Below are 144,179 nucleotides of genomic sequence, written 5' to 3'. Positions count from 1 at the left end.
TACATCGGATGGATCTCCATGAAGATCATGAATAACTTTGTATTGAAGATCTAAGAGAGAGAAGAAGCCATCTAGCTACTAGATATGGACCCTAAGGTCAGTGGTGAACTACTCACGCATCATCGGAGAGGCAATGGTGTTGATGAAGAAGCCCTCCGTGTCCGAATCCCCCTCCGTCAGGGCACCAGAACGGTCCCCAGATGGGATCTTGCGGAGACAGAAGCTTGCGGCGGCGGAAAAGTATTTTCGTGGCTCTCTCTGGTGGTTTTAGATTTTTAGAGAATTTATAGGCGAAATAGGTAGGGCAAAGGAGCCACGTGGGGCCCACAAGCCTGCCAGGCGCGCCTCCAGGCCGCGGCTAGGGGGCTTGTGATCTCCCCCGAGGTCTTCAGCCTTGGTTCTCAAGTCCCCTGTGTATCTTCTGTTATGGAAAAAATCATCCTGCAGGTTTTATTTCGTTTGGACTGTGTTTAATATTCTTCTCTGGAAAAGGTCAAAAACACGGGAAAAACAGAAACTGGCACTTGGCATTGAGTTAATAGGTTAGTCCCAAAAAAGATATAAAATAGCATATTCATGCATACAAAACATCCAAAGTTGACAAGATAATAGCATGGAACCATCAAAAATTATAGATACGTTGGAGACGTATCACACCACCATGCCGCCCCTGCATCGGCTGGGCCGCCACACCGTCGAATCGGCCATTGCCGCATCACCCATTCCCTCAATCGAAGATGTTGTGTCACAACGCCGAGCGAAGCAGTATCACGGGTCTCCGAAGGGTTTGGCTTCACCCGACTGCTAAGACATGGAGATCTCGTGTGATGGGATGCGACACTGGCTCGGGACATTCAAGGCATAGAAGCTCGCCGCACATGCCTATGAGTTATGACGTTACGGCTTGGAGGTATCGGCGGCCAAAATCTGAGATAAGCTTTCCGGACATCATGGTTCGGCAGGTGGCGGAGTTCCTCGCTCCCAAGACGCGAGTTGTGTCTCACAATGAGGAGAAGGAAGACAGCCTCGTCATGAAGTAGCGCTCCACCCATGAGAATAGTAAATAGCATAAAACTACTAGTTTACATGTTGTGATTTCTACAACCAGATTTTAATTTTTCTTAAAAAACTATCAAACGGAGTTCGCTGTTTCAAAAAACCCAAAATCTTTGTTGTTAAAAAATTAAATAGGTTTATGACAGGTTGGGCCTGCACCTAAACGATTCGTCTAGTTGACCGTTTGTTTGACCGTTAACTTACAAGTAAGTCCCACGTGTCAGTGTGTGCAAACTTTTAAAAAATTCCATCATGTCCCCGCAAATTTTCAAAAGCAAAATCGGGTCTGTGCAAACTTTTCAAAAAAGCAATCGGGTGCCTCCCATGGCCGTGCACCAGCAATTGCCATGACGGTCGTCGGCCAGCAGCCATGGCGCCGCCGTGGAGATCCCTTCCATCATGGGCGACGCGTGGAGCTCCCATCTGTCATGACCAGCAGCCATGGCGTTGTTGTGGAGCTCTCTTCCGTCGGGGTGACGCATGGAGCTCCCTTTCGTCGCAACCAACAACCATGTCGCCGTCATGGAGGTCCCTTCCATTGCGGGCGGCACGTGGAAATCCCTTCCCTCACGACCAACAACCATGGCACCACCATGGAGCTCCCTTTCATCACGGGCGCCGTCGTGGAGCTCCCTTCCATCGAGACCGTCCATGTCGGCGGGGTAGCACGTCTGGCCGGTTGCGCCATGGCTCCATCACTACTAGGGAAAAGCCTAGCAGTAGCACGGTTTTTAGGGCTATGAGTAGCGCAGTGTACCGCGCTACTGATACGGCACTACAACTAACACTTTTCAGTAGCACTTTCTGGCCCGCGCTACTGCTAAGTAGCTATAGCAGTAGCGCTGTCCATACCAGCGCTACTGCTAAGTGGCTTAGGAGTAGCGTTTTTTATTTTCAGCGCTAAAGAGCGCTACTACTATATTTTCACATACCTTTTTTTTGCTACAAATTTGCGATATTTTTATAAAGTATTCTATGATGAGCATATTGCCAGTTTATGATATGATTATCATACACATAATAGTCTCATCATACCATCAAACATAAATCATGTCGTCACATCATAATCACGATATAGCTATACAAGTTACATGGCATGCCTCATCATACATAATGTAGTATTTCTCGAGGCACCGATTCGTATACACACGGTTACACATATTAATATACAACATCAATAATTGTTGTGCGAGCAACTACATTTAGATAAAAGTGGATGGATGTAAGTGATTGATACGTCTCCAACGTATCTATAATTTTTTATGGTTTCATCCTATTTTCTTCTCAAACTTTGGATGTTTTGCATGCCTTTTATATATATTTTGGGACTAACTTATCAACTCAGTGCCAAGTGCGAGTTCCTGTTTTTTCCATGTTTTTGACCCCTTTCAGAGGAGATTTTGAAACAGAGTCCAAACGGAATAAAATCCCCGAAAAGATTTTTTCCGTAACGGAAGAAGATCAGGAGACTTGAGAGCCCAGGCAGGGGAGCCCCAGGGGCCCCACAAGCCGCCACACCGCGGCGAGGGGGTTGGCCGCACCCCCACATGCTTGTGGCCTCCCTGGTCGTCCTTTGCTATAGGGTTTGCGCCTATATATTCCCTAAAAATCCCAAAAAAATCAGGAGATCATCAAAAGTACTTTTCCGCCGCCGCAAGCTTCTGTCTCCGCAAGATCCCATCTGGGGCACGTTCTGGTGCCCTGCCGGAGGGGGGATTCAGATACGGAGGGCTTCTTCATCAACACCATGACCTCTCCGATGATGCGTGAGTAGTTCACCATAGACCTACGGGTCCATAGCTAGTAACTAGATGTCTTCTTCTCTCTCTTGGATCTTCAATACAAAGTTCTCCATGATCTTCATGGAGATCTATCCGATGTAATCTTCTTTTGCGGTGTGCTTGTCGAGATCCAATGAATTGTGGACTTATGATCAGATTATCTATGAATCTTATTTGAGTTTCTTCTTATCTCTCTTATGCATGATTTCATATCCTTGTAATTCTCTTCGAGTTGTGGGTTTTGTTTGGCCAACTAGATCTATGAGTCTTGCAATGGGAGAAGTTCTTGGTTTTGGTTTCATACCGTGCGGTGACCTCACCCAGTGACAGAAGGGGTAGCGAGGCATGCATCGTGTTGTTGCCATCAAGGGTAAAAAGATGGGGTTTTCATCATTGGTTTGAGATTATCCCTCTACATCATGTCATCTTGCTTAAGGCGTTACTCTGTTCGTCATGAACTCAATACACTAGATGCATGTTGGATAGCGGTCGATGTGTGGAGTAATAGTAGTAGATGCAGAAAGTATCGGTCAACTTGTCTCAGACGTGATGCCTATATGTATGATCATTGCCTTAGATATCATCATGACTTTGCGCGGTTCTATCAATTGCTCGACAGTAATTTGTTTACCCACCATGATATTTTCTATTTTGAGACAAGCCTCTAGTGAACACTATGGCCCCGAGGGTCTACTCCACACCATATTTGCAGCCTCACACTTTTTACTTCATTGCACTTTCCGCCTTCAGATCTCACTTTGCAAACAATCTTGAAGGGATTGACAACCCCTTTGAAGCGTTGGGTGCAAGCTTGTTTGTGTTTGCGCAGGTACGCTGGACTTGACGAGACCCTCCTACTGGATCGATACCTTGGTTCTCAAACTGAGGGAAATACTTACTTCTCCTGTGCTGCATCACCCTTTCCTCTTCAAGGAAAAAATCAACACAAAACAAGAGAAGTAGCAAGAAGAATTCCTGGCGTTGCTAGGGAAGGACTTTTGTTGCCGTAGCAGAAGAATTTCTGGCACCGTTGCCAGGGAGGAAAATCAAGTCAAGAACTCATCCAAGTAGGTGTCGCAAACTCATCTCTTGTATTTACTTTGTTTGCTAGATGCCTCTCGTTTTCCTCTCCCCCACTTCACCAATTTGCCTTTTTCGTTTGCCTTTTCGTTCGCCCTTTTTATCGCTTGCTCTTTGTTCTCTTGTGTGCTTGCTTGCTTGCCGAAGTCACCATGAATGAAAACACCAAACTTTGTGACTTCTCGAATACTAATAATAATTATTTTATTAGTACTCCGATTGCTCCCGCCACTAGTGTGGAGTCATACGAAATCAATTCCGCTTTGCTGAATCTTGTTATGAAAGAGCAATTCTCCGGCCTTCCTAGTGAAGATGTCGCATCCCATCTCAATACCTTCATTGAGCTTTGCGATATGCAAAAGAAGAAAGATGTGCATAATGACGTGACTAAATTTAAGCTTTTTCCTTTCTCGTTGCGAGATCGCGCAAAAACTTGGTTTTCTTCTTTGCCCAAAAATAGTATCGATTCTTGGGATAAGTGCAAAGATGCTTATATATCCAAGTATTTTCCGCCGGCTAAGATCATCTCTCTCCGTAATGATATCATGAATTTCAAGCAACTTGATCATGAACATGTTGCACAATCTTGGGAGAGAATGAAATTAATGATTAGAAATTGTCCCGCTCATGGCTTGAGTCATTGGATGATTATTCAAATCTTTTACACTGGCTTGAATTTCGCTTCTAGAAATATCTTGGACTCCGCCTCAGGTGGAACGTTCATGGAAATCATGTTAGGGGAAGCCACAAAGCTCCTAGACAACATCATGACGAACTACTCTCGGTGGCACACTGAAAGGTCACCTACTAGTAAGAAGGTACACGCTTTAGAAGAAATTAACTCGTTGAGTGCTAAGATGGACGAGTTAATGAATTTGGTTGCTAGTAGAAGTTCTCCTTTAGATCCTAATGATATGCCCTTGTATTCTTTGATTGAGAGTAGCAACGCTATCTTGGACGTTAAGTTTGTTTGTAGGAATAACTTTGGCAACAACAATGCTTTTAGAGGAAACTATGTTCCTAGGCCTTTTCCTAGTAACTCCTCTAATAATTTTGGCAACTCCTACAACAATACTCATGGAAATTACAATAGATTAACCTCTGATGTAGAGAGTAATATCAAAGAGTTCATCAACTGTCAAAATATTTTCAATGCGTCCATAGAGGAAAAGCTACTCAAAATTGACGATTTGGCTAAGAGCGTTGATAGAATGTCTAGTGATGTTGATGCTTTGAAAGTTAGATGTGCTCCTCCCAAAATCAACATGGATGAAACTTTGAAAGCTATGCGTGTTTCCATGATTTAGAGCCAAGAAAGAACCTCCCAAATTCGTGCTAGACATGAATGGCTTAAAAAGGCATGTTCTCGTGATGAGAATCACGAAGATCTTAAAGTGCTTGGTGTGGCTCCCATTGAATCTTTGTTTTCTTGTGTCAAACCTAATGATTACGGGGCTGGATATGAATACACTTTGGTTCAAAAGTGCCCCAATGATTCGAGTCCATCTATCTTGATGCTAAAAGCATTGAAAGTGGAGTAGAAGATGTTAAAACTTTGAGTAGTAATGAAATTACTACCGTGGATTTCAAGGAATTCAATTATGATAGTTGCTCCTTGATTGAATGCATTTCTTTGATGCAATCCATGTTAAACTCTCCACACGCTTATAGCCAAAACAAGGCCTTTACCGATTATATCGTCGAAGCTATGATAAAATCTCTTGAAGAGAAACTTGAATTGGAAGTCTCTATCCCTAGAAAGCTTCATGATGAGTGGGAACCTACCATCAAAATCAAAATCAAAAACTATGAGTGCAATGCTTTGTGTGATTTGGGTGCTACTGTTTCTACGATTCCAAAGTCTTTATGTGATATTCTGGGTTTTAATGAGATTGAAGATAGTTCTCTTAATTTGCATCTTGCTGATTCTACTATCAAGAAACCGATGGTAAGAATCAATGGTGTTCTTATTATTGCAAATAGGAACTATGTACCCATGGATTTCATTGCGCTTGACATTGATTGCAATCCTACATGCCCTATTATTCTTGGTAGACCTTTCCTAAGGTCTATCGGTGCTATCATCGATATGAAGGAAGGGAATATTAGATTTCAATTTCCTTTAAGCAAGGGCATGGAACACGTTTCTAGAAAGAAAGTAAGATTTCCTTATGAATCCATGATGAGGGCCACTTATGGTTTGAGCACCAAAGACGACGATACGTGATTCTATCGCTTTTATAACTAGCTAAGGGCGTTAAACAATAGCGCTTGTTGGGAGGCAACCCAATGAATTTATCTTTTCCTCTCTGTTTTGTTGCGTCCACACCATCACAATTCTGTTGTGATTGTGTCTTTTGTGTTTCTTTTTGTGTTTGAGCCAAGCAAAACCTTTATGACTAGTCTTGGTAATGGTTGTTTGATCCTGCTGGAAAAAGACAGAAACTTTTTGCTCACGAAATGATTTTTCATTTTTATTCAGAAAGAGATTTTGAGTCGATTCTTTTTTCTACTGGTTTATATGCCTTTTTCCCAGGCCGTCGTAAGTTTTCAGATTTTTGAGGTGCCAGAAGTATACGAAGTATACAGATTGCTACAGACTAGTCTGTTTTTAACAGATTCTGTTTTTGTTGAGTTGGTTGCTTGTTTTGATGAAACTATGGTTAGTATCGGGAGGTACTAGCCATGGAAAAGTGATAACACAATATCCCAACTCCAATATAGATAGAATTCAAGTTTGCTAGAGTACCAAAAGTAGTGGCAGTTTGTTTTCTTGTGCTAATGTTATCACGAGTTTCTGTTTAAGTTTTGTGTTGTGAAGTTTTCAAGTTTTGGATGATGTTCTCATGGACGATGAGATAAGAGTGGAAAGAGCTCAAGCTTGGGGATGCCCAAGGCATACCAAGCCAAATTCAAGGAAACCAAAAAGCCTAAGCTTGGGGATGCCCCGGGAAGGCATCCCCTCTTTCGTCTTCAATCCATCGGTAACATTACTTGGAGCTATATTTTTATTCACCACGTGATATGTGTTTTGCTTGGAGAATCTTGTATCATAGGAGTCTTTTCTTTTTGTTGTGTCACAATCATCCTTTCTGCATACCTTTTTTAAAGAGAGAGACATGCTCGTGATTTTGCTAGAATGCTCATAGTGCTTCACTTATATCTTTTGAGCTAGATACTTTTGCTCTATGTGCTTCACTTATATCTTTTAGAGCACGGCAGTGCGTGACTTGGTAGTTGGCTTATGCTATGAAAGTAGTCCCAAGTGTGATAGGTACCCAAAGAGGATGCAAAAATCTCCATCTTCATGTGCATTGAGTAGAAAGAGAAGTTTTGATTCCTCTCAATTAGTTTTGAGACGTGGATTTGGTGATATTATGAGCTATGTTAGTAGGGTGTTGTGAATCTAGAAATACTTGTGTTGAAGTTAGTGATTCCCGTAGCATGCATGTATGGTGAACTGCTATGTTAGGAAGTCGGAGCATAATTGATCTATTGATTGTCATCCTTTGTGTTGAGGTCGGGATCGCGCGATGGTTAACACCTACCAACCCTTCCCCTAGGAGTATGCGTTTAGCACTTTGTTTTGATTACTAATAAAACTCTCGCAACAAGTATGTGAGTTCTTCATGACTATTGTGAGTCTATGGTATAGATGCACTTTCATCTTCCACCATTGCTAGCCTCTCTAGTGCCGCGCAATTCTCGTCGGTACACAAACCCACCATATGCTTGCCTCAAAACAGCCACCATACCTACCCACTATGGCATTTTCATAGCCATTCCAAGATATATTGCCATGGAAATCCCACCATTCCGTCTCATGACTTGTGTCGTCACTCTCATATTGCCATTGCATGATTATAAGATAGCTAGTGAGATGTTTCAACGTCATACGCCATGCTAGATCGTTGCACATCCCGGTACACTGCCAGAGGCATTTCCTATAGAGTCATCATCATTTTGAGCAGTGAGTAAATAAAAGTGTGACGATCATCATTATTAGAGCACTGTCCCATGTGAGGAAAAAAGAAAAAAGAGGCCAAAGAGCCCAAAAAAGGGGGGAAAAGAAAAAGAAAAATAAAAGAGAGAAAAAGAGAGAAGGGACAATGCTACTATATTTTTCCACACTTGTGCTTCATAATAGCACCATGTCCTTCATGATTGAGATCTTCTTGGTTTGTCACTACCATATGCTAGTGGGAATCTTCATTATATAACTTGGCTTGTATATTCCAAAAATGGGCTTCCTCAAAATTGCCCTAGGTCTTCGTGAGCAAGCAAGTTGGATGCACACCCACTACTTTTCCTTTTGAGCTTTCACATACTTATAGCTCTAGTGCATCTCTTGTATGGCAATCCCTACTCATTCACATCGATATCTATTAATGGGCATCTCCATAGCCTTTTGATACGCCGAGTCAATGTGACCATCTCCTCCTTTTTGTCTCATAACCACCACCACACTCTATTCCATTTATAGTGCTATATCCATGGCTCACGCTCATGTATTGCGTGATAGTTATAAAAAGTTTGAGAAAGTAATAGTGCGAAAACAATTACTTGGCGAATACCGGGGTTGTGCATGATTTACATTAGTTGTGTGAGGATGATGGAGCATAGCCACACTATATGATTTTGTATGGATAACTTTCCTTGGCCTTGTTATTTTGAAAGTTCATGATTACCTTGCTAGTTTGCTTGAAGTATTATTGTTTTCGTGTCAATAGCAAACTATTGTTTCGAATCTTACGGATCTGAACATTCATGTCACGTGAAATAAGTTGCAAAGGACAACTATGCTAGGTAGCATTCCACATCAAAAATTCATTCTTTATCACCTCCCTACTCGAGGACGAGCAGGAGTTAAGCTTCGGGATGCTTGATACGTATCCAACGTATCAATAATTTTTGATGGTTTCATGCTATTATCTTGTCAAACTTTGGATGTTTTGCATGCCTTTTCTATATTTTTTGGGACTAACTTATTAACTCAGTGCCGAGTGCCAGTTCCTGTTTTTTCCATGTTTTTGACCCCTTTCAGAGGAGATTTTGAAACAGAGTCCAAACGGAATAAAATCACTGAAAAGATTTTTTTCCGTAACGGAAGAAGATCAGGAGACTTGAGAGCCAATGCAGGGGAGTCCCAGGGGCCCCACAAGCCCCCACCCCGCGGCCAAGGGGGAGGCCGCGGCCCACAGGCTTGTGGGCCCCCTAGGCGTCTTTGCCCTAGGGGTTGCGCCTATTTATTCCCTAAAAATCAAAAAAAAATCAGGAGATCATCGAAAGTACTTTTCCGCCGCCGCAAGCTTCTGTCTCCGCAAGATCCCATCTATGACACATTCTGGTGCCCTGCCGGAGGGGGGATTCGGATACGGAGGGCTTCTTCATCAACACCATGACCTCTCCGATGATGCGTGAGTAGTTCACCATAGACCTACGGGTCCATAGCTAGTAACTAGATGGCTTCTTCTCTCTCTTCGATCTTCAATACAAAGTTCTCCATGATCTTCTGAAGGGATTGACAACCCCTTTGAAGCGTTGGGTGCAAGCTTGTTTGTGTTTGAGCAGGTACTCGATCTTCAATACAAAGTTCTCCATGATCTTATGAAGGGATTGACAACCCCTTTGAAGCGTTGGGTGCAAGCTTGTTTGTGTTTGAGCAGGTACTCTGGACTTGACGGGACCCTCCTACTGGATCGATACCTTGGTTCTCAAACTGAGGGAAATACTTACTGCTCCTGTGCTGCATCACCCTTTCCTCTTCAAGGGAAAAACCGACGCAAAACAAGAGACGTAGCAAGAAGAATTCCTGGCGTTGCTAGGGAAGGATTTTTCCTCTAATTTAACTTGGTAACTTGCATCCATCCACTTTAATAAAATATGTGTCATATAACTCATCTTCATCTTACGTACTCATCTAACAACTCATCATCATCTTAATCGTATACCAAGTTAAAATCTCATAAAACAGAAAAACATCATAATAGTCATTATATGCATGCATCCAAATCGATCATACCAAGTTAATATAAACCAGAAAAACTTGTATCTCATAAGACCTAGTCCTCGTTCCTAGGTATAATATCATAAAACAGAATAACACCTGTGTCTCATTGATGAAGCACAAATATCCAATGGTCTCCAACTTATGGCTTGTGATCCTTCTTTATTTCTCTCCATGCTTCAATTCATAGCCTTTTTGATTTGCGGTCAGTCAAGTATGGAGCATCGATCTCAGCCCTCAGCGAGTTTTAATTTTCATATGACCTTCTGGGTGCATCGACAGAGGCACTACATCATTTGGCAGTTGTTGTTGAAGAATATAATAATAACCTAGTTAGCGCAATGTAATCAACACCATTTAGGCAAATAGTAGAGCATACTTAATTAGCAAGCTCTTACCAAGATATTTTCGCGAATCTCATCCGTCCTCAACCTATGTACTAGTGGCATGTAAAATGTATAATTTGGGCCAGTTCCCAAATTATACGGGAAGTTCACCCTACCAACGAGGACACCAACAAGAAAGTAGAGAACAACATCATTCTCCTCCCTAGTTAGATGTGATCCATACGTGTAGTGTGTAGTGTCAATTAATTTCCGTAATTCACTCAAAAAACGAAATAAGGTGTAAATTATAATTTAACAAATTTAGTGTACGGATGAACACCAACTATTTTTATATATAGAATGCAAATTACTTGACAAATATAGTTGAGCAACTCACATGGATGTAAAAAAGGAAGCATATCGACAACCACACAAATGCCGATGTTACCTCGCATATTATCTTCAGGATGAAGATCAAAGGTTATTTTTATACCCTCCTGAAATCCATATGCCTTGCAAAGATCTTCCCAATTTGGGCACCCTATTTCTGTGTTAAAAACTGAATTCATTACTTTGATCACAAATGTGTGACCATGGATAGTCCTCACGTTAGCTCTCCTCGTCTCCATACTCTCCTGGTCCTCGAAACCGAGCCTCTCCAACACATACCTTCTTGCATGGCAAGGGAGGAACTAGTCGAATTGTATAAAACAAAAATTACACGTTGAAGCAAAGAAACAGAAGTCATGCATGCTTAATTATGAAAAAATAGTTGTCATCGTTGCGTACCATAGAAACTTTGAAGTTCTCGTCAAGCTTCATGCCGAAGAACCTGTCGTCTCGCAGGTGAGGCCTGTCGCACATACCCCGATAGTCGCCGCAATATTCACACTCCCAATATTCATCGTCAGACATTTCCTGTGTTCATGATTCAAAAATTCGGAAAGATCATTATTAAAATAAGACAAATTGAGCGCATGAAACTTGCCGAAACAGAAATGAATCAAAATTCCGACAAAACATACGCACTAGGAGGTGTTCCGTGCAATAAGATACACACATCAAATATATGACATATAACTCATCATCATCTTACTCATTTAACAACTCATCAACATGAAAGTCGGGATTCCTCGAGAAAGAACACACATGAAAGTCATACAAGGAGCAATGACAAACCGAAAGATAACCGATATTATCACTAATACATCACGAATATTATCATATAATATCACTAATACAAATCCAGTTGGAGTCTCACGGCGCATCGTGGCAACCCAAAATACAAGATAACTGATATTATCACTAATACATCTCAAATATTATCATATAATATCACTAATACAAATCCAGTTGACGTCTCACGTCGTAGGCGGTGGCAACCCAAATATAAGGAACCATCACCGGATCATAGCTCGGGTGATGTCCATGAAGCACCTGCCAGGTATTGGAGAACCTCGCATCTAACGCAGCCATGTAGCAACGGACGTGCTCGTCCTTCTCCATGACACGACGACGTACCACCTATGTGGGGGCCGGCTCCCTCGGCACCGATAGTGGCCCATGCGACCGCCACCAAAGAAGCTCCGGGTCGACGATGAGACCCGGATTCCTCACCAAGGTGCGCGCCCCGGAAGGTTGCACCTCCCGGTGCCAGCCCAGCGGAGCCCAGTCCCGGACATGCCGCCTATCAAGCAAGCTCTCGCCGACCACTCGACGACGAGGATGCGGGTGATACGTCCCAAACGTATCTATAATTTCTGCTTGTTCCCTGATCTTTTGGGTGACATTGTTATATGTTTTGCTACACTTTTATATCATTTTACACATATTTGGACAAACCTACTAACTAAGTGCACCCCGCGCCAGTTTGTGTCTTCTCATGTCTATTTTGCAGGGGCTTTCACCCAATTTTCCGAAGCCCAAAAAAATCCAAAATATATATATATATATAAAATCAGCGAAATAGAAGGTTCGAGATCACCAGAGGAGGGGACGGGCCTCCTAGGCGGCCTGCTGGCGTAGCCAGGCCATAGGAGGCACCAAGAGGTCACCTGGGTGAGTCCCACCTCCTCCGGTGCCCTCCTTTGGCCTATATTTAGAGCCCCGAGAGGAAACCCTCGCAGACTTTCTGAAATCGCGAATTTCTCCATCGTTCCGCTGCCTCAGCGGTTTCGAGATCGGGAGCGTCTGGAGACCTCTTCCCGGCACCCTGCCGGAGGGAGGATTGACCTCCGGGAGCTTCTCCACCACCATGGATGCTTCCCGGATGTGCCATGAGTAGTTCTCCTTGGACCATGACTCCACGACCAGTAGCTATGTGATGTCTTCTCTCCAATCTTGTGCTTCAATGGTTAGTCCTTATGAGCTACCCTACATGATCAAGGCATCTATGTAATTTTCTTGCTATTTCTATGCTCACTTTGTTGGGATCCGATGGATTATGAGATTATGTTCAGATTGTTATGAGTTATATATTTTATTCTCCTTTTATATTATGTTCCTTAGTGATTCATGCATGTTCTCTGTTGCTTTTTATTGCTTTGGCAAAGTAGTAGATCGTAACTACAAGAGGGATCGTCATGCACGATTATGGGCTCAGGCCCCTCGATGTCTAGCTTGAGTGACAGAAACATGAGACTAGGGGATGTGCTTGTTTCCACCAGGGAGAAAACAATGGTGCTTATGACCACGGTTGCAAGGATTGTTTACCTTATGCATAGTTCATTAATGCAGTTGTCCATTTCTTTGAGTTTCCACTTTGGGTGGGGCTCGCAAGTTAATACAGGAGAGATGTTCTGGATAGATATCTCAAGGTGGATGATTAGTAAGTAGATGCTGATGAATAAATGGTCTACTTGTCTTGTCGCACTGCCCATTACTATTGAACCTCTAGCATAGTTTTTTATCGTCTTTTGGGAGAGAGACGTCACTTGCTCAACTGTGATTTGTTTTCCCTAGCATAGTTTTTTATCATCTTTTGGGAGAGAGACGTCACTAGTGAACGTCATGTGACTCCGGTCCATATCACTGCTAGCAGTCCCCGGCAACGACACTAGAGAGATGTTGTTGATGTGTTCCTGACTTGATGCCTCCACGACAACGGAGCCAGAACTACTCCTAGTTTCTCAACAATTAGCAATTGTCTTGCAATGGCCCACCAGCGCGTGGGTTCATGACAGTTTTCGAGGGTAGAGTATTCAACCCAAATTTGTTGGTTCGCCCGACAAGAAGTGAGAGGATACTCTCAAGTATTAGCAGTTGAATGTGTCAGATTCAACAACACCTGAAAGATTAGTATCTGCAAGCAAAGTATCAGCAGCAAAGTAGTATGCTAGCAATGGTGCCAGGAAGGATCTGTTGACGGGAGACTATTCCTAACAGTTGTATCAATGGCGCCAGAACTTGACCGTGGACGGAAAATATTCTTTCCCGTCAACGCGCGAGAAAAAGTATTGTAGCAGGTAGCAGCAGTGTAACGAGTAACAGCAGTGGCAAGGAACAACAGTGGTCACAGCAGTAGCAAGTAACAGCAGCAGCAATAGTAGTAACAGCAGCAGAGCAAAACAAGTAACAGCAGCAGTGGGACAAACTCGTAGGCAATGGGTCGGTGATTTGTTTGGATGATATTCATCATGCAATAGTTATAACACGGAGAGATATGTGTCTAGCTCCCGTTCGTCAATGTGATGTAGGCATGCATTCCGTGTGTCGTCATACGTGCTTAGGGAAAAGAACTTGCATGACATCTATTGTCCATCCCTCCCGTGGCAGCGGGGTCCAAAAGGAAACTACGGGATATTAAGGTTCTCCTTTTAATAAAGAACCGGACCAACGCATTAGCACTTGGTGAACATATGAACTCCTCAAACTATGGTCATCACCGGGAGTGGTTTCGTTTATTGTCACTCCGGGGTTGCCGGATCATAACACATAGTAGGTAACTACAACTTGCGAGATCGGATCTAAAACCCACATATATTGGTGACAACATAATAATTTCAGATCTGAAATCATGGCACTCGGGCCCTAGTGACAAGCATTAAGCATGGCAAAGTAGTAGCAACATCAATCTCAGAACATAGTGGATACTAGGGATCAATCCCCGTCAAAACTAACTCGATTACATAATAGATCTCATCCTACTCATCACCGCCCAGCGAGCCTACGAATAGATTACTCACCAACGATGAAGAGCTTCATGGAATTGGAGAGGGAAGAAGGTTGATGATGACGATGGCGATGATTTCCCCTCTCCGGAGCGGAAAACGGACTCCAGATCTGCTCTCGAGATGAAGAACAGGATGTGGCGGCGCCTCCATATCGCAAGCGCGATGAAATATTCTCTCTTGATTTTTTCTGGGACGAAAGTGAATTTATAGAGCTGAGTTTGGGGCGGGCAGAGCCACGTGGGCCCCACAAGCTTGGTAGCCTCCACCAGGGGGGCGGCTATAGGGCTTGTGTCCCACTGGGCCATCCCCTCAGGTGGATCTTTGCGCAGATATTTTTCATATTTTCCAGAAATATTCTCCGTAAATTTCCAAGACGTTCCGAGAACTTTCATTTCTGCACAAAAACAACACCAAGGCAATTCTGCTGAAAACAGCGTCAGTCCACGTTAGTTCCAGTCAAATCATGCAAATTAGAGTCCAAAACAAGGGCAAAAGAGTTTGGAAAAGTAGATACGATGGAGACGTATCAACTCCCCCAAGCTTAAAACCTTGCTTGTCCTCAAGCAACTCATCAGTTGACAAATTGAAGGAGAAAGAAAAACTTTGACAAACTCGGTTTGATCTTGTTGTTGCAACTATGTCTAACCCATAACCAGAATTTCAGCAAGATCACAAGTTAACCACATAAGCAAGTGACACAAAGGTCTCACGGTAAACTAATATCAATGGCATAATCAGCTAGCGAGCAAATAATAATGAGTTTCAGATACCAACAGTTTAATCAAAACAAGCATGAAGCAATTTGAATAGGTGGTATCTCGCTAGCTCTTTCTGAGACCGCAAAACATAAATGCAGAGCACTTTCAAAGATCAAGGGCTGACTAAAGATTGTAATTCATAACAACGAAGATGCATTCATAGTCATACTCAATATCAATCAAAAGCAAAGCATAAAAATGACGGAGGTGCTCTCTAATTGGTGCTTATACAAGAGTAGGATGACTCAACAGGAAAATAAATAGACAGGCCTTTCACAGAGGGAAGCATTGATTTGTAGAGGTGCCAGAGCTCAAGCTTTGAAAACAGAGATAATAATTTTGGGTGGCATGCTTTCTTTGTCAACGCAATGACCAGGAGTTCTCAATATCTTCCACGCTACTCATGCTATAGGCGGTTCCCGAACAGAAAAGTAAAGTTTTAACTCCCCCACCACCAATCAATCACACTCCACGGCGAGCCGAATCCTCGGGTACCGTCCATACTAACATCAATCCGGGGGGAGTCTTGTTTTACAGTTATGTTTTCGATTTAAGCATGGAACTGGGCATTCCAATTATCGGCCCCTTTCTCGTGAATGACAGTGAATAAACACATGTCGAGGATAACACGCCTAACATGGAAGATATCAATAGCCCCCTGTCACCACATGAGCGGTTCGGGCATGCAAAACAGATTATTTCTTGAAGGTTTAGAGAATGGCACATGCAAATTTACTTGGAACGGCAGGTAGATACTGCATATAGGTAGGTATGGTGGACTCTCATGGAAAAACTTTTGGGTTTATGGGAGTGGATGCACAAGCAGTATTCCGCTTAGTACAACTGAAGGCTAGCAAAAGACTGGGAAGCAACCAACTAGAGAGCGACAATAGTCATCAAGATGCAATGAGTTTGACTAACATTGAGTGCAAGCATGAACATGATATAAATCACCATGAACACGAACATCATAGAGGCTATGTTGATTTTGTTTCAACTACATGCATGAACATGCGCCAAGTCAAGCCACTAGAATCATTCAAAGGAGAATACCATCCTATCATACTACATTATAGTCATCTCAAAATCTATGTTGGCTTTCAAGACAAACCATTATAAGCTGTCAGCTAATTAAGCATGGCATCAGAAACTATGATCTCTAAGTTGTCATTGCAAACATGGTTTTCTCACAACAAAGTTGAATCTAGGACGACACGCTAGTCATATTTACAAAAAGAAAATAGATAGAGTTCATACCAGCTTTTCCAGTCTCAGTCACTTCATCATATATCATCATTATTGCCTTTCACTTGCACGATCGAACGATGTGAACAATAATAAGAGTGCTCGTGCATTGGACTAAGCTAAATCTGCAGGCAAACACAAAGGAGAAGACAAAGTAATATGGCTCTTTGAAAGCTAAACAGGTATGCATGCAAGAGCCACTAAACATTGTAACCAATATCTTCTACCTTGACGCAAAGAAAAAGAAAACTATTTACATGGGAAAACTCCCAACAAGCAAAAGAAGAAAGGAAAATCTTTTTGGGTTTTCTCAAAAGGACACAAAACAAGAAAACAAAAATAAACTAGCATGGATAATACAGTGGCAAAGTGTAAACACCGGCTAACAAATTGAAAGCATAAGCATGAATGTAAGGTCGGTGAGAACACGTACTCCCCCAAGCTTAGGCTTTTGGCCTAGCCTGGTCTACTCCCATGGATGGTCCTGGCGAAACCCAAAATCATAATGGGTGTTATACGGGAGTGTTGCCGCCACTGCCTGAATAGCTGCCTCACGAAGACTAGCAGTCGTCGCCTCCCTCTCGTACTCCTCTGCCTCTCCTATGGTTATGTAGTATCTCCGTTTTACCTGAAAGTCAAAGAAAGCAGGAGCAGGAAGGGTAATATGGAAAACACGCTGCCGGTTAAATATCAAACGGTATAGGAGGGATTCATCATCCCTCTCAAGGAACTGGTAGCGTGTTAGTGCGACATGAGCAAGGTAGGCTATACGGAGAGGGGGGTCTCATGAACGGATGGGTACTCCAAGAAAATTTGCTAAGCGTGTAGCATAAATTCCACCAAAGAAATCCCCATCAATGGCATTATTATTCAGCCTCCTTGCTATTATAGCTCCCATGTTGAAGCTCATGTCACATGTTACTGCGCTCTTAAGGATACTAAGGTCGGATGCGCATACGTGACAATGTGCACCCTTGCCGTTAATGCATCTACCTATGAAGAGGGCAAAGTAGTGCAAGGCAGGGAAATGAACGCTTCCTATGGTAGCTTGCGTGATGTCTCTAGTTTCTCCAACAGTTATACTAGAGACAAAATCTATAGCCGAAGACTTAGCAGGATCATTAGGACTACCCCCATCGGGTATCTTGCAAATCCTATTGAAATCCTCCAAATCTATGGTTGAGGATTTATCATACAGATCAAACAGTATGGATGAGTCACGGCCAACTGAAAATTTAAATCGACGCACGAAAGAGGCAGTGAGCATAGCATACTGTTCACTTTTATCTGAGAGGAATTCTTCTAACCCGGCATTGCGGACAAGTGTATCAAACTCATCCTTGAAGCGTGCTTCGATCATGAACTCATCGGAAGGCCATTCACATGGTTGTACCGGTGCGTCCCTTAGTTGATAAGGTTCGGGCTCCCAAAAAGAAAGACAGGGACCCTTCTTACTTGAGGAACCACCATGAAACTTCCTCGTGAACATAATTTCCTTTTGCTGAAATTTTTGAAGTTCAAGAGAAAAGTGAATGAATACCAACCACACCTTGAAGAAATTTCTCCTACTAGTGCCTAGAGACCGTATCACGTGCTAAAACTACTGGGGACCAGCTAAAATCAACATTTCAAGCTCAAGAACAGGGTCACCAAGGTAGCAAGAATACGCGAAGGATAAAGCACTAGAGCAAAAACTTATTGGACCAATGGAGGAGTCACTTACCAAGGAGTAATTTCCCCAAAACGGTTTGGAGAATGGTGCTTTGAGCAAGGAGATCGAAAATCTCAGCCAAATGAGCAAGAACACGGGTTTGAGCTACGAAACGATTTTTTCTGGAGGTAGAAGAAGAGGATGGGAGCTGGAATGAGTGGAGGGGGTCCCTGTGGGCCCTACAAGCTTGGTAGCCACCACCAGGGGGACGGCTACAGGGCTTGTGGCCCACTGGTGTGGCCCCCAGGCCAGCTCTCAGTCCCAGTATTTTTCAAATATTCCAGAAAAAATCATACTAGATTTTCAGGACCATCGGAGAACTTTTTATTTTCGGGTTATTTTTCTCCGGGACGCTAAAACAGAAAACAGGAAAAACTAAACTAAATCTAACATTTTTCTTCTAAGAAACAGAAAGTGAAAGCTTAAAACAGAGGTATGTGACTCTTTGATTCATCCATTTCATGGTCATCGAAAGAAATCCGCCAATGGGGTTGATCAAATCCTCATGACATAAATTTTTTCAAATTGCAAAAGGAAACGAATAATTGTCGAATAGCCACTAAGTCATCTCAATGGGGATGTGTATCTCCCCAACAAGCAAATCATACTTCATCTTGACACGAGGAATAGGGCATTCAAAGCTCCCAATAAGAATCGATGAAGTTTTTTGATAGCATTGGTGCAATGTACTTGATATCGTTTCTTCGGAAAGTGCACTGTATGCTCATTACCGTTGACATGGAAAGTGACATTGCCTTTGTTGCAATCTATAACAGCCCCTGCAGTGTTTAAAAAGGGTCTTCCAAGGATGACAACCATGGCATCGTCCTCGGGAATATCCAAGATAACGAAGTCTGTTAAGATAGTGGTGTTAGCAACCACAATAGGCACATCCTCGCAAATGCCGATAGGGAAAGCAGTTGATTTGTCGGCCATTTGTAGAGAAATTTCAGTGGGTGTCAACTTATCCAGTTCAAGTCTACGATAAAGAGAGAGCGGCATAACACTAACACCGGCTCCAAGGTCACATAAGGCAGTTCTTAGGTAGTTTCCTTTAATGGAGCAAGGTATAGTGGGCACTCCGGGATCACCAAGTTTTTTAGGAGTTCCACCTTTGAAAGTGTAATTGGCAAGCATGGTGGAGATCTCAAGATCTGGTATCTTCCGTTTATTAGTCACGATATCTTTCATGTAATTGGCATATGGAGACATTTTGAGCATATCAATTAACCGCATCTGCAGAAAGACGGGTCTTATCATCTCAACGGAACGCTCAAAATCCTCATCATCCTTTTTCTTGGATGGGTTAGGAGGAAAGGGCATGGGTCTCTGAACCCATGGCTCCCTTTCTTTACCATGCTTCCAAGCAGCAAAGTCGTTCTTATCGTATCTCTTAGGTTGTGGGTTATCAGGATTAACCATAGGTTCAATCTCCACATCCTTAACATTGCTAGGTTGAGCATCATTATGAACATCGCTGTCCATATTGTCACCAGGTTCATGTTCATCACCAAATTGTGTTTCTGCATCAGACGCAGAAATATCATTTGGTTCTTCAGGTGTGACAGTATTTGGTGAACTGACATGTAGGTTTCGATCATCCTTCTCCTTCTTCTTAGGATGACTGGGTGTATCAGCATTAATTCCTTGAGAATCTTGATCAATTCTCTTAGGATGGCCTTCAGGATACAAAGGTTCCCGAGTCATTTTGCCTCCTCTAGTAATGACTTTGACAGAGTGGTCATTTAATTCATTGAGCAAGTAATTCTGAGCTTCAAGTACTTGTTCTACCTGAGTAGTAATCATAGAGGCATGTTTACTCAGAAGCTTCAGATCATTGACATTTCTATCTACACAAGAACTTAAATGACTAAGCATACCAGTACTTTGTTCCAAATGTCTGCTAACATAATCATTGAAACTCTATTGTTTGGCAACAAAGTTGTCAAATTCATCAAAGCATAGGCTAGCAGGTTTCTCAAAAGGAATATCACTCTCATCAAACCTAGGCAGATAATTTACTTCTACTACCTGTATCGGGTTATCGAGACCATGGATCTCTTTGATAGGTGGTAGATTTTTGACATCTTCAGGCCTAATGCCTTTCTCTTGCATAGATTTCTTGGCTTCTTGCATATCTTCGGGACTGAGGAATAGAATACCTCTTTTCTTAGGAGTTGGCTTAGGAGGTTGTTCGGGAATAGTCCAAGCATTATCGTTGATCAAGATGTTATTCAGTAGAATCTCAGCTTGGTCTATAGTTCGTTCCCTAAAAACACAACCGGCACAACTATCTAGGTGGTCTCTAGAAGCATCGGTAAGTCCGTTATAGAAGATATAAAGTATCTCGTTCTTCTTAAGAGGGTGATCAGGCAAAGCATTCTGTAGCTGGATGAGCCTCCCCCAAGCTTGTAGGCGACTCTCTTCTTTGAGTTGAGCAAAGTTGTATATTTCCTGTAAGGCAGCTTGCTTCTTATGGGCAGGGAAATATTTCTCACAGAAGTAATAGACCATATCCTGGGGACTACTCACACATCCAGGAGAAAAAGAAGTGAACCAGACTTTAGTGTCATCCTTTAGAGAGAAAGGAAACAACTTAAGGATATAGTAGTAGCGGATCTTCTCCTCACTAGTGAAAAGGGTAGCTATATCGTGTAGTTTGGTAAGATGGGCTACAACCGTCTCAGACTCATAACCGTGGAAAGGATCAGATTTGACTAGAGAGATTATCTGAGGGTCGACAGAGAATTCATAATCCTTATCGATGATAAAGATAGGTGAAGTAGCAAACTTCGGGTCGTATTTCATCCTAGCTTTCAGAGATTTTTCCTTCCACTTGAGAAGTAATTTCTCAGCGTCATAGGCATCCTTACACGCAAGAAAATCCTCAGCTATCTCTCCCTCCATAACAAAATCCTCAGGTATATCAGGCAATTCATATCTAGGAGAGCTAGATCTAGCAGGAGCAAAAGCAGGTTCTATCTCAATAGTATCGGCAGTTTCAGAAGCATCACGAGCATTGGCAGTAACTCTAGCAATATGAGCTTCAAGGAATACCCCTAGTGGCACATCAGGCAAAGGAGTATCTCAGAAGTATCAAGCATAGCAGTATCAGGCATAGCATCTCTAGCAGTATCAGGCACAACATCTCTAGCAGTATCAGGCATAACGTCTCTAGCAGTATGAGGCATAGCATCATCAAGCATAGTAGCATCATAAGCATCATCAAGCATAGGCGACATATCAAGATTTCTAGTAGGAGATGGTGTCGCAAACTTACTCATAACTGAAGGCGAATCAAGTGCAGAGGTAGATGGAAGTTCCTTACCTCCCCTCGTAGTTAAGGGCAAGACTTTGGTTTTTGGATCTTTCAGATTCTTCATAGTGATCAGCAGATATAAATCCCAAGTGACCCAGAGAATATAGCAATCCCCTTCTTCCCCGGCAACGGCGCCAGAAAAAATGCTGCTAGCAGTCCCCGACAACGACACTAGAGAAATGTTGCTGACGTGTTCCTGACTTGATGCCTCCACGGCAACAGAGCCAGAACTGCTCCCAGTTGCTCAACAATTAGCAATTGTCTTGCAATGGCCCACCAGCACATGGGTTCGCGGTAGTTTTCGAGGGTAGAGTATTCAACCCAAATTGTTGGTTCGCCCGACAGGAAGTGAGAGGATACTCTCAAGTATTTGCATCTGAATGTGTCAGATTCAACCACACCTAAAAGATTACTATCTGCAAGCAATGTATCAGCATCGAACTAGTATGATAGCGACGGTGCCAGAAACGATCTGTTGACGGCAAACTATTCCTAACGGTTGTATCAATGGCGCCAGAAGTTGACCGTGGATGGAAAATATTCTTTCCCATCAACGGCACGAGAAAAAGTATTGTAGCAGGTAGCAGCAGTGTAACGAGTAACAACAGTGGCAAGGAACAACAGTGGTGAAAGCAGTAGCAAGTAGCAACAGTAGCAAGTAATAGCAGCAGCAATAGCAGCAAGTGACAGCAGCAGCAACAGTAGTAACAGCAACAGAGCAAAACAAGTAACAACAGGAGTGGGACAAACTCGTAGGCAATGGGTCGGTGATTTGTTTGGATGATATTCATCATGAAACAGTTATAACACAGAGGGATATGTGGCTAGCTCCTGTTCGTCAATGTGATGTAGGCATGCCTTCCATGTGTCGTCATACGTGCTTAGGGAAAAGAACTTGCATGACATCTATTGTCCATCCCTCCCGTGGCAGCGGGGTCCAAAAGAAAACTACGGGATATTAAGGTTCTCCTTTTAATAAAGAACCGGACCAATCACTACTGAAATTCAGAAATTTGCCGTCTGCCAAGGCGGACGGCAAAGGGGGCAACCACGGACGTCAAAGGCTTTGCCGTCTGCCCCCTCATGGCAAAGTAGACGGTAAAAAAATCCGGTGAAGAGGCTCTTTGCCGTCTGCTTTCACAAAGCGGACGGCAAAGAATCTTTGCCATGAGGGGGCAGACGGCAAAATAAGTGGGACGACATATATTGCAACGTCCCCGTTAAGTGTTAACGGCAGGCCTCCTCTCTTTGCCGTCTGCCTCCCCCCCTTTGCCATGTGGGGGCAACGACAAAGAGGGGAGAAAGAGGGGGCAGATTCTCTCTTTGCCGTCTGCCTCCCCCCTTTGCCATGTGGGGGCAGACGGCAAAGAGGGGAGAGAGAGGGGGCAGATTCTCTCTTTGCCGTCTGCCTCCCCCCCTTTGCCATGTGGGGGCAGACGGCAAAGAGGGGAGAGAGAGGGGGCAGATTCTCTCTTTGCCGTCTACCTCCCCCCCTTTGCCATGTGGGGGCAGACGGAAAGAGGGGAGAGAGAGGGGGCAGATTCTCTCTTTGCCGTCTGCCTCCCCCCCTTTGCCATGTGGGGGCAGACGGCAAAGAGGGGAGAGCGAGGGGGCATATTCTCTCTTTGCCGTTTGCCTCCCCCCTTTGCCATGTGGGGGCAGATGGCAAAGAGGGGAACCAGCCCCTTTTTTATTTATTTTTTGTTATATCCAGCATTTTTAACAATAATCAGGCAGACGGCAAAGAGGGGAGAGAGAGGGGGCAGATTCCCCCTTTGCCGTCTGCCTCCACCCCTTTGCCATGTGTTGGCAGACGGCAAAGAGGGGAACCAGCCCCTTTTTTATTTATTTTTTGTTATATCCAGCATTTTTAACAATAATCAGGATATATATATATATTTGACATAAATAAATTTCTTTCCGTACTCATAACCATATTAAAATAACTCTCATCCATAGTGCATACATATTATGGAAGTTACATCCGTACCAAACCATATATTACACCAGTTTCATCCACGTGCATACAAAGTTTCATATATTCATATACTACAATAGTTTCAATACAACCCATGGTACAAGAAATCATCTTCACATTCCATCAACCAAGCTTCCCGTGAAGTGAAGGTAATCTGCAAAATGACAAATAAGAAAGTTAGAAAAATAATACTAGATGAAGTAGTGTATATATAGGTTATTTCGGAGAGAAATTAGCTAAGTATAGACCATTTAGGATCTAACTAAGCTAATTATGTCATTTAGGTGGAACCCTAGCTAACTATAGGAGAAGAGAAAGAGAAGAAGAAGTAAAAGAAGGAGGAGGAGGAGGAGAAGGAGAAGGAAGAGGAGAAGAAGAAGAAAAAGGAGGAGGAGGAGGAGGAGCAGAAGGAGAAGGAAGAGGAGAAGAATAAGAAGGAGAAGAAGGAGAAGAAGAAGGAGAAGAAGAAGGAGAAGAAGAAGGAGAAGGAGCGGGAGCTCCTTCTCCTTCTTCTTCTCCTTCTTCTCCTTCTTCTTCTCCTTCTTCTCCTTCTTCTTCTCCTTCTTCTTCTTATCCTTTTGTCCCCTTCTTCTTCTCCTCCTCCCTCTCCTCCTTCTTCTTCTCCTTTTTCCTCTTCCTTCCTTTCATTTTCCTCTTTTTCTCTTCTTGTACCCTTCTTCGGGCTAAATTGGCTAAGAATGCCTTTTTGGAGCTAATTATGTCATTTCGAGGATAATTAGCTAAGTATAGGTCATTTTTTATTAAATAGGCCATTTTGGAGCTAACTAAGCTAATTATGTCATTTTGTAGGATAATTAGCCAATTTAGCCTTTCTTGGATAAGTCTAAGCTACGTAGAAGAAGTGATAGAGAAGAAGAAGTAAAATAAGGAGGAGGAGGAGGAGGAGGAGGAGAAGAAGAAGGAAGAGGAGAAGAAGAAGAAAAGAAGAAGGAGAAGGAGAAGAAGAAGGAGAAGGAGAAGGAGGAAGAAGGAGGAAGAAGAAGGGGAAGGAGGAGCTCCTTCTCCTTCTCCTCCTTCTTCTCCTTCTTCTTCTCCTCCTCCCTCTCCTCCTTCTTCTTCTCCTTTTTCCTCTTCCTTCCTTTCATTTTCCTCTTTTTCTCTTCTTGTCCCCTTCTTCGGGCTAAATTGGCTAAGAATGCCTTTTTGGAGCTAATTATGTCATTTCGAGGATAATTAGCTAAGTATAGGTCATTTTTTATTAAATAGGCCATTTTGGAGCTAACTAAGCTAATTGTGTCATTTCGTAGGATAATTAGCCAATTTAGCCTTTCTTGGATAAGTCTAAGCTACGTAGAAGAAGAGATAGAGAAGAAGAAGTAAAATAAGGAGGAGGAGGAGGAGGAGGAGGAGAAGAAGAAGGAAGAGGAGAAGAAGAAGAAAAGAAGAAGGAGAAGGAGAAGAAGAAGGAGAAGGAGAAGGAGGAAGAAGGAGGAAGAAGAAGGGGAAGGAGGAGCTCCTTCTCCTTCTGCTCCTTCTTCTCCTTCTTCTTCTCCTCCTCCCTCTCCTCCTTCTTCTTCTCCTTTTTCCTCTTCCTTCCTTTCATTTTCCTCTTTTTCTCTTCTTGTCCCCTTCTTCGGGCTAAATTGGCTAAGAATGCCTTTCTGGAGCTAATTATGTCATTTCGAGGATAATTAGCTAAGTATAGGTCATTTTTTATTAAATAGGCCATTTTGGAGCTAACTAAGCTAATTATGTCATTTCGTAGGATAATTAGCCAATTTAGCCTTTCTTGGATAAGTCTAAGCTACGTAGAAGAAGAGATAGAGAAGAAGAAGTAAAATAAGGAGGAGGAGGAGGAGGAGAAGAAGAAGGAAGAGGAGAAGAAGAAGAAAAGAAGAAGGAGAAGGAGAAGAAGAAGGAGAAGGAGAAGGAGGAAGAAGAAGGAGTAGGAGGAGCTCCTTCTCCTTCTCCTCCTTCTTCTCCTTCTTCTCCTTCTTCTTCTCCTCCTCCCTCTCCTCCTTCTTCTCCTTATTTTTCCTCTTCCCTCCTTTCATTTTTCCTATTTTTCTCTTCTTGTCCCCTTCTTCGGGCTAAATTGGCTAAGAATGCCTTTTTGGAGCTAATTATGTCATTTCGAGGATAATTAGCTAAGTATAGGTCATTTTTTATTAAATAGGCCATTTTGGAGCTAACTAAGCTAATTATGTCATTTCGTAGGATAATTAGCCAATTTAGCCTTTCTTGGATGAGTCTAAGCTATGTAGAAGAAGATATAGAGAAGAAGAAGTAAATTAAGGAGGAGGAGGAGGAGGAGGAGAAGAAGAAGGAAGAGGAGAAGAAGAAGAAAAGAAGAAGGAGAAGAATGAGAAGAACGAGAAGGAGAAGGAGGAAGAAGGAGGACGAAGAAGGGGAAGGAGGAGCTCCTTCTCCTTCTTCTCCTTCTTCTCCTTCTTCTTCTCCTCCTCCCTCTCCTCCTTCTTCTTCTCCTCATTTTCCTCTTCCTTCCTTTCATTTTCCTCTTTTTCTCTTCTTGTCCCCTTCTTCGGGCTAAATTGGCTAAGAATGCCTTTTTGGAGCTAATTATGTCATTTCGAGGATAATTAGCTAACTATAGGTCATTTTTTATTAAATAGGCCATTTTGGAGCTAACTAAGCTAATTATGTCATTTCGTAGGATAATTAGCCAATTTAGCCTTTCTTGGATGAGTCTAAGCTACGTAGAAGAAGAGATAGAGAAGAAGAAGTAAAATAAGGAGGAGGAGGAGGAGGAGGAGAAGAAGAAGGAAGAGGAGAAGAAGAAGAAAAGAAGAAGGAGAAGGAGAAGGAGAAGGAGAAGGAGGAAGAAGGAGGAAGAAGAAGGGGAAGGAGGAGCTCCTTCTCCTTCTCCTCCTTCTTCTCCTTCTTCTTCTCCTCCTCCCTCTCCTCCTTCTTCTCCTCATTTTTCCTCTTCCTTCCTTTCATTTTTCCTCCTTTTCTCTTCTTGTCCCCTTCTTCGGGCTAAATTGGCTAAGAATTCCTTTTTGGAGCTAATTATGTCATTTCGAGGATAATTAGCTAAGTATAGGTCATTTTTTATTAAATAGGACATTTTGGAGCTAACTAAGCAAATTATGTCATTTCGTAGGACAATTGGCTAATTTAGCCTTTCTTGGATGAGTCTAAGCAACGTAGAAGAAGAGATAGAGAAGAAGTAAAATAAGGAGGAGGAGGAGGAGAAGAAGAAGGAAGAGGAGAAGAAGAAGAAAAGAAGAAGGAGAAGGAGAAGGAGAAGGAGAAGGAGAAGGAGTAGGAGGAGCTCCTTCTCCTTCTCCTCCTTCTTCTCCTTCTTCTCCTTCTTCTTCTCCTCCTCCCTCTCCTCCTTCTTCTCCTCATTTTTCCTCTTCCCTCCTTTCATTTTTCCTCTTTTTCTCTTCTTGTCCCCTTCTTCGGGCTAAATTGGCTAAGAATGCCTTTTTGGAGCTAATTATGTCATTTCGAGGATAATTAGCTAAGTATAGGTCATTTTTTATTAAATAGGCCATTTTGAAGCTAACTAAGCTAATTATGTCATTAGATGGAAGTCTAGCTATTTTGGAGCTAACTAAGCTAAATATGTCATTAGATGGAAGTCTAGCTATTTTTTATTAAAACACTAGAAATAACATACCTAAGTTAGGGTGAAGCACGGTGGCTCTGGCTTGTTTCACCTGGAGAAGGATGCCCTGGAGAAGGCTCGACTGTAGAAGGGTCGTGCGATGCGTTTCGGGACATATTCTGCACCAAACATCGTTTGCAATGTGTAGTTAGCATGAGGACACTCTTAAGATCACTCCACTGAAATGAAACTCACCGTCCCCGCCACGTTAATGACTGGCATCGGCGGAGGGACCTGGCCGTTCTTCTCGCACATAGACTATACATTTGGTTTCGACAAGTCAAACTTTTTATTTATTAATGAAACGGACATTCAAATGCAAGATTTGAAATAACATGAAGAAGAAACTTACCACGAAGAGCTCGTATATGGCCCTGGTAGACGCTTCATTCCGTGCCCTCTCCGCCTCCACCAATGCAGTCGTCCTCTCCTCCAGCTCCCTAATTTCCTTATCCTTCTCCGCCATAGCCGCCTGCATTGCCGCTCTCTCTTTCTGAATAGCAGCCTGCAACACAACTCATTGTTAGCAATGTAATCATATTGGTTCCAACGCACAACATAATGCGGAAAGATAGTTGAGTCCATTAAACTAACCTCGATGGCGAGCTCGACTGGCCGTGGACGACGTGTTATCTCCGGACAAGAGCTCGTTTGGCGTGCCTTTATCTGCCGGAGAGTGCTAGGACAACGTATAAGGCCGTCTCCAATGGCGATCGAGCCATGGGGCCTCCCGTTGCCAGCTATCATCACCAGCTCTGGATCAATAGGCCCCTCGCTCGGGTTAAAGTCCTCCCCTTTCCTCGCCTTCCCGTGATCTCTGTACTTCACGAGCTTGTCGTGGGAGGAGATGTTGGTGAAGTTTTCTGGATGCTCGAGGTCAGACTCACAGAATGCCTTGACCTTCTTGTACGAGGCAGTATGGGCCATCGCATACAGGTTGTACATCTGTGGCGCCTCCGTCTTATTGTGACGCGCCTAAAAGAGAGAGAGCAGAAAATTGTATTGGTAAAGGGCTCAAGATAGCATTAAGAATGAATTGCATGAGGCATGAAGCAAACCACATACCCAGTTCTCGCCAAATTGGATTAAGTTGACGCTCCCTTGATGGTGTGGCACGCCAACCATTTTGCCACGCCTCTCCTTGGCGTTGTTGTGGCTGGTCTCCCACGTTTCGGAGCACCACTGGTCCACCAAGGCCTCCCAACAATCCATCTTATCCACACACCATCTAGGGGGCACCTAAGTTAATAAAGAGAAATTTGAGTGCGTAAGAACCAAATCAAGGAAACTAACTACAAAGCCTTAATAATATGTAATTACCTTCATGTAATGCTCCTTCTCCATCTTAGCATCACGGCACTTCGCCTTATCAATCCTAATACGCCGCGTGGCATAGTAGTCTCGAACAGCCTGCACCCGAGCCTCGTGCCGAAAGTTTTGAAGTAGGCGGCGACATTCGGTTTCGATAACCTTTGCCGCGTCGTCCTCGTATCCCTCCTCACACCTGTAGAAGGTCTGCAAACGAGACAACACCGATTAGTACAATAAATAGCTATGGTTAATTTATAATTGTGTGAAAGAGAAATTACCCAGAACTTTCGGATCACCATGTCCGCCCTCGTGTCACACAAAACACCGTCGATCTCCACCTCCGGCGGGGCCGGGGCACCCAAGTAGTGCTCCCAGGTCATCCCTACCTCTCGCTCCCGACCGGGCAACGTAACAAACCCTGGGAAGTTTTGACGGCAAAGAACACCGAGGACGCTGTTGGGCTTGCGGACACCCTTGGCAACAATCCAACCCCTACAGTATGACAAATTAAAGCCAAAACATTAGATATTTGAGAAAACGCGAAGGCAAAAGGTTAAATAAGAGTAAATTAACTTACTTGTCCCCATTTGGCCTAATCGAGCACCTCTGCTCGGGGGTCGCTGGCACGAGCGGGAGCCCCGAACTACCACGTTGGTAGACGGTATCCCCCTCACCCAGCTCCTCGTCGCTACCAGCATGGCCAGTTGGCTCTGGCCAGGGATCCCACTGGGTCTCTTGGGACGTACCCTCATCCCTGCTGTGCTCCGCAGTCGTGTGGAAGGAAGCCTCTGGGACACGAGTCTCGTGGGTCAAAGGCTCGTCGACCTGAGGCTCGTCGACCCAAGGCTCGTGAACCGGAGACCGTGTAGCCTCCACCTCAGACGAATCCACCCTAGAAGTCCTCCCGTGCTCAGGTGAATCAGCTTGGGGTGGTGGCGGAGACCGTGTAGCCCTACCTCTCCCGCGGCCATGTGTACCTTTAGTACAACATAAATACCAACATGAGTAATAAAATGTATATAAATACCAATATGCATACAACATGAGTACAACATAAATACCAACATGAATACAACGTGTACCTTTAGTGCCTCTCGGCTTCGCGGGTGGTCGACCTCCTCTCACGGGGGCCGCTCCTTGCATAGTAGAGAGCAACACTCTCCGAAGAGGCGAGGCAGGAATGGAAGTACCCATCCCATCACCCGCCGACGAAGAAGCAGCCGCGGCATGCTTTCGACCCTTTCCCACCATCTTTCAACACCTGTCATGACAAAGAGTAAATGAAATTAGTACAACATAAATACCAACATGACTAATAAAAATTGAATACCTAACATGAACTCAAAATTTATATATAGTATAATAGTTGAATACCTGACATGAACTAATAACAATCGTCCTCGTCTATATATGCTTCGGGGTCAATAAATGCATCATGATCATCACTATCATCAATAAATGCATCATCATCATCACTATCTAGAAGAACATGTGGAATGCCACCATTATGTAATCGGTCAAGAAGTGACAGGTCATCCGCAGCAGTAACCTCTTCTTCTTCTAGCTCTTCCTCTTCGGGCTCAAGGGTTAAGACGGATTCACTGTCGCTGTCTACTTCAATGTTCTGGGGTGAAGTAGAGCGGTTCTTGAAATGTTTCTTGGACATACGTGTTTCTTGGAAGAATTCTCCTTCATATGTGTCTGGGTTAATGTGAGGTTCGTAATCCTCTTCATTGAGGGTAGGTGGTCTAAAATGTGGTGGCACTTCATAAACGACATCCCAACCTTTGAGATTTGGATTAGTTTGGCAGGCCCACGGTAGATAGAAAACTTGTGTCGCCTGTTGAGCCGTAATATAGACATCGGGAACATCTAAGTGGGTGTTTTGGTTGATTTCAACTAGTCCTATATGTTCATGAGTCCTTCTAGTCTCCCTCGGCTCAAACCAATAACATTTGAAGACTACGACGGTCGGTGGGTTTTCACCATAGAATAGAAGTTCATAAATTGCTTCAACCCTTCCATAATACTCGGTGTCTCCTTCGCCGATAGCAGAGACAGAACAATTTGTAGTCTTTAGGTCAGGCATAGATAGCTCTTTGCCAAAGGTACGAAAGTGATACCCGTTGATGTTGTATTTGTTAAATGAACGGACCTTATAGTCAAAACCATTAGCGACTTGTCTCAACTCGGCGTCCATAGACTCTGCATCAGCCTACAAGTTTAATACGAAAGAATGGATGCATTAGCCGCAAATTAGACCAATAAGTCAAATGGGCCCTTAATGGTAATTAATTACCCTTTGTTTGAACCAAGAGATGAAACCAGGATAGTCGCCTCCATGCTTTGCGAGAAGCTCATACTCTTCGACGGAATCCTTTTCGATGACCGCTCCATCCGAGAATTCGGCGACGTATCGACTATATCAAATATCCGGGAATAAGAGTGGTTCAAAGCAATTAGAAGTTGCGGAACAATAAATTACCGAGAACTTACTCGATGTACGGCCGCACTTCTGTTAGGTTGGTGAAGATATACAATGAAATGGTCCGCCATTCTTCGAAATCCAACGATTTCCCTTTCGAAGCACCGGATGGTGCGAGCTTACCTTTCAATAGGCTGAGGTTAAAGGTTGTGTTGATCGAACTTTTTCTCGATCGCCATCATTGTACCGAGGCTTCGGGTTATGCAAATGATAATTTTTGGCTTCATAGTGTGCTGTCATGAAGTTTGCCGCCTCCTCAGTAATGAATGCCTCGGCCATCGATGCTTCAATTCTACGTTTATTTTTACACTTAGCTCGAAGCGTCTTCTGCATCCTCTCAGTTGAGTAGCACCATCGATTTTGAACGGGCCCCCCCATTCTTGCCTCGGTCGGGAGATGCAAAATCAAATGTTGCATTGGATTAAAGAAGCCCGGTGGAAAGATCTTTTCTAATTTGCAGACCAACTCCGGCGCCAACTCTTCCATTTCATCTAGCACGCCAGGCGATAGTTCTTTCGCACAAAGAGAACGGAAGAAATAGCTCAGCTCTGCCAGTACTAGCCATTCATCCTCAGGGATAAAGCCACGCAACATCACCGGCATTACCCGCTCAATCCATATGTGCCAATCATGACTCTTGAGCCCAAATATTTTCAATTTCTCAAGACTCACTCCCCTCTTTAGATTCGCAGCATACCCATCGGGGAACATCAACCGCATTTTCACCCACAATAGCATTTCCCTCATAGCTGGCCTTTCAAGATTGGACCATGCCTTTGGCTTCGCTATGCTTTGCTTTCCTTTCCTTGTCGCAAGTTTTGCAACGGTCTATCACATAGAGCCTCCAGGTCGATTCTAGCCTTAGGATTATCTTTTGACTTCCCCTCTATGCCGAACAATGACCAAAAATGGCCTCCGCAATATTCTTTTCAGTGTGCATCATGTCAATGTTGTGTGGGCAAAGGAGGTCTTTGAAGTAAGGGAGATCCCATAAGCATGACTTGTGAGTCCAGGCGTGTTCCGTATTATACCCTTTGAAGTATCCTGGACGCAAAGGATCGGGCTCGAGAGCGTTTAACTGATCAAGGGTCTGTTGGCCTGTCAACGCAGCTGGTGCAGTGTTTTTGACAACTCTACCTTTGATGAAATTCTTCTTGTCTTTTCTGAACTTATGGTCAGGATCCAGGAATTGTCTATGCATGTCGAAGCAAGAATACTTGCGACCAGCCTGCAGCCAACGGAACTGAAGAGCTGCCTTGCATGTGGTGCACGGGAACCTTCCATGCACACACCAGCCAGCGAATAGCGCAAACGCCGGATAATCATGCGTCGAGTACATGTACCACACATGTATTTTGAAATTTGTTTTGGTAGCCGCGTCGTAGGTCTTGATCCCATTATCCCAGGCTTCTTGCAACTCATCCTTAAGCGGCTGCATGTACACATTCATATTCTTCCCCGGATAGTTGGGCCCTGGAATTATCAACGTCAGGAAAATGTTCTTTCTTTTCATAATCTCTCCGGGTGGCAAATTTAGTGGAATGACAAATACAGGCCAACAACTGTATTGTGCTGCCGTCATACCATACACATTGAACCCATCCGTGCTGATGGAAACTCTAGGTTGCCTTGGATCTTCCGATTTATCCTTATGTAATGCATCGAAGAGCCTCCATGCAAAACCATCTGAAGTGTGTACCAGCACCTTGTTCCCATCCGCATCTAGTTCGGTTCTTTTGCCCAATTTGTGCCATGTCATCTGTCTGGCCGTCTCTTCGACCATGAAAAGACGTTGAAGTCTTGGTACGATTGGCAGATATCGAAGAACACTAATGGGGATTTTGGTCTGATTCTTCTCACCCATGCTGTTGTCTACCACAATATACCTGGAAGAATTGCAAATGGGGCAATAGTTCAAGGCCGCATACTCAAGCCTAAATAAGGCACATCCATTCTCACAGGCATGTATCTTCTCATAGGGCATCTTAAGTACACGGAGGATTTTCTCTGACTGGTACAGGTTTGCAGGCAGTACATGGCCTTTGGGTAGAAAGCGTCCAAATATCGTCATCATCGCGGCGTAGCATTCTCTGCCTAGGTTGAATTGAGCCTTCAGAGCCATTACTTGCGCGATGGCATCCAGCTGACAAAGCTCAGTCTGCTCGTGGAGAGGACGTTTTGAAGACTCCAGCATTTCATAGAAGGCCTTTGCAGATTCCTCCATCTCATCGTCCGAATCCCGAGCATCATCAAAGTCTTGCACCATGTCTTCAATCCCGGTACCATGCTCGTCGGTGCGACGACGAATCACCTCAGCTCTGGCACGTTGGTCAGACTCACCATGAAAAGTCCACACCGTATAATTAGGCGTAAAACCCCACTTCTGCAAGTGTTTACCCATTTCAAAAAAAATTCCCTCTCCAGTTGTCGCAATTGGGACAGGGGCACCATGTTTTTTGCTGGCCATTTGCAAATGCAGCTCTCACAAACCCCGTGGTTTTTGTTAACCATTCATGGGTCATGTCTTTCTGACTAGGGTGACCAGTGTACATCCAAGCACGATCACTCATGTTGCCTAGCTACCTATGGCGTCACAAGAAATAAATACATAATTCATCATCTATATTCATACGCTAATCAAGTTTGTCAGTTTTATTACGTCCATGCAACCTACACGCTAATAGGTAAAGATAGGTCCTAATCCCACCCGAGTATGTGTAGACTGGGTTCGTTTTCCCATGCTCTGCTCCAGATGCGACGCAGAATTTCGGCAGCACCTCCCCGCTGTTCTCCTGATACACGTCTCGGCAATAAGCAGAGAGGATGTGTACCCGGAGAACAACAGGGGAGGCACTGACGAAATTCCGCATCGGATCCGGAGCACACCATACGGGAAAACAAACCCAATCTACACATACTCGGGCTGTCCATGGATAATGTTGGACAATTCGAAAGGATGGCGGTTATAAATATGCAAAGAAATGCATATTTATAGATGTCGCCCTTTCGAACGGGAGACGCATACTGGTCACGCATACTCATGATTGAAGAAACCTATAGGTAGCAAGTTTCATCGGCACGAAGACCGGGACAGAGCAAATTAAGGGGGTAGGAGGAGAAGTCATTTGTGCTCACCAACAAACGCAAGGGTGGAGCTCGTCCAACGCACGTGGAGGTCGTCGAACAACTGCACATTGAAATTCACCTGATCAACACAAATACGATGTTTTTATAATTAACATGATCGGAAAATATGTGACCTAACTCATAATTTACAAAACTATGACCCCGTGGGCCTCTGGAAGGCCGAAAAGCACCTTCTCGTTCAAAAGAAGGCAGAAGAGGTGTCGGGGGTCGGGGCTTAGTGGCGTCGGGAGTCAGTGCCGTCGAGGGTCGGTGGCATCGGGGGTCGGGGGGTTAGTGGCGTCGGTTGTGGGGGGTCAGTGGCGTCGGGGGTCCAGGGTCAGTGGCGTCGGGGGTCCAGGGTCAGTGACGTCGGGTGTCAGTGGCGTCGGGGGTCGGGGGTTGGTGGCGTCGAGCGTCGGGGGTCGGGAGTCGTGGGCCGAGGGTCTGGGTCGGGGGCAGTGGCATCGGGGGTCGAGGGTTAGTGCCGTCGGGGGTCAGTGGCGTCGGGGGTCGGGGGTCGGGGGTCAGTGGCGTCGGAGGTCGATGGTCGGGGGTCAGTGGCGTCGGGCGTGAGGGGTCGGGGGTCGAGGGTCAGTTTCGGGGTGCCGGGGTTCCCTTTTCCTCTTCTTTCTTCTTCTCCACTCTCCTCTTTTTCTTCTTCTTCTTCTTCTTCTTCTTCTTCTTCTTCTTCTTTTTTCTCCTGCTACTCCCCCCCCTCTTTTTCTCCTTCTATTCTTTTTTTCTTCTTCTTCTTCTTCTTCTTCTTCTTCTTCTTCTTCTTCTTCTTCTTCTTTCTCCTCCTCTTTCTCCTCCTCCTCCTCTCCTCTTCTTCTTCTTCTTCTTCTTCTTCTTCTTCTTCTTCTTCTTCTTTTTTCTCCTCCTCCTCCTCCTCTTCTTCTTCTTCTTCTTCTTCTTCTTCTCCTGCTTTTTTTCCTTCTGCTTTTTTTCTTCTAACCTAACTAACTAACCTAATTAGCCTAATCATATAACCAAATAAACTAACTAAATTACCCTATATATAATAATAAAAACTAACCTAATAAACTAACTAAAGTAATTAACTTTTTTAAAAAGAAAAACAGGAAAAACTCACCGGCAGGGGGCGGCGGCAGGGGGCGGCGGCGGCAGGGGGCGCGCGGCTGGGGGCTCGCCGCAGGGGGCGTCGGCGGCAGGGGGCGGCGACGGCAGGGGGGCGCAATGCAGGTGGCGCGCAGCTGGGGGCGACGGCGGCAGGGGGCGCAATGCAGGTGGCGCGGGCGCGCGGCAGGGGGCGGCGGCGGCAGGGGGCGGCGGCAGGGGGCGCGCTGCAGGGGAGGTGCTCACCGTGGGGGTGGGTCGCCGCGGGGAGGGGATCCCACGGGGAGGGGGTCGCCGGGGGGGGGGGGGGGGGGTGGGTTCGCCGGGGGGGTGGGCTCGCCGCGGGGAGGGGATCTCGCGGGGAGGGGGTCGCCGCCGTGGAGAGAGAGAGAGTGGTCGGGGTGAGAGAGAGAGAGAGACAGTGAGCGAGGGGGGGTAACGGCCGTTATAGGGCTGCCCCTTTGCCGTCCGCCCCCCGACGGCAAAGGGCCGTATGGCAGACGGCAAAGGCCCCCGGATTTCGGACACGGCAGGCATGGGACCCACGTGTCCCCTTTACCATCTGCCCTGGGGCTCTTTGCCATCTGCTGGCAGACGGCAAAGGACCCACACATGGCAAATAGTATTTTTGCCATGTGTCAGTTCTTTGCCGTCTGTATTGTGTCAACTGATGGCAAAGAGGTTCTTTGCCGTCAGCCAGCAGACCGTAAAGAACTGGCTGACGGCAAATTTCTGGATTCCAGTAGTGAATGCATTAGCACTTGGTGAACACATGAACTCCTCAAACTATGGTTATCACCGGGAGTGGTTCCGATTATTTTCACTCCGGGGTTGCCGGATCATAACACATAGTAGGTAACTACAACTTGCAAGATCGGATCTAAAACCCACATATATTGGTGACAACATAATAATTTCAGATCTGAAATCATGGCACTCGGGCCCTAGTGACAAGCATTAAGCATGGCAAAGTAGTAGCAACATCAATCTCAGAACATAGTGGATACTAGGGATCAATCCCCATCAAAACTAACTCGATTACATGATAGATCTCATCCTACTCATCACCGCCTTGTGAGCCTACAAATAGATTACTCACGAACGATGAAGAGCTTGATGGAATTGGAGAGGGAAGAAGGTTGATGATGATGATGGCAACGGTTTCCCCTCTCCGGAGCCCAAAACAGACTCCAGATCTGCCCTCCAGATGACGAACAGGATGTGGCGGCGCCTCCGTATTGCAAACGCGATGCAATCTTCTCTCTTGATTTTTTCTGGCACGAAAGTGAATTTATAGAGCTGAGTTTGGGGGCGGCAGAGCCACGTGGGCCCCACAAGCTTGGTAGCCGCGACCAGGGGGGCGGCGGCTACAGGGCTTGTGGCCCACTGGCCCATCCCCTCAGGTGGATCTTTCCGCAGGTACTTTTCATATTTTCTAGAAATATTCTCCGTAAATTTTCAGGATGTTCCGAGAACTTTCATTTCTGCACAAAAACAACACAAAGGCAATTCTGCTGAAAACAACGTCAGTCCGGGTTAGTTCCATTCAAATCATGCAAATTATAGTCCAAAACAAGGGCAAAAGAGTTTGGAAAAGTAGATACGATGGAGACGTATCAATCACCATCATTGCTTACACGTCCATCATTTACCGCTTTCATTTACTTTTCCGTTGCAATCACTATTACCTTCCCGCTTGTGTTTTGATCCTTTGCAAACTACAAGGCCGAAGAGATTGACAACCTCTCTGTACTCGTTGGGAGCAAAGTTATTTGTTGTGTGTGCAGGTCCACGTCTTCTGCTAGCGCCAGGGTGGAAGACACCTACTTGTTGAGCTTAGGAGTCCTCCTGGTTCGATAAACCTTACAGTCTCCGTGTAAGGGAAATTTGATGCTCACTACATCTCCACCTTCCACTTGGGGTATCCAACGAGGGGCGAGAAGTATATACATCAACTCGTCATCAAGCGAATTTCTGGCGCCGTTGCCGGGGACTCCAGTCTTCAAGATAGGGGAGTCGCACGCTATCCTTTACCTTTGATTTTTAGTCTTGTTAGTTTGCTTTTTAGTTTTTCCTTTAGAGTCTTATACCAAAAACCACAAAAAAATTAGTTGCTTAGTTCTTGCTTCTTGCTGCTGCTATGGGTTCCACTGAGAACACTAAGTTGTGTGGCATCACTAGTTAGGCTTATGGAAAACTGCGCTCTTAGTTCGCTGCTTGGGGAAGGCCGCTTTGCCACACCCGTGGTAGAAAAGTATCCTCCACCTGCTGAATGTATCCCATTCAAAATACCACTTGGGATAATTGAAATAATTAGGAATGATTGTTATATAACAGTAGATGGCAAATTCTCTGATTCCAGTAGTGTATGAAGGAGATGGAACTTTTAGGTTTGACAAGAGATGGAGTCATGAGCAAATTATTTGCCTTGTCACCGAAAGGAGAAGCATTGGAATGGTATAGGCTACTAGATGATTCTCACCTACGGGATTGGGAAGAGATTCAGTCTTTCTTTTAGTCCAAGTTCTATCCTCTTCATGATGTCCACGTCGATCATGGTAACAATGCTTTATGTGATACTTATATTGTTGAGTTTATTCATGATCCCACTGAAAATTATTATGACTTGTGCTCAACGTTCAAAGGGAGAGGATCATTATGACTTGTGCGTGACTAATGGTCTGGGGATGAGTCAAAATAAGATTCTGAAGCAGACTAAGTGTGAGGTTTCATAGATTGAGTTCTCAATTAAAAATAGTTTATGTTCTCAACCCATCTCCCACTTTTTGCACGCAAACACCATTTGGAGACATTCGAGTCACGGACAGCGAGAGCTCTTGCACCTTTATGTTCTTACTTTGCTAAATTCAATACTAGATATAGACGCTTGCTTGTTATTGTCTTGACTTGAATTGCATATCTCACTTGCTTTACTTTGAAGTTCTTATATGTGTGTTAGAATGTCACCACAGAAATTATTGTGTTATCATTTATCTACTCGAGGACGAGCAGAAATTAAGCTTGAGGATGTTGATACGTCCCAAACGTATCTATAATTTCTGCTTATTCCATGATCTTTTGGGTGACATTGTTATATATTTTGCTACACTTTTATATCATTTTAAACATATTTGGACTAACCTACTAACTCAGTGCACCTAGTGCCAGTTTCCGTCTGCTGATGTCTATTTTGCATGGGCTTTTACCCAATTTTCCGACGCCCGAAAAAATCCAGAAAAAATATAGAAAAAATCTGCGAAACAAAAGCTTCCAGATCACCGAAGGAGGGCCACAGGGGGCCAGGGGCCTCCCAGGCGGCCTGCTGGCGCGGCCAGGCCCTAGGTCGCGCCAGGAGGTCGCCTGGGTGGGTCCCACCTCCTCTAGTGCCCTCCTTTGGCCTATATCTAGATTTTCGAGAGGAAACCCTCGTAGATTTTCTGAAATCGCGAACTTCTCCATCTTTCTGCCGTCGCAGCGGTTCCGAGATCGGGAGCGTCAGGAGACCTCTTCCCGGGACCCTGCCGGAGGGAGGCTTGACCTCCGGAAAATTCTCCACCACCATGGACGCTTCCCGGATGTGTCGTGAGTAGTTCTCCTAGGACCATGAGTCCATGACCAGTAGCTATGTGATGTATTCTCTCCAATCTTGTGCTTCAGTGGTTAGTCCTTGTGAGCTGCCCTACATGATCAAGCCATCAATGTAATTCTCTTGCTATTGCTATGATTGGTTTGTTGGGATCCGATGGATTATGAGATTATGTTCAGATTGCTATGAGTTATATATTTGATTATCCTTTTATATTATGTTCCTTAGTGATTCATGCATGTTCTCCGTTGATTTTTATTGCTTTGACCACGTAGTAGATCGTAACTCCAAGAGGGAGCGTTTTGCATGATAGTGGGTTCTGTCCCCTCGATGTCTAGCTTGAGTGACAGAAACGTGAGACTAGGGAATTGGCTTGTTGCCACCAGGGAGAAAACAACGGTGCTTGTGACCACGGTTGCAAGGATTGTTTACCTTGCACATAGTTCGCTTATGTAGTTGTCCGTTACTTTGAGTTTACACTTTGTGTGGGGCTCACAACTTAATATCGGAGAGATGTTTTGGATAGATATCTCAAGGTGGGTGATTAGTAAGTAGATGCTGATTAATAAACGGTCTACTTGTCTTGGCGTACTGCCCATTACTATTGAACCTCTAACTGTCAAGGAGCATAATTAGCATTGCGGTGCGATCATAATTCTGTCAATTTCCCAACTGTGATTTGTTTACCCAAGGATAGTTGTTTATCTTCTTTTGGGAGAGAGACATCACTAGTGAACGTCATGTGAATCTGGTCCATATCACCATCATTGCTTACACATCCATAATTTACCGCTTTCATTTACTTTTCCGTTGCAATCACTATTACCTTCCCACTTGTGTTTTGATCCTTTGCAAACTACAAGGCCGGAGAGATTGACAACCTTTGTGTACTCGTTTGGAGCAAAGTTATTTGTTGTGTGTGTAGGTCCACGTCTTCGGCTAGCGCCAGGGTGGAAGACACCTACTTGTTGAACCTAGGAGTCCTCCTGGTTCGATAAACCTTACAGTCGCCGTGTAAGGGAAATTTGCTGCTGACTACATCTCCACCTTCCACTTGGGGTATCCAACAAGGGGCGAGAAGTATATACATCAACACGTCATCAGCGGGTCGGGCATCGTTGACGTCGAGACATATTCCTATGAGAAAATTTTCTTATTGTTTAATGTTTTACTTTATAGTTATCATTTGTACAACAATCATCTCATTTTAATTTAGCTAGCGCCCACTACCTATTTTTCTCAACATGCAAGTATGACACCAAATATACAATAATAAAACACAATATATATATTTTGCAAATATTTCAGCAACAACGTTTGGGGCTTGAGCAAATAAAATGAATAATGACATAAAAAGGCCTGTGTTTTGCAGGAACGTGGACGTGCGGCCAATCCCGGGCACTCAATATGTCCTAGTTTGTAGCACAAGTCATGCCAAAATTCACGAAAAAATTCGGCATGACCTTTGCTTAAAAGTGGACAAATCGAGCACCTGAAATTTGCCGGAACGTAAATGATACAACATTCCGGCAAAACATAGGCCACTCGGCTTCATTCCATGGAAACAACAAAAGGCCACTTGGGTATCCATCTCTCTCCCTCTCCCTCCCTCTCCATCCCCACCTCTCTCCCTCTCCCTCCCTCTCCATCTCTCCCCCTCTCCCTCTCCTTACCTATCCATGTCTCTCCCTCTCCCTCCCTCTCCATCTGTCTTCCTCTCCCTCTCTCATTAAGTACATTGCCCCAACATAACCTAACTAACAACATTTTCACGAAGTACATTGCCCTCTCCCTCTCTCACTAAGTATTATATAAATTACTCTAACATAACCTAACTCACAAAAATTTGCTCTAGCATAACCTAACTAACAATATTTTCACTAAGTACATAACCTAACATAACCTAAGTACTATATAAATTGCTCTAACTAGGCTTCAAAACTAAATTCATCACTAGTGTTCATAACTAGGGTTCATCTAAGTTAATTCCTAGGGTTCATAACTAAATTAACCTAGAGAGAAGGAGTGGGGCTTACTGAGAGGCAGGGCGTTGAGGGTCGGTCACGCGAGACGGTGGCACGGAGGGTGGCTCCGGTGGCGACGAAGCGGCTCCGATGATGCCGAGGAGCGGACGAGGGTGGCTCTGGGGGCACACGGCTCCGGTGGCGGTGATGGCGCACGGCTCTGGTGGTGGCGATGGCGCGCAACTCCGGTGGAAGCTCCGATAACGGCGACGGAGGGAGAGGTTGAGGGCGACGAAGGAGTAGGGGCGGCGAGGGAGAAGTTGGAGACACGGGCTAGAAGAATGGGGAATTGGGGGAGGGACGCCCGCCCGCAGGGGCAAGTCAAACTTAGTAGTAGCGCTCTTACCCAGCAAGCGCTATAGCTACTTAGCTATACCGCGTTATCTAAAAATGCATTGTTTCTGGAAAACTTAGTAGTAGCGCGGTTCTCGGAACCTTGCTACTACTATACCAATCTTGGTAGCAACGGTTAGAACAGTCATAGTAGCAGCGCATTTTGCTTGAGCGCGCTACTGCTATTTTTGTAGGAGTAGCGAGCTTTTTTTTACACGCGCTACTGTTATTTACCTGTAGTGCTTTGTTTTAACAAGCGCTACTGCTAAGATTCTATGTATAAGCTTTTTCCTAGTAGTGCATGGAGGACGGCACGTCGGGTGCCATGGCTGCAGGCGGAGGCTGCGGCGCGTTGGGGAAGAATAGGCGCTGGTGGAAGGAGCGGGACCGATGCTCCATCGATCCGGCCGCTGCGGGCGTGGCTCATTCCCGCAGGCTCGGGGCGATGTGGCGGCATCGCCGGTGCCAGCGCCAGCAGCGGCAGAGGCGGACGGTGAGGACCAGGACGGCGAGGACGATCGCGGCCATGGCCGCGGCAACGGGGACCCACCCACGGAGTCCGAGCATGGGGGTGCCAAGGAGGGACCTCATTTCTTGTTGCAAAAATATTTCAAGGACCTGATTGCATTTTCAGAAGTCTTCCGAGGACCTGATTGATTTTCTAGACATGAACATGTAGGCCTACATGTAAGTTAACGGTCAAACACATGGTCAAATAGACGAATCGTTTAGGTGCGGGCCCGACCTGTCATAAAGCTGTTTAATTTTTTAACAACGAAAATTTTGGGTTTTTTGAAACAGCGAACCACGCATTTGGTAGTTTTCTAAGAAAAAATAAAATACGATAGTTTTTTGGAATCATAGCATGTAAACTAGTAGCTTTATGCTATTTACTCCCATGAGAGCGATGACACGGCTACGACGAGGTTCATTCGAAAAATCTACACCATGTTCAAGCGAAGTATGACTTCTTTCCAGTAGGGGCGCACAATGCAAGAAGGAAATTAAGAAGGAGGACCAGGCCGGTCCCTCAACGATGACCAAGGTAGAGCCCGGCGATGAGGCTCAACCCAACTAGGTCCAGCACGACAACAAGGATGACACGATTGACTTGGACAACTTTTGTCATGAGTAGTAGTTGTTATTAGTGTCTGTAGCGTGCCCATATGAGTTGATCGTAGTATGTTTATTAAATTTTCATGTTTGGATGCTTGGATTGAAGTATGCAATGATCAAGTTGGTTTGACTGTTTTTGGTGTCCTATTTTACATCCTTGGTGTCATATTATACATGATCTACAATGACATAAAAAAAATTGGTGCCTAAAACTAACTATTTTGGTGCCCTAAAAATGTTTATGGGTGCCCAACCAGAACACAATCTCAAAGGTTCACAACTCATAGCGAACCTATGTTGATCTGGATGTGGTTCCTCCCTTCTACAACCACCACCCCGGCGATAGCACTAGATCCAACCGACTGCTGAGAGAGCCTATACCTGATCCCCTTCTACTCTAATCCCTCCCAAGAGCCCTGCTTCCCTGCTCCCCCCTCATTCGGTTTCGAAGGGGTATTCTTGACCCCGCCAAATTTATTTTGTCCAGCCCACCCTAGCCCAGATCCAAGCCCCATATAACCCAGATCCAAGCCCCATATAACCTATAGAACCCATACCGTATAGATACAGTACCATCCCCCGAAAAAAATCCCAAGCCCCACGACCACGTACATCCTGCCACTCATCATTAACTGAGCTCCCTCAATCACGCAACTCCATCCTTCACGCGTTACCCTAGTTGACGTCCTTTGAATATCGGTGGCGGCGATCTCGTCGACAGCGCTCTCGGCCGACCGCGCGCGGCACCGTCGTCAACCTCCAGCGCTCCCAGGTACGACATCTCGCTCACGACCCCCCCCCCCCACCACCACACACACATTTCTCTCGCTCGCGGCGGCAACATGGGACGATCTACCATCATTTTCGTGCTAGCGAGTAACCTAGCTACCGGTAGGTGCACGTGATCGATAATCTTGTTCCTTTAGGACTTCTCCTCGTCATACAAAGTGATCACGCCGGCTAAAGTGGGTTCCTTGTGTATAGGGTTAACATAGCATCGGTTGTCATCTGTTGTGTGCACGACGACTATCGTTATTTGCTGCGGCGGCGAACCTAGGTATACGGCAGCACATGCTATCACTTATCTACGTTCGGTAGTGCTCCTCCTCGCGATCCAGAGTAATCAGGACGGGTGTCGTGGGCATCTTCCTAACTAGGGTTCACGTACCTTATGATGATACTTATTATGTGTTGTAGGAAAAATGGCGGGCAGTGAGTTAACTGATGTCATGGTAGATATGGAGTTTGGAGAATTGCTGAAAGACTAGATACAAATTGGTCAGGTGATGAAAATTCAGATCGTGGAGATTGGGAAGAGAATGGGAACATAGGGGAAGATGTTAATGTGAGTGGCATTGTAATGTTGTAAAAAAATTGTGGCATCCAAAAACATTATATTTGTGTATTGGAAATTTATAGATGGACGTGGATGATGATACTGAGGAAAACAACTCTGAGTTCTCGAATGAAGATTACATTAGTCAGGTGGGGAAGTCGAATATTTTGTTGGGGCATGCAAATCGAATATTTTGTGGAATATTATATGATAATTAATTATGTATTTCTGTTCATTATTTCAGCTAATTTTAGGATCTCATAACGCGCACGACTATTATGGTGAATCCGACACGGAGACAGACCTCAAAGATGAATCGGTAGATGCACCTGATTTTGGAGAGTCACAGTTGTCGGTCAACATGAGTAAGGTATGTATGAGCTCAATGTTGTATGGAAGTAATGTTAAACCATGTAAAAAATAATGGCTATGTTTTGATTGTTCACATGATAGAAGATGAGGGGAAAGAGAATGTCCAAGATAGTACGCATGCAGATGATCAGATGGATATGTTCATGAAGATAAGAGAAATGACTTTTGTGTCTCCAGAAAGTGCGTTCGTCTTCTACATGATCTCTTCTAAAGATAATGGTTTCAACATTAGAAAGGATAAGGTCAGGTATATAAAAACAGAGTCACATCATATGCATTTGTGGCGGTATGTTTGTTCCACAGAAGGGAAACATGACAGCAGATTGCAAACCGAGGAAGGACGCACCCGTAGGCTCAGACCCGAGTCACCCTGCAACTATGAAGCATAGGTGAACGTGAAGCTTGACAAAAAGCGTGGGATTTGGTATGTTGGGAGTTTCGAGGACAAGCATAGCCATATGTTAGCAAGGCCAGATGAAGTACCTTTTCTTTGGTCCCATAGAAAAATCAAAGAGTATCAGAAGTTTCAGATAATGTCCATGGGTGCCGCAGGGATAAGAATTCACACTATTATGGATTCCTTCATCAGTAAACATGCCTGGTACAGCGGTGTTGGTTTTATGAGGTGTGATATATACAACCTTTGCTTTAGGGAGAAGAGGAAGTTGCTTCCAAAAGGAGATGCAGCCACAGCCATAGGCTTCATGGCTAGTAGGAAAGAGAGGGATCCTAGCTTCTTTCTTGAGTACATGCTTGATAAAGAAGGACATATGAATAGAATGTTCTGGTGTGACTCCCAGTCTCGTCAGGACTACGAGGACTTCGGTGACGTGGTTGTATTTGACAACACGTACAAGATGAACCACTATGTGTTGGAAATATGCCCTAGAGGCAATAATAAATTAGTTATTATTATATTTCTTTGTTCATGATAATCGTTTATTATCCATGCTATAATTGTATTGATTGGAAACACAGTACTTGTGTGGATACATAGACAAAACACTATCCCTAGTAACCCTCTAGTTGACTAGCTCGTTGATCAAAGATGGCCAAGGTTTCCTGGCCATAGGCAAGTGTTGTTACTTGATAACGGGATCACATCATTAGGAGAATCATGTGATGGACTAGACCCAAACTAATAGACGTAGCATGTTGATCGTGTCATTTTGTTGCTACTGTTTTCTGCGTGTCAAGTATTTGTTCCTATGACCATGAGATCATATAACTCACTAACACCGGAGGAATACTTTGTGTGTATCAAACGTCGCAACATAACTGGGTGACTATAAAGATGCTCTACAGGTATCTCCGAAGGTGTTCGTTGAGTTAGTATGGATCAAGACTGGGATTTGTCACTCCGTGTGACGGAGAGGTATCTCGGGGCCCACTCGGTAATGCAACATCACACACAAGCCTTGCAAGCAATGTGACTTATTGTAAGTTGCGGGATCTTGTATTACGGAACGAGTAAAGAGACTTTCCAGTAAACGAGATTGAAATAGGTATGCGGATACTGACGATCGAATCTCGGGCAAGTAACATACCGAAGGACAAAGGGAATGACGTACGGGATTATATGAATCCTTGGCACTGAGGTTCAAACGATAAGATCTTCGTAGAATATGTAGGATCCAATATGGGCATCCAGGTCCCGCGATTGGATATTGACCGAGGAGTCTCTCGGGTCATGTCTACATAGTTCTCGAACCCGCAGGGTCTGCACACTTAAGGTTCGACGTTGTTTTATGCGTATTTGAGTTATATGGTTGGTTACCGAATGTTGTTCGGAGTCCCGGATGAGATCACGGACGTCATGAGGGTTTCCGGAATGGTCCGGAAACGAAGATTGATATATAGGATGACCTCATTTGATTACCGGAAGGTTTTCGGAGTTACCGGGAATGTACCGGGAATGACGAATGGGTTCCGGGAGTTCACCGGGGGGGCAACCCACCCCGGGGAAGCCCATAGGCCTTGGGGGTGGCGCACCAGCCCTTAGTGGGCTGGTGGGACAGCCCAAGAAGGCCCTATGCGCCATATGAAGAAAATCAAAGAGAAAAGGAAAAAAAAGGAGGAGGTGGGAAAGGGAAGAAGGACTCCACCTTCCAAACCAAGTTGGATTCGGTATGGAAGGGGAGACCTTCCCCCCTTGGCTCGGCCGAAACCCTTTGGGGTCCTTGGACCCCAAGGCAAGGCTCCTCCTCTTCCCCCTATATATACGGAGGTTTTAGGGCTGATTTGAGACGACTTTTCCACGGCAGCCCGACCACATACCTCCACGGTTTTTCCTCTAGATCGCGTTTCTGCGGAGCTCGGGCGGAGCCCTGCTGAGACAAGATCATCACCAACCTCCGGAGCGCCGTCACGCTGCCGGAGAACTCTTCTACCTCTCCGTCTATCTTGCTGGATCAAGAAGGCCAAGATCATCGTCGAGTTGTACGTGTGCTGAACGCGGAGGTGCCGTCCATTCGGCACTAGATCGTGGGACTGATCGCGGGACGGTTCGCGGGGCGGATCGAGGGACATGAGGACGTTCCACTACATCAACCGCGTTCACTAACGCTTCTGCTGTACGGTCTACAAGGGTACGTAGATCACACATCCCCTCTCATAGATGGACATCACCAAGACAGGTCTTCGTGCGCGTAGGGAAATTTTTTTTCCCATGCGACGTTCCCCAACAGTGGCATCATGAGCTAGGTTCATGCGTAGATGTCTTCTCGAGTAGAACACAATAGTTTTTGTGGGCGGTGATGTGCGTTTTGCTTCCCTCCTTACTATTTTCTTGATTCCGCGGTATTGTTGGATCGAAGCGGCTAAAACCGTCATTACTCGTACGCTTACGAGAGACTGGTTTCATCGCTACGAGTAACTCCGTTGCTCAAAGATGACTGGCGGGTGTCAGTTTCTCCAACTTTAGTTGAATCGGAATTGATCGAGGAGGTCCTTGGATGAGGTTAAATAGCAATTCATATATCTCCGTTGTGGTGTTTACGTAAGTAGATGCGATCCTACTAGATACCCATGGTCACCACGTAAAACATGCAACATCAAAATTAGAGGATGTCTAACTTGTTTTTGCAGGGTATGCTTGTGATGTGATATGGCCAACGATGTGATGTGATATATTGGATGTATGAGTGTTGTAATAGTTAATATCGACTTGCACGTCGATGGTACGGCAAACGGCAGGAGCCATAGGGTTGTCTTTAAACTAATGTTTGTGCTTGTAGATGCGTTTACTATATTGCTAGGACATAGCTTTAGTAGTAATAGCATGAGTAGCACGACAACCCCGATGGCGACACGTTGATGGAGATCATGGTGTGACGCCGGTGACAAGAAGATCGTGTCGGTGCTTTGGTGATGGAGATCAAGAAGCGCATGATGATGGCCATATCATGTCACTTATGAATTGCATGTGATGTTAATCCTTTTTGCACCTTATCTTGCTTAGAACGACATTAGCATTATGAGGTGATCTCTCACTAAAATTTCTAGACGAAATTGTGTTCTCCCCGACTGTGCACCGTTGCGACAGTTCTTCGTTTCGAGACACCACGTGATGATCGGGTGTGATAGACTCAACGTTCACATACAACGGGTGCAAAACAGTTGCACACGCAGAACACTCGGGTTAAGCTTGACGAGCCTAGCATGTGCAGACATGGCCTCGGAACACATGAGACCGAAAGGTCGAGTATGAATCGTATAGTTGATATGATTAGCATAGAGATGCTTACCACTGAAACTATTCTCGACTCACGTGATGATCGGACTTGAGATAGTGGATTTGGATCATGTACCACTCAAATGACTAGAGAGATGTACTTTTTGAGTGGGAGTTCTTAAGTAATATGATTAATTGAACTTATTGTCATGAACATAGTCTAATGGTCTTTGCGAATTACGATGTAGCTTGCGCTATAGCTCTACTGTTTTTATATGGTCCTAGAGAAAATTTAGTTGAAAGTTGATAGTAGCAAACTTTGAAGAGGATTGTCCTCGTTGCTGCGCAGAAGGCTTATGTCCTTAATGCGCCACTTGGTGTGCTGCATCTCGAGCGTCGTCTATGGATGCTGTGAACATCCGACATACACGTTTCTGATGACTACACGATAGTTCAGTGCAAAAATACTTAATGGCTTAGAAGCAAGGCACTGAAGATGTTTTGAAACGTCATGGAACATAAGTGATGTTCTAAAGAGATGAAATTGTGATTTCATGCTCGTGCCCTTGTTGAGAGGTACGAGACCTCCGACAAGATTCTTTGTCCACAAAGTAAAGGAGAAAAGCTCAATCATTGAGCGTGTGCTCAGATTGTCTGAGTACGACAATCACTTAAATCAAGTGGGAGTTAATCTTCCAGATGAGACACTGATGGTTCTCCAAAGTCACTGCCACCAAGGTGTGAGAGCTTCGTGATGAACTATAACATATCAAGGATAGATACAATGATCCTTGAGCGATTCGCGATATTTGACACTGCGAAAGTAGAAATGAAGAAGGAGCATCAATAGTTGATGGTTTGTAAAACCACTAAGTTTCAAGAAAGGCAAGGGCTAGAAGGGATACTTTGTGAAACGGCAAAACAGTTGCTGCACTAATGAAGAAACCCAAGATTAAACCCAAACCCGAGACTAAGTGCTTCTGTAATGAGGGGAACAGTCACTGAGGCGGAGCAACTCTAGATACTTGGTAGATAAGCAGGCTGGCAAAAGTCGAAAGAAGTATATTTGATATACATGATGTTGATGTGTACTTTACTAGTACACCTAGTAGCATGAGGGTATTGGATACCGGTTCGGTTGCTAAGTGATTAGTAACACGAAATGAAAGCTACGGCATAAACGGAGACTAGCTAAAGGCGAGGTGACGATACGTGTTGGAAGTGTTTCCAAGGTTGATATGATCAAACGTCGCACGCTCCCTCTACCATCGGGATTGGTGTTAAACCTAAATAATTGTTATTTGGTGCTTGCGTTAAGCATGAACATGATTGGATCGTGTTTATTGCAATACGATTATTCATTTAAAGAGAATAATGGTTACTCTATTTTCTTGAATAATCACCTTCAATGGTTTATTGAATCTCGATCGTAGTGTTACACGTGTTCATGATATTGGTGCCAAAAGATACGAGGTAATGATGATAGTACCACTTACTTGTGGCACTACCGCTTGAGTCATGTTGGTATAAATTGCATGAAGAGGCTCCATGCTGATGGATCTTTATACTCACTTGATTTTGAATCACTAGTGACATGCAAATCATACCACATGAGCAAGGCCTTGTTTTCATTGAGATGAAATAAGATAGTAACTTGTTGGAAGTGATACATTTTGATGTATGTAGTCCAATGGGTGCTGAGGCACGCAGTGGATATCATTATGTTCTTACTTCAATGACGATTTGAGTAGATACTAGAGTATTTGCTTAATGAATCACAAGTCTGAAATATTGAAAAGTTCAATTCTGTTTCGGAGTGAAGTTCGTCGTAACAAGAGGATAAACTGTCTACGATATGATCATAGAAATGAATATCTGAGTTACGAGTTTTGGTACGCAGTTAAGACACTGTGGAAATTGTTTCGCGGTTCATGCAACCTAGAACATCATAGTGTGATGATGTGTCTGAACGTCATAGCCACACACTATTTGGTATGGTGCATGGTATGATGTCTCTTATCGAATTACCACTATCGTTTATGGGTTATGCATTAGAGACAACCGCATTCACTTTAAATAGGGCACCGCGTATTTCCGTTGAGATGACACAGTATAGACTGAGGTTTAGCGAAATCTAAACGGTCGTTTCTTGAAAGTTTGGGGTTTTGACACTTATGTGAAAAAGTTTCAGTCTGATAAGCTCGAACCCAAAGCGGATAAATGCATCTTCATAGGATATCCAAAACAGTTGGGTACATCTCCTATCTCAGATCCGAAAGCAAAGTGTTTGTTTCTAGAAACGGATCCTTTCTAGAGGAAAGGTTTCTCTTGAAAGAATTGAGTGGAGGGTGGTAGAACTTGATGAGGTTATTGAACCATCTCTTCAACCAGTGTGTAGCAGGGCGCAGGAAGTTGTTCGTGTGGCACCTACACCAATTGAAGTGGAAGCTGATGATGGTGATCATTGAGCATCGGATCAAGTTACTACAAGCCTCGTAGGTTGACAAGGTCACGCACTACTGCAGAGTGGTACGGTAACCCTGTCTTGGAATTCATGTTGTTGAGCAACAGTGAACCTACGAGTTACGAAGAAAGCAATGGTGGGCCCGGATTCCGACAAATGGATGGAGGCCATGAAATCCGAGAGAGGATCCATGTATGAAAACAAAGTGTAGACTTTGGAAGAACTACTTGATGGTCATAGGACTATTGAGTAAATATGGATCTTTAAAAGGAAGACAGACGATGATGGTGATAAGTCACTGTTAAGAAAAGCTCGACTTGTCGCAATGATGTTTCTGACAAGATCAAACAGTTGACTATGATGAGACTTTCTCACTCGTAGCAATGCTAAAAGTCTGTTAGAATTATGTTAGTAGTTGATGCATTATTTATGAAATATTGCACATAGGATGTCAAAACATTTTTTCCTCGACGGTTTCCTTGAGCAAACATTGTATGTGATACAACCAGGAGGTTTTGTCGGTCCTAAAGATACTAGCAAGTATGCATGCTCCAGCGATCCTTCAATGGACTGGTGCAAGCATCTCGGAGTTGGAATATACACTTTGATGAGATGATCAAAGATTTTGGGTTTGTACAAGGTTTATGAGAAACTTGAATTTCCAAAGAAGTGAGTGGGAGCACTATAGAATTTCTGATAAGTATATGTGGTTGACATATTGTGCATCAGAAGTAATGTAGAATTTCTGTAAAGCATACAAGGTTTTTTTGAAAGGAGTTTTCAAAGGAATACCTGGATTGCGCTACTTGAACGTTGAGCATCAAAGATCTATGGAGATAGATCGAAAGCGCTTGAGAGAAGTTTCAACAAGATGCATGCCTTGACAAGTTTTGAAGGAGTTCAAAATGGATCAGCAAAGAAGGAGTTCTTGGTTGCGTTGTAAGGTGTGAATTTGAGTAAGACTCAAAACCCAACCACGGCAGAATAAAGAGAATAGACAAAGGTCGTCTTCTATGCCTTAGCCGTAGACTCTAAAGTATGGCATGCTGAGTACCGCACCTGATGTGTGCATTGCAGCAAGTCTGTTAAGAGGTACACAGAGTGATCCAGGATTGAATCACTGATCAGTGGTCAAAGTTATCCTTGGTAACTAAATATACTAAGGAATTTTTCTCGATTATGGAGGTGGTTAAAGAGTTCGTCGTAAAGGCTTACGTCGATGCAAGCTTTGACACTAATCCGAATAACTATGAGTAGTGAAACGGATTCGTATAGTAGAGTAGATATTTGGAGCATTTCCGAATAGCATGTAGTAGCAACATCTATAAGATGACATAAAGATTTGTAAAGATCGCACGGATCTGAAAGTTCCAGAACCGTTGACTAAAACCTCTTTCACGAGCAAGACATGATCAGACTCCATAACTATCTGGGTGTTGGATTCGTTGGAATCACATGGTGATGTGAACTAGATTATTGACTCTAGTGCAAGTGGGAGACTGTTGGAAATATGCCCTAGAGACAATACTAAATTAGTTATTATTATATTTCTTTGTTCATGATAATCGTTTATTATCCATGCTATAATTGTATTGATTGGAAACACAGTACTTGTGTGGATACATAGACAAAACACTGTCCCTAGTAAGCCTCTAGTTGACTAGCTCGTTGATCAAAGATGGCCAAGGTTTCCTGGCCATAGGCCAGTGTTGATACTTGATAACGGGATCACATCATTAGGAGAATCATGTGATGGACTAGACCCAAACTAATAGACGTAGCATGTTGATCGTGTCATTTTGTTGCTACTGTTTTCTGCGTGTCAAGTATTTGTTCCTATGACCATGAGATCATATAACTCACTAACACTGGAGGAATACTTTGTGTGTATCAAACGTCGCAACGTAACTGGGTGACTATAAAGATGCTCTACAGGTATCTCTGAAGGTGTTCGTTGAGTTAGTATGGATCAAGACTGGGATTTGTCACTCTGTGTGACGGAGAGGTATCTCGGGGCCCACTCGGTAATGCAACATCACACACAAGCCTTGCAAGCAATGTGACTTAGTGTAAGTTGCGGGATCTTGTATTACGGAACGAGTAAAGAGACTTGCCGGTAAACGAGATTGAAATAGGTATGCGGATATTGACGATCGAATCTCGGGCAAGTAACATACCGAAGGACAAAGGGAATGACATACGGGATTATATGAATCCATGGCACTGAGGTTCAAACGATAAGATCTTCGTAAAATATGTAGGATCCAATATGGGCATCCAGGTCCCGCTATTGGATATTGACCGAGGAGTCTCTCGGGTCATGTCTACATAGTTCTCGAACCCGCAGGGTCTGCACACTTAAGGTTCGACGTTGTTTTATGCGTATTTGAGTTATATGGTTGGTTACCGAATGTTGTTCGGATTCCCGGATGAGATCACGGACGTCACGAGGGTTTCCGGAATGGTCCGGAAACGAAGATTGATATATAGGATGACCTCATTTGATTACCGGAAGGTTTTCGGAGTTACCGGGAATGTACCGGGAATGACGAATGGGTTCCGGGAGTTCACCGGGGGGGGCAACCCACCCCGGGGAAGCCCATAGGCCTTGGGGGTGGCGCACCAGCCCTTAGTGGGCTGGTGGGACAGCCCAAGAAGGCCCTATGCGCCATAGGAAGAAAATCAAAGAGAAAAGGAAAAAAAAGGAGGAGGTAGGAAAGGGAAGAAGGACTCCACCTTCCAAACCAAGTTGGATTCGGTTTGGAAGGGGAGATGTTCCCCCCTTGGCTCGGCCGAAACCCTTAGGGGTCCTTGGACCCCAAGGCAAGGCTCCTCCTCTTCCCCCTATATATACGGAGGTTTTAGGGCTGATTTGAGACGACTTTTCCACGGCAGCCCGACCACATACCTCGACGGTTTTTCCTCTAGATCGTGTTTCTGCGGAGCTCGGGCGGAGCCCTGCTGAGACAAGATCATCACCAACCTCCGGAGCGCCGTCACGCTGCCGGAGAACTCTTCTACCTCTCCGTCTCTCTTGCTGGATCAAGAAGGCCGAGATCATCGTCGAGCTGTACGTGTGTTGAACGCGGAGGTGCCGTCCGTTCGACACTAGATCGTGGGACTGATCGCGGGACGGTTCACGGGGGCGGATCGAGGGACGTGAGGACGTTCCACTACATCAACCGCATTCACTAATGCTTCTGTTGTACGGTCTACAAGGGTACGTAGATCACACATCCCCTCTCGTAGATGGACATCACCATGATAGGTCTTCGTGCGCGTAGAATTTTTTTTGTTTCCCATGCGACGTTCCCCAACACTATGGTATGCCATTCATACCTTTGTTGGTCTTAACAATAACCGGAAGACTACTGTTTTTGCTTGTGCCATAGTTTCAGACGAGACCGAAGAGACATATGTCTGGCTATTGCAAACTTTTCTGAGGTCCTTGTGTCAGAAGCTACCAAAGAGTGTAATCACGGACACTGATGCTACGATGATCAGGGAAATTTGCGAAGTCTTGCCAGATGTCTGGCACCGTATATGTACATGGCATATAGAAAAAAATTGAAGATTGACCTCAGTCACAAGTCCTTGAACCAGTTCCGTACTCTTCTGTACTACAACACGTCCATGGCCACATTTGAGGAGAGATGGCACGCGTTTGCGAAAAGATGGCACTCATAAAAATAGTAACTTGGTTAAGAAGGATGTATAAGAAACGGACACTGTGGGCCGCATCTTATGTGACATATGGGTTTTGGCTTGGCATGAAAAGCAACCAGAGGAGTGAAAGTTTGAACTCATGCCTTCACCTCCACCTAGACGGTGAAATGACCCTCATGGATATGATTTTGCACTATGAGAACGCCGTTGCACGTATCCGTGAGAACGAGACACGAGATGCGTGGACGACATCACACACTCTACCAGTGCCAGTTACTAGCTCCAAGGAACTTGAGGTAGCTGCTTCTCACATATTCACTCCAACAGACTTCTGTATCTTTCAAGATAGTTTTAGAAAGGTTGGCATCATGGAGATTGTAGAAAGAATGGTTGGAGACGAATCACAGCAGTTCATCGTGTGCTGGAAGAATAACCGACAAAGCCATTTTTTGGTGGAGTATACACTAGTAAAGTTTGCAGAAACTATAAGGTGCAGCTATAAAAGAATGATTCGAAAGGGTCTACCTTGCAAGCACATATTCCATGTAGTTAAGTACCTGAATATATCTGAAATACCAAAGTGTTTAGTTCTTGTTCGGTTCACTAAACAAGCAAGGATGGGACTACCCGCGAGGCGCACAAGCGATTTGTTGGCATTTGTTTGCACTGGGGTAGAGGAAAGAATGAAATATAGCCAGGTCAGTGTGTTAACGTCAGAAGCTATGCATGCATCATGCAAACACCCAGCTCTGTGGGATCAGTTACATGATAGTTTGAAGGCCGTCATAGCTAAGAGCAATGAGTATGATCTTCTACAGGAAAAATTGAGTAATAAAATGTCTGATCTTAGTAAATGTGCAATTGAATATGTAGAGGATGGTGAAGGCAACGTGATTGCAGTTCAAGATCCTATGAAAGTATCAACAAAAGGTGCAACAAAGTTAGATGAGAAGCACCCGGTGTCGAAAAATGGTAGACCACTTTCTTACGCTGAGATAAAAATCCGGTGCGGGTCTTGCAAATTGCTAGGACACAGTAAACGCACCAAGAAATGCAAACTTAATAATAAGTAAGTGTTTAAATGCATTGTCTATTTTTTGTAACCTTACCATTCATTAAGTTAACTTGTTTGCTATCATGTGTAGAATTGTAGGGCAGGAAGAAGAATAGAACACATGCGTGAATTTATTCCTTGCCACCCTATACGTCTAATATGCATCACTATTCTGTATCATAATTTATCTCTATTCATCGATATAGTTCACATTATGATGATGTACTTATAGTGTTTTGGCTTATTTCACACAGTTTACAACTTTCCGGTGCCGAAACAACAGATGCAGGATTCAGTGGTGAAAATAACACGAAGAGTTGCAATATAAGAACATCTCCAACTGCGCTGAAAATTGGAAGGAAGGAGTTTCCAAACAGATCCCGAAGACAGGCCGAAGAAGGGCTGGGGGCACAGGTCACCCAGGCGACCTGCTGGCGCTGGCCAACCCTAGGCCGCGCCCAGAGGCCGCCTGGGTGGTGGATCCCGCCTCCGGTGCTCTCATTTGGCCTATATGATCCTCTTGACCTAAAAGTTATGGGGACAGAAGAATTTTCGCAGTTCCACCGGAGCTACAGAGAAGAAAAGACCTTTCCGGCGGGCAGACTCCGCCGGGGAGAACTCCTCCCGGAAGGGGAGATCGTCATCACCATCATCACAGGCATTATCGAGATCATCATCACCATCAGCAACATCACCAGCACCATCTCCATCTCAATCCCATCTAATTCACCATTGCAATCGGAGTTGTACCTTGCACTATTCATCCCCTCTACTCTACCGGTGTTGATTACTCTCTTGTGGCGAATGCATTTGAGTTTTGTTGGACAATTATTGTTATGACCAGATTGTCAATCATATTATCATCACCTTTGATCATGATCTCTTTTATGTCTTGTGAGTAGTTCCGTTAGTTCTTGAGGACATGGGAAAAGTCTAGATGCTAGTAGTCATATGATGTTGAAGTAATATGTGTTGATTGATATTTAAGTTATGGTGTTATTCTTCTAGTGATCTTATGTGAATGTCGACTACATAACACTTCGCCTTTTTAAGGAGCTAGGATAATGCATCATGTATAAAGAATGCTTATGGTGGGTTGCCAGAGTAACAGAAGCCTGAACCCCAGTTCACATACATTTGCATGAGGGAGTATTGGATCCTAAAGCTTATTGCTATGGTTAGTGATGGGGTTATAGTCCCAGGGTAGGGTCATAGGCCTGCCCTATAGGTCCTACCCAAGGACTACCCTTCATAAAGGACAAGGCCCTTAGTCAGTTCCGGCTGAACTAAGGACTCCCCCATCATGCAGTCGGTGACGAGCATTCGGAGCGTATTTAATGTACCGACTGAATTCCACTCTGTACATCGTAACCTCCCAGGAGGGCAATAGTCATACGTTTTCATACACCATTATTAGCATTTAAGGCATACGTTACCTGTAACGTAGGCATTTATTCGCCACTATTCCACCCGTGTCCACCGGGCCGTTGTGAAGGGCAGCACACTCTATATAAGCCGCCCTTCCCCACTGGTGCAGGGGTTGGCATTTACTGTAATCCTATATTCCACTCGACACTAAGCTCCCAAGAGCACTGAGACGTAGGGCTATTACCTCCACCGCAGAGGGGCCTGAACTCATACAACCTCGCCGTAGCTAAGGCTCTGCCCATCCTTTCGTACCCTACACATCTACTGTCAGACTTATACCCACGACAGTTGGCGCCCACCATGGGGCAGGCGTCTAAGCGACTTTCGGCGGGTTTGCAACTTCATCTTTTCATCATGTCGTTCAGCGAAGATTTGTGCATGGGTCATGAGATCCTCTTCGGCGCACTCTCCTTCATCGTCGATGATTCGGCATGGCTTCGGGATGCGCCTCTCGACGTCGAGGCGCTCCCTCGTTGCGGGGCTACGCACTTCCGTGCCGGTTCCCGCGGCGTCCTTCTTCTCCAGCAATCGGCCCGGGTGTCGATCTTCGCCCCCGTCACGCGCCGCAACAAGCGGTCCCACCGTCCGCGGCTCCAGCGTTGGGTGCGACACGCCCAGGAGCGACATAACGCGTCCTCTCAAGTGGCGGTCCTCGAGTCGGTTGTGGTCGCGCCGCTGTCCCAGTGCTTCGACTCATTTTCGACTGAGTTACCTTTCGAGTACTTGGGTCGCGGGCCTGCAGCCGAAGTTCTCATGGCCGATTCCCATGAAAGTCCCCTCCGAACTGGTCGGAACGAGCATGAGGTCGGCGAATCATCCGGCGCTCGTCCTCAACACCACGGTTCTGCCAGTCGACGCACTCGTCAGAGCAACGTCGAGGTGTTCCGCACACCCGTCCTCAACCTGGTTGTCGCTGCCAAGATAGCCGATTCCCTCCAACCGACTAACTCAGAGGCTGGTAGAGGGATCGAGCAGATCCGCGCCCTGTTGCATACGGCGCAGCAGCAGAATTCGGCGGTCTCCAAGTCGCACAAAAGGATCCATAACAGTTCTGTTCACGCAAACACGCATCGGTCGGTTTTCAGCCCCGACTCTCATCAGCGACGCAGAGGGGGCAGCCGTTCCATGAATCCTGAAGATCGTCGCCGTTCACGCACTCCTCCGCGGGGTGGGCCTTCTAGGCCCGACATCACGAAGATAGGTGTTCAGTCGGTGACGCGTATGATCCAAGGCCCAACGCAAGAGGGTACATCGCCCAGAGGAAGGTCGACAGGAGTCGAGCCCACCGTGATGGTCACGATAGAGACCGTCCGAGTGGAAGCAGGACCATCGTCTCTGGCCCCGAGTGCTTCAGTCGGGCCATCCGTTCAGCTGACATCCCTCCCAACTTCCGATTGGCGACGGGGATCCACTAGTGGAAAACGGGCCTTTGGCCGGGACCATTTAGTCCCGGCCTGCCTCTGGGCCGGGACTAAAGGCCCGGCCACGTCGCCCCAATTCTCAATGCCTCCCCCGAGGCTTTAGTCCCGGCCCGTAAGGAGCCTTTAGTCCCGGTTCGTGTCCCAAACTGGGAATAAAGGGCTACGCGGTGGGCAGTGGTGGTGGCAACCGTTCATATCCCCCTTTAGTCCCGGTTGGTGGCTCAACCCGGGACTAAAGGACTAACACGTGGCCTGCCGTAGTGGTGGCGACCGTTGGTATACCTCTTTAGTCCCGGTTGGTGGCTCAACCCGGGACTAAAGGCCTAACACGTGGCCTGCCGTAGTGGTGGCAACCGTTGGTATACCTCTTTAGTCCCAGTTGGTGGCTCAACCCGGGACTAAAGGCCCAAACGGTTTGCATCCCGCGTCGTTTCGGGCGATGAAAAGCATGAACCGAAGCGTACAGTCACCATTTTCTCTATTTCTTCTTCTCTCTCACGTCGCCCTCTCTGTTATTCTTCTCTCTCGCATCGCCCTCTCTGTTCTTCTCCTCTCTTCTTCCCTTCTCTTCTTCCACCATGCCAACTAGCTTTCATGAGGTGCTCGCCCATGGCATGACCAAGCTCTGTGTCGTGTACACGAGCCTGAGCAGGGAGGTGCCGTTTTTCTTCAACAGTTGAAGGAACGATGGTTTGACCACGCAGTGGATCATGAGAAGTTCTTCGGGCTTGATCTGGAGTACACGGCCGATCAACGCGGTGTTGCCGTCATCCAACTATGCTTCGCACGCCATGTCTTGATCTTCCAATGGGCGAGGTAAGTTTTGAGGCTTTCTTTGATCCAAGATAATGACATTGTAAGTTTATTTGTTTCAATCATAGTTGGTTCCCTTCAAATAGTTGTAGTGAAACAATTTTGATTAGTTGAAGGGGAGCACAATCTAATTGGAATAGTGTTCCATAATCTGAAAAATCGTATTAGAATCAACTAGTGTTTAATATGTTCCATTGGAATCATAGTTGGTTCCCTTCAAATAGTTGTAGTGAAACAATTTTTATTATTTGAAGGGGAGCACAATCTAATTGGAATAGTGTTCCATAATCTGAAAAATCGTATTAGAATCAACTAGTGTTTAATATGTTCTATTGGAATCATAGTTGGTTCCCTTCAAATAGTTGTAGTGAAACAATTTTGATTAGTTGAAGGGGAGCACAATCTAATTGGAATAGTGTTCCATAATCTGAAAAATCGTATTAGAATCAACTAGTGTTTAATATGTTCCATTGCAATCATAGTTGGTTCCCTTCACATAGTTGTAGTGAAACAATTTTGATTAGTTGAAGGGGAACACAATCTGATTGGAATAGTGTTCCATAATCTGAAAAATCGTATTAGAATCAACTAGTGTTTAATATGTTCCATTGGAATCATAGTTGGTTCGCTTCAAATAGTTGTAGCGAAACAATTTTGATTAGTTGAAGGGAACACAATCTGATTGGAATAGTGTTCCACAATCTGAAAAATCTGATTGGTTTAATATGTTCGATTGAAATCATAGTTGTAGTGATACAATTTTATGCGGTGTTCTTTGATACAAGGTTATGAAAATTGAATATAGCTAGTGATCTCTCTAGGTTCCATTGGATAGCAATATGATATGTCATAGTCATGAAAATTGCATATAGCTAGTGATCTCTCTAGGTTCCATTGGATAGCTATAGTGATCTCTCTAGGTTCCATTGCATATGTTCTATTTGAATCCTAAAGATAATTTTCTCTTTAGTTGTAGTGAAACATGTTTCCTTATTGCAGCAGCATGTAACATTTGTTCCACTTTAATTTGTTTCTGTTGCAGGAGTGACAAGCATTGTCCAGAACTCATGGACTTCCTTCGCAGCGGCATCACTTTTGCTTCCGTTGACATAAGGAACGACAAGCTGAAGATGAGGCACAGCTTCGGTATTGAGATACCAGCTGGTTGCCTCGTTGATCTCCAAACGATATTCAGGCTTCGACATGACAGGACTTCGATGGCTCATATGGCAGTTGCCTTGATCGACGATTCATATGCTGATATGAAGACCAGTTTCCCAAAGTCTCAGCACAAACTTTGGGAGAAGGGCCCACTTGATGATATCAACATTGAGTATGCAGCAAAAGATGCATACATTTCATACGAGTTGTACCGCAAGCTTCGAGTCATCCACTATGGCCAGCGTCACCTCGAGGAAGGTGGACATTCTGATTTAGATGATTCAGACGAGTAGTGTTCTGAACGTCGAACACTTGTATATATGTCTATGGTAGCTATTATTATGTACTGTTTGGACTAGTATCATGTACTTCTTGGACCAATTTATATATGTCTAGTTTCTGTAGGTGCCATTATAGTTTCCAAATTTGAATGGTTTAGCCCTTTCTAACTTCATTTGCTACTTTTGAATGGTTTAGCCCTTTCTACCTTCATGGTATCATGCATTTCGACCACATATATATACAAAAAGTCTACAGTTCAAATAAGTTCAAAAAATGAAATCCCTTTTGTAACAGATCTGTTTTTGATTAAAACAGTCATTTAAAAATGAAAGACCATTAGTCCCACGTGACGTGCAGCGGAACCACGTGGCGTGCAGCGGAACCACGTGGCGTGCCGCGGAACCACTTTTGTTGTGGGGGTCGCTTCTCCTTCTTTGAAACCCTGCTACTTCGAGAGAGATTGTCCGTTTTGTACACGAACTACATGCAGTTTTTGCCGTAGCCCTCTCAACTTTTTAAGACATGCTATGTGGGTCAAATGATGATAGCATGCCAACTTTCAACATTTTCAGAGATCATTTGTAGTGCTTTTCAATTTCAGGGTCAACTAGCTCAAAAAAATAAGTAAATGCATGAAATATACCAAATGAAGTCAAAAATTGTTGTAATTTTGTGATGTGCCTTAGAATGGTGCATTTTGAACACACAAAAAGTATGGAGTTCAAATAAGTTCAAAAAAATGAAATCCCTTTGTAAGAGATGAGTTCTCGTTCGAAACGCTGCTACTTCGAGAGAGATTGTCCGTTTTGTACACGAACTGCATGCAGTTTTTGCCGTAGCCCTCTGAACTTTTTTACACATGCTATGATGGTGAAATGATGATAGCATGCCAACTTTCAACATTTTCAGAGTTCATTTGTAGTGCTTTTCAATTTCAGGGTCAACTAGCTCAAAAAAATAAGTAAATGCACGAAATATACCAAATGAAGTCAGAAATTGTTGAAATTTTGTGATGTGCCTTAGAATGGTGCATTTTGAACACACAAAAAGTATGGAGTTCAAATAAGTTCAAAAAATGAAATCCCTTTGTAAGAGATGAGTTCTCGTTCGAAACGCTCCTACTTCGAGAGAGATTGTCCGTTTTGTACACGAACTGCATGCAGTTTTTGTCGTAGCCCTCTGAACTTTTTTACACATGCTATGATGGTGAAATGATGATAGCATGCCAACTTTCAACATTTTCAGAGTTCATTTGTAGTGCTTTTCAATTTCAGGGTCAACTAGCTCAAAAAAAATAAGTAAATGCACGAAATATACCAAATGAAGTCAGAAATTGTTGAAATTTTGTGATGTGCCTTAGAATGGTGCATTTTGAACACACAAAAAGTATGGAGTTCAAATAAGTTCAAAAAATGAAATCCCTTTGTAAGAGATGAGTTCTCGTTCGAAACGCTCCTACTTCGAGAGAGATTGTCCGTTTTGTACACGAACTGCATCCAGTTATTGTCGTAGCCCTCTCAACTTTTTAACACATGCTATGTGGGTGAAATGATGATAGCATGCCAACTTTCAACATTTTCAGAGTTCATTTGTAGTGCTTTTCAATTTCAGGGTCAACTAGCTCAAAAAAAATAAGTAAATGCACGAAATATACCAAATGAAGTGAGAAATTGTTGAAATTTTGTGATGTGCCTTAGAATGGTGCATTTTGAACACACAAAAAGTATGGAGTTCAAATAAGTTCAAAAAAATGAAATCCCTTTGTAAGAGATGAGTTCTCGTTCAAAATGCTGCTACTTCGAGAGAGATTGTTCGTTTTGTAGACGAACTGCATCCAGTTTTTGTCGTAGCCCTCTCAACCTTTTAACACATGCTATGTGGGTGAAATGATGATAGCATGCCAACTTTCAACATTTTCAGAGTTCATTTGTAGTGCTTTTCAATTTCAGGGTCAACTAGCTCAAAAAAAAAGTAAATGCACGAAATATACCAAATGAAGTGAGAAATTGTTGAAATTTTGTGATGTACCTTTGAATGGTGCATTTTGAAAACACAAAAAGTATGGAGTTCAAATAAGTTCAAAAAAATGAAATCCCTTTGTAAGAGATGAGTTCTCGTTCGAAACGCTGCTACTTCGAGAGATAATAGTTTGGATAGTCAAAATTATTAATTATGAAAATAAAAAATAGTTTTGCATTATTTATTCAATTTGAAACACTTTTCATTATCATAGTTTTGTCAAATTCTCAAATATGCAAAAAGAATTTTTAATAAACATAGTTTTTAATTGAAAATAACAAAGTAGATAATAGTTTGGATAGTCAAAATTATTAATTATGAAAATAAAAAATAGTTTTGCATTATTTATTCAATTTGAAACAATTTTCATTATCATAGTTTTGTCAAATTCTCAAATATGAAAAAAGATTTTTTAATAAACATAGTTTTTAATTGAAAATAACAAAGTAGATAATAGTTTGGATAGTCAAAATTATTAATTATGAAAATAAAAAATAGTTTTGCATTATTTATTCAATTTGAAACACTTTTCATTATAATAGTTTTGTCAAATTCTCAGATATGAAAAAAGAATTTTTGATAAACATAGTTTTTAATTGAAAATAACAAAATAGATAATAGTTTGGATAGTCAAAATTATTAATTATGAAAATAAAAAAAAGTTTTGCATTATATATTCAATTTGAAACACTTTTCATTATCATAGTTTTGTCAAATTCTCAGATATGCAAAAAGAATTTTTAATAAACATAATTTTTAATTGAAAATAACAAAATAAGTTAATAGTTTGGATAGTCAAAACTATTAATTATGAAAATAAAAAATAGTTTTGCATTATTTATTCAATTTGAAACACTTTTCATTATCATAGTTTTGTCAAATTCTCAAATATGCAAAAAGAATTTTTAATAAACATAGTTTTTAATTGAAAATAACAAAATAAGTTAATAGTTTGGATAGTCAAAATAATTAATTTTGAAAATAGAAAAAAATTGAAACTATATGAGAAATCATAGACAAAGTTCAACCTGAATTCACTTTGAATTCAGATTGAATTTTATCCATAATTTCGAATATAGTTTCAATTTTTAGTAAGTTTAGGACCGTAAGCCTGCTTTAGAGAGGAGCTCGATGGAGAAGTTGCGACGGGGCTTATAAACAAGTGTTAGCCCCCCTCGCTGGGCGAGGTGGGACTAAACTTATCGTGCAGCCTAGGAGGGGCTTTAGTTCCGGGTGGAGCCACGCCCCGGGACTAAAGACACCCTTTAGTCCCGGCTGGAGCCACACACCGGGACTAAAGACCCCCTGCTTCCCGCCTCTTGGTCTGCCCGAAAAGAGGCCTTTAGTCCCGGGTCGTGGCTTCACCCGGGACTAAAGGGGGTCTTTAGTCCCGGCTCGAGCCACGCACCGGGACTATAGATCCACCTACATAAGCGGGACTTCGAAAATTTCCAACCCAAATCGTCCATTTCTCTTCTTCTTCCTCTCGTTCTCGTGCCCGGCGTGGCACAGCGACGAACTCGACGACGCTGTCAGGATGCCCGCCGTCCTGCTCGCCGCCGCCTGCCGTCAGCCGTCCTCCTCGCCGCCGCGCCGTCCTCCTTGCCGTCCTCCTCGCCGTCGCGCCGTCCTCCTCGCCGTCGCGCCGTCCTCCGCGCCGTCCTACTCGCCGCGCGCCGTCGACACCTCCCGCCGGTAAGCCCCCCGCCCCCTCCTCCCCAACACTCCGTCCAGTAGAAGAAAATAAGAAAAAGGAGAAGATAAGAAGAAAAAGGAGAAGAAAGGAAGAAAAAGGAGAAGAAAAGAAGAAAAATGAGAAGAAAAGAAGAAAAAGAAAAAGATTTTTTTGTCATTTAATTCCTATTGTTATTAGGTTTGTGCTAGATTATTAGGGTTAGTAATATTTAGAATTAGGTTAGGGTTACAAGAAGAAGAAATATGAACAAAATTAAGAAAATGAGATTAGGAAAAATGAAAATAAGAAGAGGAGGAGAAGAAAAGAAGAAAAAGGAGAATAAGAAGAGGAGGAGAGGAGAAGAAGAGGAAAAATAGAAGAAGAGGAGAAGAAGAAAAGAAGAAAAAGGAGAATAAGAAGAGGAGGAGAGGAGAAGAAGAGGAATAATAGAAGAAGAGGAGAAGTAGAAGAAGAGAAAAAATTAGAAGAGGAGGGGAGGAGAAGTAGAAGAAGAGAAGAGGAGAAGTACTACAAGAAGAGGAGAAGTAGAAGAAGAAGAAGAAGTAGAAGAAGAGGAGAAATAGAAGAAGAGGAAAAATTAGTTTAGGGTTACAAGAAGATGAAATATATATTTTTTGTCATTTAATTTTGCTATTGTATAGTGTATATGCTTAAGTGTTAATAGTGTTTCTTAGATTATTGCTTAACTTTGCTATTGTATATGCTTAAGTGTTAATAGTTTAATTTTTCTATTTTATATGCTTAAGTGTTAATAGTTTATTTTTAGCAAGAAAATTAATAGAACTAGTTTATTTTTTTAGTTCATTTTACGATGCCTATCCCGCATCCTCGTCGTCGACCCGATCCTTGTTTGGTGGCGGTCGTGTGGGCCAGTGAGGGTGCCGAGGCTTCCGGACACCGCGGAGGTGGTACGTCACCGTGTCAGCGAGGAGGATGAGCACATCCGTCGCTACATGGTTGCGTTGGAGGGCAGGTTCGAGCATACCTGGCAGGTTCTTCGGGGATCTCACTGGAGCTATGATCCTGTGATGGTTCCTTCTCTTTGGGTGTCCACCGCCCGCGCCGATACCCGTCGGGCGTTACGGTTCTAGATGTATCAGTGATGCTATATGTATGATAGTATTCGAGGAGTATTAGTGATAATATTCGACGATGTACGGACAAAAGTGATGATGTATTACCTTATAATTGAATGCATGCTAATTTGAATACTACTTTATTTTACGATTTGGTTTTGCTTATTGAATGCTCAAATTGGAAAAGTACTCCTACTTTGAATACTATGCAGAAATCTAGGAGTCCCGGGTGGAGTCACGACCCGGGACTTAAGTTGTTTTGGAACGGAGTTCCTCATAGAATAATTCTTTTTTGGTACAAAGGTTAAGAGAATCCGTTTTTTGCAGAACTATGGATCCACATATCAGGAACCTCGAAGAGGAAGAACTTCTCGAAGATATAATCAAAGACGGCTCCGACGTTGAACCAGCTGAATCTCCGTCGTCATATCTAAACCAGGACGTTGGAATGGAGGTCGAGCGACACGAAGATGAAGCCGATGGGGCAGGAGATAGGTCCAATGACGGAGAAGGTGATAGCTCCACTGATGGAGAAGCCGGTGAAGAGGAGAAGTCCGGCGAGGTATACATATGAAGTTCGACAATCACTTGTAATATGTGAAAAATATTGGAGATAGCTCTATATTGTATACATATACATTCATTTGACGAATGTTTCTCCCTCTTAGGCCTCCACATCGAGCAAAACTACGAAACGAGGCCCGACTAGAAAGTTGGATGCACAGACGCATTACACATTTGAGGTGATATTTCCTACGGGTGAACCCAAGCATCCTAGGAATGCTGCTGACACATTCAAGAAGCAATGCGGAGTTCTCGTTAGGGATCACGTCCTGATCAGCGTTCGGGAGTGGAACAAGCGCAAAGGGGCAGCCGATAGTGACTATGTTGCTGAAAGGTACAAAGATAATCTTTGGAATGATCTCATGTCACATTTCAACCTGCCAGAATGTGAGAATGAAGACGCCGCAGACAAACTGAGGGCCAAAGTCAAGCAGTGGACTCTGAAGAAGATGGCCGAACTGTTCCGTAGCTGGAAAAAGAAGCTATGGAAAAACTATCTGAAGACACAGAAAGTGCCAGTATTCGAGGGGTATCTAGCCAAGCAGACGAATCACTGGAAGGCATTTCAAGAGTACAAGGAGTCAGAAGATGCCCAGGCATTATCAGAAAAGAACAAGATAAATGCCGACAAGAAGAAATATCACCACAAGCTAGGGCCAGGGGGCTATGAGACTTCCATCCCAAAGTGGGATAAGAAAGAGCAAGATCTGATAGATAAAGGCATCGTACCTGAACCACTCCGTGATGAGTGGGAATTGAGAGCAAGAAATTGGTTCCTTGCGCATGGTGGGTCGTACGATGAAACAACAGGGGACCTCATCTACAATGACGATCTTAGGATACCCAGGGAGAATTGGAAAAGGATAGTGAAATAAATTAAGGAGGGACAAAGAAAGTTCACTGCAGATAGAGATAAAGATTTGCTCAAAATGGTCGTCGGCAATGACGAACATGGAGGACGAACGCGAGGCTTTGGTCCTTCTTACCCATGGTGGCTTGGGTTTGCGAGAGACCAAGACACTTACAGAAGCCGAGAGAGAGCAAAGAAGCGGCAGCAGGATGAGGAGAATGACAAGTTCAACCAGTTGCTTGCCAGGATTAACAAGCAACAGAAGCAGATTGATGAGCTTAGAGGAGTACCGCGCCAGGAAGATCCTGCACTTGATATTACCAGCGCCCCATCTAAGCGGAAAAGTAGCGTGGCTGAATCTGAGGCCCCGCCCGACGATGAACGAAGAATGATAGAGGGCGGTCCCGGCTACCCCGTGGATGGAATCAAGGAGTCAACATAATGTGAACTCCATCAGAAATTCATGAAGGTGGCCGTCGGACAAGCTTTACCTTCTGGCCCTGATGCACGCTGGCATGGCCGTGAGATTCGAGCTGGCTTTGCTAAAGTCGGGGTGGATGAAATCATGACGGGGTTTAATGATATGGAGCTTGACATAGCTGGACCCGAAGATGAGAGGACACTTGGAGAAGTACTGGGTGGAGTCATCCTATGGGACAAGAACTACATCAAGCTTCCAGGCTCGGCCCCAAGGACAACACCGCCTCTGAGTCGTCGCAGGTCACCTACACCTCCATTACCTCCAAGCCCTCCACATGACGTCGGCCAGCACAACACGAGTCCATCTCGATCACCGCCGCCGGACTTGGGTCGTCCGTCTCCGCCGCCGCCCGCACATGATACTAAGCGGAAGCGTGCCAGCAAGAACGCTCCGTCGATGATTTCTAAGCGACCGAGCTCCCGAAAGCGCAAACTATCGCCCCTCCCAAAGGTACCTCATGCTAATCTTCCTATCAGACCTTATGATCGTACCCCCGAGGAAAACGCTAGGATAGCAAAGGAACAGCATGAGGCGCAGATGAAAAAGAAGGAACCCGAGCCCCGCCCGGAATACACCGAGAAGCAAATAGCATGGGCAAAAGACTTCATGGCCCTTCCATCACAGTATGACTTACACTATAAGCCTGATGACTATACACGCACATTGCAGAAGGAAGTGAAAAAGAGCAGCTCACGTGCAAGTGCAAGTGGGAGCAAATCAAGTTCAACTACAAGCAAGAAAAAATCAGACGTTCCTCAGCTTGGACAACAGGCCAAACAGTCGATCCCACCCCTCAAGGTGTTAACCGAGAATGTTCCCCCTCCGGTGCAGGGGCAAGCTTTTGAAAGAGCAAAGGAGTTGGCGGATGAATGTGGTATCTCGGTTGAAGATTTGCTGGCTTCCCAAACGACAGGATACCCAAGGCTGTGGTAGCCCCTAAGCCACAGTTTGTCGTGGGAGAGCCTTTGGTCAATATGTGTTACTTGCATAAATGGTACTTATGTGAATCAAAGAATGGGAGAACGATGATCGTGTTGAGTGTCCCACGGGAGTACTACGGCCGCTCCGAAGAAATCCATATCGACTTTGATGAACTCTTCCAGATGTACAATGGCGACGCCCTCGACAAATCGCTTATGAGTTGCTATTGTCTGTAAGTTTTTCAATTCGTTGTCTACATATAACTTTTTTAGTTATTTCAATTCATTGTCTATATATAACTTGTACTCTATTATGCAGAATGAAGATTCTGGAGTGTAAAAGTAAGAGCATCCTTAATATTGGGTTTATTGACCCAGATAAAATACATATAGTGACGCTAACTGACAAACCCAAGGAGACGGAGGAAAACCTTCTAAGGTTTCTAAGAGATCAAAATTTCTGTGACCACATACTGTTTCCATACAACTTCAGGTGAGGGTCTTTACTCTGTTGTGTCCATTCACTTATAAGTGTAATTGATAAGTTACTCACACACACACACACACACACACACATATATATATATATATATATATATATATATATGTGCAGCTTCCATTGGATTCTGTTGGACATTCAACTTGATAAGGGAAGAGTTGATGCCTTCGACCCATTCTTGAGACCCTTGGAACAGTTCCAAAGCCTGCAGGACATTCTCCAAGGGTAATTTTAATCATTCTTGCGCTCTATCGGTCTCTTTCGATGATTTTCTGATATATCAATTAATGAAAAACTTAGCAAAACATTATCCTTGTCGGGCAGGGTTTGGAAGTGGTTCAAGTGCGTGACTCCCGGTAACTTTCCTCAGAAGCTCACCTTTAGAGCGGCTCAGGTAAGTCGTAGTATGATATACTTCTATTAATTTTCAATACATTTATGATGCTAGATTATTATTTTGATTATATATATTCTATTCTCGTAAAGTGCGACCAGCAGCCACGGGGAACGCATCTATGCGGATACTATGTTTGCGAGACCATTCGCACGTTTACCTCTGAGTTCAAGGATCACAGATTCGACGTAAGCAATGAACATTCACACCTCTATTTTTACCCGTCATTCTTTGTTATCATGATTGATATTCATATTCATCTCCTCTTCTTATATAGCACACGGCCATGAGGACGAAGGTCCTACCAGAGCAACGCGCGATTGCTGTTGCAGAGGAGCTTGCGGGATTTCTGAGGACGGAAGCTATAGAAGACAAAGGACGATTTAGTGTAGCTAAGGGCCATTGCTGATGTTCGTCCATGTAATCGAATAGACGGGCTCTAGTCCCGATAATTCAGATCTCCATATAATTGTATATATATGATCGCTTGTAAAATAAGTTAATCTTATATATATATTTATAATTATTTCTATTTAAATTATATGAAAACTAATTCCCGAACACCAAACGAGGCATCACGTTAATCTCCCGAACACCTAAACCCTAAAACCCTAAAATAATTTCATTCAAAAAAAACCCAAAAACCAGCAAAATCTGAAAATCTTTAGTCCCGGTCCGTGTAACGAACCGGGACTAAAGGGCCTGCCCCTGGGGCGCTACGAGGCGCCCACGTGGAGCACCTTTAGTCCCGGCTTGTAAGAGGGTCGGGACGAAAAGGTTAGGCCTTTAGTCCAGCCCCTTTAGTCCCGGTTGGTGAACCGGGACTAAAGCCCCTTACGGGCCGGGGCTAAAGGCCCCGTCCCCACTAGTGATCAGCAAGTTCACAGGAGAATCCAAGCCAGAAGCGTGGCTGGAAGACTATCGAGTGGCGGTCCAGATCGGTGGCGGAGATGACCAGGTCGCCATGAAACATCTCCCCCTGATGCTCGACGGCTCGGCATGAGCGTAGCTGAACCAGTTGGCTCCATCAAGCATCTACAGCTGGGCAGATCTGTCCCGAGTCTTCATCGGGACCTTCGAGGGCACGTGCAAATGCCCTGCTGGTCTCGTGGAGCTCCAGCACTGTGTCCAGAAGCAGAATGAGCCCCTGCACGATTTCATCCAGCGCTGGACGACCCTCTACCACACGGTGGAGAACGTCATAGAGCACCAAGCAGTCTGCGCCTTCAAGGCAGTCGTGCAGTACAGAGATCTGTACCTGAAGTTCGGTCGGACAGGCGACATCTCCATGAGCAAGATGATGGAGATAGCCGCACGCTATGCAAATGGTGAAGAAGAGGACCGCATACATAGCGGCAAGCATAAGGCAGTCGCCGACAGAGATGGGAACAGCAATCGGAAGCAAAAGCAGAAAGCTCCGTCCACTCCGCAGGCAGAGGCAGCAGCCGTTACCAATGCCAAGTTCAAAGGCAAGGTGAAGGCTGAGTATACCCCCAAGAAGAAACAGTTCGGGAATTCCATCCTGGACCAGCCATGTCCAATCCATACGAAGATGGACGAAGAAGGCAACGCCATATTCCCAAAGCACACCACTCGGCAATGTCGCCTCCTGATCCAAGGGTTCGGCGAAGGGCAGCCGAGTGAGAAGGACAACGAGCAGGATGATGAGGACAAGGAGGATCCGTTCCCCCAAGTCCATGCAACGTTGATGATTTTTGCTGAAGTGGAAAGCAAGAGTCGATTGAAGCTGGTGAACAGGGAGGTGAACATGGCAACCCCAACCAACCCCACGTTCCTCAAATTGTCTCAGACTGCGATCACCTTTGATCAGTCAGATCATCCAACACACGTGCCCACCCCAGGGAGGCAACCTCTGGTCGTTGACCCGGTGGTGGAAGGAGTCCGACTGCGCAAAGTCCTCATGGACGGCGGCAGCGGCTTGAACATCATGTACGCTGACACTCTCAAGGGGATGGGCATTCCGATGTCCAAACTTAGCGAGAGCAGCATGCAGTTCCACGGAGTCGTCCCAGGACGAAAGGCCAGGTCACTCGGCCAGATCGCGTTGGACGTCGTTTTCGGGTCCGACAAGAACTTCCGCAAGGAAAGGCTGACATTCGAGGTGGTGGACTTCCAGAGTGCATACCATGCGATTCTGGGCCGTCCGGCGTATGCGCGTTTCATGGCCCATCCATGTTACGTGTATTTGAAGCTGAAGATGCCCGGTCCCAAAGGTGTGATAACGATCACAGGCAATCGACAGCGGGCCGAGGAGTGTCTGCAGCAGGGGTCGAGGATTGCCGACCAACAGATGGCTATCCTCGAGCTGGATGAGTACAAGAAGACAGCCGACCCCGCTGACTTGATGCGTTCGAAGAAGCCAGCTTCGGAGTCCGCATTCCAATCGGCAGGAGACACGAAGAAAGTCAGCATCCACCCGACGAACGACATTGCCGCCCCGACGAACATCTCCACCACCCTTGATGCAAAATAGGAAGTCGAGCTCATCCAATTCCTCCGTGAGAACTGGCACATTTTCGCATGGAAGCCCGCTGACATGCCAGGTGTACCCAGGGAGTTGGCTGAGCACCGACTGCATGTGGATCCTGCTGCTCGGCCTGTCCGAGAATGCCTGCGTCGGTCCGCCGCTCACAAAAGGAAGGCAATCGGAGAAGAGGTGGCTGAACTTTTGGCAGCCAACTTCATTCGCGAGGTACACCACTCCGAGTGGCTCGCCAATGTTGTCATGGTGCCCAAGAAGGACAAGTCTCTCCGTATGTGCATCGACTTCAAGCATCTCAATAAGGTCTGCCCGAAAGATCATTTCCCGCTCCCCCGCATTGATCAAATTGTTGATTCGACTACGGGCTGCGAGCGTTTATCATTCCTTGATGCCTATTCGGGCTATCCTCAGATCCATCTGTATGGTCCGGATGAATTAAAAACAGCCTTCATCACCCCATTCAGGTGTTTCTGCTACATCACTATGCCATTCGGTTTGAAGAATGCAGGAGCAACTTTTATGCGCATGATCCAAAAATTCCTCCTTGACCAGATCAGTCGAAATGTGGAGGCATATATGGACGATATCGTAATCAAGTCACGCAAAGTTTCCGACCTGCTGACTGACTTGGCAGAAACATTCGCCAACCTTCGTAGGTACGATATCAAGCTCAACCCTGCCAAGTGCTCATTCGGTGTTCCCAGCGGAAAGTTACTCGGTTTCTTCGTTTCCGAACGAGGGATCGATGTCAACCCCGAAAAGATCGGGACCATCGTCCGAATGGAGCGGTCGGTCAGAATACATGATGTTCCAAGGCTCACAGGTTGCCTAGCGGCTTTGAGCAGGTTTATCGCTCGACTCGGCGAGAAGGCGTTACCTCTGTACGGACTCATGAAGAAATCAGATACTTTCGAGTGGACAAACGAAGCCCAAATTGCATTCGACGACCTCAAAGCCCTGCTTTCCACCCAGCCGATTCTTACTGCCCCGCTCAGTAAAGAACCCCTTCTTCTGTACATTGCGGCTACAAATCAAGTCATCAGCACTGTTCTCACAGTCGAACGCGAAGAAGAAGGCAAAGCGTACAAGGTTCAGCGACCAGTATATTATGTCTCCGAAGTCCTGACTTCTTCCAAGCAGAGGTATCCCAATTATCAAAAGCTTATTTAAGGGATCTACATGACTGCAAAGAAGGTGGCTCATTATTTCCAAGACCACTCGGTGTCTGTCATTTCTGATGCTCCATTGTCGGAAATCCTCCACAATCGAGACGCATGAGGCCGAGTGGCGAAGTGGGCTATGGAGATGTTATACTGCGACATCAAGTTCGAAGCCAAGAAGGCTATAAAGTCTCAAGCTCTGGCTGACTTCATAGCAGAATGGGTAGAACAACAGCAACCGACTCACATCTACTCTGCTCATTGGACTATGTTCTTCGATGGGTCCAAGATGTTGAATGGCTCCGGCGCTGGCGTAGTGATCATATCGCCAAAAGGTGATAAACTTAAGTATGTGTTGCAGATACATTTCGATTCTTCCAACAATGAGGCAGAGTATGAAGCTCTCCTTTATGGATTGCGCATGGCCATCACACTCGGCGTCCGTCGCCTGATGGTCTATGGCGATTCAGATCTGGTGGTTAATCAAGTGATGAAGGAGTGGGATGTAAGGAACCCCACCATGACTGCATAGTGCAACGTAGTAAGGAAGCTCGAGAAGAAGTTTGAAGGTCTGGAACTTCACCATGTTCCGCGACTCAAGAACCAACCAGCTGATGAGTTGGCAAAACTCAGATCCACTCGGAGACCAGTCCCGAGTGATGTCTGCCTCGAGCACCTACATCTCCCTTTGGTGAAAGAAGATCCTTTTACAGAGGAACCTGTACAACCGAAGAGTTCAACAGATCCGACTGAAGTCGAGGTCCCTGTTGTGGTTGATTTGATTATGGAGATTCTTGCCGTTGTCCCCGAATGGACTGTGTCGTTCATTGCGTACATCCTGAGGCAAGAATTACCAGAAGACAAAGTCCAAGCTAGGCAGATCGTCCGCAGGTCGAAGTCCTTCACCGTCATTGGTGGCCGGTTGTACAAGGAAAGTATTTCAGGCGTCCTTCAGCGGTGCATCTCCCCTGAGGAGGGAAAGTTAATCCTGGAAGAAATTCACTCGGGAACCTGCGGCCATCATGCCTCCTCAAGAGCAATCGTCGCCAAAGCATTCAGAGCTGGTTTCTTCTGGTTGCAGGCGAATGAAATGGCAAAGGATATGGTCGACCGATGCGAAGGCTGTCAGTTCTATTCGAACAAGTCCCACAAGCCAACATCTGCGCTGAAGACAATCCCTCTTGTTTGGCCGTTCGCAGTGTGGGGATTAGATACAGTCGGTCCATTCAGAACAGGCCAAGGGGGATTCACTCATCTAATGGTAGCAGTCGACAAGTTCACCAAGTGGATTGAAGCCAAGCCCATCAAGAAGCTCGACGCCCTTACGGCCATCAAGTTTGTCAGAGACATCATCGCCAGATTCGGAGTCCCGCACAGCATAATCACTGACAATGGCACAAACTTTGACTCGGACAGATTCAATGGTTTTTGCACAGGCCAAGGTATCCGAGTGGATTTTGCATCTGTGGCGCACCCCCAAACAAACGGGCAAGCAGAGCGGGCGAATGGACTTATTCTTCAAGGGTTGAAGCCTCGACTCCTGCGAGAAGTTTGACATGCCGTCGGCGCATGGGTCACCGAGCTGCCGTCGGTGTTGTGGGGCCTCCGCACAACTCCGAATAGATCTAGAGGGTGATCCCCGTTCTTCCTCGTTTATGGAGCCGGGGCAGTCCTTCCAAGTGACTTGCTTCACAACTCTCCATGAGTCAAACTCTTCTCCGAAGCCGAAGCAGAGCAAGCCAGGCAAGACGAAATGGATCTACTAGAAGAAGAGCGCGAGATGGCACTGACTCGCTCAACAATTTATCAACAAGATCTGCGGCGATTTCACGCGCGGCACGTCAGGAGTCGCACATTCCAAGCAGGCGACCTGGTGCTCCGAGTGGACCAGCAGAGGCCTCACAAGTTGGCTCCCGCCTGGAAAGGACCCTTCATCATCTCTAAGGTGCTGAACAACGGAGCATATCGACTCTACAACCTCGATAGAGAAACGGACGAGCCGCGAGCATGGAATGGAGATCTCCTGAAGCGCTTCTACACGTGACCGCCGACAGAGGCAATGTAAAGAACAAGAATCATTGAAGTAATACAAAGCATACTGATTTCTAGCAGGTCCAAAATTCTTCCGCGTTTGCAGACTCCAGTCTAAAAAAACTCTCTCCGAGTGTGCACTAAAAGTCGCACTCGGGGACTTAGCTGCGACCCAGAGTCGCCTAAGTAAAAAACTCTCTCCGAGTGTGCACTAAAAGTCGCACTCGGGGACTTAGCTGCGACCCAGAGTCGCCTAAGTAAAAAACTCTCTCCGAGTGTGCACTAAAAGTCACACTCGGAGACTTAGCTGCGACCCAGAGTCGCCTAAGTAAAAAAATCTCTCTCCGAGTGTGCACTAAAAGTCGCACTCGGGGACTTAGCTGCGACCCAGAGTCGTCTAAGTAAAGAACTCTCTCCGAGTGTGCACTAAAAGTCGCACTCGGGGACTTAGCTGCGACCCTGAGTTGCCTAATTAAAAAACTCTCTCCGAGTGTGCACTAAAAGCCGCACTCAGGGACTTAGCTGCGACCCAGAATCGCCTAAGTACAAACTCTCTCCGAGTGTGCACTAAAAGTCGCACTCGGGGACTTAGCTACGACCCAGAGTCGCCTAAGTAAAAAAATTCGCTGCGAGTGTGCACTAAAAGCCGCACTCGGGGACTTAGCTGCGACCCAGAATCGCCTAAGTACAAACTCGCTCCGAGCGCGCACTAAAAGCCGCACTCGGAGACTTAGCTGCGACCCAGAACCGCCTAAGTACAAACTCGCTCCGAGTGCACACTAAAGTCGCACTCGGGGACTTAGCTACGACTCAGAATCGCGTAAGTACAAACTCGCTCCGAGTGCGCACGAAATGCCGCACTCGGAGACTTAGCTGCGATCCAGAATCGCCTAAGAAAAAGCTTCCTTTGAGTGTATCCTCGAGATCCACTCGGAGGCTTAGCAGACCCTCATTGAGGCTCATGTGGATGTGAAGACAACTGACAACTACATGAGTATCAACTCACTCCGAGTGCGCACGAAAAGTCACACTCGGGGACTTAGCTGCGATCCAGAATCGCCTAAGTAAAAATCTTCCTTCGAGTGTATCCTCGAGATCCACTCGGAGGCTTAGCAGACCCTCATTGAGGCTCATGTGGATGTGAAGACAACTGACAACTACATGAGTATCAACTCACTCCGAGTGTGCATGAGATGCCGCACTCGGGGACTTAGCTACGATCCAGAATCGCCTAAGTAAAAAGCTTCCTTCGAGTGTATCCTCGAGATCCACTCGGAGGCTTAGCAGACCCTCATTGAGGCTCATGTGGATGTGAAGACAACTGACAATTACATGCTCCGAATGTTTGCCATTGGCTTCACCAAGAAACACCAAACAAAAACCACGAGCCAAAATCGTGTCAACAAAAACTTGGCGAAAGAAGAGCAAAATATTCGATTCGAATTCAAAGTTGGATCTACGATCAGTCGGCTCGGTGTGGATCAAGCTTATCCACACCGAACCACAAATGTGACGGCCAACAATAGTGGCCAACGTTTGATACAGATAACACTCGGCATTCCGAGGCAAAAGTGCGTTCACCATAAAGTTTTTCAAGCGTCACCAGGACTGGCAGGCTCCACAAAGGTGTCAAGGTCGATCCCGTCTGCGATGCGAGTGGCTGTGTCGATGAAGGTCTCCATGAAATCTTTGAATCGAAGATTCTTGGTGTTGGCGACCTGCAACGCCTTCAGCTTTTCTTCGCGAGCTTCTTTGCAGTGCACTCGGACCAGAGATAGCGCCACATCCGCACCACAATGAGCGGCAGACTTCTTCCATGCCTGCACTCGGTTCGGGACGTCCTCCGGCCAAGTCATCAACCCTTATATTTCTCGTCGGGAATCGTCTTCGGGCCACAGCTCCTTGTCGATCCGGCCGATGACTTCTCTCAGGCGGCCAATGAAAGGTCCCACTCTGCCAAGGCGAATATGCGCTCGGAGCATGTCCCGGTTGGCTTCGTCGCTGAGTGGAACGTTCGGAACAACCGACCGTTCAATGTCGGCTGCTTCAGCCTCAGCGTCCAGACAAAAATCTGCCAAGAAAAGACAAGCAGAAAGTAAGCGCGGAATAAATTCCAAAGACACGAAGCACTCGGCAAAAAGCTTACCACCAAGCAGTGCAATCATCTTCCCTGCCCAGTCGCTGACGTACTTCTCCTGCGCCATGCACCTATTGTTCATCAACTTCATCTGTCCCATCAGTTCAGTTCTTTGCCTGCCCATTTTCTCAATTTCGGCCACCAATGCCTTGTTGGTCTCCCGGGACTCCTCCAAAGACTTCTCTCGGTCAGCAAGAGCCCCCTTCACACCAGCCAAGTCATTCACAGCCGCCTCCAATTCCGCAACATGCTGAATCTTTTCAGCCTTGAGAGCATTGTACGCGGATCCCATTTCGCAAGTCTTCTGCCAAATCAGCCCAAAGGGAAGATCAGACACATTCAACAAGGAAAACAAACAAAGCTGAAAGTTCTTCAGACCCCTGCCGATGCAAGCAATCGACAGCGGTCTCGGGGACTACACCCAGTGGGTTCACTAAGAGTGACCCCACTGGCATGAAGCTCGAACAGGCCAGCCCTATTGAGCTACAGGACAAACAGACAAACCTATGAGACTACTATTACCCGACCTGAGTAACACTCGGGGACTACACCCAGTGGGTGCACTCGGAGTGCCCCCACTGGTACCATTCGGGCAGATCGGCTCTGATCTGATCAGGTCACGGAAAATGCATATAAAGACAACTGCCGGTGCAAGCACTCAACAGAAGTCTCGGGGACTACGCCCACTGGGTTCACTCGGAGTGAACCCACTGCAAACTAATCCTACTGTATCCGGGTCTATCACTGCAACCCCCAGTGGGTGACAAGAGGAAAGTAAACACTTACTAGCGCACTTACTCGGATATCGTCCCGGAGTTCCAAGCTTCTCTTGTACAAAGACGTGATGGAGTCATACGCTCCCTTGGTGTCACCCACCATCAGCTCCACCTGCACCATGGCCTCCTTGGCCGCCCCCACTTGGTGTTCCGGGAGGTGTCGGGCATTGTACTGGACGGTCGACGGACCCGGCACGACAGAAGACTCCTCGGGCATCCCAAGTTCCGCTCCAGTCGGTTCCGCCGCGAGGGGCACCGTCTCAGTCAGCGGCATCATCTCGGTCGGCGGCACGTCCATGGTGGGAGCAGCAGCAGATGGGACAACCTCAAGGACAGGCGCCAAAGCTGGTCCTGACCCCCTTTGGTCGTCGTCCTCCAGGTGAATCACCTCCGAAGGAAGCCCGACTGAACAACATGAAATTACAGAAAAAGGGCAAGATTAAAGACAGCGCTCATGAAACAATAATACAAACTCTTGGAGTCATGACAGCGTACCTTGCTGGGATGTGGCAGCGTTATCCGTGTCCATGGGATCATCGTCTTGGCACAGCAGAGAGGTGGCGGAGGTAGCAGCTCTGTCGAGTAAAATCCACTCGACGGATAAGCATGAGTTCAACTAGATACTGAAGGAAGATGGGAGAACAAGACACTTACGCTGAGGCGACTGGAACAGCGATCCTCATCCGAGGAAAAGCTTTCGAAGGCTTGGGCCCGCTAGGTTTTGCCACCTTGGATGGCTGGTCCGTGGGCTCGGCAACAGCGTCCCTAGTCCTCTTCACGCTCCAAGCACTCGGAGCCATGGGAGAAGCTGGCGGAGCACTCGGAGCCGCTGGAGGAGCCGGCGGAGCCGCGGGTTCATGATGGCGCTTAGTTCGAGGCTCTGATGGTGGAGGTGGCGAGCTCTGCTCCCCAACCGCCCGCTCCTCCTCTTCAGTCTCCTCCTCCATCTCCCAACTGTCGAAGACATACTCGGCGCTATCCATGCTGCCCTCCTCTTCCTCAGCTAGATTCCCGTTCGAGACGGGAGAATACCAGCTAGTCCACTCCTGCACAAAACACAGTCGGCAACGTCAGACGTCAGGCGGTGATACAAGAAAAGTGATAAGTCTAAGAAGATTGAAAGCACTCGACAAGAGGTGCTCACCTCATTCGGAGGAGGATTATCGGCGCGGAAGGGCTTCACCCGTCGGGCTCCTCTAGGGTTGTCACATGCGCCTGTGATGCCGCGGACCCACGTTGTCACAACCTCCCCGGTCACGCATTCTGGATGAGTCCGAGTGGAATCCTTAGGCCCCGTGTAGTGCCACATGGCGTGGTGTCGGGCTTGCAGCGGCTGGATGCGCCAACCCAGAAAAGTCTCCAGCAAATCTGTGCCGGTGACTCCCTTGCGGACGACGGCTATCAGCGCGTCGACCAGAGGTTGGATCTGGATCTTTTCCACCTTTGAGAGCGCAAGCTTCCTGGGAGGGGCCGGACGGTCTAGGCTAAAGGGTGGCAACCCAGTCGCGGCATTCGGACAAGCGATGTCCTAGCAATAGAACCAGGTCGACTGCCAGTTCCGAACTGACTCGGACAACTGGAGAGGGGGTAGCTACTATTCGTTTTCTTCTGGAAGCCTAAGCCCCCGCAGAGCTGGAGGAGATGGGTTTTATCGTTCGACTGGCTAAGCTTTTTGACAGTCTGGGACCTAGCGGAGAAGATGTACTTAAAGAGCCCCAATGGGGCGGACATCCAATAAAGCACTCGCAAAGGGTGACGAATGCGGCAAGATGGGCTATCGCGTTTGGAGGAAAATGATGGAGATGCGCCCCGAAGTGATTCATAATACCTTTAAAGAAGGGGTGGGGAGGCAAGGAGAAGCCCCTGAACACGTGGCTGAGCAGCAGGACGCGCTCCCCCTCCTGCGGCGCCGGCTCCGTCTCGCCCTCCGCCGGCAGCCTCCACGACTTGTTGGCGATCATGTCGTGCTCCACTAGCTCCAGCAAATCGTCCGTCGTCACCGTGGAAGGGAGGAAATCCCCCTGGATCCAACCCGCCGGCAGTGCCCGCTGTCGCCGCTGAGCATGGGTCGCCCCCTTCTTCTTCTTCTTCTTCTTCTGCGACTCGAGTTTGCTTGTTTGTCCCTTCGTCATGGTGAAGGCAACAGATCCGGCGAGGAGGAGAGGAAGGAGGAGGCTTGGAGCGCGCAGGGAGCTACAGGAGGATCGAGGTGAATGCGAGTAACAAGGGCAGCGCAACAAGAAACCCCCGCCGGAGAGACTTAAATAAGCTTACGACTGAGTTACTAACAGGTGGCCCCGAAATCATATCCCCCGACCGGCTGCTGCGATGTTAGTGGAGAAGATAACGGCGCGGTAATCGAGGCGGCAGAAACTACTCGATGGCGATGTCGTCATCCCCGCTGAGCGCGCGGCAACCGAAATTTGAGGATCCCGGAAAATCCGCCGCTGTCAGTTGGACCGGTCACATCGAAATATTCCGCGGAAGCACTCGGTCCCTGATGGTTCGTTTCACTGATATATTCACTCGGATCACTGGTTGAGAGGATAAAATGGATCGAGGCAAACAACGCCATAGTCACATCCATACCAGTCAGATCCGTACTCCAGGCATCACTTCATTGTTCCAACCCCGATCCATTCAGGGACTAATGATGGGGTTATAGTCCTAGGGTAGGGTCATAGGCCTGCCCTATAGGTCCTACCCAAGGACTACCCTTCATAAAGGACAAGGCCCTTAGTCAGTTCCGACTGAACTAAGGACTCCCCCATCATCCAGTCGGTGACGAGCATTCGGAGCGTATTTAACGTACCGACTGAATTCCACTATGTACATCGTAACCTCCCAAGAGGGCAACGGTCATACGTTTTCATACACCATTATTAGCATTTAAGGCATACGTTACCTCTAACGTAGGCATCTATTCGCCACTATTCCACCCCTGTCCACCGGGCCGTTGTCAAGGGCAGCTTACTCTATATAAGCCGCCCTTCCCCACTGGTGCAGGGGTTGGCATTTATTGTAATCCTATATTCCACTCGACACTAAGCTCCCAATAGCACTGAGACGTAGGGCTTTTACCTCCACCGTAGAGGGGCCTGAACTCATACAACCTCACCGTAGCTAAGGCACTGCCCATCCTTTCGTACCCTACACATCTACTGTCAGACTTATACCCACGACAGTTAGGCTTGCCTTAATTTCTCTCTTGTATTTGCGGATGCTTGCAAGAGGGATTAACCATAAGAGAGTACTTGTCTTAGCCTAGACGGTACACTAGTTAAGAGCCACCCACATAACACTTATCAATACAAAACAGAGTACTAGCCGGAATATGGTGAAAGCACTTGACTATCTCTCCCGTGTGTCCTCGGGAATGCCTTAGTCTTTATAAGTTTAGTCCCTCGGCTTATCCTTTGTGTTCAAAAGGATTGGTCACTTGCTGCACCTCGGCACCATTTACTTTCCTTGCATTTATTTCCTTGTTGCTATTACTAGAAAATCCATAAAAAGTTACCTTTCATTACTTGCAGTTCTTCCTTCCTCAAGATCACTTGTCAGTACCTTCTGCTCCTCGTTGGGTTCGACACACTTACTTATCGAAAAGGCTATGATAGATCCCCTACACTTGTGGGTCATCAAGACCATTTTCTGGTGCCGTTGTCGGGGAGTGTAGCGCTATTGGTAAGTGAAATTGGTAAGGAAACCTTTACGCTGTACGTGCTGTTTTTGTTTTACTATTTCCGCTTTTTGTCCCTATGGACAACTCTACTCTCGGTTTGTTGCTTGTGGGGAACCTCCCCAATGCTATTGTGGTGGATAAGCCTCCCCCACCTACTGAAATTGTGCCCTTTAAAATACCAACTGGTATTATTGATTGTGTCTTGGCTAATCGATATGCAGGAGATTGACATCCAGGTGAACACTTGCTATATCTTTCCCAACTATGCTCCTTATTTAAGCTTGCAGGTATATCGATGGATTTTGTTATGAGACATTTATTCTCTCTATCATTCAAAGATAAGGATTTAGATTGGTTAGGCTTCTTGATGACTCTCACTTACTAAATTGGGAAGATCTTATGCCTCTCTTTTATGCAAACTTTTATCCTCTTCATGAAATACATCGAGACATCAACTATATTTATAATTTTTGGTCTCATGACGGAGAAAGCATCGCTCAAGCTTGGGTGAGATTGAAGTCCTTAATTCTCAAATGTCCCAATCATGATCTCTCCAAAGAAATTATTCTTACAAATTTTTATGCAAGACTTTCTCGTCAAGATAAAGAGATGCTTGATGCCTCCTCTAGTGGGGCATTCTCCAGTAAAAGCACTAAAGCTAAGTGGGATCTTATTGAAAGGATCTAGAAGAACACTGAAGACTAGGAGATTGATAAATGTATTGAACACGTCATCAATTATGAGTGTGATTACATTGAGAGCTATGTGAAAACTGATTACTTCAATACCTTTTGTGCTAAGATTGGTCTTGATTCCCAGCTTCTAATTGATTTTTGCAAATACTTTGCCTCTCATATTGACTCTTCTAAGAAGAAGGAGGATCAACACCATAAACCTTTTAAGGAATTACCTGTTGGTATTAATGTTGTTGACCCTATCTTGCCTGCAGTTGTATATGAAAAGCCCCATTTTCCCGCAAGGACGAGGGAACATTCTTGTGTCAAAGGCATATGGAATAAAAGTGAAAGAACGACTGATGAGCATGAGGACCTGATTAAAGTCGATCCTCAAGTTGCGTTAGTCAAGGATCTTGTTACTAGTAATATTAGGATTCCAATATAAATTTTTGTGTTGTTTCTACTAACCTTGTTACAACCAAGAATAAAGGCCCAATTTCAGGTACTCCAGTTGTATCTGTTAAAATAGGAGATCATAATTATTATGGGCTATGTTATTTGGGATCCATTGCTAGTGTTATTCCTTTTTCACTTTATCAAGAGATCATGAATGAGATTCTACCGTGTGAAATTGAAGAAGTTGATGTTACTATTCATCTTGCAAACAAAGAAACTATCTCTCCTATTGGAATTGTGTGAGATGTTGACGTTCTATCTGGAAATGTAAAATATCCTACCGACTTTCTAGTACTTGGTTCAGTGCAAGATAGTTTTTGCCCTATTATCTTTGGTAGGCCTTTTCTCAAAACTTGTGGAGCTATTATAGATTGCAGGAAAGGAAAAGTATGTGTTGAATTTAATGGTGAGGCATATGAATTTAACTTCTCTAAATTCTCAAAGCAAACTCATGGCACTGATCTGCCCAGTAATGATAAAATTATCGAAGAGATTGCTTCTCTTGCTATTCCTCCTAACGATCCTTTGCAGCAATTTATGGAGGACCACGAGAATGATATGCATATGCAGGAAAGGAATGAGTTAGATGATATATTCTTGAGACAACCTGCTATCCTCAAGCACAACCTTCCGGTTGAACCTTTGGGAATTTTATCGAAACCAAAAGAAGACCCGGTGTTTGATCTCAAACCTGTTCCCAGTATGCTCAAGTATGCTTATTTAGATGAAAAGAAAGTATATCATGTTATTATCAATTCTAACCTTTCAGGATATGAAGAAGAGCGATTATTGGAAGTCCTTCGTAAACACCGAGGCACTATTGGCTATAACCTTGATGATCTTAAGGGGATTAGTCCATCTATTTTTCAACATACTATCAATCTTGAGCCTGATGCTAAACCGGTTGTTGATCATCAACGACGGTTGAACCTGAAGATGAGGGATGTTCTGAGGACCGAAATCCGCAAGCTTCTAGCCGCATGTATTATCTAACCTATAGCTGATAGTAAGTGGGTAAGTCTGGTACATTGTGTTCCCAAGAAAGGAGGTACGACTGTGGTTCCTAATGATAAGAATGAACTAATACCTCAAAGAATTATTATTGGGTATAGAATGTGTATTGATTACAGGACGCTGAACAAGGCGGCCAGGAAGGACCACTACCCGCTGTCGTTCATCGACCAAATGCTTGAAAGGTTATCCAAAAAAATCACTTTTCCTATCTTGATGGGTACTGTGGTTTCTCTCAAATTCATGTTAACACTGCCGATCAAGAGAAGACCACTTTTACTTGTCCCTTTGGTACTTATGCTTATAGACGTATGCCTTTTAGTTTATGCAATGCTTGTGCTACTTTTCAAAGGTGTATGTATGCTATCTTTCATGGTTTTTGTGAGGAAATTGTGGAGGTATTCATGGACGATTTCTCCGTCTATGGAACCTCTTTTGACCATTGTCTCCACAACCTTAATAAATTTTTGCAGAGATGTGAGGAGATGAACTTGGTATTTAACTGGGAGAAGTGCCATTTCATGGTCAATGAGGGAATTGTTCTTGGACACATTTCTGAAAAGGGAATCGAGGTAGACAAAGCAAAAGTCGAAGCAATCAAGAGGATGCCTTATCCAAAGGACATCAAAGGTATTCGTAGTTTCCTCGGTCATGCTGGTTTCTATAGAAGATTTATGAAAGAACTTTCTAAGACTTCGAAACCCCTCACTAATCTTCTCCAGAAGGATATTCCTTTTGTGTTTGATGAAGATTGTAAGGAAGTCTTCAAAGTTCTTAAGAAAGCCTTGATAACCGCCCCTATAGTCCAACCACCTGATTGGAATTTACCTTTTGAAATCATGTGTGATGCTAGTGATTTTGCTATTGGAGCTATGTTAGGGCAAAGGGTTGATAAGAAATTGAATACTATACATTATGCTAGCAAAACCCTTGATAGTTCTCAAAAGAATTACGCTACTACTGAGAAAGAATTTTTAGCGGTAGTGTTTTCTTGTGATAAGTTTAGGCCTTACATTATTGATTCTAAAGTCATCATTCATACTGATCATGATGCTATTAAGTATCTTATGGAAAAGAAGGATGCCAAACCAAGGCTTATTAGATGGGTCCTTCTTCATCAAGAATTTGATTTGCAGATTGTTGATAGGAAGGGAGGAGACAACCCCGTAGCAGACAACCTTTCCAGGATGGAGGACATACCACATGATCCTATTCCGGTCAACGATAGTTTTCCTGATGAACAATTAGCTGTTTTGAAAGTGCAATCCAATTCAGATTCATGGTATGCAGATTATGCTAACTTTATTGTTGCAAAGTTTTTGCCTCCAGGTTGAACACTCTAGCAGAGGAAGAAGTTCTTCCACGACTTGAGGTATTACTTTTGGGATGACCCACCTCTTTTTAGAGAAGGTGCGGATGGAATTGTGAGGAGATGCGTATCGTAGTATGAGCAGAAGGATATCTTGAGACAATGTCATAGCAGTCGTTGTGAAGGACATCATGCCGGTGAGAGGACCGCACACAAGGTTCTCCAGTCAGGTTTTTATTGGCCTACTCTCTTTAAAGATGCTAGAAATTATGTTTTATCTTGTGATAAGTGTGAGAGAGTTGGTAATATTAGTAGGAGAAATGAGATGCCTATGAATTATTCTCTAGTCATTGAGCCTTTTGATTCCTGGGGTTTTGATTTTATGGGTCCTTTCCCTCCTTCACACAAATACACTCACATCTTAGTAGCTATTGATTATGTGACCAAGTGGGTTGAAGCAATCCCAACTGAAAGTGCTGATCACAAGACATCTTTGAAAATGCTCAAGGATGTAATCTTCCCCAGGTTTGGTGTACCTAGGTACCTCATGACCGACGGAGGATCACATTTTACACACGGTGCTTTAAGAAAAGCTCTAGCAAAATATGATGTTAATCATAGAATTGCTTCACCTTACCACCTTCAAACAAGTGGGCAATTTGAGCTCACAAATAGAGAGATCAAGTTGATCTTTCAAAAGACAGTTAACAGTTGTAGAAAGGACTGGTCCAATAAGCTAGGAGATGCCTTGTGGTCATATAGAACTGCTTATAAAAATCCCATGGGGATGTCTCCGTATAAGATGGTCTATGTAAAGGCATGCCATCTACCTCTAGAGTTAGAGCACAAAGCTTTCTCGGCTGTTAGAGAGCTTAATGTTGATCCAAAACTTGCTGGTGCAAAGCGCCTCATGAACTTGACTTCTCTAGATGAGTGGAGAAGTGAAGCTTACGAGAGCGCAAAAATGTTCAAACAAAAGGTAAAGAAGTGACATGAAAAGATAATTTTGAAACGTGAATTTAATGTTGGTGATAAAGTTTTGTTGTATAGATCTCGCTTTAGGTTTTCTCCAGGTAAAGTACTTTCCAAGTGGGAAGGACCATACCATATCGAAGAAGTCTACCGCTCCTCTGCAATCAAGATTAATAATTTTGAAGGCACAAAACCATATGTTGTGAATGGGCAACGACTCAAGCATTACATGGCTAGAGACCCCATCAATGTGGAGGTGGATGCGATACAGGTAGCCACTCATGAAGAACATGTTGCAACACTGTGTCAGACACCGGCAGAAGCAGAATAAGAAAAGGTATGAAATACGGTAAGGGAACTTCGCGAACATCAATAAAAGTTCCGAATTATGTGTTTTTCAAAAAGTAGAAAAATTCCGAGCCTAAGTGGAGCCGGAGAGGAATTCCAGGTGCTCCAGGCGACCTGTGAGCGCGGGCTACCTCCTGGCCGCACCAGGAGGTCGCCTGGACCACCCGGAGTCCATATCTGGCCCTACTTTGGCTTGTTACCTTCCTTTTGGTGCAGAAATGTTTGCTATATATTTCCCGGATCATCCCGGCTTTGTATCTTGCGATTCTGTGCGTTTTCTCTTTCGATCTTTTTCTGCCAGACTAAGAAGCTATTGTTCGAGGTGTATTCTTGCGACTCAAGTGGGGAAGACTACACGGGTCGTCGTCCCCGCCGTGTCCAGCAAGATATCAACCAAGGGAAGGTCACTGGATGGGCTACTAATGAAGAGATAGCCGCAAGACAAGCAGAGATAGAGTGCTTCGTGAGAGAGGAAGTCAAGATGGTCAGCACCCAGCAAGAAGGAGATCCTTCATCATGAGGATCCAGCTCCAACAACCCCATCCTCGTGGGGTTTATTAACCCTCAACATGATCTTTCTCTGAACCTTTCAGAAACTGTCCCTCCACCGGGAGCTCCACCTGTGTCATCTACTATATCCGAAGCATATAGAATAACTAACCAATTCTATGAAGACTTCCGTGTGCTTAAAGTATAGGTGGCCATATTGGAAGCTAAAAACAGAACCCTTCGGCGCATAATAGCGGACCTGAAGAACAAGAACAAGGATGAAGAGTAAAATCTTCATGGGTAATGGCATTCCCTTAGCTTGTTCCAAGCTTGGGGGAGTGCCCGGTATCTTTATTTATTTTTATCCTTTACCTTTTATGGTCAAGTTTAGTGTTGTATCATGTCTAGGGAATTTATCTTATGAAATAGGTGTTTGCATTGAGGTCTATCACTTCTTTGTGGAGAGTCTTATATCCCTGAGCATGCAGTGTCTATGATGGAATATTAATGAGAAGTCTATTGGTTTCTTTGCTGCACTTGGTATTTTGTTCATGCAATCGATCTTATATGTTGATTCTTATGGGAGTATTGATCTTACATATCAGGTATGGTTTTGAAAACTTTATTTAATCTTGGCAAACATAGCATTGGTCAGAATAAAAAGCATGAGTTTTTCTAGTAGTGACATAGCCAAAACCGTTATGTTCTTGTGCTTGAAGTGTTATGCTGACAAGGAAGACAACTTGATGTTTTATGCCAATTCTCGATGTTAAACTTTATATTGTTTTGCATCCAAGTCAACATTATTTGTCTGCTCTCAAAAGCCTTTGCTAGCCAACCCTTGCACTAAGCAGGAATACTGCTTGTGCATCCATGCCCTGAAACCTCAACCTTCCCAAGAGTCCACCACACCTTCCCTATACGTGGTATTTCACCACCACTCCTAAAGTATATTACTCATGTGCTATCTTTAAACCTTCAAATATTACTCCTTGTTTTGTGCCTCTATTTTAGCTCATGAGGAAGTAGTAGATAATTCATGATCTTCTCATACTGGACAAGTTTTATCCTAGATTTGCATGTTTAATCTGCAAACCCCTAATAACACAAGGGAATGGCATGAGTGTGCCCAGCTCGTAAAAGATAATAACAACAAACAAAACCTCCTTCACGCTTTGGTGATGAGAAATCAGAAAAACTTTGGTAGTGTTAAACAAAGGAGACTAAGGGGATGTGATCGTCCCCACTTTGGGAGCCGTTCCTCAAAACTTGTCCAGCATGAGAAGTATTGGGCTATCTGCTAGCATTCATTGACAAATTATGCACCTCTCAAAAGCTTGTTTTTACAATCTTAATGATTTCAAAATCCCTAAAAGCTCTAGCACATGATTTTTCCCTACTTCCCTCTACGAAGGGCCAATCTTTTACTTTTATGTTGAGTCAGTAAAACCTACTTCTTTCTATCCTAAAAAGAGCAGACACCTTATGTTGACAAAGATGCATGCATTTATGTTGTTTCGTTGAGAATTGCCATATCACACCTTTGTTGATATTATCATTAAGATAAGTAAGTTGTTTGTTAAAGCCTAGCTAAAGCAAACATCTTCCTTTGTGTTAGCATTTTCACTTGTTGACTAATAACATGTTCTTTCAAAAAGCTTCAGTTGATCTTATCAAAATATAATAGGAAGAGCAAAAGTTAAAAGTTACTAGTTGTTCTTTGACCAAGGACATGTTTGCCATGGTTTGACGAGTTTCCTTAGACCTACTTTTGATTGTAATTGATATTACTCTTTCATAAGGGCCTTATGAGTTGAGATTGCTGTTGAGGATGGTTGAGTCTAGTAGAGAAATTATGATGCTTCTTGTCTGTATACTTATTTATCGACACTTCACTCTCTAAACTTGTGGACAGATTTACCGAGCTCAGTATTCGCTTGGGCACAAGCAAGGTCTAAGCTTGGGGGAGTTGATACATCCAAAATGCATCACTATTTTGTCTCATAATTCATCTCTATTCATTGACATATTTCACATTATGATGATGTACTTATAGTGTTTTGGCTTATTTTACACAGTTTACAACATTCCAGTGCCGAAACAGCAGACGCAGGATTTAGTGGAGAAATTAGTGCGAAGCGTTGCAACATCAGAACATTGGAGGGAAGCAGTTTCCGAACAGATCCCGAAGACAGGCCGAAGAAGGGCCGGAGGGGGACCACAGGTCACCCAGGCGACCTGCTCGCGCGGGCTGATACATCTCCAACATATCTATAATTTTTGATGGTTCCATGCTATTATCTTGTCAACTTTGGATGTTTTATATGCATGAATATGCTATTTTATATCTTTTTTGAGACTAACCTATTAACTCAGTGCCAAGTGCCAGTTTTTTGTTTTTTCCAAGTTTTTGACCTTTTTCAGAACGGAGTCCAAATGGAATAAAACTTTCGAGATGATTTTTTTGGACCAAAAGAGACCCCCGAAGCTTTGGAAGAAGGCCAGAAGAGCCACGAGGGAGTCACAAGCCCAGGAGGCGCGGCCCCCCTAGGCCGCACCTACCAGGCTTGTGACCTCCTCGTGGGCCCAACCGACATAATTCCACCGCCATAAATTCCTATAAATTCAGAAACCCCCAAAAAGAAACCTAGATCGGGAGTTCCACCGCCGCAAGCCTCTGTAGCCACCAAAAACCAATCTGGAGCCTGTTCCAGCACCCTGTCGGAGGGGGAATCCATCTCCGGTGGCCATCTTCATCATCCCGGCGATCTCCATGACGAGGAGGGAGTAGTTCTCCCTCGGGGCTGAGGGTATGTACCAGTAGCTATGTGTTTGATCTCTCTCTCTCTCTCTTGTGTTCTTGAGATGTCTTGATCTCGATGTACCTCGGGCTTTGCTACTATAGTTGGATCTTATGATGTTCTTCCCCCTCTCCCTTCCTGTAATGAATTGAGTTTTCCCTTTGGAGTTATCTTATCGGATTGATTCTTTAAGAACACTTGATGTATGTCTTGCACGTGTCTATCTGTGGTGACAATGGAATATTCATGTGAGTACTTGATGTATGTTTTGGTGATCAACTTGCGGGCTTCGTGACATCGGGAACTTATGCATATGGGTTGGCACACGTTTTGATTCTCCGGTAGAAACTTTGGGGCACTCTTTGAAGTTCTATGTGTTGGTTGAATAGATGATTCTGAGATTGTGTGATGCATATCGTATAATCATGCCCATGGATACATGAGGTGACAATGGAGTATCTAGGTGACATTAGGGTCTTGGTTGATGTGTGTATTGAGGTGTTATTATAGTACGAACTCTAGGATAGATTGAATGGAAAGAATAGCTTCATGTTATTTTACTACGGACTCTTGAATAGATTGATCACAAAGAATAACTTTGTGGTGGTTTCGTACCCGACAATAATCTCTTACACCTAACATATACCTCGTGCACGAGACACGAAGACAATGTCTACAAAGTTTCCAGCACTAGCTTACTGTCCAACATAGATCATGGAACAAATTAGAATGTTGCCGATGGGCTCAACAACAATTCATCAAGATACCCATATAAATGGATTTCCACAACTATGTGAGCAAGATAATAGCATTGGTCAGATCAAAGAATATAATGGTGTATGCTCAGAGAATCCATGAGTAAGACACCGTTACTAAAATCTTTGGTTCTGAGTTTGATTTGACAATAGCGCATACTCAAATCAAAATTGAACAAGATAATATATGCAACAATTGATCACACTAATCAACCGATGACAATATCATCTTTCTTCAAGACTCTCACAACAGGAAAAATATCCTTTTTTTTAAATGAGCTAAGTTTAGGCGAAGATTTTATCTTCCAACTCTCCAAGTTGTTGTTTAGCTTAACCAACTAGCTCGGGGTATCCAACACGGATTCTTGGAGAAGATGGCTTATAAAGAAACCAACTTGATCACGAGATCTATCATAAAAGTCAGGAAATAACCTGGTAATACTTCCAAGAAGATATTCGGAAAATCACGAACCACCGATATATTATTAAGCTCGGGAACAATCTTGCTTTTCAGGGAAAGATGATGTGATCAAAGAGCGAAGATTGAGAAAATCCTAACTCATTGATCGAAAAGTGCACCATGAAACATGGACTAGGTAGCACGGTCAATCTTAGGATGACGATTCAATCATCATCACCATAAGAGTGAACTTGTTGTCCATTAACTACTAAACAATGGCATTACTAGGAGTATTGATTTCACACATCATGGTTCACTTGTCGATATTCCGGTTACAACCAACACGAAAACCGAGGGATGAACAATGATAGCGAGAAATATCACTACATCAAGAGTTCATAAGAGATGGTGCAATTCTCATAATATTCTTGACAAAAGAAGATAATACTCCAAGATAGAACAGAACAAAACCCAGATTGGCATTTTGATCTGCGGATTGCATCTACTTCGACCCAATCCAAGAAAAGGATGAGGTACTGGAGTTTACTTCTCCCAGTCAATTGGAAATAGCACAACTTGACAAAATACAGGAATAGAAGACATTGATAACAAGAATGCACAACTACTCTTGACTATCCTTTCAATGATGAAGATCAAAATACAACTAGATAGGGCCAACTCAAGAGCACATGATTTCTTGAGTTATGGATGCATGGATTAGAATGTCGAACGAGTTCAACATAATTCTTCCAGATAACCCATGCAGAAGGGCGGAGTAGGCAGAATCACAATATGGAGTAGAGAACTCATCACGAGCACTCTTGTTATGATCTTTAGTTCACGGAGAACTTCTGCCAAAGATGATTCATGGTGTTGGAAGAATGATATACCATGAACCTTGGCAGCTACAACAAGGTTACTAATCATTCTAAAGGAACTAGCAACACTATCAACAGAGATGAGCAGAATGATCCTTGGATTCAAAGACCCAGAAATAGAATACCTAAAAACTAAATAACATCATGAGATGTCTTTCTAAAATGATGGCCAGAATTATCGCACTGGAAACATAGCACACATTTAGAATTTTGGGTAGTTTTCGAAGTAACATGTTTTCCTAATACTTCAACAAAACGTCGAGGTAATAGAATACCTCAACACATTTATTAGTGTGCTTGGTCTGACCAAAAGACATTAACTCGAGATGAGAGGATTTGCAATTGCACCAGATTATTTAGAAACCTTGGAAAACTCGGATAGCATAACGGCTGTACGGGCACGAAATATGAGGCAACCTGCAAGAAAGCTAACAACATAGCAATTGAATTCTTATGGAGACACTGATCCAGGAAGACAATAACTTTTCTATAAGTCTCCAGCATAGTAACTCGTCATCCTAATGAATAGATGAGAAAGCCTAATTCTTAAACCCCGTAGAATAAAGAAGAGGGTGACTCAGAATAAGAATGACACAAGGAAATGAGTAAAAAGAGCCTTACGTTCCCTTCCACAAACAATTCCCTTGTATAACTACAGAGTTGCTAGACTCAACATCGACCAGTTTGGCTTGGTTATCCTACAGGCAGTCAAGCTCTGATATCAAAGCTGTCGGGACCCCGATCCTAAGTCATAAGAACCCATCCTGTAACACATCACATCACTTTCGGCCTCACGCACGGTAAACTCCACGGCTGCCACCTTGCCTTGGTCGGGACCGTTTGCGTCTTTTGGCTCACGTATATGAATATGTTGCTACCGTTCAAACGACAAAGAAACCGGGTCGACATGACTCCCAAGCGGTACATCCGTACAGGGACAGGCATACATAACCCAGCAAGGCAGGTGTCGATCAACAGCGTGTGTAGACGAGTCGTAGCAAGCTACAAGGACTCCATTACACCGCGTGACATTTCCCCGAGGGGACAGACACAACAGCAAAGAAGGATACACGCCAGCCAATCAATGTGTCTAGAGCAGTAGCAAGCTACCAAGGCTCGATAGAAGCACAAAGGGGCATTTCCCTGTAAAGAGTACTACTAAAGGCACACAACTAGGTGTCGAATCCCACACATATAATGCATTTCATAACATACAGACAATATGCACGATACGTGGAGAGACAACATGGCATCACAACATAACTCTATGACTCAAGCTTTTATTAAGGACTCATAAGAATCAACATAGTGTGATATTACAAACAGGGGTCTCGTGACCCGACACTCAAGTCATACAAACAAAAAGCGGAAGCAAATCATGTCTGGGTACAGACATCTACTAAAAGTGGCTGGAAGAGCCTGAAAAGCTACTACGACCCTACCAAAGGAGCCAAACCTCTGTCTGGGATTCCCAAGCTATTCCGGTCAACATCGAACACATCGCGTAGAAACCTTTAATCAGACTAAATCTTCTCTACAAAACATAAATAAAGCAACCGTGAGTACAAAAGTACTCAGCAAGACTTACATCAGAACTATCTACATATGCATCATGTTTCAACGGAAGATTCGTGGGGTTTGATTGCAGCAAGCCAGCTTTGACTCTTGGCTAACCTGTACTACGACTACAAGTTCTTTCTTTGAGGTGGGATAGCGCACACGAGTCCACATATTCACCAATGCAATACACCACTATGGATTCACTCTCGTCTCCCTACGAGAAAGCCTTCCATAGGACTCACACTTATCTTGCATGTTTTAGAGTATCCATTTAACTTGTCTATGTACCACGTAATGTTTCCAAGTAGTCCATATCCGAGGACGCGGCTATTCGAACAGATAAAATCACCCTACAGGGGTATACTTCTTCACACATTCTATCACCACTTAGCACCATATGCACGTCATGCATCTCGGCAACCTTCAAGCGGAAGCACTTGCGTGGGTGTCGGCCACGACCGTTAACCACACAAGACCCTAGTCCAGGTTTATCGCCTATTTGAGACTGAACCCGCAAGGAAGTCCGGCCGAGGTTTCCTCTACGGCCCCAAACGATGTGCGCAGGGTTCCCAAGCCCACCATCCGGGTGCCACTTGGTACACCGTGCCACTGTGTATGTACCGCAGAGAAGCCTACCCCGTCGGGCAGAGCTAAACACGACCGCCAACACTTTTCCGACAAACACCAGAAACTAATTACAACTCCTGGACAAAGATATAGGAAATTAATAAGCCGAGCGGGGTCATATTTCAGGGCCCAATGCATGGTAGTACCTTGTCTTGGATAACATACACAGAACTCAGTTCTTAAGGACAGTCCCAATGAGACAACACGCCATGTACTCCTACATGGCCTCTCAACGCTACCTTCACCAAATCAGATTCACACCTTTATTCTCACACTGTAGGACATGAACACAACCATTCCGATTCATCATCCAGACGGATCAGACCCGACACAGCTCTAGGCATAGCAAGCATTGTAATCAAGGATGCATGAGTAAGCACAACAAAGGCTCAAATAGTTGCTACTCATGCTAAGTTGTTTCAACTATTTACTGTGGCAAAATCAGGTCATGCAGAGGAATGGTTCAACTACCGAGAATAAGTAACAGTTGAATCGATGTTGTCCTAATGCAGTAAAAGAGAGCAGGAGCGAGAGAATGGGATTGTATTGGGATGTTCAAGGCGGTTTTGCTTGCCTGACACGTCTGAAGATAGCATTGAGTCTTCATCAATGTCAACGATCACATCGTCGGAAACATCGTCTACCGAGAGGGAACAACACCAGCAAACAAGAAAGAACAAAATTTACTTCACGAAAATGCAACACTATGATGCATGCTCAAGACATGAAATGAAAGGTGGCAGGGCTAATGTGGCTATCATTTCTTAAGTTGAAGTTGGTTTGAATTAGGATTCAAACATCACTTCAAGCCGGGTATTTTTCCAAGTACCCTTATAATTGATTTGACCTGATGCTCATAACAAATTGTTCCAACATGCATGGGGTTAGTATTTTGAGGTACTGATTTGTATTGACCAATGTTTGGTCATAACAATTGAAGGGGAATTCAAATAAGTATCAAATTCCATCTCCAAACTAAATATGAAATTTATCCTATTCATCATTTGGCCTATTTGGTGATGTTAACTTTTTCAAACCAGCATGAAAATGGCATAATCAGATTCCTTACATTTTTCTGATCATTTTTCATATATAAATTATTTTCATGAGACTTATATTTTATTTTCTATGATTTTTCAAAGATTTCAACATTTTCTGGAATTTCCTGAGCTTTATTAATCCAGAAAAGCTTTATTACGTCATCATGATGTCATGGTGAGGTCAGCAGGTCAACTGACCTGGTCAAAGTCCAATCTGACGTGTGGGGTCCCCACATGAGTGTCACATCTAATTAACACGGTTAGATTAATCCTAATTGTTAATTTATATGAATTGGGGCCCACTGTTAGTGGCCTTGGGGTTAATGAATAGCGTCATTAGGGGCTAATCTAACCCCTGACCGGTCAGGCCCACATGGCAGTTGCTCGGGCCGGCGGAGCTCGTCGCCCGTGGCCTCTGACCATGGCGGGATCCACCTGACACGCACGGGGGCGGCAGCTGAGGCCATTGGGGCGTACCCCCGGCTCAGCTGCGTCGAGTGGGGGAGTTTGGGTGGCTGAGGGGTGGCCGGAGCTCGCCGGGACGAGCCCGTGGCGGCGGCCGGAGCTCGGCCGTGGAGGAGTAGCGGCTACGGCTTGCGAGAGGAAAGGGGAGCATGCGGAATCGACGGAGAAGCTCACGGGGAGGCTGATGGCAGGCTCAAAAGGCTTGGCGGTGCACTGGACATCGCGAATCAGGGACGGCGGCCTTCGGTGGCCGGAGGTGGAGACGGCAACGGTGCCAGCGCCTGGGAGGCTCCGACTTTGATTCCGATGGCGAGGAGGAGTAGGGAGACGAGGCCGTTCTGTTGGGCGCGAAAGGGAGGTGTGGGGGTGGTCGGAGGTGATGGGGACGATGGCGACAAGCTCGACCAGAGCTCGGCCATGGCGAGGGCGGGGTAGAGGGTGAAGGGGAGAGATAACGGGGAGGAGTGGAGGGGTGGCTTCGATCCAGATGGCTCTGGCGAGTCCATCCAGGTCACTAGCGTGATGGGAGGGAAGTAGGAGGTGGCCGGGGACGTGGCACGCTCTTCAGCGCGTCGGGCACGCACCTGCTTCTCCTCCTGGCAGGAGGAAGAAGACAACTGTCCCCGTGGTGGGTTGGCCTCTTCTGGGCTAGGTGAGCGTAGGTTAGTTCTTCCTTCTCTTATTTTTGTTCTGTTTTCTTTCCAATTTATTATTTCTGTTATTATGTGTTTGTGCAAAAATACTAAAGGGGAAAATCCTAGTATTAGTATGGGATCTGAATATATTATTTCCAAGCTCCATAATAAGTTTCAGCATTTTTGAAAAGACTAAAAGTATTTATAGCAATTTAGTTATCATTTTCAGATGCATTTATGATTAAATTAAAATGACAAAAGAGTTGTTAAAAAGTTCATCACCTCTGGTATGTTGTTTCCAACATTTACCAGAAAGGGTGGACATTTTTGAAAACCATTTGGGTTCATTGAAAATATTTTTTGTTGAACTATTTGAGTTTCATTTAGTGCTAGGGTTTGATCATCCCCATTTAAAATTAAACTGAAAATAACATGATGCAAGGTGATGATGCAAATGATTGCAACAAATTATTCTAGGGTTGTGACAGTTATCTTATCGGATTGAGTCTTTAAGAACACTTGATGTATGTCTTGCACGTGTCTATCTGTGGTGAAAATGGGATATTCATGTGAGTACTTGATGTATGTTTTGGTGATCAACTTGTGGGTTTCGTGACATCGGGAACCTATGCATATGGGTTGGCACACGTTTTGACTCTTCGGTAGAAACTTTGGGGCACTCTTTGAAGTTCTATGTGTTGGTTGAATAGATGATTCTGAGATTGTGTGATGCATATCGTATAATCATGCCCACGGATACTTGAGGTGACAATGGAGTATCTAGGTGACATTAGGGTCTTGGTTGATGTGTGTCTTAAGGTGTTATTCTAGTGCGAACTCTAGGATAGATTGAACGGAAAGAATAGCTTCGTGTTATTTTACTACGGACTCTTGAATAGATCGATCAGAAAGAATAACTTTGTGGTGGTTTCGTACCCAACAATAATCTCTTCGTTTGTTCTCCGCTATTACTGACTTTGGAGTGACTCTTCGTTGCATGTTGAGGGCTAGTTATATGATCCAATTATGTTATCATTGTTGAGAGAACTTCACTAGTGAAAGTATGAACCCTAGGCCTTGTTTCCACGCATTGCAATATTGTTCGTGCTGAGTTTTACTATTAGTTACCTTGCTGTTTTTGTAATTTCAGATTACAAAAACCTATATCTACCATCCATATTGCACTTGTATCACCATCTCTTCGCCAAACTAGTGCACCTATACAATTTACCATTGTATTGGGGACACAAGAGACTCTTTGATATTTGGTTGCAGGGTTGCTTGAGAGAGACCGTCTTCATCCTACGCCTCCCACGGATTGATAAACCTTAAGTCACCCACTTGAGGGAAAATTGCTACTGTCCTACAAACCTCTGCACTTGGAGGCCCAACAACGTCTACAAGGAGAAGGTTGCGTAGTAGACATCACGGGCCACCCCTAGGCCGCGCCTAGAGGCCGCCTGGGTCGTGGGTCCCACCTTCGGTGCTCTCCTTTGGCCTATATGATCCTCTTAACTTAAAAGATACGGGGACAAGATTTTTTGCAGTTCCGCCGCCGCTCAACGGCGGAAACCTACAGAGAAGAAAACACATTTCCGGCGGGCAGATTCCGCTGGGGAGAACTCCTCCCGGAAGGGGAGATCGTCCTCATGATCATCACGGGCATCATCGAGATCATCATCACCATCATCACCATCACCAGCACCATCTCCATCTTCATCCCATCTACTTCACCATTGCAATCGGAGTTGTACCTTGCACTTTTCATCCCCTCTACTCTATCGGTGTTGATTACTCTTTTGTGGTGAATACTGTTGAGTTTTGTTGGAGAATTATTGTTATGACCAGATTGTTAATCATATTTTCATCACTTCTGATCATGATCTCTTTTATGTCTTGTGATTATTTCCGTTAGTTTTTGAGAACATGGGAAAAGTCTAGATGGTAGTAGTCATATGATGTTGAAGTAATATGTGTTGATTGATATTTAAGTTATGGTGTTATTCTTCTAGTGGTTTTATGTGAACATCGACTACATAACACTTCTTATTTTTAAGGACCTAGGGGAATGCATCGTATATAAAGAATGCTTATGGTGGGTTGCCGGAGTGACAGAAACCTGAACCCCAGTTCACATACTTTTGCATGAGGGAGTATTGGATCCTAAAGCTTATTGCTATGGTTAGGCTTGCCTTAATTTCTCTCTTGTATTTGCGGATGCTTGCAAGAGGGATTAACCATAAGAGTGTACTTGTCTTAGCCTAGACGGTGCACTACTTAAGATCCATCCACATAACACTTATCAATACAAAACATAGTAATAGACGGAATATGGCGAAAGCACTTGACTATCTCACCCGTATGTCCTCAGGAACGCCTTAGTCTTTATAAGTTTAGTCCCTCGGCTATTCCTTTGTGTTCAAAAGGATTGGGTCACTTGCTGCACCTCGACACCATTTACATTCCTTGCATTTATTTCCTTGTTGCTATTACTAGAAAACCCATAAACAGTTACCTTTCAGTACTTGCAGTTATTCCTTTCTCAAGATCGCTTGTCAGTACATTCTGCTCCTCGTTGGGTTCGATACTCTTACTTATTGAAAAGGATACGATATATCCCCGACACTTGTGGTTCATCAACACCCAGGGTTAGGGTTAGGGATTTTTTCTGATTTGGGGATTTGTGTACTTAGATGAACTTGAAGTAATTTGTCTACTGAAGTACATTATGTGTTTGTGGAGTGAATTGATCTCTGAGTTGAAACCTTCTATTTCTGTACATCCACCTATAACTTGTTGCATGTTATTTTAAGAAACTAGTACACATGGGCATATCAGGTTGTAGCTAGTGGGGACATGCAAATATAGTAGGGGAACATAGGAATATAGCAACACAACAATTCTAAGCCTTAAGAAGTTCAAACCAAACATTAGAACATCTGGAACATAGCAACATACTTCTTGCTTGACATCACTCCATTACACATAACTTATATGCTGAACTATACCAGGACACTTAACCAAAATATTTATCAAACGTATATGCTCAAATATACCAGCATACCTAACCATATCAGTAATACTTCTAATTTCAGCAGCTGCATTGCTTCAGTTCTTCTTGAGCAGCTTCAGGCGCTCCGAGCGGTGCACCACCTCCAGTGAAGCAGGCCTCTTCTTTGCCCTAGTCTTCTTCTTCTTGTCCCTCTGTTCCTCCCCCCTCTACATCCGCATCCACCACCTCCTTCTTGATGATGACCGAAGCAACTAGCATATCCGGCAGCTCGTCCATGGCAACGGGGAGGTCTTGGTCACCCTCTTTGGCCGCGAGGACCGGCGCGACCATCTGCACCTCCGTCACGCTAGATGGCTTGCTGTGTGGCTCGCATTTGTAGGGAAAGGTGACCGCCGAATTCTTACGGTCCCAATAAGTGGTGTTGAGGGGCGCGGGTATGTCGGGGGCAATGTCGGTGATGCCCTCCGTCCTCGAGGCGAGGCATGTAGAATCCGGCTGCGGTGGCGTCATCTTGGAGGAGTGATGCATCTAACACCTTGCATGCTGCCTCGGGTCGGGAGAGCACTCTACCTCCTGCATTGCCCAAAGCAGTATGGTGGAGGGGGGATGCCATAGCCGGTGGGGAACGTATGGGACTTCCCGTCGTCGTGCATGACCTTGACAAGGCCAAGCTCGTGGTTGCGCATCATCCCACACTTGGGAACCACCGCGCGATGTCGCGATGCTGCTCGCGGATCTCCTTGTTGTCGTCGGCTAGATCTTCGACAACCTGCTGCCAGCCTAGGCTTGTGTGCATGGTGTCGCTGGTGGCAGGGTGGTCGGCGGTGGTTTTCTCTGCTCGGGAGATGGGGAACGGTTGTGGGCAGAGGAAATGCGAAAAAATGTGTGTGGGAGGGGAGCGGTGGGTGCAGGGGAGGACCCAACATTGGAAGAAGACCCGAGCCCTAGGCGGCTACAGTGACGGTACAATGACGCTACACTACCTAAGATTCTATACTAAAGAATGTGCAAATTGTTCATGCCCAGGGCCCGGGCCCCCTCGTCCTGGGTCCTGGATGCGCCACTGGGTGGGTGGACACATATACAAGAGTGGGGAACGACCGACTCATTTTGTTGCGACCGGACCGCGTCGGCATAACGGCCGCGCCGTCCCCGCGCTGGGCCAGGTGATGAGGACATCCCTAGCTCTTCACCTATTGTTACACATGATGATGTTGCTCTCCAAGATAATGGAGTGAGACTTGGTCCAATGACAAGGTCAAGGACAAAACTATTAGAACAACGGGTGAATTCACTCCTATTAGAATATGATGTTTATAATTGTGAGAATTTTATACTACCTAAATCTATGCATTTATGTATGATCAGGTTTATTGATAACACAAACATACTTGGAGGAGAACATCAAGAGAAGTTGGAAAAAAAACAAAGAGAAGCTGGAAAACAAGTCTACACTTGGTGAAAACAACATGTACATGGTGGAAAACAAGACCCAATAGCTGGAAAACAGCATGTGCTTGAGGGAGGAGAGGGAGGCATGCGTGTAACATTAGAGAGGTGGGCATGTGTCTCCAAAGTGTCCGAATCCCTTAGGGGTCAGTTTGTATCCAGCTGAGTCTGTTGGTAGAATCCAAACCAAACCAAATTAGAGTCCAACCCGAGAAGTAGTAGGGGTGCTTACGCAAGCCCCTTGTGGCCGCACCCATACCCCCTCTTATATACCTAGGATCCGAGCTATTCCTGCTTAGACTACGTTAAACATAAAACCTAGACTTGTAGATTGAATTCGCTCCTTGAAGCATTCATCTAAAAGTATTGTTACCATTGCAAAATTGTGTGCTACCTGCTGTTCCACTAAGGATAAGACGGTACAGGACCACCTCGTAGTCGGTGGCTACATTGTGCAAGCGTGTGGAGTTGAGAATATCCATTGGGATGCAAACTGTTGCATTGGCATCAGGGATCAGCCGGAGAGTTTTCAGTAAGACACGAGTTATCGATTCAGGTTATCAGTGAGAGTTCATCGAGAATATTGGGCCACCCCTTATCACCAAGTGGCGTGATCGGTGGGCCCAATCTGTCAGGAAAGCGGTTAAATTGCTAGTCTCCGCATAAGTAAAATATTCAGCAATAACAAATGTGAAGTGAGGCAAAACAAATTATTGGCACAGACTTACTGTCTCACAGCATGACACATAAACATGTATGCGTATGCAACATAAAATCCACAAAATAGGTAACGCATGAATTCTTGCGTCACGTATGCAACCTAAAATCCAAAAAATGTCGCAAACCAAAACTATCCATGCCTCGGAAACATGCTTCTGGACTAAACTCCAACCATTTAAACTTCAATCTTGCGTCACTTATGAAGTCTTTATGCCAGGATGTTCTTTGCGATGTCGCGAATTTTCACTGCTTCTAGCTTGTTGGTAGGTGACAAAATCAACTCGGCGATGAGACGTCTTCTCCTTGCGTTAACTGTATCCTCCAAATTTATATATAAATGCATAGTGACTAAGAGTTGTTATACGATCACACCACCGAGTCTACAAACAGAAATATCAATCAACCTGGGAAAAATGGCGGGCCATTTGGTCCCCGTCCCAATGCTCCATAACTTCTATCACAAAAAGGCCGCAAGAGTTGCTGATATATATGTGAACATTAGTGACGGTCCAAACAACCATGTGTGGTTATTACAATATGATATACGTTAACTCAACTATCCTCTTGTTGTGGCATGGGGTACTCTTTGATAGGCCAGTTAGACACGTCCGGATATTTTCCAGGTGTAATACGGGTTGACTCAAGAAAATCATTTGCTATTGTGAGTCGCTATAAAAGGGTAATGTTAATGGAAATGAATACAACAATTAGTAGGAACAAAGCTAGTAATGGTGATAGTACCAGTGTCGACAAACTGCTCAAAAGGATAGAGCGAATCCATAACTTGGAATTCTTTCTTGCGCATGACCATTACCACAATCATCCAGTGGGTATTACCGATATTCAAGGCCACATACGTCTACGGTATGAGAAAACATCATGTACCATATGAAGTGCATTTGAAAATGTCGTATACTGAACAAGTATAATAACATAACATACCTTATCACGCAGAGTATACTCATCCTTGACTCTATTAACTGCTCCAGATCTTGACAACTCACTATCCATGTTGTAGGCCGACGACAATGGATTGTCTCATGCTAGAGTCCGAGCAACGAGGTATCTCGACCTCCACGCTGGACAGAGGTGACGATCATGACCAACGCGCAACGCCAAATGTGCTTGGTAAGAATCAATGACCTGCATAGAATATGACGACATTTTATGTTCAAAAGCTGCCACATATGTCATACAATTTAATAACAGGACATGATAATAGTGCTTACAGCATCTGACACCCATCTATGTTCGAGTACGGGCCAAAGCACCTCCGAAGAGACTGAGTTAATACTTCCATTGTAGTAAACTCTTTTCCCCTTATTCTTTTCAGATCTACAAGCTATATCCACAAATGTAACAGCTGCATCAATTAGTTTTGGTATCAACTCATCTGCCAAAACCTCTGGCGCGACATTCTCATAAAAGAGAGATGCATGGAAAATTATGAACGTCAATAATGGTGACTACATTAGTTACTAGCATATATTACAGTAAGAAAGCTACGAATGGTACCTCTACTTGCGGAGGTAGTTCCCGAAGGTCTAGTATCGCGGGCAGAACGCCTGCTAATTGGCTTATCAAGTGCATGTGAGGATTCAAATTTCTTGGGAACTGTCCGCTTCCTCTTTCCCGACAAAACATCGTCATCCTTTCCGAATGTCGGCAACTTTTGCCCCTTGGCATTAGCCATGAACTTGGTAACATAAGATGGCACGATTTCTATGTCCGAAGAACTAGACACATATATTACAGTAAGAAAGCTACGAATGGTACCTCTACTTGCGGAGGTAGTTCCCGAAGGTCTAGTATCGCGGGCAGAACGCCTGCTAATTGGCTTATCAAGTGCATGTGAGGATTCAAATTTCTTGGGAACTGTCCGCTTCCTCTTTCCCGACAAAACATCGTCATCCTTTCCGAATGTCGGCAACTTTTGCCCCTTGGCATTAGCCATGAACTTGGTAACATAAGATGGCACGATTTCTATGTCCGAAGAACTAGACCGAGGAGAATTACTAATGATCCAAGGTTGTTTCGGTGTTGCACCATAGTCATCATTAGCCTTCTTTGGTGAACCACCCTTGTGGGCATTGATCTTAGGTGGTGTTTTCTGGTTGGCAAAAAAAATCATGAAGATTCATTTTTCCAAACTAAATAATATTAAAAGAGAAAATTAAAGACAAACACACATACTTCCTTAGCTTGGTTTTTTCTCATTGGGAACTACCTCCCGAGTATGCGTCATATCAATGATCGGTTCCAGACTATCTTCAGAGTGATTGTCTTCCTTGTACATGAATTACTCTTTTTCAAACGGACCATTATCAAATGAATCCACTTCATCATCACCATCATTGTTACAGGATGGCACCGCAGCCGCCGGCTTGTACATGACATCTTCTTTGTTCAGCTTCTCCAACAGTTTCTGCAACACAAATATAAATGCATTAATGTTTGCATTGTTTTGAAACTTGGTTATCTACTTATTCTCAGAAAGTATGGGTGTGTAACCTCGGCAACTTGATCAGGGATTTGCCTCATCTACCTATGCATGTAATCAATACACCTGTTCATGAAAACATCCATCATCTCGTCCGGGTTAAAAGCTGGCTTCGACTTCCTAGCGGTGTCACTAGTCGGCATGGGTTTTGGCTTCTGTATAGTCCCATGATCTGGGACTTTGGGATCATGTGCCCTATATTCTTGGGTTATATTATCTTTGGTCTGCATGCGATATACAACAAAATGTGATCAATAAAAATTTAGTGAACTAGGATTAGCTACATGTGATATACAAGTACAAGTGATATACACCTAAACGTGATTAACTAAATGAAATACCTCAGCTACATGTGATATAAAACTACATGTGATCAACTAACAGGATTACCTTGACGTTTTCACGCCCACAACCATTGTCATAGTCAAACCTATCTCTCCTAGTGGCTACAACATCGGTCCAATTCCTCATCAGAGGTTGTAGGGACAAGTTAGGATTGAAAGCGCAATCTCACCTTCTAGAGGTTGCACCTTCTCCCAATACAAGTACTGCAAGAAAATCAAGATGTGTGCTTAGTAATATAAACCACATAAAATTTAAGTTATAACCAATTTTACATTAATATATGTCTCATTGTTGTACCTGCAATAGAGCTAAATTGCCTTTCGGCCATTGTCGGAGGTGTTTGCCTTTCTTCGCAACCTGAACGTAGTCAAAGAGAACACGAAGGGTGAACACATTCCAATTGATCTTGGAAATACGTTTGCCATCATCTACCAAGGAATAATGTTGCTTTGGTACAAGCTACCTCGACATGGGAGCAATAACTGTTTCTAGTAGGACAAGTACCACTTTCCGAAGGAAGTTGTCGGCGGCGGATTTATTTTTTATGATGTCTGAGTGACATCATCAGTCACTATATTACTTGTAGATTTACTTAGAAATTGAGGCGGCACCCTAACTTTTATATCCTCACCTTCTTCGATGAGAATATCTGCAGCCGACAGTCCTTCATTGTCCAAGATCAAGATGCACTCTACATCCACAACACGGAGAGACACCTCCCCAACCAGGTCTTGTACCTTGAACCTTGCCGTGCTTGGGTCGAAAATATCGACCATGTACCTTATCCATAGCATACGCATCTTTAGTGAGGGTATCTGGAGCATGCTACGCAAATTAGTTTCGTCAAGTCTAGCTCTTTGAGCGGCAGATAGAGCGTCAATCAGCTTGCACCATTTTTCAACGGCACACACAATTTCTCCATTGAGTCCATCCATCCCGTTGACAAAATATAACATTTCCTCACATAGTAGCTAACAGTAAAGCAAAAAAAATAACACTAGCTAGAAAAAACTACCAAAGTGGTGCATGCTACAAAATGGGTTGATATAAACCTAACAAACGATAACTAGAGGTGATCAGTTAATTTACAACCATGTGATCAATTACTTTCAAAATCAAAAGTAACATAAGTTATATAATGAATTTGAGGTTCATCAACAACTAATGTACAAATTATTAATGTTGTATTTGCACCTAAAAATACCTACCACCGGATGAAACATAAAATAACCCATCTAGATCTATAATAACACCGATTTACATATCTTGTTGATTTAGCCGTATGCCAACTAGTTTGTTTACCATTGTATGAGATAACAAAAGATCTATTTCATCTATGCCATCTGGTTAGAACAAATCTTATCAAACGGACCTAATTTTAGAATATGTGCTCATCCTAGGTGAATCCTAGCGGGTGAATCGTAGCTAATACACGAACAATTTAGTTATGTATGGAAGCGGTATCGTGGGCATCATCATACTTGAACGGTCGATGAAGATGAAAGTAGTGGGCGATGCAGTCTCGACGTGCTCCGTCGAGGGCGTGTCGAGGGCATCCTCCATGTGCAGGCGGATGTTCTCCAGGTTCTTGATGGGTTTCAGCGTATGCGGAGGAGGGAGCTGTCGTCGACTCGGCGGTAGGCGTTCGGGATGACATCTACGACAGAGGGAGTTGTTATATAGGAGGACGATCTCATATGTCATCGCAACTTCCCGGGAGCGTACCTCCTAAATCGTTGTTTTCCATATGGTTGACGCGAGGCAGTACTTGCTCCTCAATTCAAGGGATTAGGACGTTTGCGATTGCCATGATCTAGGATTTGTGTAATAGAACGACAACTCCTCCCGTGATCAACGTGGGATCCAACTAGCATTTCCGGTATGGGCCGGTCCACGAACATATATTTGTACTCATAAAATTTTGTTTCAAGAATATTTGTTTTCATTTTTTTTATGTTTGTTTATTTTTTAATAAATATACAATGTATTCCAAGTTTTATAGGTCTTTTGTTCACATCCTACACTGTAACATTCCATGTATTAAGGAGAAATATACATTGTATACACTGTATCATACCATGTATTGTGGAGAAATACCATGTACTAGATTAAATTTGTGAAGAGACCTTTGAATTATTTACTTCATTATACATGTTCCACAATTTTCATGGGTTCTAGGTGTCAAACAATGCAAGTGTGTGATGTTCTATATTTGTTTCTTTTTTGAAATTACAGTGCCTTGGTCAACACAGATGTCTGCCTAACAAGTGTGCTAGGTCCAAAGCTTTTTTCACTCAGGAAACAACTTATTTCAAATTCTGATGTGGTATACTTTGTCACCACACATGCTTGTCCAAGAATGGTAAAGTATTGTTGGTACATAATTTGCAAAAAAGAGCATGAATTAAGGAGAAATAGCAAAATCACCATGTTTTCCTCCACATTTGTCGGTAGAACCAATGTGAAGATTTATTGGCATGCCATGAATCAACCATTTACAAAATATGAGGCCATTTGAGCAATGTATGCCATGGCTATGGTCATGATCCACTTCATTTGCCTATGAAAATCATGAACCTTCCACCTACTAGACTAATTTGTGAAGAGACCTTTGAATTATATACTGTATTACAAGTTTCAAAATTTGCATGGGTTCTAGGTGTCAAACGATGGAAATTTACCATGTTCTACATTTGTTTCTGTTTTTTTGACATTACAGTGCCTTGGTCAAAATTTGGTCAAACAGATGTCTGCCTAACAAGTGTGCTAGGTACAAAGCTTTTTTCACTCAGGAAACAACTTATTTCAAATGCTCGTGTGGTGTACTTTCTCACCACACATGCTTGTCCAAGAATGGTAAAGTATTGTTGGTACATCATTTGCAAAAAAGAGCATGAATTAAGGACAAATAGCAAAATCACCATGTTTTCCTCCACATGTGTAGGTAGAACCAATGTGAAGATTCATTGGCATGCCATGAATCAACCATGCACCAAATCTGAGGCCATTTGAGCAATGTATGCCATGGCTATGGTCATGAGCCACTTCATTTGCCTATGATAACCATGAACCTTCCACCTACTAGATTAAATTTGTGAAGAGACATTTGAATTATTTACTGTATTACAAGTTCCACAATTTTCATGGGTTCTAGGTGTCAAGCAATGGAAGTGTGCCATGTTCTACATTATTTTATTTTATTTGAAATTACAGTGCCTTGGTCAAACTTTGGTGAACACAGCTGTATGCCTAACAAGTGTGCTAGGTACAAAGTTTTTTCACTCGGGAAACAACTTATTTTGAATTCTCATGTGGTGTACTTTGTCACCAAACATTCTTGTCCAAGAATGGTAAAGTATTGTTGGTACATCATTTGCAAAAAAGCATGAATTATGGAGAAATAGCAAAATCACCATGTTTTGCTCCACATCTGTAGGTAGAACCAATGTGAAGATTCATTGGCATGCCATGAATCAACCATGTATACCCAATGTGTGGCCATTTGAGAAATATATGCCATGGCTATGGTCATGAGCCACTTCATTTGCCTATGAAAACAATGAACCTTCCACCTACTATATTAAATTTGTGAAGGGACATTTGAATTATTTACTGTATATATTACAAGTTTCATGGGTTCTAGGTGTCAAACATTGGAAGTGTGCCATGTTCTACATTTGTTTTTTTAAATTATAGTGCATTGGTCAAGCTTTGGTCAACACACATGTCTGCCTAACAGGTGTGCTAGGTACAAAGCTTTTTCACTCAGGCAACACCTTATTTCAAATTCACATATGGTGAACTTTGTCACCACAAATGCTTGTACAACAATGGTAGTGTATTGTTGGTACATCCTTTGCAAAAAAGACACTGTATTGAGGAGAAATAATAGAAATCAACAAGTTTCCCCCCACATCTATATGTAGGACCAATGAGAAGATTCATTGGATGCAATGAATCAACCATGTGCCAAATCTGAGGATATTTGAGCAATGTATGCCATGGCTATGGTCATGAGCCACTTCATTTGCCTATGAAAACCATGAACCTTCCACCTACTTGCTTAAATTTCAAATTTTTCATGGGTTCTAGGTGTCAAACAATGGAACTGTGCCATGTGCTATTTAAATTATTTACTATATTCCAAGTTTCAAAAATTTCATGGGTACTAGGTGTGAAACAAATGAAGTGTGCCAAATTTTTACATTTTTTTTGAATTTTCGGTGCTTTATCTCTCTTTCGGTTCAGAAAAAAAATCAATATAATCCATTCATGTACAACAAGTAGTCCACTGCCATAGTTGTAGTTATTATTAATAAAAAGAAAATATGAACAAAAGAAAGAAAACTTAAATGGCATTGACGGTCAAAGCTAGTTTGGCGGTCCAATCATAAAGTTGTGCCACCTCGTCCATTGCTAAACCGCCGCCGCACGTTCCTCTCTCACTTTCCTCTTCGAAAACCATCCCATACTCTCCTTCTTGTCCATTCGAGAAAACCATCGCTCCTTCCTCTTCTCCGATCCAGAAAACCCTCACTCCTTCCTCTTCTCCATTGCAGATCCACCGTCTCTCATCTCCTCGTCCAAAGCCAGCACCTCTCCTCTCCTCATCCCGCTAGAAGCATATCCATGGCGCTGCGCGACGGAATCGCGACCATCACCGGCGGCGACCAGGCGAAGTTAGCCAGGTTGACAGAGATCCTTTCCTGGTTTCACAATGACTGGGAGGTGGCAGCGACGGTGGCCAAGTATCTCAGAGATAGCGAGAGGGGTGAGATCTACTCCCGAGATGGAGTCCAGCAAGAGTCCGTCGAGTCCATCGAGAATCTCCTCTGGGCGATGGAGCAGACGAACTCGGAGGAGCAGATAGTTAGGCGTAGGTGGTGGGCGTACAGATCCAAGATCGAGCATCCAGAGGATGACCCCACAATCAGAAATGTGGTGCCGTTCGTGAGGGTGTTGTTCCAGGCGGTGCCACCAGAGGGGATGCACGTCATATGCAATAGGCGGCCATTTCTGCGCGCGATGTCGCTTCCCCGCTGTTCTCCATGGTTCCCTCGACGATCTCCTCATCTCAACGGCAGCGATGGCGTTAAGCGTTGATACGTCCATTGTGCATCATGCTTTTATGTTGATATTTATCGCTTTTTGGGCTGTTATTACACTTCACGGTACAATACTTATGCCTTTTCTCTCTTATTTTACAAGGTTTACATGAAGAGGGAGAATGCCGACGGCTGGAATTCTGGCCTGAAAAAGGGGCAAGTTTGAGATACCTATTCTGCGCAACTCCAAAAGCCGTGAAAATAAATGAGGAATTATTTTGGAATTTATAAAAAATACTGGGCAGAAGAAGTACCATAGGGAAGCCACCAGGAGGCCACAAGCCTGCTAGTTGCGGCCTACCCCCTGGTCACGCCTAGGGGGCTTCTGGGCTCCCTGTTGGCCCTCTGGCTCCCTTCTTTTTCTATAAGGAGGGTTTCGTTCCAGAAAAAATCAACAGGAGGCTTTCAGGAGGAATCGCCGCCCCCACGAGGTGGAACTTGAGCAGAACCAATCTAGAGCTCCGGCAGGGTCGTCCTGCCGGGGAAACTCCCCTCCCAGAGGGGGAAATCGTCGCCATTGTCATCACCAACACTCCTCTCATCGGAGTGGACTCATCACCATCAACATCTTCATCAGCACCATCTCATCTCCAAACCCTAGTTCATCTCTTGTAACCAATCTCCGTCTCGCGACTCCGGTTGGTACTTGTAAGGTTGTTAGTAGTGCTAATTACTCTTTGTAGTTGATGCTAGTTGGATTACTCGATGGAATATTATATGTTCAGATACTTGATGCTATTCAACACCTCTCTAGTCATGAATATAAATATGCTTTGTGAGTAGTCACTTTTGTTCTTGAGGACATGGGATAAGTCATGCTATAAGTAGTCATGTGAATTTGGTATTCGTTCGATATTTTGATGCGTTGTATGTTGTTTTTCCTCTAGTGGTGTTATGTGAACGTCGACTACATAACACTTCACCATTATTTGGGCCTAGAGTAAGTCATTGGGGAGTAATAAGTAGATGATGGTTTGCTAGAGTGACAGAAGCTTAAACCCTAGTTTATGCGTTGCTTCGTAAGGGGCTGATTTGGATCCACTATTTTAAAGTTATGGTTAGACTTAGTCTTAATTATTATTTCATAGTTGTGGATGCTTGCGAGAGGGTTTAATCATAAGTGGTATGTTTGTCCAAGTAAGGGAAGCACCCAAGCACCGGTCCACCCACATATCAAACTATAAAAGTAGCGAACGCGAATCATATGAACATGATGAAAACTAGCTTGACAGAAATTCCCATGTGTCCTCGGGAGCGCTTTACCTCCTATAAGAGTTTGTCCAAGCTTGTCCCTTGCTACAAAAGAGATTGGGCCACTTTACTACACCTTTGTTACTATTGTTACTTGCTACTTTCTACCAATCATCTTATCACACAACTATCTGTTACCGATAATTTCAGTGCTTGCAGAGAATACCTTGTTGAAAACCACTTGTCAGATCCTTCCGCTCCTCGTTGGGTTCGACACTCTTACTTATCGAAAGGACTACAATAGATCCCCTACACTTGTGGGTCATCAAGACTCTTTTCTAGCGTCGTTGCCGGGGAGTGAAGCGCCTTTGGTAAGTGGAATTTGGTAAGGAAAGATTTATATAGTGTGCTGAAATTTATTGTCACCTGTCACTATGGAAACTAATCCTTTGAGGAGCTTGTTCGGGGTATCTTCACCTCGAACGGAAGCACAAGGAGTTGCTCCTCAACCTGCTGCACCTACTGAAAATATTTGTTATGAAATTCCTTCGGGTATGCTAGAGAAACTGTTGGCTAATCCTTTTACAGGAGATGGAGCATCACATCCCGACTTGCATCTAATCTATGTAGATGAAGTTTGTGGTTTATTTAAGCTTGCAGGTTTGCCCGAGGATGAGGTCAAGAAGAAGGTCTTTCCCTTATCTTTGAGGGATAAAGCATTGACATGGTATAGGCTATGTGATGATACTGGATCATGGAACTACAACCGATTGAAATTGGAATTTCATCAAAAGTTTTATTCTAAGCATTTGGAGCATCGTGATCGGAATTATACTTATAATTTTTGGCCTCGTGATAGATAAAGTATCGCTCAAGCTTGGGGGAGTCTTAAGTCAATGTTATATTCATGCCCCAACCATGAGCTCTCGAGAGAAATTATTATTCAGAACTTCTATGCTCGGCTTTCTCATGATAATTGCACCATGCTTGACACTTCTTGTACCGGTTCTTTTATGAAGAGAGATATTGACTTCAAATGGAATTTATTGGAAAGAATTAAACACAACTCTGAAGATTGGGAGTTTGATGAAGGTAAGGAGTCAGGTATGAATCTCAAGTTTGATTGTGTTAAATCCTTTGTCGAAACAAATAATTTTTGTGATTTCAGCGCTAAATATGGACTTGACTCTGAGATAGTAGCTTCATTGTGTGAATCTTTTGCTGCTCATATTAATATTCCTAAAGAGAAGTGGTTTAAATATCATCCTCTCTTATAAGTCAATGTAGTTAGACCCAACCCAGTTGAAGAGAAAGTCATTGCTTATAGTGATCCTATTGTTCCCAGTGCTTACATTGAGAAACCACCTTTCCCTGTTAGGATAAAGGATCATTCTAAAGCTTTAACTGTGATACGTAGGGGCTACATTAGAACACCTACACCCCCTGAGCAAATTAGAGTTGAACCTAGCATTGCTATTATCAAAGATCTCCTGTCCGACAATGTTGATGGTCGTGATATTCACTTCTGTGAAGATGCTGCTAGAATTGCTAAACCACATGCTAGAGACAAACATATGCTCTTGTTGGCACGCCTGTTGTTTCTGTTAAGATAGGAGATCATTGTTATCATGGTTTATGTGAGTGGGTTCTAGTGTTAGTGCAATACCTCAATCTTTGTATGATGAAATTAAAGACGAGATTGCACCTGTCGAGATGGAACCTATTGATGTTACTATTCAGCTTGCCAATAGAGATACTATCTGCCCTTTGGTAATTGTTAGAGATGTTGAAGTCTTGTGTGGTAAAACTAAGTATCATGCTGATTTTCTCGTTCTTGCTACCACACGAGATAGCTTTTGCCCCATCATATTTGGCAGACCTTTTCTCAATATTGTTAATGTTCATATTGACCGTGAGAAGCAAACTGTCACTGTTGGCTTTGAAGGTGTGTCACATGAGTTCAGTTTCTCCAAGTTTGGTAGACAGCCTCATGAAAAAGAGTTTTCCAGTAAGGATGAAATTATTTCTCTAGCTTCTATTGTTGTGCCTTCTACTGATCCTTTAGAGCAATACTTGCTTGAGCATGAAAATGATATGCATATGGATGAAAGGAATCAGATAGATAGAGATATCTTTGAACAACATCCTATCCTTAAGAATAATTTGCATGTTGAACTTCTTGGAGATCCACCCCCACCAAAGGGTGATCCCGTGTTCGAGCTTAAACAGTTTCCTGATACTCTTAAGTATGCTTATCTTGATGAAAAAGATATATATCATGTTATTATTAGTGCTAGCCTCTTAGAGCATGAAGAAAAGAAGTTACTAAAAACTTCGAGGAAGCACCGTGCTGCTATTGGATGCGAGCACAAAATTAAAACCGATCCTAATTCCAAACCAGTTGCCGATCATCAACGGAGATTAAATCCTAAGATGAAAGAGGTAGTAAGAAAAGAAATACTAAAGCTCCTGGAAGCAGGTATTATCTATCCTGTTGCTCATAGTGATTGGGTAAGTCTGGTGCATTCCGTCCCTAAGAAGGGAGGTATTACCGTTGTCCCTAATGATAAGGATGAATTGATCCCACACGGGATTATTACTGGCTATATGATGGTGATTGATTTTAGGAAATTGAATAAGGCCACTAGGAAAGATCATTACCCTTTGCCTTTTATTGACCAAATGCTAGAAAGATTGTATAAACACACACACTTCTTCTTTCTAGATGGTTATTCTGGTTTCTCCCAAATACTAGTTGCACAATCTGATCAGGAGAAAACCACTTTCACCTACCCTTTCGGTACCTTTTCTTATAGACGTATGCCTTTTGGCTTATGTAATGCACCTGCTACCTTTCAAAGATGTATGATGGCTATAATCTCTGAATTTTCTAAAAAGATTGTTGAGGTTTTCATGGATGACTTCTCTGTTTACGAGTCTTCTTTTGATTATTGCCTCAACAACCTTGATCGAGTCTTGCAGAGATGTAAAGATACCAACCTTGTCTTGAATTGGGAGAAGTGCCACTTTATGGTTAATGAAGGCATCGTCTTAGGACATAAAATTTCTAAAAGAGGTATTGAAGTTGATAAGGCTAAGGTTGATGCGATCGAGAAAATGCCATGCCCTACAGATATCAAAGGTATAAGAAGTTTCCTTCATCACGCTGGTTTCTATAGAAGGTTCATTAAGGACTTTTCTAAGATTTCTAGGCCTCTTACCAATCTCTTGCAAAAGGATATTCCTTTTGTTTTTGATGATGATTGTGAGGAAGCCTTCAAAATACTTAAAAAGGCCTTGATAAATGCGCCTATTGTTCAACCACCTGATTGGAACCTACCTTTTGAAATCATGTGTGATGCTAGTGATTATGCTGTGGGTGTTGTCCTAGGACAAATAGTTGATAAGAAGTTGAACGTTATTCATTATGCTAGTAAAACTCTAGACAGTGCCCAGAAACTATGCTACTACTAAAAAGGAATTTTTAGCAGTCGTGTTTGCATGTGAAAAGTTCAGATCTTACATTGTAGATTCCAAGGTTACTATTCACACTGATCATGCTGCTATTAAGTACCTCATGGAAAAGAAAGATGCTAAACCTAGACTTATCAGATGGGTTCTCTTGCTACAAGAATTTGATTTGCATGTTGTTGATAGGAAGGGTGCTGAGAACCCCGTAGCAGATAACTTGTCTAGGTTGGAGAATGTTCTTGATGACCCACAACCTATTGATGATAGCTTTCTTGATGAGCAATTGAATGTCATCAATGCTTCATGTAGTACACCGTGGTATGCTGATTATGCAAATAATATCGTTGCCAAATATATACCACCTAGTTTCACATACCAGCAAAAGAAGAAATTCTTCTTTGCTTTGAGACATTACTTTTGGGATGATCCTCACCTTTATAAGGAAGGAGTAGATGGTGTTATTAGACATTGTGTACCTGAACATGAACAGGGACAGATCCTACATCAGATCAACCACAGCAGGTACGTTGACTTCAGTCGGATCTGACGAGCTCTTTGGTTGTATTGGTTCCTCTGTGAAAGGATCTTCTTTAACTGAGGGAAGGTGGAGGTGCTCGAGGCAGACGTCACTCGGGACTGGTCTCCGAGTGGATCCAAGTTTTGCCAACTCGTCAGCTGCTTGGTTCTTCAGTCGCGGAACATGGTGGAGTTCTAGACCTTCAAACTTCTTCTCGAGCTTCCTCACTGCATTACAGTACGTGGTCATGGTGGGGTTCCTGACGTTCCACTCTTTCATCACTTGATTAACCACCAAATCCGAATCGCCATAGACCATCACGCGACGGACGCCGAGTGCGATGGCCATGCGCAGTCCATAAAGGAGAGCTTCATACTCTGCCTCATTGTTGGAGGAATCAAAGTGTATCTGCAGCACATACTTGAGTTTGTCGCCCTTTGGCGATACGATCACAACGCCAGCGCCGGAGCCATTCAACATCTTGGATCCATCGAAGAACATTGTCCAATGAGCCGAGTAGATGTGGGTCGGTTGCTGTTGTTCTACCCATTCTGCTATGAAGTCAGCCAGAGCTTGAGACTTAATAGCTTTCTTGGCCTCGAACTTGATATCGCAGTAAAACATCTCCATTGCCCACTTCCCCACTCGGCCTGATGAGTCCTGATTGTGGAGGATTTCTAACAACGGAGCATCAGAAACGACAGACACCGAGTGGTCTTGGAAATAATGGGCCACCTTCCTCGCAGTCATGCAAATCCCATAGATAAGTTTTTGATAGTGGGGATACCTCTGCTTGGAAGGAGTCAGGACTTCGGAGACGTAATACACTGGCCGCTGAACTTTGTATGCTTTGCCTTCTTCCTGTCGTTCAACTGTAAGAACAGTGCTGACGACTTGATTTGTAGCCGCGATATACAGAAGAAGGGGCTCTTTACTGAGCGGAGCAGTAAGAACCAGCTGGGTGGAAAGTAGGACCTTGAGGTCGTCGAATGCGACTTGGGCTTCATCTGTCCACTCGAAAGTATCCGATTTCTTCATGAGTCGGTACAGAGGAAGTGCTTTCTCGCCGAGTCGACTGATAAACCTGCTCAAAGCCGCTAGGCAACCTGTGAGCCGTTGAACATCGTGTATTCTGACCGGCCTCTCCATTCGGACGATGGTCCCGATCTTTTCGGGGTTGACATCGATCCCTCGTTCGGAAACGAAGAAACCGAGTAACTTTCCGCTGGGAACGCCGAATGAACACTTGGCGGGGTTGAGCTTGATATCGTACTTACGAAGGTTGGCGAATGTTTCTGCCAAGTCAGTCAGCAGGTCGGAACCTTTGCGTGACTTGACTATGATATCATCCATATACGCCTCCACATTCCGACCGATCTGGTCGAGGAGGCATTTTTGGATCATGCGCATGAAGGTAGCTCCTGCATTCTTCAAACCGAATGGCATAGTGATGTAGTAGAAGCACCCGAATGGGGTGATGAAGGCTGTTTTTAATTCATCGGGGCCATACAGACGGATCTGATGATAGCCCGAGTAGGCATCAAGAAATGACAAACGCTCGCAACCCGCAGTCGAATCGACAATTTGATCGATGAGGGGGAGCGGAAAATGGTCTTTCGGGCACACCTTATTGAGATGCTTGAAGTCGATGCACATCCGGAACGACTTGTCTTTCTTGGGCACCATGACAACATTGGCGAGCCGCTCGGAGTGGTGTACCTCGCGAATGAAGTTGTCTGCCAAAAGCTTGGCCACTTCTTCTCCGATTGCCTTCCTTTTGTGCGCGGCGGACCGACGCAGGCGTTCTCGGACGGGCCGAGTGGTGGGATCCACATGCAGTTGGTGCTCAGCCAACTCCCTGGGTACACCTGGCATGTCAGAGGGCTTCCATGCGAAGATGTCCCAGTTCTCACGGAGGAATTGGGTGAGCTCGGCTTCCTATTTAGGATCGAGGGTGGTGGAGATGTTCGTCGGGGCAGCAGTGTCGTCCGTCGGGTGGATGCTGACCTTCTTCGTCTCTCCCACCGACTGGAATGCAGACTCCGAAGCTGGCTTCTTCGCACGCATCAAATCAGCGGGCTCGACTGTTTTCTTGTACTCCTCAAGCTCGAGGACGGCCATCTGCTGGTCGGCGATTCTTGATCCCTGCTGCAAACACTCTTCGGCCCGCTGTCGATTGCCTGTGATGGTGATCACACCTTTCGGGCCTGGCATCTTCAGCTTCAGGTATACGTAACATGGACGGGCCATGAAACGCGCATACGCCGGGTGGCCCAGAATTGTGTGGTAAGCGCTCTGGAAGTCCACCACCTCGAACGTCAGCTTTTCCTTGCGGAAGTTCTTGTCGGAGCCGAAAACGACGTCCAACGCGATCTAGCCAAGTGACTTGGCCTTCCGTCCAGGGACGACTCCATGGAACTGCATGCTGCTCTCGCTGAGTTTGGACATCGGAATGCCCATCCCCTTGAGAGTGTCGGCGTACATGATGTTCAAGCCACTGCCACCGTCCATGAGGACTTTGCGCAGTCGGACTCCTTCCACCACCGGGTCGACGACCAGAGCCTGTCTCCCTGGGGTAGGTACGTGTGCCGGATGATCCGACTGGTCAAAGGTGATCGCAGTCTGAGACCATTTGAGGAACTTGGGGTTGGTAGGGGTGGCCATGTTCACCTCCCTGTTCACCAGCTTCAGTCGACTCTTGCTCTCAACGTCAGCAAAAATCATCAGTGTTGCATGGACTTGGGGGATCGGATCCTCCTTATCCTCCTCATCCTGTTCATTGTCCTTTTCACTCGGTTGCCCTTCGCCGAACCCCTGGATCAGGAGGCGACACTGTCGAGTGGTATGCTTCGGATATATGGGGTTGCCCTCTTCATCCATCTTCGTATGAATCGGACATGGCTGGTCCAGAATGGGGTTATTGAACTGCTTCTTATTGGGGGTGAACTGAGCCTTCCCTTTGCCCTTGAACTTGGCATTGGTCAGAGCTGCAGCTTCTGCCTGCGGAGTGGTCGGAGCTTTCTGCTTCTGCTTCTGAGTGTTACTCCCATCTCCATCGGCGACTGTTTTGTGCTTGCCGCTTCGGATGCGGTCCTCTTCTTCGCCATTTGCATAGCGTGCCGCTATCTCCATCATCTTGCTCATGGATATGTTGCCTGTTCGGCCGAACTTCAGGTACAGATCCCTGTACCGCACGCCTGCCTTGAAAGCGCAGACTGCTTGATGCTCTGTGACGTTCTCCACCGTGTGGTAGAGGGTTGTCCAACGCTGAATGAAATCACGCAGGGGCTCATTCTGCTTCTGGACGCAATGCTGGAGCTCCACGAGGCCAGCAGGGTGCTTGCACGTCCCTTCGAAGGTCCTGATGAACACTCGAGCCAGGTCTGCCCAGCTGTAAATGCTTGAGCGGGCCAACTGGTTCAGCCACGCTCGCGCTAAGCCGTCGAGCATCAGAGGGAGGTGCTTCATGGCGACATGGTCGTCTCCTCCTCCGATCTGGACTGCCACTCGGTAATCATCTAGCCACGTTTCTGGCTTGGACTCTCTTGTAAATTTGCTGATTCCCATCGCCAATCGGAAGTTGGGAGGGATGTCAGCTCAACGGATGGCTCGACTGAAACACTCGGGACCAGAGACGATGGTCCTGTTTCCACTAGGACGGTCAATATCGTAACCATCGCGGTGGGCTCGGCCCCTGTCGACCTTTCGCTGGGCCATATGCCCTCTCGTGTCGGGCCTTGGGTCGTAAGTGTCACCGACTGAACGCCGATCATCATGATATCGGGGCCCGTAGGGCCCACCCCGCGAAGGGGTGTGTGAAGGGCGACGATCTTCTTGATTCATGGAACGGCTGCCACCCCTGTGTCGCTGATGAGAACTAGGGTTGTGAACTGACCGATGCGTATTCACATGAACAGAACTATTGTGGATCCTGTTGTGCAACTGGGAGACCGCCGAATTTTGCTGCTGCGCCGTGTGCAACAGGGCGCGGATTTGCTCGATCCCCCTGCGAGCCTCTGAATCAGTCGGCTGAAGGGAATCGGCTATCTTGGCAGCCGCAGCCAAGTTGAGGATGGGTGTGCCTAACAACTCCACGTTGCTCCGCCGAGTGTGCCGACTGGCAGAACGGCTAGGCGGACGACGCGCGCCGGACGTTTCGCCGATCTCGTGCTCGTTCCGGCCAGCTTGACGGGGATCTTCATGGGAGTTGGTCATGTGTACTTCTGCTGCAGGCCCACGACCCGCGTACTCGGAAGGAAACTCAGTCGGAACCGAGTCCGAGCGCTGGGACGGCGGGGCAACCACAACCGACTCTAGGACCGCCACTTGCGAAGATGCGTTCTGGCACGCCTGGGCGTGTTGTACCCAACGCTGGAGCCGCGGACGGCGGGACCGCATGTTGCGGCGCGTGACGGCGGTGTAGGTCTGCACCGGAGCCGACTGCTGGAGAAGAAGAATGCCGCAGGCACCGGCACGGAAGTGCGTAGCCCCGCGGCGGGGAAGCGCCTCGATGTCGAGAGGAGCGTCCCGAAGCCATGCCGAATCGTCGACGATGAAGGAGAGAGCGCCAAAGAGGATCTCGTGACCCGTGCTCGAATCTCCACCGAAAGACATGACGAAACGATGTAGTCGCAAACTCGCCGGAAGTCGCTTAGACGCCTGCCCCACGGTGGGCGCCAACTGTCGTGGGTATAAGTCTGACAGTAGATGTGTAGGGTACGAAAGGATGGGCAGAGCCTTAGCTACGGCGAGGTTGTATGAGTTCAGGCCCCTCTGCGGTGGAGGTAATAGCCCTATGTCTCAGTGCTCTAGGAGCTTGTTGTCGAGTGGAATATAGAATACAGTGAATTGCTAACCCCTGCACCAGTGGGGGGAGGGTGGCTATAGAGTGCGCTGCCCTCCACGACGGTCTGGTGTACAGGGGTGGAGTAGTGGCGATTAAATGCCTACGTTACAGGTAACGTACGTCTTAAATGCTAATAAAGGCACATGGAAACGTATGACCGTTTCCCTCCAGGGGGGTTACGATGCACAGAGTGGAATCCAGTCGGTTAGTTTGATATACTCCGAATGCTAGTCTCCGACTGGATGATCGAGGATCGGTACCGACTGGATGATGGGAACTCCTTAGTTCAGTCGGAACTGACTAAGGGTCTTGTCCCTTATGAGGGGTAGTCCTTGGGTAGGACCTTCAGGGCAGGCCTATGACCCTACCCTAGGACTATAACCCCATCAGTAGCCTTTCTCGATAAGTAAGAGTGTCGAACCCAACGAGGAACTAAAGATAGAACAAATATTCCCTCAAGTTCTGTCGACCATCGATACAACTCTACGCATGCTTAATGTTTGCTTTACCTAGAACAAGTATGAAACTAGAAGTACTTTGTTGGCGTCATAGGATAGGTTTGCAAGAAAATAAAGAACACATAAATAAAAACTAGGGGCAGCTAAAATAAAGAAACAACTAAGTTGGTCTTAGTAGAGAGCTTTTTGTCACAGGAAGGTTATTTATCCCGTAGCAATCGATAACTAGACCGGTAATCATTATTGCAATTTTACATGAGGGAGAGGCATAAACTAACATACTTGATCTACTTGGAGCATATGCACTTATGATTGGAACTCTAGCAAGCATCCGCAACTACTAAAGATCATTAAGGTAAAACCCAACCATAGCATTATAAGGTATTGCTATCCCACAAACAACAGCGCCAGAAGTTGACACGTTGACAGAGGCTGGGCTTGCGTTGGTTCTTCCCTTGAAGAGGAAAGGGTGATGCAGCACAGGAGCAGTAAGTATTTCCCTCAGTTTGAGAACCAAGGTATCGATCCAGAAGGAGGGTATCATCAAGTCCAGAGTACCTGCGCAAACACAAACAAGCTTGCACCCAACGAGTCAAAAGGGTTGTCAATCCCTTCAAGATTGTTTGCAAAGTGAGATCTGAAGGCGGAAAGTGCAATGAAGTAAAAAGTGTAAGGCTGAAAATATAGTGTGGAGTAGACCCTGGGGGCCATAGCTTTCACTAGAGGCTTCTCTCAAAATAGCAAGTATTGCGGTGGGTGAACAAATTACTGTCAAGCAATTGATAGAACCGCGTAAAGTCATGACGATATGTAAGGCAATGATCATGCATATAGGCATCACGTTCGAGACAAGTAGACCGATACTTTTTGCATCTACTACTATTACTCCACACACCGACCGCTATCCAGCATGCATCTAGTGTATTGAGTTCATGACGAACAGAGTAACGCTTTAAGCAAGATGGCATGATATAGAGGGATAATCTCAAACCAATGATGAAAACCCCATCTTCTTACCCTTCATGGCAACAACATGATGCGTGCCTCGCTACCCCTTCTGTCACTGGGTGAGGTCACCGCACGGTATGAACCCAAAACCAAGCACTTCTCCCATTGCAAGAATCATAGATCTAGTTGGCCAAACAAAACCCACAACTCGAAGAGAATTACAAGGATATGAAATCATGCATAAGAGAGATCAGAAGAACTCAAATAAGATTCATAGATAATCTGATCATAAATCCGCAATTCATCGGATCTCGGCAAACACACCACAAAGGAAGATTACATGTGATAGATCTCCATGAAGATCATGGAGAACTTTGTATTGAAGTTCCAAGAGAGAGAAGAAGCCATCTAGCTACTAGCTATGGACCTGTAGGTCTATGGTGAACTACTCACGCATCATCAAAGAGGTCATGGTGTTGATGAAGAAGCCCTCCATGTCCGAATCCCCCCTCCGGCAGGGCACCAGGACGTGCCCCAGATGGGATCTTGCGGAGACAGAAGCTTGCGGAGGCGGAAAAGCGATTGCGATGATCTCCTGATTGTTTCTAGAATTTATGGGATTATATAGGAGAAAGACCTAGGTCAGGGGACCTCCAGGGGGCCCACAAGCCTGGATGGCGCCCCCTGGCTGCGGAGTGGGGGCTTGTGGGGCCCCTGGGGCTTTCCTGCCTTGGCTCCCAACTTCTCCGATCTTCTTCCGTTCCAAAAAAAATCTTTTCGGAGATTTTCTTCCGTTTGGACTCCGTTTCAAAATCTCCTCTGAAAGGGGTCAAAAACATGGAAAAAACAGGAACTGGCACTTGGCACTGAGTTAATAAGTTAGTCCCAAAAAATATATAAAAGGCATGCAAAACATCCAAAGTTTGACAAGATAAGAGCATGAAACCATCAAAAATTATAGATACGCTGGAGACGTATCAAGCATCCCCAAGCTTAACTCATGCTCGTCCTCGAGTAGGGAAGTGATAAAGAATGAATTTTTGATGTGGAATGCTACCTAGCATAGTTGTCCTTTGCAAGTTCTTTCACGTGACATGAATGTTCAGATCCGTAAGATTCAAAACAATAGTTTGCTATTGACATGAAAACAGTAATACTTCAAGCAAACTAGCAAAGTAATCATGAACTTTCAAAATAACAAGGCCAAAGAAAGTTATCCCTACAAAATCATATAGTCTGGCTATGCTCCATCATCCTCACACAACTAATATAAATCATGCACAACCCTGGAATTGGCCAAGTAATTGTTTTCGCACTCTTACTTTCTCAAACTTTTTATAACTATCACGCAATACATGAGCGTGAGCCATGGATATAGCACTATAGGTGGAATAGAGTGTGGTGGTGGTTGTGAGACAAAAAGGAGGAGATGATCACATTGAATCGGTGTATCAATAGGCTATGGAGATGCCCATTAATAGATATCAATGTGAATGAGTAGGGATTGCCATACAAGAGATGCACTAGAGCTATAAGTATGTGAAACCTCAAGAGGAGAACTAGTGGGTGTGCATCCAACTTGCTTGCTCATGAAGACCTAGGGCAATTTTGAGTAAGCCCATCATTGGAATATACAAGCCAAGTTATATAACGAAGATTCCCACTAGCATATGGTAGTGACAAAGCAAGAATCTCTCAATCATGAAGAACATGGTCCTAACATGAAGCACAAGTGTGGAAAAAGATAATAGCATTGTCCCTTCTCTCTTTTTCTCTCTTTTTTTATTTGGGCTCTTAGGCCTCTCTTTTTGTTTTTGGGCTCTTTGGCCTCTTTTTTTTCCTCACATGGGACAATGCTCTAATAATGATGATCATCACACTTTTATTTACTCACAGCTCAAAGATCACAATGATGATGACTCCATAGAAATGCCTCCAGCAGTGTACCGGGATGTGCAACGATCTAGCATGGCGTATGATGTTGAAACATCTCGCTAGCTATCTTACGATCATGCAATGGCAATATGAGAGTGACGGCACAAGTCATGAGACGGAACGGTGGGAGTTGCATGGCAATATATCTCGGAATGGCTATGAAAATGCCATAGTAGGTAGGTATGGTGGCTGTTTTGAGGAAGGAATTTGGTGGGTTTGTGCACCAGCGAGAATTGCGCGGCACTAGAGAGGCTAGGAATGGTGGAAGGTGAAAGTGCATCTATACCATGGGCTCACATTAGTCATGAAGAACTCACATACTTATTGCGAAATTTTTTATTAGTAATCGAAACAAAGTGCGAAACGCATACTCCAAGGGGAAGGCTTGGTAGGTGTAAACCATCGCGCGATCCCGACCTCAACACAAAGGATGACAATCAATAGATCAATTATGCTCTTACTTCCTAACATAGCGGTTCACCATACGTGCATGCTACGGGAATCACTAACTTCAACACAAGTATTTCTAGATTCACAACACCCTACTAACATAACTCTCAATATTACCGAATCCACGTCTCAAAACTAATTGAGAGGAATCGAAACTTCTCTTTCTACTCAATGCACATGAAGATGGAGGTTTTTGCATCCTCTTTGGGTACCTAGCACATTTGGGACTTCTTTCATAGCATAAGCCAACTACCAAGTCATGCACCGCCGTGCTCTAAAGATATAAGTGAAGCATAAGAGCAAAAGTATCTATCTCAAAAGATATAAGTGAAGCACTAGAGCAAAAGTATCGAGCTCAAAAGATATAAGTGAAGCACTATGAGCATTCTAGCAAAATCAAGATGAGTGCATGTCTCTCTCTCTCTCAAAAAGGTGTGCAGCAAGGATGATTGTGACACAACAAAAAGAAAAGACTCCTAAGATACAAGACGCTCCAAGCAAAACACATATCATGTGGTGAATAAAAATATAGCTCCAAGTAAGGTTACCGATGGATTGAAGACGAAAGAAGGGATGCCTTCCCGGGGCATACCCAAGTTTAGGCTTTTTTGTGTCCTTGAATTTGGCTTGGGATGCCTTGGGAATCCCCAAGCTTGAGCTCTTTCCACTCCTTATCTCTTTGTCCATGAGAACATCACCCAAAACTTGAAAGCTTCACAACACAAAACTTAAACAGAAACTTGTGATAACATTAGTACAAGAAAACAAACTACCACTTCTTCTGGCACTATAGCAAACTTGAATTCTATCTATATTGATGATGGGCTAATGTATTCTCACTTTTCCATGGCTAGTAGCCCCCGACACTAACCACAGTTTCATCAAAACAAGCAACCAACTCAACAAAAACAGAATCTGTCAAAAACAGACCAGTCTGTAGCAATCTGTATACTTCGTATACTTCCGGTACCTCAAAAAATCTGAAAAATTACGAAGGCCTAAGAACAAAGCATATCAATCAGCAGCAAAAAGAATCAACTCAAAATATATTTCTGAATAAAAATGAAAAATCATCTCGTGAGTGAAAAGTTTCTTTATTTTTCCAGCACGATCAAACAACCATTACCAAGACTAGTCATAAAGGTTTTGCTTGGCTCAAACACAAAAAGAAACACAAAAAACACAATCACAACAGAATTGTGAAAGCGTGGACGCAACAAAACATAAAAAAAGATAAATTCATTGGGTTGCCTCCCAACAAGCGCTATTGTTTAACGCCCTTAGCTAGGCATAGAAGCGATGGAATCACGTATCGTCGTCTTTGGTGCTAAAACCATAAGTGGCGTGATCACTTATCATCTTGAGGTTTTCATCTTTCTTGCTGGATGATTCACCACTACTTTTAGGAACAAAGACAGACTTGGTGATTTTATTATGGGCAAAAATTGTAGTATTCTGCACGGAGGCAAAAGCGGAACCCAAGTTGGTTATAATGTCCTCTAGTTTGCCAATCCTAGCGGAATCATGACCTAGCCTTTCGCTAACTATGGGTTCCTTCTCCTTTAAATTTTTCAAAACCATTCCCACCTTGGATTCATACTGAGTGATTTGATTGTGGATCTTTTTATCCAAATTCTCAATGAGTTCAATCGTAGCGACTTTATTTTCAATAATGTCCAGTCTACGCATCACATGTTCCAGAGTTAAGGTAGTTCCATTAACCATGAGTAGGGGTGAGCCTACCAAATTTATCACAGCTCCGTAAGAATCAACGGTATGACTACCCAAGAAATTTCCACCTACGATGGTGTCAATAATATACCTATTCCAAGGAGAAATACCCACATAAAAACTGTGAAGCAAGACGGTAGTGGATTGCTTATGAGTAGATCTACTCTGAGCATTGCAAATGCTATACCAAGCGTCCTTTAAGTTTTCTCCCTCAATTTGTTTGAAATTGAGAACTTCGCTCTCGGGGGTATCATTAGAAGTGGTGGATCTAGCCATCACGATAGAGTATCCCACACAGACGAGCAGAAAGCAAGCGAGAGAAAAGGGCGAACGAAAAGGCGAACAAAAAAGGTAAATTGGTGAAGTGGGGGAGAGGAAAACGAGAGGCAACTGGCAAACAAAGTAAATGCAAGAGATGAGTTTTCGACACCTACTTGGATGAGTTCTTGAATTGATCTACCTCCCAGGCAATGGCGCCAGAAATTCTTCTGCTATCCCACAAACAACAGCGCCGGAAGTTGACACGTTGACAGAGGCTGGGCTTGCGTTGGTTCTTCCCTTGAAGAGGAAAGGGTGATGCAGCACAGGAGCAGTAAGTATTTCCCTCAGTTTCAGAACCAAGGTATCGATCCAGAAGGAGTGTCTCATCAAGTCCAAAGTACCTGCGCAAACACAAACAAGCTTGCACCCAACGCTTCAAAGGGGTTGTCAATCCCTTCAAGATTGTTTGCAAAGTGAGATCTGAAGGCGGAAAGTGCAACGAAGTAAAAAGTGTAAGGCTGAAAATATAGTGTGGAGTCGACCCTGGGGGCCATAGATTTCACTAGAGGCTTCTCTCAAAATAGCAAGTATTACGGTGGGTGAACAAATTACTGTCGAGCAATTGATAGAACCGCGCAAAGTCATGACGATATCTAAGGCAATGATCATGCATATAGGCATCATGTCCGAGACAAGTAGACCGATACTTTCTGCATCTACTACTATTACTCCACACATCGACCGCTATCCAGCGTGCATCTAGTGTATTGAGTTCATGACGAACAGAGTAAAGCTTTAAGCAAGATGACATGATGTAGAGGGATAATCTCAAACCAATGATGGAAACCCCATATTTTTACCCTTGATGGCAACAACACGATGTGTGCCTCGCTACCCCTTCTGTCACTGGGTGAGGTCACCGCACGGTATGAACCCAAATCCAAGCACTTCTCCCATTGCAAGAATCATAGATCTAGTTGGCCAAACAAAACCCACAACTCCAAGAGAATTACAAGGATATGAAATCGTGCATAAGAGAGATCAGAAGAAACTCAAATAAGATTCATAGATAATCTGATCATAAATCCACAATTCATCGGATCTCGACAAACACACCGCAAAAGAAGGATTACATCGGATAGATCTCCATGAAGATCATGGAGAACTTTGTATTGAAGATTCCAGAGAGAGAAGAAGCCATCTAGCTATTAGCTATGGACCCGTAGGTCTATGGTGAACTACTCACGCATCATCGGAGAGGTCATGGTGTTGCTGAAGAAGCCCTCCGTGTCCGAATCCCCCCTCCGACAGGGCACCAGGACGTGCCCCAGATGGGATCTTGCGGAGACAGAAGTTTGCGGCGGCGGAAAAGCGATTGCGATGATCTCCTGATTTTTTCTGGAATTTATGGGATTATATAGGCGAAAGACCTAGGTCAGGGGACCTCCAGGGGGCCCACAAGTGTGGATGGCGCGCCCCCCTGGCCGCGGGGTGGGGGCTTGTGGGGCCTCTGTGGCTCCCCTGCCTTGGCTCCCAAGTTCTCCGATCTTCTTCCGTTCCAAAAAAATCTTTTCGGGGATTTTCTTCCGTTTGGACTCCGTTTCAAAATCTCCTCTGAAAGGGGTCAAAAACATGGAAAAACAGGAACTGGCACTTGGCATTGAGTTAATAAGTTAGTCCCAAAAAATATATAAAAGGCATGCAAAACATCCAAAGTTTGACAAGATAAGAGCATGAAACCATCAAAAATTATAGATACGTTGGAGACGTATCAGGTATCAAGTCCGCATTATAACGTATCAAGTCCTCTTTACTCCCATATGCAACAACAAACCTACTCGGGTTTATGATTCTGTCACTCAAGCAACCCACCATAGGCAAATCATGAACACATTGCGACACCCTACATCGGGGACCCCTCACGCTTGCGCAACACGGAGAGCACGATAGGATAGCACCAATAATAAAACATGCAATTCAAACCAATCATGATCATCAATCAACTCATAGGACAAAACGGATCTACTCAAACATCATAAGATAGCCATACATCATTAGGAAATAATATACAGCATTGAGCACCATTTTAAGTAGAGATTACAGCGGGGAGAAGGAATGTTAACCCGCTGCATAGAGGGGGAGAGAGTTGGTGATGACGGCGGCGAAGTTGTTGGTGTAGATCGCCATCATGATGATAACCCCGGCGGCGTTCCAATGCCACCGGGAAAGAGGGGGAGAGAGCCCCCTCCTTCTTATTATTCTTTGTCTTTCCCCCTAGATGGGAGGAAGGTTTCCCCTCTGGTCCATGGCCTCCATGGCGGCGGATGGGCGAGAGCCCCTCCTAGATTGGATCTCTCTCTCTGTTTCTTTCTGTTTCTGCCTGTTTCTGCGTTCCTAGATTCTGGCCTTTCACCATTTCTTAAATTCCCGGATATACGTAACTCCGATTGGACTGAAACTTTAACAAGATTTTTACCCGGATATTAGCTTTCTTTCATAGAAAGAACGGCACCAACCGCCTTACGGAGTGGCCACAAGACAGCCTGGCGCGCCCTATCCCCAGGTCGCGCCCCAATGGCTTGTGGGACCCTCGGGCACCACCTTCTGTTGATTCCACTTCCCAAAATTCACATATGTTCCAAAAAAAATCTCCCTAAGTTTTTATCCCATTTGGACTTCGTTTGATATGGATTTTCTGCGAAACAAAAAACATGCAACAAATAGGAACTGACACTCGGCACTGGATGAATATGTTAGTCCCAAAAATAGTATAAAAAGTTGCCAAAAATATATGAAACCCAAAAATAGTATAAAAAGTTGTCAAAAGTATATGAAAGTTGTAGAATATTGGCACGAAAAAATCAAAAATTATAGATACAATGTAGACGTATCATGCACCCACCCAATAAAACATAGCAAAACATTTCAAAACATTCTCCTTTATATGTATCTGTGAAACTGTCTATCCAAATGCCATTCTTTATATGTATTGCGTCTGAAATTTTCCATTTTTTATATGCTAAAGGTGGGAGTATGGATGCGTTGCTGAAGATGATGGACCTAAAGATAAGAAGATTCTTCAATTTTATGCCTTATTCGTTATGTGATGATATTAAGTTATGTATTTCATGATTAGAACTTGTTATGTATGTAAAATATGTATTTGATGACAATCACTTTTATTCATTTCATGATGGGCCACATTAAGATACCAGATAGATGAACTGAATGACAGACAATACACAAGTATGATGCAGGGTGCAATGGAAATAGTCTAGTTACAAAGTGGTGAAAAATGCAGCATGATCCATGCTTTTAGGTCTTCACCCTCCTCAATATGTTAGCCAACTTCGCAGGTTTTTCCTTAAGACGCCACCTCTTTGTGTAAGCTGCAATTGCTTGGGTTTTTGAATGCCAGTTCCCTTTCCTGCAGAACGGGCATTTATAGCGCCCGTTACGCCAGTACACAATCTTTGCAGCCATGAGTCACTTGTACATTTTCTTCAAAAAGGTTTTCCTCAGATGTAGGTAGCATTTCCATTGTTCCGAATATGCAATGAGCTATTAGAAGAACACACAATCTCATGTCAGCGACTTCAACATTATATCAAAGCCATCCATAAAATGGGTTGTTTTCTTCTTTGCATTGGTTCCATGAAACATTGGTTATACCAAGGCCATACATAATATAGGAGAATACAAATGATCTATTCATCTCATTTTGCAAACCCTAGTACGGATAAGCGTACGATTAATAAAAAAAACAAGCGGTGGGATAGATTTCATGAACAAGGAGGAATAACAAGAGAGAAATTTATAGGGTTAACCACGAGATGGAAAATTCTAGGGTTAATCTCTGATGACACTAACTGATTCACCGTCGTTGGTGATGTCTTGGACAAGCTCCGGCTGCGAATCGGTGGCGACCAAGTCCTTGTCGACCAGTTCGTGCATGGCATCCACATCCGCTGAACAGAGCGCACCACCCACGCCCCTTGCCCCGGCAGGTTGGATCACCCTCGCCAGCAAGAGTGTAGGCGTTGGGGCGGCGGCGAGATCTGCGCCCGGCGACAGAAACGTGGGTGGATATATAGGCAGAGGTGATCTAACGCTATAGGCGGGAGCAAGATTTGGGGGGTGAAAATTCAAGTTTTTTGGGAGAGAGAGGTGAAGGCAGCGCACACTTCGCAACTCTAAAAAAAGCCCGCCTTCGTCCCAATTTTAGGTGGTAATTTTTTTTAATATGCGGAAGAATTGGCAAAAAAAATTAATTTGCGCGTGGTTTTAATTACTTTTTTACACACGCCCGCGTTAGTCTAAAGAAAACAAGAACCACAAGAAGAGATTTTAAAATAAATCCAACTTCCATAACTGCCCCCGTAAGTTGGATTAGTGCCTTCTCGATGCATTCGTTGTTGATCTATGAAGGCTCGATCTTGCATGCTTCTATCTTCTTCGTGTCTAAAGAAATTGATGTTGCTTCCTCGCATATAATTTCATCTCTAGCATCTATTATAGCAACAAATGCACTATTCTTATTTCTAGTCTATATTGTAGCTAAAAGTGCACGAACATCTACTAATTTACATTCTGTCAAAATATCAATGTATTCTTCTTCCCATGTACAACAAATTTCTTTGATAATCTTGTTTAATACATGCATGCCATCATGTACAACAAATTTGGGGTGATTTGGAGATGGTCAAAAAAATCACTTCATTAACGACGGACCGGTGAAATAAAAGGACATGCGTCATACGTTAACATAAGGGGACAATGTACACTTCATTATTATTGAAATTTCTTTGACAATATTATTTACTACATGCATGCCAACATGTACAACAAATTTGGGATGATTAGGAGATGGTAAAAAAATCACTTCATTACGGACGGGACTGTTTGGTCACTTAAGCCAGTTTTTCTAACAAAGAGATTTTTTGACCTCCTCCGAATCAGATAAAATTTTGCACATCCCTTCTCTACCATAAGTATATATAGATTATGAAAGTTTTCTATTTTTTGATTTTTTTTTACAATTTATAGTGGCTCTGTGAAACAAAGGGACATACGTCATACGTTACCATAGGGGGACAATGTACACTTCATTATTGTTGAAATTGCTTTGATAACCATGTTTACTACATGCATGCCACCATGTACAAAAAATTTGGGGTGATTTGAAGATGGTCAAAAAATAAGTAAGTGACATATGCAAAAAAGTATAACAAAAATGTCCGCCCACTTAACAGGAAACTTCACAACCCGCGGCCTCCATACGACTAGAAGCTCAACAATATGGGCGAGGACGCAGGCCCGCAGGGCTTGTGTTATTCCTGCCAGTAGGCCCCACAAGGCATAGAGGTAGGCGGGGATGATGTGCTATCTGGTTGAGAGAGGCTCATGCCACACCTCTCTCAGCCACGTATATAAGCAGGTGCAGGCGCCTCTTGCTCGGCAAGGTGGGACAAACTCCCACCACTCGTGAGCTGTTCCCAGTGCAACTGAGCGGTTGGGCCCAATTTTGGTAGGCTGACCCAGGCGAGCCTCACCATCATGCTCGACCGCCCATTTTCTATGCATTTTTCTTTTTTCCTATTACTTATATAGATTTTCCTTTATATTAGTTATTACAATTTTCAAATTGGTAAATTGATGATAATATCTTTTCTTATATTTCGATCATTTCATACAAAAATCCATCACTTCTAATTCAAATGTTCTTGTTTGCAACCAACTTTTTTTACCAAACATTTTCTTACACTATTATATTTCTTTTTCCTTTTTTCAAATTTTCCCTTTTATTATTATTGCAGTTTTTAAATTCATGATTGCATGATAATATGTTGTCCTATATTTCACTCATTTCATACAATAATCCATTACTTCTAATTACAGTTTGCAAGCATCGTTTTTAACAACTACTTTCTCATACTTCTCTATTTCACTCCAAGATTCACACACTTTTTTTAAAAATGATGATTCATTGTGTAATCTAATAAGAAGGAAGCATACCTCAGAAATAAATTCCATGAGACAGAAATTTAGATATCTTCCTAGATTAATACAATCCAGTTCATCTAAACAGGGCATCAAGTTCAAAGACATACTACATTACATCCATATATAAACATAATACAAAAGCAAACGAAGTTTCCAACCGTTCACAACCCCATGCATATTAACAAAAGTAAAACATCATCACATATATTGATGATGAGTGGCACTTGCAGCTTCAGATGAGAAAGATCATGAGTAGGCCTAGTTGGGATACAAAGCCTTCAGGAGGGCGCCATGCTGTCCTCGGACCTTGTAGTCGTCAAAATGAATCGATGCATCGCGTGCATGAGAGAGAAGGTGCTCATGGAGCCCATCCTTGGGCTTTCTCTTTGTTGTACAGTAGGGGCACACATACTTCTTTCCCTTTTTGTACATTAATGTATTATGCATTCATATAGTAAAACACGTGAAAGGAACTAAATGAACAAATAAAATTTCAACTAGGGCTAAACCTCATAGGGTTCGTCGTCAGAGTCTGGATCATATAGGTCACGGAAGCGACTCATGTCTAGCTTCCTCTTCTTTCCCTCACGATCCTACTCCTGCAATGTGATAGTGCGCTTCCTTAAAGTGTACTCCCTCTCTAAACTAATATAAGAGTGTTTGGATAACTAAAATAGTGATCTAAACGCTTTTATATTAGTTTACGGAGGGAGTAACATTTACATAAATCTCCAGATCCTTATACCATATCCTTACATGCAGTGGTGGTGCGAGGACTCAATTATTACCACTCAAGCCGAATACATATGGTTATCAACACATTTTGCATATGGCATGTTACAAATTTATTTATTTTTGTTTCATAATCTTGCTAAAAAAACATGGTCAGATTGTACAACCTCTACTCATTTGATTCCATACACATAATAGCATACAAGGCATGATCTAGTTTTACATGTCAGAACTCAAAATTTATCAAAAGAGAAGGAAGAAACTAATGTTAACCCATAAAACCAGCATGCTACCTTCTCGTAATCACATCACATCTACCTTCTCAACATATGCAATACATCTCTAACAAAATACAGATAACTTAAGCCACTAGTTGGATATAACATCTTAAACTTTGTTGAAGCAATAGGATACGTTATGCAATATGATAGTAAACTATAAATGCATATATCTTCTACTAGTAACATCTTTAATTGCAGTAGTCAATTGATTCTCTCTCGAACAAATTGGACATAGAATATAATTTTGTGCCTTCAACATGAATCAATTAATTAATGCATCCCTTCAAAATTATATTCTATCTCCTCTCCTTCGAAATTACTACATTCCTTTTCGGTATATGATATACAAAACCCTATATATATTCAACTGAAGCACAAATCTAACAAGCATATATCTTTCTAGCATTCAACCACTAATCTAATAAGCATTTATCTGTGAAGCATTCAAGTACAGAGATCCCTGTCTCATTGAAATATCTATAGCTTTTTCGCACGAATTAATTACAACAAATCTAAGGCACAAAATCTATTATAAAAAACCCCATCCAGAAAACCTCATTAAGAAAACCCTCATCTATAAATCTCATCTAGAAAACTTCATCTAGAAAATCCCCATCTGGAAAACCCCATCTAGAGAAGACCCTATCTACAAAACATCATCTAGAAAACCAAGTAATCTAACCCTACATTCTAAATATTATAACTAACAAGGAAACATCGTCTCAGGAAATAGAACTACCTCCTCGTCGCCAGCCTGCGCAGCACCGCTCGAGGCCGTGACCTCCTGCTCCGGCACCTCATTCTCAAGATCCGCAGCAGCGACAGCGGTTGCGGTCTGTCCTGCACCGCCCTTGATGCCGCCAACGACCTGCACCGCTTCTGTCGCGGTCGCCGCGCCAGGCTTGTCCTCCAACACATCCCTGACCGCAGCGGCGACAGTGCGACGAGCATCCTCCATTGGAAAGAGGTAGGAGCTGGAGGTGAGGGAGACGATGCAAGGGGAGAGAGCGAGAAGACGCAGTGGGGGAGCGGGGGAGGACGCTGCGAGGGAGACGAATTGGGGGGAAATGGTGGGGGCGATGCGCCTGGAGGCGGTTCCCCCCTCTTATATGATGGGACAGTTTTGGCAATTTTGACCGCCACGTGCTATCCCATGACCGCCGTATGCGCACGCGAAAACGAAGCGCCCGCATATGCGAATACGAATATATGGTCAGCGTACGAACCGACCGGGCCGCACGGGCTCGTACAAAGCTCGCCCAGGGCTATACACACGCGATGAAAAGACGATCGTGCCCCTCACTCCGAAAGGGTATTGAAAGATCTCAGCCGTCCTTATATGCCTCCCCTCCGCGTTCACTCCAAAGGGGAGTACCGGAACAGAAACGCCCTCCCAAAGCCTGAATAGATTTATTCCGTCCTTTTCGTTTTTGCGTGTAGATTTATTCGGTCCTGTGGGCGATGACTGATGATCATGATTAGCAACTTCATGATTTCGTTGCAAAATTTCCTTGATTTGAGGGTCTGCTGGAGCAGAATGTCCCAGATTAATTTTCATTCGTAAAGTCATAATGTCATTTCTGGGTCATGTACCCCATTATCCGACCGACCGTATACTGATTTAGCAGAAATTATCTAGCATTTCGCTTGATTTGAGGTCGAAATTTCTTTTTCTCTCTCTCTCTCTCTCTGATGCACACAAGATTAGCGCCGCATCATTGCATCGAAAGAAGATATCATACACTATATACGGTGTTGTCATATTTTTTGTTTGAAATTATATGGAGCTGTCTTTGATGTGGAACAAACGTGAAAAACTGTTTCTGCCTAATCATGCTTTTATATAACATCTAAAAATTCAACAAAGTTATCCTTCCAATTGGCACCACAATTAGTCCTTCAACAAAGTTATCCTTCCATTCCATGAGGTAGTTTTGCCATATTCTTGTTCCTACTCCACCTATTCGCAAATTGCCGCGCTGCGTGCTGCAGGAATAAGAATCTCATATGCAGGCCTGACTCAACATGGTATAATCTGCACTACAATTTATGCCATGATGCCGCACTCATCAGGGCTTGGAAGCCTGCAGGGACACTATTCTCCTTAATCCTGGTCTCTTGCCTTTCGAGAAAGAAAGAGAGAAAGAAAGAAGCAAGAAGAATCAGGACATAATATAAAGCAGCGGGCGATGCCATCATCATCACTTCATCAGTGCCCTTACCCCTAGCTAGGTAGCTAGTACTACAAGACTCTTGCTTTGCAATGTTCTTTATGCTCCATAATTTCGTCTCCCCCGCGATGCTTTAGCAGTTTGTTATTGTCTTTTTGACATGCAGGCACATAAGGTGATGGTTCGGCTCCCGGAACCAATTCCTTGCTTCATCTTGATCCAAGACCAAAAGCATCGCGGACGGCCTGATAGAAAGTTCGACCGTGGCACGCGGTAGATTTGATTCAGCCTGAGATCAGATGCTCGGAGTTCAGGTCGATCAGAACAAGAATGCCATTTTCTTCAAAGGTTCACATCTTGATTATGCTGTTACTCGTGCATGTAAAAGCATGTCACAGCGACCATGCATGGTATAGACTACCACTTCAGTGCTGATGGTTCTTCTTTAGATTAACCGAGGAATGTCGTGGATGAAACGTGTTGATCCAGAGGCAATACTTTCAGCATCTTCTTTATCTGTGATCATCAACCCTAATTCCTGCCTGCCTGCACAAGTTATTCGATCCTCCAGCACCCATATGCTGGCTGATAACAACAGTTTTTCACGCTTTCAGTCGTATTCTCTTATGTAAATCGGGGAATTTGTGCGCGTTTATCCTCATCATGAAGGGAAGAATGGCTGCAGGCGGGTGTTAAGTCTAAACCTTGAGTGCCGGGTGCTTCTGAACTTGTTGAAAGCATGATTTGTAGGCAAGAGAAGAACCGGAATAGTCTGACGCTGGAGGAACAAATGCTTGGACCAACACACAAAAGAGAGATGCCCGCTGTGTTTTGTCAGTCACACAAACCGTCCCTTGGGTTGGAGAAAAATGTGGGTGCAGATGCACTAGTCTACTCGAAGTGTTTACCCAAATATGCCTTGAACAAGTAATAAATAATTAAATAAAGCACGCACAGTAGCTTCAAATTAAGGTGAAACACTGTATTTTTCCCTTGTCAGAAACAAAGTTCTTTGACAAATATATTTGGCCATACATGATCATAGTACTGTCTTCTTTGATATAATAAATAGAGGAACTCCATCCAAGCACCTAAACCAAAGCGAAGAGAACATATTCTATTCTATTCCTCGACAATCTTCATCTCCAAGACTTAGGCCCTGTTTGAAACCACTCGGATTATATAATCCGGTTTTTATAATCTACTATGTTTTTAAACAGGACAGATTATATTGCAGTTTATAAAAGCTAAATGGTCAGATTATTAAAAACTCATAATCTACTTTACCCGAGCTAAAATCAGATTATGGATTACTAATGACCCATTATCCTTGAAAACTTGAAGATAATTACCTACTGCCACCGCCACCGTCCTCCAAACATGCCCACCTAGATTATTATCTTTGCAGCTAAAAAACAGAGGACAGACATGTCATTGTACAATATAAAACCTGGATTACAGTTTATATAATCTGACCTTCAAACATGATCATCTAGATTATTTTTATAAACCAGATTATACAATCTATCTTCATAATCCAGATTATTATAATCTATTATGATTTCAAACAAGGCCTTAAAAGCTAAAACCAAGCCAGCCAACTGAATGGACCTCCTCTATCTTTCAGGTATCGGCATGCATTGCACCAGTATAAAATCTTCCTTGCTGCAGTGGCAACTCGACCAAAAACACGAAAGAAGTTTGAAGCCATGAGGTACGGCGAGGTGGCGCACTTCAGCCACCCGCAGCACCGGCTCCGGCTGGAGCACCTGGACACGCTGTTCCGGTGCGACGGCTGCAAGGAGGCCGGCATCGGGGCGCGTTACCGGTGCCCCGTCCAGGGCTGCGCCGCCGCCGACCACGACCTCCACCGCCAGTGCGCGCTCCCGCTCTCCCCGCCGCCGCCGCCGCTCCGCCACCCGTTCTACCCCAAGTGCGCCTTCCACTTCATGGCGCGCGCGCCGGGCGCCCCCGGGACGCGCTACTGCAACGCCTGCGGCCGCGACGTCGCCGGCTTCGTCTACCACTGCCGCGCGTGCGGCTTCGACCTGCACCCCTGCTGCGCCACGCTCCCGCACGCCCTCGACGCCAGCGACCGTGGGGGCAGGGTCGGCGTGAGGCTCTACCTGCACCCCAAGGCCGAGGCGGCGTGCCACCGGTGCGGCCACCGCGGGCGGAGCTGGACCTACCGGAGCCACTGCAAGAGCTACAGCCTCCACGTGGCGTGCGTCATGGACATGGTCGTCGAGAGTTGGAACGGCGTCGGGCGGAACAAGGGCGCTAGCACCGGAGGAAGGGGCGTGTATGACGGCGCGCTCGTGGCGGGGAGCGGCGGCTACAGGGTGCCGGTGATAAGGGGCGCGGCGAAGAGCAGCCATGCGAGCAGGGGAGGGTCGTACTGGGGTATGAGGAAGGGAAAGGTGAAGCGCTGCTGTGAGATCGCGGGGTTCGCGGCGCAGGTGGTCATCTCCGCGGTGCTCGGTGACCCCACCGCGCTCATAGCCGGCGTCGTCGGCTCGCTCATGGCGCGGTGACCACCGCCGGCCGCCAGCGCGCTCTTGGAGTGAAACATGTTGTAAATAGTAAACCGTACTCCGGACGTAACCCACCTGGCGCTGCATGCAAGTTATATAACGGGTGTCCACGTGAGTGGATCAATGTCCCCACCTGTCAGTGTAGCAGTTATTAGTCTCTTTATATAAACCCTTATTATTAATTAATCTCGTTCGTCAAGTCTGGAACAGACCTTAAACTAGTAAAATGCATGTGCCTTGTCATTGATTGTTAAAATATTTTGCTGGAATTACGTAAACAAAATTCATGTTCAATTTCACATATTTCCTTAATTAATAATAAAGCATCAATCGCTTCTGTCGTCTGTCGTCGGCACTTTTGCACAAAAGTCCCTCCTCTTCAGGGTATTCAACCCGCAGTCCCTATGTAAGTGAATTTGGAAAAAAAAATCAGCTCGAACCGGTACGACCGAGAGAAAAGAAATTAAATCAGCCCTGCATGACCTGTCTCCCAATCCCCATCTCCACTTCTTGCCACGCCCCTCACATCGCGCCGCCGTGCGCCACAACCGCCCATCCCGCCGGCGCGCCTACCCTTACCCGACCGGCTACACGCGAACGATGCTCGAGCGCACCTTGTGGATCTGTTCAACCCAACAGCTCGAGCGGTTGGGGCAGCACGGCTGCTCGATGAAGAACGACGGCGGCGGCGGCGGTGGTTGGAGCTTGCAGGGGCCGGATCCGTATGTGACAGGGGTTAGGGAGACTGATCCGAAGGCGGGCTACGAGGCAGGGGTCGCGGGTGATGATGAGGAGGGACGGAGCGAGGGATCCGGCAACCTAGGCACGAGCTCGGCGGACAGGGTGACAGTGGACGGACGCGTGAGACGAAGGGATCCGACGCGGGGGCGCTAATTCCTTGCAGGTAGATGCGGGTCTCCATGGCTGGCAGGGAGAGCTCCAAGCCATGGCGGGGCTTTAGTTTTCCCTGGTTGAAAACAGAGAAAGAGGAGGACTAAGGGACGAGGAGAGGAGGCTGCAACAGCCTTCGCACAAGGCCACTATGGCCCCACCAATGATGTCCTGAAGTTTAGTCAAATTTGTCAGTTTCAGTTTCGTCAGATTTAGTTTCATCAGATCCAGTAAATCCAGCTCATCAGTTTCATTAAAGCATTATCATGAACATCAGCTAAGAAGCCCATGAGTTATTTGTTTTGCAGGCATGCAAGTCCACAAGGTGTACATAGTTCCACAATTCCAATGGATGCTGGTATTGTTGGCCGACATATCTCGGGCTAGACATCATGATGGTTACCAAGACATGACAATGATCTCAATGCTACATACCTGAATGGAATACCATGACTGTAGACCTGATCACAATGCTACAAACTTGAATAAAATACCATGACTACAGGCTGTTGTTGATTTGCGTTTGAAGAGGTGCAGCTACCGGAGAGCAGCAACTAAGGTAATCATCGATTCAAAAAAATACATGATGCACTATTGGATTATCAAGTGTATAATACCTCTTATTCGAAAAGAGTGATGGTTTGCTCTAAATTTGTGGGTGTAATTCTTTTGCATTTTTCATTGCTTTTCAGTGCAGCGAAGAATAGTGAAATATTGGCATCTGATTCATTTTGCAGGCTATGCTTTTAACTCGGCGAACATGTGCATTGTTAGTTGCTGTTACAGTCTGTTTGTAGCTAATTTAGGGACAAACATGGGCAATGAGAGATATTTTGGTAACAGTACAATCAAGGACTCACATGTTCACGGAAGAATCTACCTCTGTTTGGTATTGTATATATACTTGAAAATAGTAGCATCATCTTTGCATAGTTATTTTCTGAATCGCCAACACTGTATTAGGGTCTTCATCGGCAATGTACATAGTGATGCTTACCTCTTGGTTTGAATTATTCTATATACATCAATCTACCAGAAGGCACAGGTTGTATAATTAGGTTCTGGTTTTGCGTAGTTTAATCTCTTCCAACCATCTTTCAAAGATAAAATCGTACAACTAATGAATCAGTTTGAACTAATACAAGTACACACAACATTCAACTCGACAATTGGTCATCTCCCTCCCATTTTTTCTTTTCTGTTTGCAGTTTAATCTATTCAAGACATCACAGTCTACAACGCCATTTTTTACTCACATTCATAGCAAGCTTGCAAGTTCCTTCTATTCACAATAATGCCTAGCACATACACAAGTTTGTTGGCCGCGGGAGTTCCTGCACTCGTGGTCGTCGGAGTCTGCCATCACGCTCATACTCCACATGCATGTGGTCTTCGAGTCAGTGTGACGCCCATGTGGCTACCCTGTAGCAGAGCCACGTTGACTGACCGTGGGATCCAGAATATTGGTGTGTGGCCAACGGCCGTGCCGCATCTGGTTGTCTTGGTGTCGCTGACTATCAGGACGCCTATTTCTGCTTCCTTCTGGATGAACAAGGGAGATGGACGTGTTAGTAGAATTTGACCGTGATTGATTGATCGGTTTTTTTTATGTTTTTGTGCGAAATGTGTTATGTTTCAGAATCTTTTCAAAACTGAAATTTGAAAATAGCACGAGTTTTGATATTATTTTATATATCCTTCAGTTGCTTACTGTAATATGTACCTTATGGTAGATTGATGTAGATAGAATTATACTGATTTCCTGTAATTTCATCATCACAAAGAAGTTATGTTTGTTTGGTTTGTTGTATTGTGATGACCATCAGAAACCACCTATATATGATATTCGTACTGTTAAATTTAGTTCTAGCGACCCCGAGGAAGTAATGTGTTATATTCCTAACATTTGATTTAGAATTAATTTGCTTGAAGATCTTCCTCACCTCAAACCTCTTTTCCAAATATCAACGGGTTGCTGTTTTTGAAAATTTTGATCAACACTTTGGAAAAATGTATGATGTACCTTTGTTACTTTGGAGTATCGGTATGCAAACTCCAGAAAGTTTCTATGGCCGACCTCTGTAGGCTCCTGTCATAGACCTGGGTATGTAGATAGATTTTATTTCTTCAATGCCTTTTTTTTAATAGCGTCAATTGTTATTGTACTGCAAGTCATTTGGGTCAAGCCCAAAATTCATAAGTTGATCAAGAAAAATATTTATTTTGAAAAGATTCCTTTTCAAACAAAAGCTGAAAATTCATAAAAACAATACTTTTTTAAAAAGTACTCCCTCTGTCTCAAAATTCTTGTCTTAGATTTGTCTAGATATGAATGCATCTAGTCATGATTTAGTATTTAGATACACTCATATCTAGACAAAACTAAGACAAGAATTTTAAGACGGAGGGAGTATTACAATTTTTATGCATACATAAAAAAAAATTAACATTTAACCTTATCATCCATAATTATTAAAAATCCATATAAAAAATGATGCACAATGACACATGAAGCAAGTTTTGCGAAAAACAATAAAAAATATTATTGAAAAAATATTTATGGAAAATATGTTGTACACACAAATGCCATTTCCAATCAAGAAAAAGTTATTATCACACAGTAAAAATATCCTTTTGAAAGAAAATTAACAATTTGTCTTCTACAACAAATTTTAAAATTTAATAAAAAAAATAACTATTATAAAAAATCATCCAATTTTTATGTAAGCAGTACCGAATATTTTAAAAGAAAACATCTAACATTATTATACACATTTATTTCAATTAATGCTGCATAATGACACAACAAACAGATTATATATTTTTTCTTGCCCGGTACAACGCACGGACATTTATACTAGTGTAGAAAAAAGATAGTACATCCACAACCAATAACAATTTAAGCCTATTTCACTCGCAATGTAAATTGACAATAAAAAAACAATTTGACGATGCATACATATAAAATGATGATTCAATTAAAAATTGATTACAGGTTATAATCTATTTGACGCGCTTAACAAATTCCCGTGTAATATTATAAATATTGTGTTTAGCTTCATTGGCACAATGTTTGAGCAAGTATAATAAAAACGTCTTCTTCAACTCATACACATCACGTAGAAGCAATATACCCAATTAGCACTAATACTTTGTGTCGAAGGTCTTAAAATGTATACCAAGAAATAGTCACAGTAAAAACTAGCTGAACTAATTCTTTACAACTCCACCTTAGTATAAAGAATAAAAATAGCCAAAAAAGCTCTCGATTTTCTAAATTAATATTATCTTGAATATACTGATAATACAAATAAAATGTATTAGTATGGTCACAATGCATGAAAATTTGAAGGGAGTGCCTTTGCGATTAACTAAAAATAAATGTGTATCTTAGTCGAACTCGCTTGTCGTTGGTCTTCCTCCAAATATTTGTCTTCTTTCTTCATCACAACATCTCCACTACACGTCGCTTGAGAGGATTAACATTCGGGCATCCCAAACCGTCCCGCTTGGTTGGATGGCTCGATGACTATCCGGTCAAAAAAAGATGCATGTCGATGCCTCATAAGAGCCCCATACGCCGAGGCTGTCCCGCATCCATCATATCCAACTAAAACCCCACACAAATATAGGGAGGAATGGGCGCACCCGAACGCGTCCGTCACATCATCCCGGCCCACGCTGGCCCATACTGACCCCACTCCGTCCAGCTAAAGCCCCCCCCCCCCCCCCGAGCAAAACCTAGCTCCATTTCACTTTGAAAGTGCAGTCATGCCCTTAATCGAGTTTTGGTGTTAATGACAACACATACATAGGAAACTAATCCTATTTGTTGAGTGTATCTCAGGATGGCAAGTACTTTAGTAGATTGAGAATTATGTGCCAAGGTGGTCTGAGAAGATCGGGACTTATATGTAAAGAAGGCTCGGGATTGAGAAAAGATGATGTAGACTATCCTTTAAATTTACTATTCTTGAGTATAGGGATCCCGCACTATTAAGAGGGGATCACAGGTTTTGCGATGAATTTGCTCATACTACATCTCTACTTTTCTGCTCATACCACATCTTCACTACTCTTCTCTTATCTCAAAACAGAACCAATGCCTCGGACATCCGGCCTCCTCCGGACGTCCGAGGGCCAGACGTCCGACCTGCTTCGGAAATCCGGAATCCTATACGAGAGAAATCAGAACCATATAACTCGGACTTCCGGCTCCCTCCGGACGTCCGAGGGCCGGTCGTCCGACCAGCTTCGGAAATCCGGAGCTTTGTACCAGAGAAACTTGAGCCATATAACTCGGACTTCCGGCTCCCTCCGGACGTCCGAGGGCCGGACGTCCGTCCACTTTCGGAAATCCGGAATCTTGCACTAGAGAAGTTTGAGTTGAATAACTCGGACTTCCGGCTTTCTCCGGACGTCCGGTCCCTGTTCAACTACACAGTGGTTCCAGATATATTTACATTCCTCGGACGATCGACCCCTGTCGGACGTCCGACTCCTTGTGGACGCCCGGACATCCGTGAACTACCAGATGTCCGACCCCTGTCTGACTTAAAGTGTCCCCAATGGCTGTTTTACTCTCCCCCACTATATATACCCCCCTCTCACTTCGTGAGAGGGTGTCCAACACAGCTAGAACACTTACAAGAACACCTTTCTCCTCACTCACTCTTATCTACACCCAATCTTAGATCCCAAGAGCATTTGTGAGTCCCTTTGAGTGTTGTTCCAATCAAAAGATAGATCGTCTCCTTCTCCTCCTCTCCACCAAAGTGATTTGTGATTTGAGCAAGTTTTGAGCAATCCCCGTGATCTTGTTACTCTTGGAGGTTGGAGACTCCTAAGCGGTAGGAGTCTGCGGAGAGGAATCAAACCATTGTGATTACCCCCGGAAAGTTTGTGAAGGTTTGGAAGCCACCTCAAGGCTTACCACTAGTGGTTGAGAAACGCCTTCGTGGAGTTATCTCAAAGGGAGAATAGGGTGAGCCTTCGTAGCGTTGGTGTGCCTTCGTGGTAACATCCGCCCCTCTAACGGTGACGTAGCTTCCCTCCAAGGAAGTGAACATCGGGATACATCCTCGTCTCTCTTGGAGTTTCGGTTATTCCTAACCCTAACTCTCTACTTGTGTTAATCCTTATTACGTACTTGCATTTGATTATTGTTTACCGGTTGCCTTACTTCACTCTAAATAGCTTACTCCTTGTCATTGCAATTATTAGGCTCATGCTCATATTCCGCACCTTTGCCTAAAATTGTTAAGTAATTATTAAAATTTGGAACTGTACCTATTCACCCCCCCCTCTAGGTCCATCTCGATCCTTTTCAATTGGTATCAGAGCCTCGTGCTCTATTCTTGTGGCTTAACCGCCCTAGAGCGAGATGGACGGGATTCCCACTACTGTAGCTCCAGTGGAGAGGGACGGGACTTCCACGGAAGTCAAGTCCTTCACCTCTGAGGACCTAGAACGGGCCCTTGCTAAGCAAAAATAGGAGCATGATGCTTCTCTTGAGGCCTTGGTCCAACTAAGACTGGCATCATTAACCACGGGGACAGCCACGTCCCCGAGGGCCTCAGGGCCACATGTGCACGGTTCTTCATTTGGCCAACAACCTCCGGAGAGGAACCAAACCAGTGTTCCATGGCTTTATGCTATATCTCAAGTTGAGAAACCTAAGTACAATCTTGGAGGAAAACCTCCCTTGCTTGATGACAATTCCGATTTTGCTTTGTGGAGAGTTGGTATGCAGGATCATCTTAGGTACGCCAATGATGAGATGTTGGACATCCTCGAGCATGGGTACAATCCTGTAGATCCAAGGTGCCTCACTCCCAGAGAAACTTATGACAAGCATCTCAACGACACTGCGATCATGTGCATAAGAAAAGGAATGAATGACAAGCAACAGAGACCTTACATTCACATCACAAGTGCCAAGGAATTGTGGGATAGCATTATAAGGACCAAGACTGGTACCTCCACTCTTCGGCTTGCTCAATATGAAATTGCCAAGGGGCAATTACAGAATTTCTGTATGGAAAAGGGTGAATCTCCCAAGCAACTGCTAGAACGGCTCATGACTCTCGCCGCAGACATTGAGTCATGTGACTGTGACAAGACGCAAGATGGTTTCAGTCTGACCAAGAGATTTCTCGTGGACAAGTTACTTCATGCTCTTGCTCCGTACCACCATCAAATGGTATGGGACATGAGGCAGCACCATGGGTTCAAAGAAATGACTCGAGATGACATCATATCCACTTTCCAATTATTTGAAGAGTCAAAGGCAAATGCAACAAAGCACCTTGCCATGCATGGCACTTCAACATCAAAGATCAATCTTGCTTTGAAAGCCAAGCATGAATGTGATGAAGAAGAAAGTGAAGAAGAAGAGGGTGATGATGACTGCGAAGATGGTGATGATGTTGACTCTGATGAAAGCCCATCTTATGAGGACATTGCTCTCTTTGTAAAGAAGTTCAGTGCATGAAAGTTCAAGGGAAGATTCCCAAAGAAGAAAGTAAGGAAATGTTATAACTGTGAGGAAACCAACCACTTCTCCAATGACTACCCTTATGAGAAGAGAGAAGATAAACCAAGGTTTCTGAAGACCTTTGTAAAGAAGAAGTTGCCAAACCCTATGAACTCCAAGCTCAAGAGAATAGATGGAAGAGCAATGGTTGCACAAGAAGAATCAGATCCAGAAGACGTTGGTGGGGTTGCCGGAGTAGCTCAGGATACATAAAACACCTTGAGGCTAGTCAACAAAAGTGGTGATGTTGTTCACTACAACTATATGAAAGACTACAAGGGCAACGCCCACAAGTGTTTGATGGCAAAGACTGCCCTAGGAGATGAGGAAGACCAAAGCTCCCATGATAAGGTTAAGGTAACTCCATGGTTAAACTCTTTCAGTCTAGTTTCTACCTCACCTGATGAGTATCTTGATGCGGAAGATCACTATGAGGATAATGACTTAGATCATCCCATGTTTACCAAAATAAAAAAAATTATGTGCTCTCTTAAAGGAAAGAAGCTCACTATGTTTCGCAAACTTATGGAAATGGTGAGTAAGCACACCAATACCATCAAGGAACTCGAAACCCTCGTCACTGAGAAGGAAAGAAATGAAATCCTTGAACAGAAAGTCATGTATGAGGAAGCACAAAATGATGCATTATGCTCAAAAGTTGGTGAAAACCTTGATAAACATGCTAACGATCTTGCCTCCTTGAAAAAGGTTGAATTTGTGTGCAAAGAGTTATTAAATGATAAAAATCGACTAGTGAACTCTCATGCTTCTCTTTCTAAGGACTGTGAGCGTCTATCCTTGTCTCTCAAAGACAAGGAAGAGAAACTCACTGTTCTTACAAAGAGCTTTGAGGCACTCAAGGTTACTTATCTTGACACTCTAGCTAAGGCTTACTCCTCACCTATTATTAATGTTGATACCTGCACTACTAACTCTAGTAGTGAACTGTCATCTATCCTTGAGGAAAACTGTTCGCTAAAGGCACGGCTAGATAGAGGTCTCATGACATGTGCACAAGGACAAAAGACTCTCAATGAGATCTTAAGTAAACACAATGGAGGCTTTGCCAAGGAAGGGCTTGGGTTCAATCCAAGCACCGCCAAGAAAAGTGCATCTCCTCTCAAG

At 44.4% G+C, this 144,179-nt stretch overlaps 2 protein-coding genes and 1 pseudogene across 2 annotated transcripts; all 3 read left to right on the top strand.

Annotated features, from left to right (window-relative positions):
* The first annotated feature begins 43,288 nt into the window (after positions 1-43,288).
* On the top strand, positions 43,289-94,386 carry LOC123396311 (annotated as a pseudogene).
* A 13,237-nt stretch (positions 94,387-107,623) lies between these two features.
* LOC123396310 lies at positions 107,624-108,097 on the top strand. The gene has a single exon (XM_045091277.1). The coding sequence runs from the start codon at positions 107,624-107,626 to the stop codon at positions 108,095-108,097; it is 474 nt and encodes a 157-aa protein (XP_044947212.1).
* A 26,595-nt stretch (positions 108,098-134,692) lies between these two features.
* LOC123397651 lies at positions 134,693-135,855 on the top strand. The gene has a single exon (XM_045092188.1). The coding sequence runs from the start codon at positions 134,804-134,806 to the stop codon at positions 135,626-135,628; it is 825 nt and encodes a 274-aa protein (XP_044948123.1). The 5' UTR covers positions 134,693-134,803; the 3' UTR covers positions 135,629-135,855.
* The last annotated feature ends 8,324 nt before the right edge of the window (positions 135,856-144,179 follow it).

Source organism: Hordeum vulgare, chromosome 5H, assembly GCF_904849725.1.
Source record: "Hordeum vulgare subsp. vulgare chromosome 5H, MorexV3_pseudomolecules_assembly, whole genome shotgun sequence".
In the NCBI taxonomy this organism is placed as follows: domain Eukaryota; kingdom Viridiplantae; phylum Streptophyta; class Magnoliopsida; order Poales; family Poaceae; genus Hordeum; species Hordeum vulgare.
The sequence above is the reverse complement of the archived record's forward strand: the minus strand, read 5'-3'. Positions and strand labels throughout refer to the sequence as shown.

What these genes read in the sequence shown, in the direction of transcription:
- LOC123397651 (XM_045092188.1), top strand. Translation starts at nt 134,804, where the DNA reads ATGAGGTACGGCGAGGTGGCGCACTTCAGCCACCCGCAGCACCGGCTC.
- LOC123396310 (XM_045091277.1), top strand. Translation starts at nt 107,624, where the DNA reads ATGGCGCTGCGCGACGGAATCGCGACCATCACCGGCGGCGACCAGGCG.